A 135,408-nucleotide genomic window follows, 5' to 3' on the forward strand; every position below is an offset into this window, starting at 1 on the left:
AAAAACATTTCCAGTACTTAGTATGAAATCTTGTCATACCAGCTTACATGACCTGTCATTAGTCTTGTTAGAAGTAAGGGCTCTGCTCAGGTCAAAACATCTTGTCCTGACAAATTGAAGTACTTGTATTCCTCCTGCTGAGCAATCTACATACCAGCATGCTTTTGTTCTCTTTCTTTTTTATTTTTATTTTTTTCTGATTTACAGGTCATCTGAGCTCTGAAGCTTTCCTAGGACCAAAACCCAGAAACAAAGCATTACTGCTCCTCCTAGCAGTTTGGTACATGTTCCTTCAGAAAACAGGGGCTTAAGTCAGTGCTTGCCTCCCACTCAAGTGGAATATGCCCTTCCTCATACAGTTAACCAAGCCAGCATTTTGCATTTACAATGTAGTAAGTGGTGGTACAAGATAAGTATAGAACTAACTTTGTTTAGGATTCTAAAACCAAACTATATTTAAACATAATTTACATTTAATTCATATTTTTTAAATCTTATGGTAACACTTCTCTGCCTTGTTTCTACACCATGTTAAAAAGAAACTGGGGATAAACCAAACCAAACCAAAAATAGTTAAGTGATATGAGACAACCAGGATACCACAATGTATATGTCATCTTCTCAGAATTATGGGTTCCTCTTTCACCCTATGCCTCCCTTCCCCCACCTCTACTTCTTATTCCTCAGCTCTTCATTTGTCAAACAGGAACTTGAGCACATTGACATCATATAATATCTGTACCTCTTCCCTCTCCTGAACCAAGTATGTACTATGTATCACATAGTCATTGCTGATCCAACCAGTTTCTGGTTCAGAAAGCCTTATATCATCCCTTTTTTACTGACTTGGGGATTTTCCATTCTGCCAGACTATCTTTGCAGAGAAATATGGTTGGCCTAGTTCACTAAATCCTTAGCCATCTATTGTCCAAAGGCATTTCCTCTAGATTAGTCAATTATAAGGCTTAATGATTGATTTTTGTAGGTACGTACAACAGCTTTGTCAGCTCATAGTAAGTTTAGACATTGAGGCAATTCTTAATACTTTTGTGCCAAACATCAAACAGAAACTCTTGACAGAGTTCTTGAACTGTAACAGGTTACTTTAGGCTCAAGGACAAAGGACGAAGAGACAAAAAGAGACCAAAAACAGTCTTTATAACACTCCTACCCAGAAGTATTGTGAAAATTCTGCAACACAGACTACACTCAGAGGAATGGAGCAGGGCTTCCACCATTATTGGCACAGTGTGTTTCCTCAGTCTTGGGACCTGCATAATTCCTCTTGGGAGACAAAATGCTCTCTCCCCTACTTAGGGTGGTATTTTTATGACAGATATTTGGCAAAGGACAGAGGCAAAATAGCTTCACGCCTTTATTTTCTGTTAGAGCTAGCTAAACTATAAACAGCTTCGCTGCTCTTTAGTTCCTGACCTGTTTCTTTGGGAGCTAAATCTTAGGTTTATGATTTCTTCTCATTAAAATGGGCCCCTGGTTTTTATCCACAATATGTAGAACTGTGTATCCATGTCCGAAAAGTTTTACAGTGCTAAGAGAAGGGATTGGGAAGACAGGGATTACTACTTTGTTTCAAGTTACTACACAGCCTTGGGAAGAAAATATAAATGGAATATTACATATTTTTCTATTTAGTATATGTGTTCTTCACTAAGGTGATGCCGTTTGCCCTTGCAGTTAACCTCAGAAATACCTTAAATTAGTTTCCATCACTTTCAGATACTGCTATGTTATTCCTACCAGTGTTCTGCCAGAAATAAACTTAAGTGTTAAAACAGCAAATAGCAATGAAGCAAACTGCTCAAAAAAAAAAAAATCACCAAAAAAACCCCAAACCTATCAATCTCTTGTTCTTACAGTAAGAAATTTTCCAATGTATCTGAGATTTTCATGCAGTTTTATGGTACATATAGCTCAGTTAGCTTGTAGTAAACTTGGATTGGACGACACTCAGAAAACTGCTGTATCAGTTCTGTCCATTACTAGATGACATGTCAAGACAAAACTGGTCATGCCTACAACAAGAAGAGCTGGAGACTCAGAACTGAGGATGTCCCAAATTAAATAGCCACGTTCCATTAATTTATCCCTCACTCTCTAGCTTCTCAGTGTATCGGCATCAGGAGTAGTATACACTTGCCTAGGTCTTGTGATTGCAGAACACATGGTCTTTGCGTAATTGGACCGGTCTTTTACAGTGGAAGGCCCATCATCACTCTATGTCTACAGGCTACTCTAGATCTGTCTGTGTCTGACACAGAATTCTCCACACAATGTGCTCTGGTAGCCCTTGGTTCCTTCAGGTACTGTGTTGATAGAACTCAAAATCACATCTTGGAAGTGGCTGCACATAAAGACTCTGGAAAGAAGGTAACTAACCTGACAGTTCTCAAGGTCCTTGTATACCCTTGGTATGCTGTATTTCTGCACATAGCTATGAACTGAAATCCTAAGAGCAAAGCTAATCAAAGCCCAACCAAAAGAGCAAAGGCTACAAAAGCGAGAATACTATCCGAGTAAGAAAAAATGTGTGAGAGGGAATGTGACATTTGAAGATTGTCTCTAAGCACTGTCCTTGTTTGGACAGGCACGAAACCAGCATGCCAGTCAGTATTAAAGAGTGATGTGATCACTCAGAATCTGTCAGTCCATACTCATCCCACTTCGTTACAAGCTCTTTTGGGGTGGAAAAGTTGACAGCATCACAAGTGAAAAACAACCTCTGATATCTGAATAGTTTCCCATCTAAGCTAACCATGGCTGACAGTGCTTCATTCACAGATAAATTCTGCTTTGGGTCACCTAAAACCACCTGTGATTTCACTCACTTCAGGTTGCTAATGTGTGACCTGGACATTACAGCAGAGGTGACTAGTGAGATCCAGGAAGTATAATGCATGTAATGACTCATAAAATTTAATTTCCAAGGAACCTAGACTGGAAGCACAGTCCAATCAAAAGTTTCATATGAAAAAAATCTACCACAGAGCCACAAAAACAGAAGCAGCCAGTAGGAGAAATTGAGAGTGAAGAATAAGAATGTGTCCATAGAAGTGTCCAATGCAGCAGTCACATTACTGCACAGATTCAGGATATCTTTCTGTAAGGTTCCTGGCTCCCAGAAGCCTTCCTTCTGCCTCTTCCTTAGATTTCACTGCTTTAGAATCTTTTACTACAGATATTTCTTAAAAAAATTAATTGGTGAAATTAATCTGTGTGCTAATAGCTAAGCACATAAAACTAAATTTCACTCAGTAGAAGAGAATTTCATAGTAATCTTTATAGCTACCTGAAGAGTTAAGATTTATCCCACTGTTTAGAAAGTGCCCTCTACCTTAAATATAGTATGTTTTTTGCGGGGTGAGGTTAATAGAAATCAAGCATAGGCACAACGGGTTTTTTAATGAAAATATATATGTATATATACATATGAAACTTTTTGTTTCATATATACACACAAATCAGAAATTTTAAAATGTTGTTTCAATAATTTGAGTTTGATCAATTAATTGTATCCTGTATCAATATAAGCTAAGAAAAACATTTACAATTTTATTTGATTACTAAACTAGTATTTACTCAAGTGAATAAATCCAAGTGGTAGCTTATGCTACCTGCTTAAGCAAGAAAGTCATTCTTACAAATATTCTTGTTAATTACACAACAGAAATTACAAGGAAGTATATTGTCGTTGCAAGCCTGAAGGCCAAATGGTCTTTTGCACACTAGTGCTGCACAAATAACCTTAATATTTTGTGAACTTCATTGTCAAAAGGAAACTAGAGGTCGTTACTTGACTCAGCAAAGAGGATTCCCACACTGCAGTCAGCAGTTACCTAAACCATCCCCATTGCTTTTAAAGTTCATATGCTACTTCAAATTATTATTTTTGAAGAATCTCATTATTTTCAATTATGTCAAATGAGATTATTAAATTATTATTGGAATTCTCTAAAATAAAATGCATTTAGTACTGAAACAAAATCTCTGTTTCTAAGGATGTGACCTAGCAGAAAGACTGAAGCCTGGTGGTCCCACTGTTTCATATTTGGGCCTATAATGATACTGGCAGAAACATCAAGATAAATCCTTGAAGTTTTTTGGGGGGTGTTTTGAGTTTTGGATTTGTGGGGACTTTTTTAAGACCAGCCAAACAAAAATGAATGAAAACAAACAAACAAACAGAAGTGCTTGTAATTTTGTGCTGTTGTAGTCCTTAAATCCACTGGCATTTCCTATCAAGCCCCAGAAGAAATCATCAGGTAATCATTAGGCAAGGTGTAACACTTCATGATGCATTTTCCTCTTCTGTGTATGTCATCTGAAATTGTGACAGCCAATGCAACCTAACAAAATAAAATCTAAAGCAAGGCTTCGCACTAACACTACAACAGAAAGTGACACAGTTTCTCAACTTGAGGTATTGCCCAGATTTAGTTGACAGAGTGGAAGCAAAATATGATTTCCTGAAAGAGATATAGTCTAGGATGCCAGTCCTGAATCCCTACCCATACTAAGATGGAAATAAAGGTTCCTCTGAAACTGGCATTCAGGGACAACAGTTTTCTACTCTATTAGGTGAGAACCCTCACAGATACTTATTTCACATAATCACACAATCTTAGGGGTTGGAAGGGACCTCAAGAGATCATCTAGTCCAACTCCCCTGCCCAAGCAGGATCACCTATACCAAATCACACAGGAACACATCCAGGTGGGTTTTGAATATCTGCAGACAGGGAGACCCCACAACCCCCCTGGGGAGCCTGTTCTAGTGTTTTGTCACCCTCACAGTGAAAAAATTTTTCCTCCTGTTCCCATGGAACTTCCTATGCCTCAACTTCCACCCTTTGCCTCTTGTTCTGTCATTGGGCATCACCAAGAAGAGCCTGGCTCCCTCCCCTTGGCACTCAGCCTTTACATATTTATAAATATTAATAAGGTCACTCCTCAGTCTCCTGTTCTCACAGCTGAAGAGCCCCTGCTCCCTCAGTCTCTCCTTGTAAGGAAGATGTTCCACTCCCTTAATCGTCTTTGTGGCTCTGTGCTGGACTCTTTCAAGCAGTTTCCTCTCCTTCCTGAGCTGAGGGGTGAGGGGCCTGGAACTAGACACAATATTCCAGATGTGACCTCACCAAGGTAGAGCAGAGGGGAAGGAGAACCTCTCTCGACCTACTGACCACAGACCTTCTAATACAACCCAGGCACTGGCCTTCTTGACCACAAGAGCACACTGATGCCTCATGGTCAACCTTCCATCCACTAGGACTCCCAGGTCCTTTTCCCCTTCACTGCCCTCCAACAGGTCAGTCCCCAACCTATACTTGTCCGTGGGGTTGCTCTTTCCCAGGTGCAAGACTCTATACTTGCCCTTGCTGAATTTCATTAAATTTCTCCCTACCCAACTCTCCAGCCTGTCCAAGTCCCACTGAATGGCAGCACATCCCTCTGGTGTGTCAGCCACTCCACCCAGTTTGGTGTCATCAGCAAACTTGCTGACAGTGCTCTCTGTGTCCTCATCCAGGTTGTTGACGAATATATTGAACAGCACTGGTCCCAGTACTGACCCCTGAGGGACTCCACTAGATGCAGGCCTCCAACTAGACTCCATCCCATTGACAACAACTCTGACTCCTTTCCTTCAACAGTTCACAATCCACTTCACTACCTGATTACACACTTCCTCAGTTTAGCTGTGAGGAAGCTGTGGCACATTTCATCTCTGAAATATGTGGGGGTTTTCTGAATATGTACACTGACTTCTGAAGATCTGTCAAAGACAGTTAAAATGGCATATGTGTTGGGCTTGAATTCTTATACTCCAGTCAGACACCGATGTGATGAACACATTAACATAGCCCATTATACAGTTAACTATAATAATAGAGTTAATTATATACAAGTCTTGTGGAACTATTCACTAGCAGGGAATAAGGAAGGGTTACAAGAAAGCTGGCAAGGGACTTTTTAGGATGTCAGGTAGCGATAGGACTAGGGGGAATGGAGCAAAGCTAGAAGTGGGTAGGTTCAGATTGAATGTTAGGAAAAAGTTTTACACCATGAGGGTGGTGAGACACTGGAACAGGTTTCCCAGGAAGGTAGTAGAAGTCCCACCCCTGGAGGTTTTTAAGGCCAGGCTGGATGTGGCTCTGAGCACCCTGATCTAATGTGAGGTGTCCCTGCCCATGGCAGGGGGGTTGGAACTAGATGATCCTTGAGCTCCCGTCCAAACCTAACAGTTCTATGATTCTATGATTTACCAATCAAAAAATAATATGGAAGCAAATCTGCTGGTGGTTTTCAAGACAAAGGTCATGGCTGTTTCAGATAATATTGCTTTATCTCCAAGTAGAACTCCTTTAAGGGACAGGGTTAGTCTAGGGACAATACTTACATGCGAAGCAGTCATTTCCTGAAGGCAAGGAGAAGGTTCATACTGTCAGATTATAATAAGGGCTAGATCTTTGGGGTGTAACTAATCTTCCTAAGTGTAGTCAGTTCACTGTTTAGGCTCCTTCTGCACACACTTCCAAGAAAGAGTTTCTCCAGAGCATAGGTTCTCATAAAACATGTTGTAGAATCAGTCCTGGAGAAATCTCTCTCTTCTTTAACTATAGGGGGAAGCCTAAAAAACTACCTTTCACCACAATCTCAGATACCAAAAAATAAGTACAATCAGTCCCATTTTGTAATACAGAGAACCCTTGAGTCGGTAGGAAGTTGGACAAGCCCAATGATTAAGGCATGTGGTATTTTATCATATCAGTGTCAGATCTTTTCAGATCTATCCAAGAATTGAAACAGAAAAGACAACATGGCAAATTCTTTTTTTTAAATTACGAAATTCCTTTAATTCCAGTTCACATATGTTGCTTAGCTGCCTGAAAACCTCTCAAACTCTCCAATAGTGCATCCCCTCTAGGAAATCCAGATTCCAACCACCTATGGATTAAATTATAGTTACAGGCAAAGCCTCAAAAGATAGACTTTAAAAACTCCTCTTATCTTCAGTCTACTTGCCCAGCTAGGAATCTGACAGTAAATAAGAGCTCTGTTTTTGTTTTAGAAATCACAGCAGCTTTCCTCCAGGAAAACAAGCAATTGAATATCTTTTTGTATCCCCAAATGTTGAAGCACCTGGGAAAGGTGTGAAATATTTTTATACTAAATGCTCAGATGTGGAGTTATTCACACATACTTTTTAATGGTTAAGAATGTTGCATTGTATAATTTCAAGAACTTGCCACATTGTTTATTTTGGATGGGAGGTTCACTCACATTGTGTTAAAATCATGTTAGTTTATTCAAGGTCATGCATTGTTTAGCTACTTTCACTTCCAATTTAATTAACTTGGAAAAAAAAAAAAAGAAACACACCCAAATTTCTGAACAATTTCCAAGAAAACATAATCAAATTTTGATAGCGAAAAAGGAGCTTGAGGAAGAAAAAAAGGTACTCCAAACCTAGCACAGGAGGAAACAAACAATAAACAAAAATGCCCATACACATCCAACCATAATCTAGATGATACTAATGGATATCCTCCTAATAATAACAATGGTAATAGTTCCACATTAAATATAGACATGGAAGGCTAAGAAAAGGCAGACCTCACTTCCCTTACCTTTAACCATTTAAATGTTAAAAGCTTAAGATGGCAGGTAGGCTCCCTCTAGAGCTGATGGATAAAAGAAGGTATAAGAGATCTACTGTAGCTGTTTTAATATGACTAGATACAGAAGAGGGGGGTACTTCATTCACTAACTGTAAAACAAGACAAATGGCTTAGATTAGACAGACACATTTTAAATGCAGAATATGTATCTTGCCACCAAATGCAGTGGTATGACTTGCTAAGGAATCCTCTCCAATACTGGATTTCAGAGTCAGGGATGTTTAGAAATGCAAGAGAAATTAAGATCAAAAACCCTGTATCTGGCATGCAGTGTATTGGCATTAGATTTCATTAAGGCTGAAACTAATTTATTTGTGCCCAGATTTCAAATCACCTGTCTCTTTTCCCTCCTTCTAAGGCCCATATTTACATTTCACTTGGTTGCATAAGAAAAATCTGGGGTTTGTCAATAATATAACATAATTTTATCATGTCAGTTAAAAATTAACCTAGATGAAACTTTATAACATCCAAACAGCAGACATTTTACAGAAAATTGATTCTTTGTCAATAGAATGAGGGCTTTCAAAATCTAAACTGTCATTTTGGGGAAATAAGATAAAAATGTGGTCTGACTCAGTAAAAAACAGAACCAGGGAAATTTTATTAAACTGATTTTATCTCTTATGAGAGATATTGTACTAACTTAATTCAGAGTAATGTTTTTTTATGTTCCAACCAGTATCAAAAGCTTGAACTACCCAGTATATGAGGAGCATGAGATGCAAATACTGTTGTTCAGTGGTCTGTTTGAGAAAACAAATTCCTTCAAACTTCAAGGCACTCTCTGCACTGATATCTACATGATTTTTTAAATTCACTTATTTTTCATGTAAAATCCCTTAGTAATTTTTCTGTAAACCAAACTAAATCTTGACCCTCCGTTTGTCTAACTAAAAAACTAAGTGTTAGACCTGGGATAAAGAACTGTGGTTTCAGAGATATCGTACAATGCATTGTCAGGAAAAGGCGTGGATAGCTTGCATACGAAATTTCCTGAAAACTATGTTTACAAGGAATTCGCTTTGTTATAAAGCCTTTAAATCCACTCCACTTATTGAACACTGCTCTTTGGGGAATATACATCTCTCAATGTTTTTATTTTCTAAGGCAAAATATAGTATAAGGATTTCCCTCAAATATTTCTGTGCTAGACATAACTTAAGCTGGCAAGAAAATTTGTGTTGCCTTTCATAGGTGGGAAAATACAATATATTAATTATTATAGCATCTGCTTTTGTAATGACCTCTGTAACAGGAAATAGAGCACAAGTGACCCAATAAAGCAGATGATAAAAAAATATAAATAACATCTGCCTTTTTGCTATTGTGTTGGGTTTTCTGCAGTTCTGAATGGACTGTGTCATATTATAACTCACACAGTCCCTCTGCAGAAAGACACGGGAGGAAATTTGTGTGTTTATGTGCAAGCTACAAGAGAAAAAAAGCTGTTAAGCTAGGTGTGAAAATTAATTTCACAAAACTACTTCTTCAGCTTATTTTGATAAGAAAACACTACAAAAATATTGTTTAGAAATACAACTCTTCATGTTATATACAACTATGTATTTGACTCACAACAAAAAATAGATATTACATATAAATGTAATACGTATATTAGATGCTATACTAATATATATTAGTATATATAATTACAGATGTTGCACTTCAATTGTAAGAGTTCTTCAAATTCAAATTGTTACTATTTAAAAAAGCCCTGAAATGTACTACAGTCATGCTGTTGAAGTTATCCTCCTCTTTTAATTCTAGATTCTCTCTTTTTTGACTTCAGACTGTTTTGCTCCCAACATCGAGAAAACCAGGGGGAAAGAAAAATCATGTATCATACAGGAATTAATGACTGCTATTTCAAAACAGCATCTTTAAAATTTTCTCAGATGGAACTGAGTATTTAAAATATCTGACTTTTCTTCAGTATGACATGTATAAAGAACAGGAGGTCCATATATTCTCAAAATTTTACAATATACTGTTGTTTTCAACAACAGTGGCTGTAAAGCTGCAACCTTTTTTTTCATTAGTCTATCAAACTGCTTGGTACCTGAACAGATAGCTGTGCCCTGTTAGCTCTCAGATGTTGACACAGAGTTTCAGCAAATTCACCATGAGTTTAAGTATTTTACTTGGGTATCTTGTGAAAGGAATAAAATTCTTTTAATATCTAACTAAAAGTTGACTTAAAGTCAAAAACATTTATTACTTTTGATTTTTTTTTATATAAATGAGGTAAATTATTTACAATCTAAAAAAAATGCTGAATTACAAAACTAATGAAAAAAGGCTACTTTTCTGTGTAATTCTGCCTTGTAAATCTCTTCTCCTGTTGTGATGATCTCAGCTTCTCCTTCATTTTCTTCACACATATCTTCTATCAAACACTTTTCTGTACACAAGACAATAGTGCTGTCACTACCCTGAACTTCTGAGCATAGTGATTAGCTATCTGGTACAATATCTAACTGCTTGATCAACTGCTCTAAGCTCATTCTACAGGAGAAACAGGTGGAAAAGGTGAGGCTCTAATTTACCCCTACTTATCTTACTAATGCCAGTGCTTCCCCAGACCTGTGAGACCATACCCAGTCCTCTGTTTCTCCCTCAGATAGCATGAACTTAAATTGACTGCTAGGTTCAAACATGACATGGGAAAATGGCACATATGCAATCAAACTGAAAAACTGACAGCATAATTGCACAATCTCCCACTCTAGAAGGGTGGTTAAAATCAGAAAATTAAAAGCTGAAGAAGGAATATGTTTGTCATTTTTGAAAACACCATTTTCTTGACCAAAAGGGGTCACCACTATTACTCAAAATTACTCTCTTGTATTTTAGCAAGGTTCTTGTAGGGACAAAGAAATTAAAAGGGGGAAAATGTCTTTTAAAGATACAGCAAAAGACTAGGCATCATGATTGTAAATGGTACTCCAGTCTAGCAATACAAACCAAATAAATGAGTAGAAGTCGAAAGGAAAGAATGTCCAGCAGATTTCCAATGCTTTTTCCATATCACAGCTGTCATGAGACTGTGCAGAGAGAAAATTAGAAAGGCCAAAGATGAAATGGAAATTAATTGGTTTCATCTGTTAAAGAAAACAGGAGATTCTTCTACAAGTATATCAGCAACAAATGAAGGACTAAGGAGAATTTCTGTCCTTTGTTGGATGCAGGGGGAACACAGTGGTCAAGGCTGAGGGACTCAGTACCTTCTTTGCTTCAGTCTTTACCAGTAAGACCAACTGGGCTGGAAAATTGGGATAGGGAGCACAGTGAAACTCCCTTAATCCACAGGGAGATGGTTAGTAACCTGTTGCACCACTTAGACAAACATCAGTCTATGGGGCCAGGTGGCATACATCTGAGGGTAATGAAAGAACTGGTGGAAGTGCTCATCAAGGTACTTTCCCTAATTACCAGCAGTCCTGGATAACCAGAGAGGTCCCATCTGATTGGCAGTGGTGACACCCATCTACAAGAAGTGCTCAGGAAACTACTGATGTCAGTACCAGGAAAGGTTACAGAGCAGATCATCTTGAGTGTCATTATGCACCATGTGCATTGCAAACAGGTGATCAAGCCCAGTCAGCATGTGTTCATGAAGGGCAGGTCCTGCTGATGAACCCAATCTCCTTCTACAACAAGATGATTTAGAATCATAGAATCAGTCAGGGTTGGAAGGGAGCACAAGGATCATCTAGTTCCAACCCCCCTGCCATAGGCAGGGACACCTCACACTAGATGAGGCTGGCCAGAGCCTCATCCAGCCTGGCCTTAAACACCTCCAGGGATGGGGCCTCAACCACCTCCCTGGACAACCCATTCCAGGCTCTCACCACTCTCATGGGGAAGAACTTCTTCCTCACATCCAGTCTGAATCTCCCCACTTCCAGCTTTATTCCATTCCCCCTAGTCCTATCACTACCTGATAGCCTACAACGTCCCTCCCCAGCTTTCTTGTAGGACCCTTCAGATACCGGAAGGCCACAATAAGGTCACTTCAGAGCCTTCTCTTCTCCAGAGTGAACAGCCCCAACTCTTTCAGTCTCTCCTCATAGGAGAGGTGCTCCAGCCCTCTGATCATCATGGTAGCTCTTCTCTGGACACATTCCAGCATGTCCATATCCCTCTTGTAATAGGGGCTCCAGAACTGGACACAGTACTCCAGGTGGGGTCTCACCAGAGCTGAGGAGAGGGGGAGAATCACCTCGTTGACCTGCTGGCCACACTTGATGACTTCGTGGATGAAGGAAAGGCTGTGAATGTTGTTTACCTGGATGTTAGTAAAGCATTTGACATTTATCTCCCACAGCATCCCCCTGGTGAAATTAGCTGTTCATGGGTTGGGTGGGTGGACACTTTGCTGGGCAAAAAACTGTCTAGGTGGCCTAAAGAGTGGTGGTGAGTGGAGCTAAATCCAGTTGTTGGCCAGTTACAGGTGCTGCTCCCCAGGACTCAGGGCTGTGGCAAGTCTGGTTTAATATATCTATCAATTATATGAATGAGGGGATTGAGTGTGCCTTCAGCAAGTTTGCACACAACACCAAATTCAGTGGGAGTGTTGACCTGAAGATAGGAAGGATTTGCAGAGGTATCCAGACAGGCTGGATCAATGGGCTGAGGTCAGCTGTATGAGGTTTAACAAGGCCAAATGCCAAGTCCTGCACTTGGACCAGAACAACCCCAGGCAATGATACACACCTGGTGGGGAGCAGCTGGAAAGCTACCCATCAAAGGACCTGGAAGTGTTGTTTGACTGCTGGCTGAACATGAGCCAGGTGTGTGCCCAGGTGACCAAGGCCAGCTACATCCCAGCCTACATCAGAAACAGTGAGTCCAGCAGCAGAAGGGAAGTGATCATGAACCTGTACTAAGCACTGGTGAGGCTGCACCTTGAATACTGTGTTCAGTTTTGGGCCCCTTGCTACAAAGACACTGAGGTGCTGGAGAATGCACAGAGAAGGGCAACGAAGCTGGTTAGAGGTTTGGAGAACGAGTCTTATAAGGCAGTGTTAGGTCAGCAATCAGACTTCATGATCTCAGAGGTATTTTCCAACCAAAAGAAATCTATGATTAAATGATACGTTTTATTCTTCTTCCTTATGCATTGTTTGGGTTGTATTTTACCCTTTCCCTAATAGGAGAGCTTCCTGCAAAATATGACTTCAATAATACCCAAGGTGATACTATCAGCCATCACAAAGATATGTGTAAACCATGGAGTTTGTCTCCTATGGTGACAAATCTTCCTTTGCCATCAACATGCAGAAAAGTTTGGTGCCTTCTATAGATGCACATCAAGCACATTTTAACTCTGACTTACCTTTCTGAAAATGCTTACTGGTATTCTTTGAATAAATCATGTCCAAAGTGATTTCTTTCTCTTTTCATGATTCTTTGAATAAGGCATCTCCACGTATGTATGATATGGGCCACAATGTAGCTGAAAGACCTTCTCCCTGTGAATGAACACATAATGAATGCTTGGCATTTACATGTGTTATATAGGTGGAAAACTAGAAATAGAAAACCTGTCTGCTACCTTCTATATAGTGTGTGCAACCCTTTCAGACCAGATGTGGACATTCTGTCCCTAATAAAGCCATCACCTGATTTGTCACAAGTTTTTTTTTAATCTAGAATTTATTTCTCAGGGTGGATTCAACTCTTCAGTTTATATACCTACAGTGTAGACTTCTGTATCTCAGCTATTGGCCAGTGTCTTACATACAATACAGTGAAAAGGGTGTTTCAGGTCATGAGTTATTTAATCCTTTTTAAACTTCTTACAGTACCACATCTTTCACACACTGGGAAACCATTTTTCTCTTCACTCAGAAAAGCTTAAAGTTACTTGTTCAGGTAAAGATATTTCCATTTACTCAGCTAAATTGTAGTCACAGGACTTAATTCAGCTGAAGGTAAACATAACCAGTACTGGTGAGTTCTTTGTGAAATACAAGTATCACCTATCAATGTAAAGTGTGTATTGATTTATAGCTGTATTTCCCTTCTTCAGGTATAATGGTCACAATTTTCCTCTTGCAACATTTTAACTGTCATTCCTAAGTAAACTTTGTCATTCAAACAAATTAATAAATAAAAACTAAACGGGATTATATGTCACAGAGAGTAAGAAGGATCCTTTCTGTTAGATGCTATGACTATGTAAGTGCTGTAAATGTTCAGACTCCATCTCTTAGGAACTCAATTTGCACAGCCATGACAGGAGACAATGTCAGATTTATTCACTGTCTGTTATGCGCATAACTGCTAATCAATTTCCTCAACTGTGGAACGCCAACAAACTAACACAGATTAAGTTAATGTTTACAGTTGTGGGGTTTGTGGTTGTTCTTTGTTGGTTTTGGAGGTTTTTTTGGGGTGGTTTTTGGTTTGGGTTAGGTTTTTGTGTTGTCGTGTTGTGTTTTGGGTTTTTTTTTATTTAGGAGAGAGGTGGATAAAAAACAGTTTGTGAACAGGAAAGTAGGTTGAGCTCATAATAAACACAGGTTTAATGATGTTCCTATTTATATCTTAGCTCTTCACTTCCTGCTATGTAAGATTATACTGCTTTGTCTTTTTCTTTACAGTTTTCCTTACAATTTGAATATATTTCAAACTTCTTTAAGACTCTTCTCTGTTGGAAAGGCAACAATTAATGGGTTAGACAGATTTAACACAAAAGAATTAAAATTTCTCTATTAAACTGGTGGAATTGTATTTAGTCTAATATTATACAAATGTATGTCATACTTTTGCTGACCTAAAGAGAATATTAAATCAGAACTTTCTGCTCTACAGTAGGCCAGAATAAACAACCATGATAATTCCCTTAGTCTGTGCACTCCGAAATAAAATTTTGGCCATCCCACTGGAAATACAATTCCTCCCTTTTGACAGGTTTTCTTACACATTTTTGTAAGGCTAGAGATTTGGAGAAAGTCAACAAAATATGCATTGAAACACACACAGTTAATTATTCTTGTAACATAAAATTAACAGCATCTGCAGACAATACGATATGCACAATATCAAATCAATATTGGATTATTTTAAAATTATATGCTGGATTTTGAATGCATAAAGAGAGTAAAAATCTGAGCATTTATAGGAATTTAAAAGCCTTCCTTCCCCATCAAAATAGTATCTGAAGTCCAGAAAGTTAAAAAAAAAAGAGCCCTGTAAACATTCTAATATAATGTATCAAAAAGTGGTAAAACAAATTATAAGAAGTTTTATTATATAACATTATCATTACAGTCTTGCATTATTACATATCTCTCATCATTATACTATTCGCTCTAATTTTATTTCTACTAAATGCATGAATTTATTATCAAACCAATTCACAAAACAATTCAATTTGCCAATCAAGCTCTGTATATAAACAAATTTTGGAAAGGCCAGAAGATTAAAAAAAAATCAGAATGCTCTGGACATTAATTCATAGCTTTATTGGTTCACAAAAAGCACTTACAGATAGCACGTGCAAAATTTCAAATAGGAAACTACGTTTCATTAATTGGAAAGTTCAGTCTTTTTAGAAAATCTTACCATGTACCTACACTGCTATAATATACCTAGTTGCATAAATTCCTTTGGCATTGTACATATAACTAACGACTATAAAACAATCTGTAGTTTGGCCAGCTATAAATCCTGTGACTCCTCAGTGGTCTCTTCTGCATAATTTTGTATTTCACACATGAAACACAACATTGATTCGGCTTGTTTGCCACAGCGGCAGCTGAAATGGCTGTCTTAAATGAGATACTGTGGCACAGCACAGCAGTGTGGTGATGCCTCGGCTCTAAATTCTCTTCTTTCTGCACCTTTCCTCGTCTTTCTACTTATGAGTCTCCATGCTGTCCTCAGTATTAGCCAGCTACACGGCTGAAACACACTGGTATAGCTAGTTTAAATGTAACTATAAAACTAGCCTTAAAATAATTCCATGTGTGTGTATATGAGTCACAGCAACAGGTATAGACAGTAGACAGACCTACTCAGCTGCAGGTTAAAAGGTGCTTTTCATCCCATGTAATTTAGATTTGTTCAAGTTTACCACACTGTTTTCATCCTTCTTCACAAAGCATCTGAAACACTTCACGTGAACAAGACTGTATCTCCATCCTGCCACAGGCCTTACTTTCCTAATCAGTATAGTTCGTCTAGCACCTTGGATCTACTTAGATTGTAAAGAGCTATGTAACTCAGCCTGTACCAGTATAAAGGCTCATTGCAGCAGCTTCCAGAGTTACTGTGCTGCTACCCATTTCTGGTGTGAGGAAACCTTCATTCTCCAGTACACATTTTCAACAAAATGCTAGCCAGTTATGTAAATGTCTGGTGTTTTTGACATGACTGAGAGACTGGAGATGCTTTTAAAAAGCCTTTTGATGTGAAAAAAAGAACACCTACTTAAACCCCTGACCCTCCAGCTAAGTGCTTAATTAGTCTACTAATAAATTTATGTACATTACCCTTTCTGTCAGCTGTCCACTGTTTCTATATAATTCACATGCAGAGGTTTCCAGACTCTGGCCTGAAGCAACACCTATCTGTGTGTGTCTTGCACTGGAATACCAAGTGTTGAATAAATCTTGGATTTCAGACTCAATCATGTTTGGTAATCATCTTACTTTTGGAAAATCCAATACAGGATAATAAAATTCCATGTAGGCCTCCATATGAAACTCAGGACTGTCGTCTTACCACAGTGACCTAGTGATCAAGACTGAAGGATCACAGATCACAAAAAGAAATAATTCCCATGGACAGGCAGGTGGAGCAGGGGGATTTAGAGTATAAGTAAAAATTACTGTAACACTCCTGAAAGAATTACTGCAATCTAGAGAAATGGGAAACCCAGAAGGAATCTTGTTTGCAACATCCAGTAAAAAAGTAGCAATATCTTGATCATTAAAAATCATACAGTTTAAAAAAAAAAAAGGTAGTCATCACAAAAGCTGAGGTTTCTCTACTACAGGGATATTTTTCTTGTTTGTTCTGAGTGTTCATTTCATTTAATGTATGCCATGAAACACACATTGGTATCATGACCAGACTCATGTTCCTGCAAAAACCAAGATTTTTTTTTTCATGATCATGAAGATTAAAGGTAAACCTGAACCAGTGATCTATATTGAAATGTTGATTTTGCGAAATAATAGAAATGAAATAGGTAAGTATTTTTGTATACGTAGAACAGAAAGAAAAAAACCTGAGATTTTTCACCATAACTAGTGCAGTCACAGCTACCCTTTTCTGTAACCGAACTGTAATAAGTAATTATATTATGCAAACTAGCTGTGAAGGCAATGAATGCAGTGCAATGCAATGCAATACAATGTAAAACTGCAGTGTATGCAATTATTTTGAGAATTTATTGTCATCTATTAGCCTCCCTTCACAGCACACTCTTAGTAAGTTATTCTTCTATACAGTTTCATAATTGAAATTCATCTGAATAATAAATAATACTGGTTATGCAACATATTATGTGGGGGGGAAGAACACTTATTGTTAAGAAGCTATAATAAAAAGAAGTGTGGGTGGAGTGCAGAAAGCCCAAGGTAATAATAACAATCAATTAAGTCTATGCCCCTAAATTCTGGCCTCCTTTCAAGTAACTTAATTTGTATAATGGAGTAGAACTAATGCACTGACAGACCAAGATTAGCTTGGATATCATACATATACTTTGTCAAAAACCTTATGAATGTATTGCAATTTCTAGTTCAGCCCCTTGGCTTTGTACAGTAAAACATGAATTTGTTTCTTTACTTTGCCATCGTGTTAAGTTACCAATTACATTCCACTCAGATTCCATGCTTTAGCTCTAATGACTTCAGTGCTTCAGAAAAAGTGCTTCAGCACTTCAGAAAGCTGAAATAGTGATGTCAGAGAAATCAGTATCTCATTCAAGTTGAATAGCTAAATCAGATTGTGTTTCTGTAGCCTTATTTGTAGAATGTACTTTGAAGAGATATATTTTGTTGATATATTAAATATATAAATAGATAAGTAAATAAACAAGCAGATAATCTCTGTTGCAGAAGAAAATTGTGAATCAGGTTTTAAACTGACTCAAATAAAATAGAAATTGCATAAGGAATAATTTTTTAAAATTGCAGTATCACCTGCAAGAAATGTCAGTCCTACAATAATACAAAAATCCTTCCCTGTGACTGTAAAATACAATCATAAAATAAAGAGATTGGTGAAACATTTATAACAATAAATGATGCCATACAAGCTCATCTCTTCCTGGTTTTTCTGTATTTTTGCTATACAGGGAGTTTTATCTTTATAAATTTAGGATGAATATTGAAAAATATGCACCTGAGAAAACACAGAAAGAAAAGTAGCAAGACTGAGCATATGAGAGATACTTTAATCAGGAAAATCAGAAGGAAAATCAGAGTATTTTATTTCAGTGAGCATACAATTGTGTACTAAATTGGCTCACAGCTTCTGTATGACTGTATATCATTCCAAACAGACTAATGAAGAAGACATAAAAGAGATTGCAAGGAACAAATTTAACACAGAAGGGCATTTTCCATAACTTTTCTTACCAACATGAATTAAACTATCACAAGTTGCAAAACAAAATTTTTATTAAGATCCCATTGCACAGTAAAAAGGATTTTTGGCACGTTTGTACCACTGGTTAAAACATACAGAGTAGAAGCAAGGGCATTCTCCAAGAATATCAAGTATCAGCTAAAAGCTGAGTTGTAAAACATGAAAAGATTTATGCATAGAGTATTGCTGGAACCATACCAAATCCTAAAGGGTCTTAGTTCTGGTACTTGAAGAAGGAGACCTTGAATATCTCAGACATAATAAAAATATGACTAGAGCCCCACAAGTTCTGCCAAGTGAATTCTAGCATGGTCCTAGAATCAGATAGGGAAAAATGGAGACAATGAAAATGAACAGCAGAGTTCATATACAATCAAGGTGAAGGACATCTTGGAGACTGTGAATAAGCAAGTGTAAGAAAAAATGTACACATAAATTATCACTAATCTACAGTATAATGTAAACCATCAAAGACTATAATAAGAGCTTTTAATGATAAATCTTCAATCAGAAGTTACAGGAGCAAGCTCAGTAGTACTCTGAGGCAGTGTATAATACAGTGTAACAATACAAGTGAACATTGCAGAAATATCTTACGTCTACCTTATAATTATTGATGTTGTAGTACTATTCTTTTAATGGAAGTAATCTAGCCATGCTGTGGCATTTGAAAGTCTTACATTACTCATTGCTGTCTTTTGCTTCAGGTTAGAGTTCCTTTATAACCTAACAATCAAAATAATTTAAAATTGCTCATATCCTCTGCAAGACTGGAAGAATAAATTTTCACGGAAAATTAGTTCTATGTACGTTATAGTCATATTATTTACAAGACAGCCTGCCCTTGCAACTATTGGAAAAGCTTGGTTCCTGTTCCTTCACCCTTCACCTTTGGGATAGAACACATTTCCACTGTTTTTTTCAGGAATAACACCCTCTTGAAGGGAGAATTGTGTTTTCCTTGTATTTTTAATATTTGTTGCCAAAGTGTGATCTTTTAAAGCTTTTAAATTAATCTTTAATCACAAATACTTTTATCAGATTCTGTGAAGCTACTAATGCACTTATTCCATACTGTGCCTGATAAAATACTTTGCTGAAACTGAATTGGGACATAACATACAAAATGAAAAATCATGTTTAATTTATATAATTGGGAAAAATAATTAAAATCCTTACTCAGCATTATGTGACTGCTTTAGAAAGGCATAAAAGGAAATGCAAAACAGTGATATTATTTAAACTCATTTATCTATCATTATCCATTGAAACTAATAATATTTATTACACACATATTGAAATTATCTAATATCTTAATGCCTTCTGGACCTGAGCACACATCATCTAGAGATTGCTGCTTAAAATACATGTGCTCTTTACTACTTACATATAAACTTTTAAGCTTCAAGAACAGTGTTTACTAACATGTTCTGAACAGTTGCCAGAATGACTGCACCTAAAGCAATAAATTCTGTGAAAAGATGCACATAGAATGTGTGCAAATTAATAAGAAATGCTAGCTCAGTTATTTTTTTTTCTGTCTTTCTTTTGATGTTGCCTAATGCAAGATGCACAGGACACCATCACAAAAAGAAATCAATAAATAATAATACCAATAATGATTTGGAAGAAATTAGGAATAACCGTACATGAGGAATGTTTCTCTATATACTCAAGAAGTCTTATTTTCCAACATGGTGTACAATCCCAACATATGTAGCAAATATCCCATATACTTCAAAGAGGTTTGAACTGATTATTTAAATCCGTATGAAAGTCCTTAGTTTCCATTTCAATAGGTTTGAACTGATTATTTAAATCTGTATGAAAGTCCTTAGTTTCCATTTCTTCCTCTAGTGTAGTTAATTGTCAATTATCATGGAAAGAAATCCTTCATTACGAACTGAAAACAAGGTCAACTCCTCCACATGCATTTATTTGAAGTATACTGACAGAAGGGGAAAACACAGATTGGGGGTTGGCGTGTTTGCCTTTTTTTTTTTTAAGAAAATAAAAAACAACCCATGACAAGAAGTTATTGCCACCTTTGAAACTGGGGTAAAATTGGCAGTAGTAATACAACTCCTCGGGGGGGGGGGGGAGGAAAGAAATAACAGCTTATAACAGCTTCTTCCCAAATCTCAGTGTTCCTTTAATTTGAATGCCATTTTTGTTCCCTTTAATTTTATCCATAAAACCCTTAACAAGAAAAATGTGCCTAGTCTGTTAAACTGATACCAACAGAGTTCATTCAGCAAATCCTCATACAGCAAAAGTTGCACATGTACTTAATTTCATAAACTTTGAGCAATCCCATTCTGGCAATTTAAATTTATTTTATAATGTGTAAAGAGTAACATATGCATGAATTGTTACTGAATTATGACCTGTGCTTTTAAGCCCAGCTTCAAAACTATGTGCTGTTTTCTACAATTTCCACAGATCTACAAGTAAAGGTACAAAGTGTTTGCATAAAAGTAAGAGGGAAGATGCATTTAACTACTACAGTAATGATTAACAGCTGTAGTTCATTAGCCTGAGAAGAACTTAGAAAAATTCCACTAACTTCTACTTAGTCACCAAATTCTTTGCTCCAATTCAAAGAAAAACTCCTTACAGAGTTTTTTGACATCTCATTTTCTTGCTTGAGGTACCACTCTTGTTTTATGAACAACAAAATGATCTTTCACTAGGTCCATTGTGAGGACTCACACTGCTGAAGGGATGTTACTCCACCTGAGCATCAATCTGATAAACACAAACAGTCCTACAATAAGCTCTTTTATTGTTAAATGAACCCTGAAAATTCCTACTCACAGGCCTGAATCTGGCTGATTATTTACCTTTGCGATTTAGTTAGTTATTTACTAGTGAAGTCCTTCAGGGGGCAGGGGAAGAGGGGGCGGGATGCCACGCAAATGTAAATGAGGGCAAAAGCAGTCGTCTGGGCAAAAGCAGTCGTCTGGTATTTCCTCAGTGCTGCAAAGCCGAGGCAGACGCAAACACTTAGATAAAACGGTCCAGGGTCTTCAGAGTTAGTGCATCCCCAAAGCCGCTGAGAATGGGGAGGGGGCGGCTGGCTTCCTTCTACCGGCAAACGTGTGGCCATAGAGTGTGTTTATAAGGGGTAACGTATGAGAAATCAAGTCTCCACTAACTAAACACACACCCTACCTCAACGACGTGTTTCTCCTGATGAGAAGGTGGCTGGGGAGCACGCCTAGCTCTCGCCTGCCCCACTTGGGGGGTGGGGGGGGGGCTGGCCGGCAGGAGACTCATTCATTAATTATGAGCGGGCAGATGTCCCTTTAAGGTCTGCTGTGCTCTCCGAGGGCCGTAGCCGAAGGCTTGGAGGGGAGAGGTTTGGCTTTATTTGTACATCTTAGTGCTGGCTAGTTCTACGGGGAGGTTTCTAAAGCTCAGAGGTCTTTGGAGGGTAGGTAGGAGGAAAGTTGCGTGCGGGGGGAGGAAGCTAAATTCTTCTTAATGCGAAGACACAACGTAAAGACTGAATAACAAACAGGAAATGCCTAACTCGGCTACAGGGCGGACGGGCGGTGCAGAGCGCTGAGTTCCACTCGCCGCGCAGCACCGCCGGGCGCGCCGGCGGCAGGACCCCTCCCGCCACCCCGGCTCCCAGCCCCGGCTCTCGGCCCCGGGCTCGCCGGAGCCCAAGTATGGCTGCCTCCTACTGGATGCTGACAGGTGAGGAAAGCTCCTTTTCTGTCTTGCTGTGAAGACCCAGGTTCCGAAAGCAGCTCTGCTGCTTGCGGGAGGGAGGTGAAGCTATTGGCGGTTGGCACCGCAGCACCGCGTTCCCCCTTCTCAATCCCTCCACCCGCCTCTGCTCCAGGAATGCCCTGCCCGGAGCTGCCCTCCAGCTGAGTCCATGAAGGACTTCCTCAGTTAGCTTCTCTCTGGGAACTTAAATCCTTAAACCAGTCTTAGAACGCAGTGGGTGGTGGGGTGGGCTGCGAGGTGAGGATGACTGAGTGAGAGGAAATAGTGTAATTGAAGATGACTTGGGGAAAGAGACGGCTTTCCTTTTTTCCCTTTGGCTTTCAGATGTTCTCAGTGGTAAAAGAGGAAGTGAGGAAGTGGTTAAATGCACTCTACTAACTTCACAAAGATGAGTTCATCCGGAGATGGAATATGTAATGCTCCCTTTAGGGTTTAATTTATTATTAGGGATTTAATTGCTCTTTTAGAAAATCAAATACAGCAAGTAACAATCCCCCTAGCTAGTCAGTCGGTAGTAACATTTTGGTTTTGAAACCAGGGGAAACTAAGAAGTGGGAAAGAGGCTAAAGCAATACTGGCATTCATACGCTTGCAAACTTTGACACTAAACTCCCCAGCAGCTTTTGAGCTGGCAAATACCACATAGAGAACCTGTGTCAGTACATAGGAAAGCAATTAATTTCATAAGAATCATTGAAATGCAGGCAGCAGCAAGTGGGGAAAAGGCAATGCTAGAGATTTTCCCTGTTTGCTTATTGTGCAAGAAAGAATAAACACAGGAAAATGTGAAAATCTAAATGTAGTACTTTAGTGTGCCATATCCTTGTTCATGGATGTCTTCACTACTTTTATTAAACAGTGAAAACTGGCTTTCATTGGTACTCCTTCACAGAAGGAGGCTTGTAAAGTAGCAACAATTTAGTGCACCATAGCTTCCCCTCAGAATTACAAAGTTGCCACTGATATTGCTGACAGATAATTCTCAAGGTTTATTGTCAGACAGGAAAACATCTCAAGGGTGGGTCCCATCCAGATCTGTCAGGGGCTTAAGAGTTTTTTTGCTTGGTTGGGTTTGTTGCTTTATTTTACATTGGTGTGAAATGCAACACATTTAGAAATAAGAGGGGGCATTACAGATACAAGGAATGGGATTCGAATTGACTCAGAGATAAATAAGAGAAGTTGTCCTCCATAAGCATGACAAATGTCATAAATATAAGGACAATGAGTTTTAGAATTACTGTTGAATAAAAAATAAATGCTAATAATGAATTATGTACTCCTCTTTCTAAAAAAAAAAAAATCTGGTATGCACCAAAAGACAAAACCAATCTAGAATAAAGGAGGTGCATAGAGGTGTATGTATATGTATAGATTTCTCTTATATTTTTTTAAATTTAATTTGGTGTTGGTGAGACCTCTGAGAACTTGAGTTCAACAGAAGCAAACAAACAGGCAGAAGTGAACAGAAAAACGACAAGCCTGATAAGGGCTGAGGAAAATGACCTACAAAGAAAACCAGAATGGATTAGGTTTGTTTATCTCAGAGAGTGATAACTAAGGCCGAAGTGTTGAACATTTCAAATATATATTTCTAGTAAGAATATTTTTCAAAATACCAAGGTTTTCTTTGTTTTGTTAGAGCACTTGGTCATGACTTTCTGTATCTCATATGTTGGTTTATAAAGAGATTGATGAATAGTTGATTTTCCATGTCCAACAGAGGACAAGCAGAAATCAGTGTAACTTGCTGTGCAGAAAACTTAGAATATATTTAAATCTTTCTTACTCTTGAGGTAATGAATAGCTTAAAAACACTACAAAAAACTCCATTCCTGAATAATCTTCTTCACTGAAAGCTTTGATGAAGTTTGATAGTTGAGGTTTGCCTCGTCTGGACTCAGTGTAAGGACTAGAGAGCTGATGAAAGTTTCTCCAGCCTTACATTTCAACAGAGGAGGAAGAAAGAAATTGGGCCAAAGGGTTCCATCACTTTTTAATGCTTCTTCACTTAGTTGTATGCATAGACTCCCTCCTGGAATTCCGTCCTCATTCATGATAAACTTCTTGGTAGTACTGATTAAGAGAATCCATCTTTAAACTAGAAAAGGCCAGTAATTATAAAGTCAGCACTATGTATGCAGAAAGTGAACTCACCAGAGCCTGCAAAGGCAGGACAGACACAGAATAAATGAAAGCAAGAAAAAAAACCCACATTTTCCCCAGTTTCTCCCTCCATCTTTTATCATTTATGTTCCATTGCTTTTGCAACAATAATGTCCAACATCTCTTGACAGATTTCTCCTTGTATTTGAGATTCTTCTCCATTACTTTTTCTTGTCCAGGACCTGAGCATGTTTGCATGAACTCTTGTTAAGTTGCCAATAATATGAGGTAAAGGGGGTTTCCTATAAACAAGACCTCTCCTTGTCTAAAATCTGAACAAAACTGCTGCAATTATTCGTACCTAAAAAAATGTCTTTTTAAAAAAGAATAAATGGCAAGAACTGTCCAACTTAATGGACTAGAAGAGATCATGCAGTTTTGAACTTCTTGTTAAAACTGTATGTAGATTTAAAAGTATTAACTTGTTTTGGCTCTTCTGCTTCCAAATTCATCTCTCTCCCTGCCATTAACAAAATTAGTATGAACTTACTAACTTACAGTTACATAGCTCTTAAACTTTTGGAAATGTTTTTCTTCTACTTATCATCCTTTGACATGTTCAAATAAATAACAATACTCAGGAATCACAGGTAGATCATGTACATTTACAGTTGCCACTCAATACTTGTGGATCACTGGTCATTACAGTGTAAAATCTCTTTTCTTTTTTTTTGTTGTTGTTGTTGTTGAGAAAGGATTTCAGCATTTTTCAAAATGTTTCTGCAAGAGTCAATTTAATGACTTGACTAGCAACTTTGTTTCAAGGTTGTTGTTCTTTGTGTTGGGATAGGTTTTCTTGTTTGTGTTTGGTTTTATTAAACACAGCAAGTTATCTGCTTGCATTACCTGAATGTTTATTTTCTACTGGATGGTACTGAGTGCCAATTTGCAACAACCTATATCGCATCTCCAGGGATGTGAGGCTGCTTGTAAGTGTTACACTGGAACTAACAAGCAGAGAGAAGTTTGTAAATATACAGCAGGAAAAGAAGGGGGGAAAAAAAAAAGAAAAAAAAATAACATGGAAGGTAAATATGTACTACAGCTAATTTTTCCTCCAAAAATAGCATGAGGTCCACCCTGCCATTATATAGTCACAAAGAATGTAAAGAAGAAAATACACCATAAACTCACCATGTAGCATTTACATAGATAGGTCAAAAGAATTCCTAAAAAAAAAAGCTGAATGCACACTTTCTGCCTAAACCACAAAGCATTAGGACAAAATCATGAGCATGTACAAGCCCAAATTAAACATTTATATGTGTGCTTATGTTATAGTCCCTTGGGTGGTCCAGCTTCCTTCTGTGAAATTATTCATGCTAACTGAGTTAAGCATGTGTACTCACAGGAAGAAAGTTTGAGGTCTCATAAGTAAGTCCCATTATGTAATATCTGATAAAGTTGTTTTTCCATCAGTATTAAGCTTGGAGACAAGGAATGCACAATACCAGGCCAGATCTGAGTTCAGCGTCCTGTCACAGTAACTGATTAGTGCTAGCTACCTGGGAGAAATTTATTATGTGCAACTGTAATGGAAAATATCAGATTATTTTTGTGCATGGTACCCTTGCATTTCATTAAATCCTTAACTTCAAAGCCTTTCCAAGTCAGTAAATTCCATAATCTATAGTGTGGTTTTTGGTTGTTTTGGGGGTGTCAGTTTGGGGGTTTGGTAGGTTTTTTTTTATTAAAACAGGAAATAACTATGAGAAACCAGAAGCTCTCTTTAACCTTTTAACACTTCCCATTTCCCATTTTCATCTCTATGAAGATGTGTTCTTGCTTTTCAATTATCAGACTGAGTGGGAAGACATTCCAAACTTACAGTATCTGTTCCAGCTGCCCTGACATACTCATCATAGCACATTAGTTTTCCCACTTTCTCAAATATTTGCAATTTTGAATCATCCTTCATATAAGCATTTCTTCTGTTCGTCATTCTTTTTCTCATTCTAAATTTGCAACGTTCATTCTGAAATGGGTCAGTGTCATGTATGATTTCAAAATAAGCTGTAATACTTGCATAATGACTTTTTTATTTTTGTACAAAAATATTATTTCTGGCTTGTTAAATCTGTCTCAGCTGCAAATTGAGCTGTGTGGTGTTCAGGTCGCTTTCCCATGAAAATAGAATTGAATTTATCTGTGTGGTTTTGCAAGGCATATTACTTGTATCTGTCAACATCAAGCTTTATTTGAAACATGCTTCTCAGCTCTGAACCTTTTCAGGTGCTGACCAACTGGTAGATTCAGGGAGCAGGTCAAGTTTCAGTATAGGTTGAAGGGTAACTTGAAAGTTTAAGCAACAACGTTTAAGTTGAAGCTCAGTTTAAGAGCAATGTTAAATTAATGGTTCAGGTTCTTAAATTGCCTGGGTTTGGCTTTACCGTCACTCGGTGACGACTGTCTGACTGGACGCCTCTTTCACGCACCAGCAGTTATCAGTACTGCTTGTGCTGCCCTGACTCTGAGGTACCACGGTACTCATTTATCACAACCAGAAAACTGGCTACTTAGCCATACCTTTCCCAACTCCTTCTCGATCTCGAGCCATAACCTTCTGTTTTGGCGTGGTTTCCCCCCCTCCCCCCATCTCAAACGTGAGGGACTGTGTTAGGAACCTGTGCAAGTTTGGTGTTTCTAACAAGCCAGAACAGGGCCAGCCCCTCACGCACCGGCGGTAGCGGGGACATAGATGCATTTACAGTCCTTTCTTGCCCTGCCTTGCACACACAGGTGTATCGAGGCTACCTCCTCGTTTCCCTCGAAAAGGTTTCCTTCTGGGAAACTCCCGTGCCTCAGCACGGGATCCTGCTCCACCAGCTGCTTCAGCGCCTGGCACCGCCGCGCATGCGCCGGGCATTGCTGCAGAGCTGCCGGGGAGAAAGCGGCCATGCGCATGCGTGCCAAGCATGGGGCTGGGAGGGCTGGGGAGGTGGGTCTCCGGACAGCGCCACTTAAAATGGGCTGCGCGCATGCGCCGTGGGCCAGCTGAGTGCTGAGCTTGCGCAGCTAGAGGGGTGAGGGGCCGCGGTAAGTGTTCTGGGGAGTGTTCTCGCCGAGCCTGAGGTTAAGCCGGGGTTTCGCCGTGGGCCTGTAGTAGTTCAGTGTTCGGGAAAGGTCGTTCATTGCGGTGCTAGGCCTGCTGGTGTATCTGCTGGCCACTGCCGCTGCGGGTGAGCGGAAGCCGAAGGGGCGCAGCGGCGCAAGGAGCCGCCAGGATGAAGCTGGTGAGGAAAGACCTGGAAAAAGATAATGCGGGGCAGGTGACGCTCATCCCCGAGGAGCCCGAGGACATGTGGCACACCTACAACCTGCTGCAGGTGGGTGACAGCTTGCGGGCCTCCACCATCCGGAAGGTGCAAACCGAGTCGGCCACCGGCAGCGTGGGTAGCAACCGCATCCGCACCACCCTCACGCTCTGTGTGAAGGCCATCGACTTTGACTCGCAGGCCTGCCAGCTACGGGTCAAGGGCACTAATATCCAAGAGAACGAGTATGTCAAGATGGGAGCCTACCACACCATCGAACTGGAACCCAACCGGCAGTTCACGCTGGCGAAGAAGCAGTGGGACAGTGTCGTGCTGGAGCGCATCGAGCAGGCCTGTGACCCAGCCTGGAGTGCCGATGTGGCAGCCGTGGTAATGCAGGAAGGGTTAGCTCATGTCTGCCTGGTCACTCCCAGCATGACGCTTACCCGTGCCAAGGTGGAGGTGAACATCCCCCGCAAGCGGAGAGGGAACTGCAGTCAGCACGACCGGGCCCTGGAGAGGTTTTACGAACAGGTGGTGCAAGCCATCCAGCGACATATCAACTTTGAGGTGGTGAAGTGTGTACTGGTGGCCAGCCCAGGCTTTGTAAGGGAGCAGTTTTGTGATTACATGTTCCAACAGGCAGTCAAGACTGACAATAAGCTTCTGCTTGAGAACAAGTCCAAATTTCTACAGGTAAGGAGCTAAACAGTCTCCAGAGTGGGTAAAAGGAGATTTAGGAGCTGACTGTGAGAATAGAAGATAATTAAAAGAGTGATGGTAAATAATTCACTTACTAGAGAAAATAATTTTCTATCTGAGCATCATAGAGAAATTACTCTTGTGACACCCAAAATGTAAGGTCGTTATGCAAGATACAAGGATGGTTCCTTTGTAGGATACTTCAATTATGCAAGATACAGGGATGTTTCCTTTGTAGGATACTTTAATACGGATTAGAAAAAGTATTAAATATTTCAAATTCCCAATAAAGGCATGCTTAATTTTAAATTAAGAGTGAAGTACAAGTTGGAAAACAGTTTGGGGTTTTTTGTTGTTGCTTTGTTTTTAAAACAAACAAAGAAAAAACAGTAGCTGTATATGGTGTAGGTTAATTTTGTGGTTAAAGGTTATGCAGACCATAGGATTTTTTACTGTTCCTAAGTCATCTCACTGGGTGGCTGGGTTTTTTTCTCCTGTCAATTGAACTGGCAAACTCAGAGCCTAAAATAAGTGTTTCTTTTCATAAGGATACTTGTATAATTTTTTTAATTGTAGTAAGCATGCAATGTCTGCTTGCAAAAGGCTGAGTGGCAGAGAGGAGCACTTGTCCCTGTACCTAGCAGTCACAATGTTTAGAAGCTACATTGCATGAAGAAGCCTCCTTTTGCATTTGTAGCAAAGTGATAATGTGAAAAGTTTTAATATACTTCACAGTTTTGCAAGTGTAGTAGCTATGCAGCTGTGCAAGACTTAATGCTTTTTGCACCTGTTCTTCAAGGTCTTCCTTTTCTTGAATGCTATAAGAGAAAGAGGCTTAAATCTTAATTTCTCAGCAGTTTCTAGTGGCTCTGCCTTGGGGACTGTCAGTGATGGCTTGCATGTTTTAACCTAGCCTATGACAGCTTTCCTGCCCTTCTTAAAATACAGTTTAATTTAGGCTCTAGGTTGCAGGAGAGATCCTTTAAAGAAAGAATCATGTAGGTTTCAAGAGATAACTTCCTTGAGTTATTATCAAGATAAGTATTATTTGTGGAAGCTGTTTGTGATCAGATAATCAAGAAAATGATCCTTTTTATTAAAAAACAATATTATCGTCTTTTACTCTAGGTGCACTCTTCCTCGGGACATAAATACGCATTGAAAGAAGCCCTGTGTGACCCAGCTGTAACTAGCCGTCTTTCTGACACTAAGGCAGCTGGTGAGGTCAAAGCCTTAGATGACTTCTATAAACTGCTGCAGCATGAGCCTGACCGGGCTTTTTATGGTCTAAAACAAGTGGAGAAGGCCAATGAAGCCATGGCTATTGATACTTTGCTGATCAGTGATGAGCTTTTCCGGCACCAGGATGTGGCAACACGTGCCCGATATGTTAAATTGGTAGATAGTGTACGGGAGAACATGGGCACAGTGCGCATTTTCTCCAGCCTTCATGTGTCTGGAGAACAGCTTGGCAAGCTGACAGGGGTGGCAGCCATCCTGCGCTTTCCTGTGGCTGACCTCTCTGACCAGGAAGATGAATCTAGCTCTGAAGAGGATTGATAACAGTGACATCATTTCACAGTTTGTTTTCCAAGTCATGTTGAAATGAAATTAAATGTCCTCCCTTCCTAAATAACTGTGTGCATATGTGCCATGACATGTAATTTGATTTTTTTAATTTAATTTCTTACAGTATATAGCTCTGCTCAGCACACTTATGGGGATATCTGTTTTGCAATAGTGCTTATTGGTATGCCGTGCATTGGAACTGACTGGTTTTGCAAATTACACCCTGGACCTCCAGCAGCACAAGAAACTAATCTGACTGCCCAAAGCTGTGCATTCTGCAAATTAGGGCAGACTGGCAGCTTAGTGCTTTTAAATGTGTATGAAAAGATAATAAACTAAGAGGGAGAAAATTACATGAAACTGCCTCTTCAAATACTTAAAAAGAGTTGTGAAATAAATATAAACTCGTTAACACGAGGCCTATCAAAACCATACTTGATATTCTTAGTAACTCACCATTCTTCCTAAGATGCGGCAGATGAGTGGGATCAATAAATCTTGCAGAAACCAGACCCTTTAAATTAACTTTTTTCCATCATAATATTGACGATTTGTGAAGTTCGTTGCACCCATTTCAGTTATTTGGAATGCTGGGGAGATTGTCCTGAAGGCTTAGTAGGTGTGATGTGTCTTGCTGGTTATGTTCTGATAAAATGGCATTGGGATTATTTAGTTTCAGCTCTGAGCCTATGAGAAGGCTTACAGAATTAAGATCCTCGTTTCCATGAGGAATCTTTTAATTGAGTTTAAGCTAATTTTTCTCTTTATGTACCTCTTTAAAAACCATGCTGAAGGTGAAATACAGAAGATTACAGATTTACAAATTAAACTTCATCTTAAGTGTAAAAGCCAAAATTACTTTCCCAGTTATTTGATCTGAAAGTATGGAGAGCAACCAAGTTTGTTTTTTTTTTTTTGCTTCACTGGAGACTAAAACTTAGGCTGAGGAAGCAGAAACAGCTTTCCAATTCTGACACACCTTCAAGGGAATCGTTCAGTTTAAACCAGAGTTTGATGATGTAGGTTGTGTGTGTTAATAAGCGTTCAATTTTTCAGTGCCAGGGGAGGGGGAGAGTGGGAGAGGCTTGAATTTAAGAAGCCTGTGTGTGATGGTTTGAAACTGTCTTTTTAATTTTTCCTTGCAAAGTTCAGAACAGAGAAAGTGAAAGAATGTAAAATAAGTCACTATTGGGTGTAAGAAAGCAAAATAACGATTGTTCTAAACACTTCCATTGGATAGATAGAAATGTTTAAGAACTATTGCCCAAAACAAAGTGGGGCACTCTGCACATTCTGCATTCGGCAGTGGGGGCAGATGCTGGGCTATCTGGTTGCTGTTTCTTCTTCTCTTCTGGCTGAAGATAACACGTACTGACCTTGGCAGCTAAGTTAACAACTTTCTGCTTAACTAACTCTGCTTCTCTGTCCAGGGGGTTCTGGGGGGGAAGCTCCTGGGAGAGAGAGGCCCCTTTGGGAGGGTCCCCTTGGGGGGAAGCAAAGGGAGATCGGTTGTGCTTTTTCTGTTGATTGTATATATTTGTGAATGTCGTGAATTTTGTATATTTGTATTTCATTGCATTTCATTGTAGATTTTAGACTCTGCTTGTAAATACAGCTTTTCATTTGCTTCCAGACTGAGCTAGCCTGGTTATTGTTGGTGGGGGGGGAATTTCAGCTCACACCGACACACCTGTGGAAGAATTCCAAGCTATTGAAAGTGAGATAACAATGGAAATTTTAAAATAAAAACTGAAAGTTTCAACTTTTAGTCTGAGTAGAATTTTAGGAGAAGCATTTTTAATGCTCATATATGTTGATGGTTGCCAGCCCTGTGAATTTGATACAACCTGCTGCTAGCTGAAACACCCTAAAATACTTGACAGAGATACACTTGTTAGTTGAAAGGCATCTTTCCTTTTCCCATCATCCACGGAGTCTAACCAGTGCATTAATGGAACTTAGATTAGCGCTGTACTTTATGAACACTTTGATTCTTCTTTTGCTGAAGACAAGCAAGCTCATTAAGACAACTTTTTAGAGTCAGCTTGCATAGATAAACTGTGTTAATTAGCTGTACTTTTGTGTCTTGAGTGATGTTGAATTCCAGAACTCATACCATGGTTAAATTAAAATTTCTGTTCCTTTCTTTTAAAAAAATCTTCCTAAGCTGATTATACACTTTGGAAGCTGGAAAGCATCCTGATTCCTGGTGTGTGTGAAGTTACCTCTATGAAACAGGTAGTAGAGTCTGAACTTCAATACATATATGCAGCCATTACAGCTTTAAACAGGCTCGTAATTTCTAAGCAAAGTTGATAATTTCTTTAAGGTAAGCTAGTATATTAGTATTTATCTTCTAAGTAATTCAAATTTGTTGCAATTGTACACAAACTGTACTTACATTCAGAATTGTAGTACATCTGGCAATTATTAATTTACATTTTAGCAATTTGAGATACCAATCAAACTGTCCCTCAGTTGTAGAATGGTTTGCTATTTTTATTAGACCAAACTAATTCCAGTTATTCCGTTTTGAACAAGAAAATGTGAAGTATTTTGTCTCTGTACCACAAGAAGATTACACTGGCAAGTCTCAGTTTGCGTTTTATGCTTATGGTACCATAACACTAAGGAAATGGAGGAACTGTTTTGCTGCTTATTTGGTGTTTTGAAGATACAACGGCAAACATCTGGTGAGGTATTCATAATGATACGCTGAACTCACTTAGAATTAACATTCTGCACTAACTACGATTTATGAGTATTTTTCTTCTTTATGGTTATTGCTATAGTGAAAGGAAGTTTCTGAAGGAAATATCTAGTTGCTCAGAGTATGGAAGGGTGGGATTTTTTTTTTTTTTGTGGGGGGTAAGCATTTTTGTAGTAAAATAAATATACAATCACTGTGTAGACAAATGCATCCTGTTTTAGGAAACAGCTTAAGGGCTTGGTATTGAAAGTAGACTGTTCTGTAGTTGCAGATGCTTGACGTGGCAAAGTTCCAAGGTTGCTAATATCTTTTAAAGCAATCTTGAATACATGAAAAGTATTGACAAATATCCTTGCTTAACACAGAGCTTAGTGTCTGTGTATAGGTAATACACCAAGAAAATGTACGTTATCTGCAGATGAAGTAAGTGCAAGGGCCATGGGAATATTTTTTATGTGTTTGGAATTATACATGAGCTAAACACTGTCAGCAATATGAAAATTGTTCTCTTGTACCATAAAGTATTCAGTAATTTTGAACAGTGTCTCAGTTTCTGTTACATTCTGGCCCAATTCTTTGAATTAGTAGCATTATCTTCCAGTTTCTCAGGTTTCAAAATAAATGAATACATGTTTGCAGTGTTTGGTGGGAAGAACGTTTTAAAAAGTATCATGAAACCAGCTTGATCCTGAACCCTGCAGCACTCTTCAAAGATTCAAATAAATTCATTAATTTCAGTCATAAAACCTCTCTTGCAAGCTCATACTTTGAAGCAGGCCCCAGTTTATTTTTATCACATTTGGCATTTAAATCCAGTAATGTAAAGTTTTTTGGTTGTTGCTTACTAAATAAAGTTTAGTACAAAACAGAGGCCAATGCAACAATGCAAGATCAAAGGTCAGTCTTTCAGTAAAGCTAAAGCATTTAACAGTATTTGAGCTAGGGAACACCTTTTGTTAACCTTGTACATTATGTGAGTAAAATACTGATAACAAGTGATGTTTTGGCTCCCTCACCACCAGTGTGACAACCCTTCAGCTTAATTTGTGATGTAGCTAGCATGGTGGTTTTAAAGCAACATAAATGTCTGAAGTAATTTTCTTTTGCTACTGTTCACTCAAAGGTTAAGTTGTCCAGAATAGTAAAATTATCTTACTTGCCCATTGAAATTTTTTTAGTTGAACTTCTGAGCTGCTGACTTTGGTTTGCATTTTTCTATGAAGGCCACATTCTCGCTTGACTGACTTAAAGCTTAAGCATCTCTAACTTCCTTCTGAAATGTGCATTATCCATCCAGAAAGAGTGCTCAGTTTCATAAAGGCACAGTGAGGATAAAAGATGGGGTCTTTTTTTTGGTCATGTGGTCCATTCATTTTTCTCTCAACCTGCTTCCTAAAGGAATAGATGTCTAGTTTTGCAGAAAAAAAAAAAAACATATTCTCTGAATGTTTATGCTGCTATTTTATCTATGCCACATTTGTGCAGTGTGTGGTATAGCACTTCTACAAAAGATCTAAGGCAACTTCTAAAATATGAACCTGCAATTAGAAGGTTTTGTGTGCATAATACAAACCTGAAATTTCTGCAAGACATAAAAAATGAAGGAATTATGTCAGAATACTACCTAAGTACTTTCTACAAGAGGCAAAACTTCAGGCTTGAATTTATTTTCTTGCTCTCTGATAGATCAGTCTTTCTTACCAGTTACTTATTATTTTATCCTAAGCTAAAGTTAAAATGTTTATTTTAGAATGGACTTCTGAAAATGTAGAGCTAGCTGCAGCTGAGCTGGTTCAGGTTAATTTAAAAAAAAAGTTCCTTCTTCAAGCAGTGCTAATGTGGGGAATGATATAGATGTGGCTCTGACATGAGTTGAGGCTGGGATTTCTCAGCAGTGGAATAAGTAAACATAGGATGTGGAGCTTCTTGCATGACAGTTGCCCAAAGACTTGCTTAATAAGTACAATGTTTAGCCCAGCCACGTTTTTTATGCTTGACTCAAGTAGGGCATTGACTTTGGAGAATAAATTCTTGCATATACAGAATATAAAAGCATCTGTCCAGTCTAACAGCCAAACTGTAGTGCATGTTCTCCCTAAACCTCTGAAATTGATAGTTTTAGAAATGCAGTGTAGTTTTCTATGAAAGAAGAAAGTCTCTTAAAGTGTCTTAGCCTGAAATAGAGTGTGAGGAAAAGGTCTCTGAAATCATGCTTGTTTATGCTGTTGCCTGAAAATAATTCTTCCTCTTGTCCCACTTGAGGGCTGTACAAGAAAGGGGAGGGCTGATACCAGAGCAGTCTGCTTCCAAGTCAGTGTCTTTTGGGAAATGCAATGTGAAGCAGTAGCTTTCAAGCCTTGCCAGCTCTTGTGAGAATTTGCTGTATCAGTCTCTAAGTTATTGCCCTCTTTTTTGGGAAACGCTATGTTCACAGCTAATGTAATTGCTCTCATGCTGTAATAATAATTACTTAGAAGTCAAATTAGAGATCATCATGAATCCTCTGACAAAATAGTTGTTCCATTAGGGAATATTAATTAGTTGAAACCAGTCCTCCTTTTAAGGAATGTAAATACCAGACTTGATGGGAAGTTGTTTCTCTGGTCCAAAATGGAATTTTTAATCAAAGCCAAGACTCAAAGAGCAAAGAAAGAAGCTAGGGGTTTAAGTCATATGGGACAGATGATACTAAGCTGAAGACTCTTCTGTTTAATTGTTAACACTGGGGTATAGATGTTCCCTTTTCTGCCAGTGTCTTTGGTGAGTATGATTCTGCATTGTATAAGCAAATATTTTTATATTTTGGTCAAGATAACTAAACCACAACTGACTTAAGTATATCTCTTAAGGTATGGGAGACAGTTTTTGGATTTCTAATTTGAATGGGACAAGAAAGTAAGTGAAAGCTGGGACTGTTCCTACTTAATACACTCCAGCTGTGGTTTTCACATTTCAAAAAAAAAGCCCTGAGTAGGGTTCTGTGTTTCAAAAAGATTTTACACCTGGTGTAAGGCAAGCAAATCTACTTTTGAAGGCAGATTCTTTCCCATGAAGTCTTAATACAAACTCTTAGACATTCACTTAGAACATAGGTTTCTTACTGAAAGGACTTCAGAACGATATGTATCTGTGTATGCAGTATCCTCATAGAAACTGGTATCTTTGTGTAAAAAATAACTAACAGCTCCTAGGTCATAGTTGCTTTCGTAGGTGAAGGAACAAGTTACCTATAGGCCTAAAGGTTTATTTATGGTAAGAGGAGCTTGGTAGCAAGTGTTACCATTAGCATGTCTAGCGGTTTTCAAATGCTCATGAGTGTCTCCTTCAGTGGTTTTGAGACTTCAGCAAAACCTGCTGCAGCTTTCAGAGATAATTATATTTAGTTTGACCTGTAGCATTCAGCCTAGCAACTTCAAGTATTTAGTACTGAGAAATTAATTCCATTTGTCTATCTTGGCCACATATTTGCCATAATACTACTTACATTCCCTCTGGTAAAGAGGATTATTTCTCTCAATTTATTCCTCTCCTCAGTATAAATTGCTGTTCTGTGCTAGAAAGGCTGAGAGAAGCTGAAATAGACCTTCATAAGGTAATGGTGCTCGGAGAACATTAGCTGTCTGCCAGGACCACCATTGCCTCCTGCAGCAGCAGCTGTCCTTCCTCCAAGATTGTACCTAGGAGCTGCTGTAACAACAGTGTTGAGAGGCAGAAAGGGAGCAGCTGCCTCCTAAGGGAACTTTTCCAAGTTCCAGAGCCATGAGGAAAGATGAAAAGTTATGGTTCAATGGAAAACATGAGATGCTGTGTTGGGCATGCAACTTCTTCCTCAAAGAGAGCTGCAGTAGGGAGACTACTGCAAGAGTGAGGAGCTCTGAGGCTGAGACTTGAAATATTGAGATCGTGCTAAGTTTGTCACTACAGAATAACTAACTTCTGACCAGTCTGCTACATAAGTGTCACATGTGGAGTCACTGCTGTAGCCGAGGCCTGTGAAAGACTGTGGTTTCCTTTCATACCTGTCTGAAAGCTGCCTTCTTTTTCAAAAGTAGAATGTAGTGCTTTGCGAAACAAACACCTCAATGTGTTGCATTGGCAATTGGCCTAATAAGCAGAGGAAAAATTTCTAGTCAGACATTTAAAAAAATAAACAGAAACTGATGGAAATACACCTTCTAAAGTTTCTGAAAGGATACTTAGTAAGAGTAAACAGTAAGAAAAAGCCTGAGGAAAAAAAAATGTTTAAAAGTTTGTTGGTTTGGGTTTTTGTTGGTTGTTTTTTAACAGTGTTTCATATTGTTTCAACTAAAGCAGTATTTTTTAAGCTAACCAGACTAGTAAGTCAAGACAGTTAAATGGCAAGTTTTTAGATTTTTTTCTTTTGAAAGCCTCAGAAGTCAGTTATTAAAAGTATTAAGACACAGTCAAACACATCTTAAGCAATTGTAAGCTATCTGTATGTTTTATCCAAGTCTACTTGCATGGTTCTGTGTATTTTTGTTATGACACAAAAGTCCTTATTAAGTATTCAGAAAGAACAAACATAATGTTGACAATTAATGCTGACAACTGTGAGTCTAACCTCTCCTAATTTTGAAGATTTGTCTTTATAGCCTAAATAGATTATATAAATTTATAATAGTTTGGTTTTTTTTTCTTCAGGGGAGAGTATTGAAGTCACTGAAAAATGTTTTGGGCTTTAGGCAGTAATATTTTGAAATTGAAATTTTTACTTCTAGAACACTTTTTAAACTACTTTTTCCTTAGCTTATGCACTTTTATTTTGGCATAAGAACTGGCAAGAAGTAAATATTAGAGAGCAGAAGTTTCCTCTTGCTAGAGAAATAAAAAGTTGGAACAGCCTTCCAGTCAGAAGAATCAGAGTAAAAGTTCACTTTTACATGGAATTTGTTTACCCTGAAAAATATTATGTAGTTGCCAGCAATAGACAGGAATCTGTTCAGTCATCCGGTACCCTACAGCACTTGCTGCTGGTATTTTAGCAGAGCATGCTGTTACCCCATTCACACCAGTCAAATTCTTTGTGTGTGTATGTGGGTGTTTGCACCACATCTTGATAGACTCACCACAATACCTCCTGTCAGACACAAATTAGCCATCTGAATTGATGATGCAAAAATGTTTAGATTAAGTACTTGATATAGATTTAATGAGTCATTTGCTTTTGATCTCTGACAGTTTGATGTTCTCCAGGAGCTTTAAAGATCTATTACAAATAATTTTTGAGTGTTTTGTTTGTAAATAGGCATCAGACTGAAGTTGTTGATAAGTAAATGTATTTTCCTTTAGAAAGCATGTTTTGTCCAGTGATTCTGAAGTGACTTGCTGTGAGTTGGTCCTCTATTTATTGGCACAGTCTGTTTCAGACAAAGGAAACTGCAGTATCCAAAGAGCTATAGACCAAAGAAGTATGAAAAGAGAGCAGCGCAGCATCAGCACTCCTGCACTGCCTCGTTATTGGTCTGTAAGGAGAAGCTGGAGGGTGATACTTTGCCACTCTCTGCTGCTGAACCTGGAATTTCAGTGCTACTTACATAAAGCTGATATTAATGCTATGATAAGCCAGCATGTACTTGCAAAAGGAGTATTGTGGGACATAAGGTACAACACATGAGGTTCATTTGTGCCTTTTTTAGGAGGTCCTTATTTAAAACTCACAGTTCCCGTTGACTTTAGAAGACTGAGTCACTCTTAAATAGCAACAGAACTTTTAAAACTTCTATTTAGCCTAGACAAGTGGCATCTACACAAGAAAATAATATTTCCTGATAAGCTTCCATGGTACTTCTGCAAAACTGATGCAGATGTTCGAAATAAAGAGTAACAGGTTCTTTATGGAAGTCCTGGTAACACCAAAGTATGTTCTGAACAGGCCTGGGACAGACAGATATCCTAAAATCATGGGTGTATTTCATTTGCTGGGGGTAGGAAGTGTAAGTTGTTAGCGCCAGTAATCCATTTAGAAAGCTCTATCTTAAACAGCATCTAAAAAACAGGATGTTTTTCTACCTCTGGAGTCCAGCTTTAGTTTTTTTGGGGGGGAAACAAACCTTCCTCTTACAATCTCTTCATGGCTAGTTCCAAATTTCCCTGAATTGTTTATTAACCAGTAAAAAAGAACATTTGCAGTGAAAAGTTTTGGAATTAATTCCATAGGGTTTCAACTTTTTTACCAGTAAAATCACTATACCAACAATACAGCAAGAGATGCTTGTACTTCAGTGTATCTTTAAAAATAATTAGATGTGGTTGAAGAGGTATATCGTTATGCTGAAGTTTTCAGTGCATTGCTATTCAGAATTGATAATTCATGGTGCTATACTGGCTTTTGAAGAGTTTGTTAACTTTTTAGTTGGAAAGAAAGATCTCGATGATACAAATACAGCACATAAAAATTAATACTAAATCCCCATAAACAGTTACTGCAATTTTTAAAATTGTTTCCAAAACTGCACTTTGTAATGACAATGCTAGAGGCACTGATCTTGATCGTATTACACTGTGAACATGATTATTTCGGGATGTAGCTTTCTAACATACACTAGAGGGGTATCTTTCATTTTGATTTCAGCTGAGCAGTATCAATGTGAAGCTCCCATTTTGGCTTTGTTGGTTTTGTTTGTTTGTTTGTTTTTTTATGACCACAGATGAATACTGCATGCTACTTCCTGACTTACTGGTACCTGAGTCCATTTACAGAAAGTTCAGTTTTGTCTGTTGCCTGTAAATTATGCCCACCTTGCAAGTTGAGTGGATGTTAGTTATTAACATATAAAAGAATGAGCCTATGAAAGTCCTTGTGCTTGTGTTAGACCATAAGATGAGTAAAAGCTGTGGAAGCAAACGGGCTTTTCTAGATTAAGGAGCTATTTTGTGGTGGGTTAGGTTCATGGAATATTTGATTTTCATGACCACTGTGGTCATTTGCTGTCCTGCATTGTTTTACTTGGATTTCTCAGTTAAAAATGTACACTGTATCCTATCATGGAGCCATGTTATTTAAACTGTCAAGTGGTGGGTAAGATTTCTAAACCACTGCTACCAATTCATAGGCAGATGTAAGGAAACGGCATGGCTGAGGATTATCTTCCCTTTTACTAGTGAGCAGTCGTAAGTTTCAAACCAGAAAAGCTCTATATGTCTTGGTAGAGAGCTGATACTATAACTCAATGCTAATCCTAGCTTCAGACAGGCTCAAGATTTTGCTGGTAAATCAGGACTAATCTGTGCAAACAGGCAGTGCCTGCTGCCTCCTACTCTTCAGGATGGAGCTAGAGCTCCCTGAAGGCATTTCAAGGCACTTCTGTCTGACCTTGTGCTGTGAGAGCACTAGCATCTGGGAACCATTCATGGTGGAATTCCAGCATTTCAACAAATATGTGACTTATTTTCCATTACTGCCTGTAACAATCTCTTATCAACTGTATTCTCACTGCAGCAGTCTTTTCATTACTGATAGGAGAAAAAGTGTTTAAAAGCATTTTGGACACTATTATTGTCAATACAGTTGATTCATTGCAAAGAATTAACATATGCAATATAAAAGAGGCATTATTTGGACGTTGGTTCATTTGTTTCAGTCTAAGCTCAGTGTCATGTATTTTTAAACCTCTTTAAACTTTTTTTTAGCAACACTAGGTTGATATCTCAAGTTCTTCTCTCAGAACACAGGCAGTAAAATTTAAAAAAGAGGTTTAAACTTTACTAGGATGCTCATATTTGTAAAATGGTTTTTCGTCTCAAACTGTTGTAGTATCTCCTTGTGCTGTTTAAACAGAGGTCAGTTTTGTAAGTAGCCTCTTGATTTATGTTTTGCTAGAACCTGTTAACTTTATATAAGTCTGTCTGAAAAATAATGTAAATCTTTGTGATAAGAAGCAGTTTGAAGTTTACAAGCTTTGAAGTCCCTATTGAAATACAGAGTAATACTGTAAATAGGGAAACGTGGAATTCTTCTTTATGGAGCCATGTCATAAGAAGCCAGAGCAAAGTAACAGTTCCTTTGTTCTGTACTGGAAGATGGCTTAGACAGAGAAAGTGAATTCCCCATGGTGTTCCAATGAAAATTATCATAGATGCTGTATTACCAGAAATAATACTAAAAGTGTTCTCTCTACAACTTGACTAAAGTTTGCATGATGATTTTTTTTTTTTTAATATGCACATTTGAGATTGAATTCTGAAGTGCGTCCATCCTGCTTGGCTCTAGAAGTTTTGCTCAGTTAATCTCTCTGCTTGCTTTTGGGTTTGTTGTTATTTTTTTAGCTGGTTCGTTATTTTTGTTTTCCCAAATCACTGAATAGCTAAGTTATATGGGATCAAAGGAAAAGATAGATATTAGTAGGGTTCCATTTTTTTCCCTTCCACTGATCTTAATACAAATATTAGACCACAGGTGAATTGATATTGGTGCATATTGTAGATATATAATATGGGCTATGGGCTTTTAGTATGTGTGTTGACTATGTATGTTTTTACAGTACTCTTTGTAAAAAAAAAAAAAAAGTGATTTGCCTTTAAATTCCATGGTGCTCTGGCTAGCTGGGTGTGAAGGGGTCATATCAAGATATTTTCACTCCTGTTGGAGGATTTCTTCTTTTCTTGAATTCTTGTGTGATTCACTTGAAAGTGAGCCAATGGTAATGTTCAGCATAAGGCAGTGAGCGACAAGACTTTGTAGCCACTGTGAAGTAAAGAAATGGAAGAAGCTGCTGCTTTTCAGAAAGCCATTATAGCCACCAAAGCATTTCCACTCTGATAATAGCCTTAAGACTGCATGCCTTTGAGAAAAATTACCCAACAATCCCTGAAAACAACTAGGGGGAAAAATTAATGAATAATGATACCAAAGCAGAAGGAGAAAAAGTAATAATTGTCCTTCATTCTGATAGGGAGATAGTAATATGAGTGTTCAACTAGGCATCATTTTTGTATTAGTTCTCAAATTAGCACTTTTGCCAGAACATTCAAAAGGAATTTTGGAATTTCTGTCCTAGGGCATCTTCTTCATGGTTATTTTTTGATGGGGTAGATTGAAGTGTAGACTGAGCAGATGGGCAATTTGGGTTTTGGTTTTTGGTTTGTTTGGTTTTTGATTTTTGGTTTGTTTGGTTTTTTTTCCTGTGCTATGATTCACAGTCTTTTAAAGGAACGTAGACTTTATAATGTGTAAATAACACTGTAGTGGCAATATATCCACCCTCAGAAGTAAATTCATTTGTCAGTGTTTTGTGGTTTTCTCTAATTTTTTGACATAATATTTTTGTTTTATTTTTCAAATATAACTTGCTAGCTGAGAAGGGAAAACACAAGAATAAAACATAGATCTGAAAGAAAATTAAAAATATTTAGACAATGGCATTTGCAATTCCCATTTGAACACTGACAGGTAGTAATTTCCTCCAGCTCACAGGATTTGCCAGAGTAATGAGTTCGTGGTGCTCATTATTTGTATACTGAAATTATGAGAGGTGTAGCCAGTGTTTCATAATGAGAAGTGTCAACAGTCTCCATCTTCTCAAAATAAACCTCCTTTGGATGGAGAATAGGCATGACACTTACTGTTAATCACATACTACACTGACATCTCTGCCTCAAAATTCCCGATATATTTCTACAAGTTTTCAGATGTTTTTGTCATGAGCTTCAACTTGTGATATTGTAAAGTACACCTCTGATTCAAAGAGGCATTTAAGATAACTATTATTAACTGTAATATAGTAGTGCTAAGTAAGGATGATCATAACAAATTTTTTTAGCCAGGTAGTGATGGGTTGGTGTTCTTAACAAGTTGTGCTATCTATTGCACAATCCAGCCATGCCTTTGGATTGAATCACAGGCAGAAACTGTTGCTTGAAGGTGATATGTGTGATTATATAATGAGCTAGAAAAGATACGGGAGCTACTTGCTTCAGAATGAAAAAGAGTGGGTTTCCTTCCATTTAGCAAGCGTTACAGATTTTAATTTCTTAGGAAATTGGGAAAAAATACTTAGACATTTTTAGAAATTATTTCACGTGGTAGAAATTATAATGCTTTGGATACTCAATTAGCATTATGCTTGTTAGAAAGACACTAAGATTCTTACTGGACCTACTTGGCCTTTCATGTAGCCTAAGAGCAATAAAGCTAGTTGGAACTACATAAAGTGTGCTAGCTAAGGTAGGTAAAGTAGTTTAGTTAACAATGTGAAGTCAAATGAAAAATCACAATGGAATAAGTGACCTTGGGCCTTGATAAGGATTTTAATGTGGATTTCCTGCAACAATAGCTGTTCCTGGCTTACCATGCTGGTTTTGACAAGGCTACTCAGTGGAAACCTTACAGCAGCAACACATCAGCCTGCAAAAGTGGGATTCAGCATAATTTAGCAAGTAGAAAGCTTGTAGAAAACCACCTGAAGCATCATTCTTGACTCTTTCTAATCAACATAGAGGAATTTTGTGCAAAGAAAAATCTACAGGTCCATGAGCAGTACTGGCGAGCATTGTGTAATCTTTTTCTTTAGGTTAAGGAGTCCTTGTTTGGGTTGGTTGGTTTGTTCGTTTGTTTTGGGGGGTGGGGTTTTGTTTTGCTTTGCGTGTTGTTTGGGGGTTTTGTTTTGTTTGAGGTTTTTTGTGGTTTGGTGTTTTGTGTGTTTTTCTCACAAAAGTAATCTCTTGATCCTTTTCCTCTTTAAGCTTCTGATATTTCAGAAATTAACATAAATATTCATTTTAATGAAGTTTTCTGTGTGAAATCTGACTTAATAATAGATGACCATAAAACCAAACACAAGCAAGATCAAGCAATTAAGGGTCCTAGGGACTTATAGATAAAGCTAGATGGTTGGGAACAAAAGGAAAAAATGTTCTTTGATAGCAAAGGTGAATGGGATCACAAACATTGTAGGGACTTGAATGGAGATGGGAGAACTGCATCCAGGAGACGGACTGGAGATCCCTGAGATTTTCTAGGAGTTGTTTCAATTTCATCAAGCTGTTAAATTTGCAAAGCCTCTGTATATCTGTACAAGTCTAGTAGCTGACCTCACAGAGTTTTCAGTATGTGACTGCATACTTCTAATGCTTTTTCCCTCCTCTGTGAGAAACTGCAAAATGCTAAGAAGAATTGTGCTGATGAGAAGACTACTTTCCAAACTTTGAACGAAACAGTTTATTGTGAAGACTGTCGACTGAGTGGAGCAGACATTCATTGTCTCTGCTATTGTATTTCCAAAAGCTTTGCCTATTGCATAGCGTTGCTCAGTTAGGACTACATTACAAAGTGTTGATTCAGTATATTTTCAGGCTTGACATGACATTATAGAGCTATTTTCCAGTACAAAGTATTCAGTACAAAGCCAACAAAGGAAGCTTTATGTAATGGGTTGTAGAAAGCATTTAATTGGTTTTGAAAAGCATGTGGCTACTGAATCAGGACCCACTTTCAAATATATATTTCTTCGTCTTTTGGGAATATTATTCTACTTTTAATAAGAGGTCCTTTTTTTTAAGATTATTTGGTCCCATTCCAGAAACTCAGTATTTTGTTCTTCAAAGGTTAAAATTTAAAGAAAAAAAATGCTGGAGGCCAAATTATACAAAAGTTCTTCTGTAGCCCTGAAAAATAAAAGGCTTGATTTAAGTAGTATTGAAAAAGTTTCAGAAGTTGACAGTTTTTTTTCAATGAACATCTTTATTTGGAATCTACTGATATTTAGCCATCCAGAACTGAATGCAGCAGGCCAAAAGGCTGTGGCCCCAAACCTCACAGATGGCATTTGTACCACACTTTTGTTATTTTCTTCACTTCTTTTTAACAAGATAAGACTACAATTTTGAAGTGACATTATTACAAATTAAGAAAAAAAAAACAACAAAAATTGAAGATTCTGCCATTTCCTTATCCGTCAACAAATCCACTGTCACGTGTTTGACCCATAAGTTGGCAAACAGCATTTTGATAGGTATGTCTTTGTGAGCAGATGCATGTTTAATCTTCCCTTGCTACTGGCCAGATGTAGTTCAGCCGTGAGCCCAAGTCCACAGACTTGTGTTAATGAGTGAAAAGATGCAGCTTTTAGGTTTTATTTGCTGAGGCTCAATGCCTCACTTACTGAAGGATGCAGAGTTTCTTCTCTGCTTCTGGCTTGATTCTAGCTAGCTGGAGCAGCAGCACAGACTTGCAGGTCAACATACAGTGGTATCAATTTCCTCAAGTGAAAGAGCTCTAATTACAGAGAGTGATACTATTTGCCAATGTTTTGTAAATGAGATTTTGTGGGAGGCCAAGACAGTGTCTCCAGTCCTTCCCTCACTGAGTAACTGTCACCAGCACCTCAATTGCTTTCTTTTACACAGTTTGCTTGGTATGTTTTCTAAGACCACAACAGACACAGGTAGTCTTTTCCATTGTCAGCATTTACTTCTAAAGGCATTCAGTTATTGCCTTATAAACTAGGGCATCCTTTCTAATATCACTTGGATTTCAGTACATTTTCATTGGATGCACTGTTCTGTTGCGTAATTGTACTGCTGTGTTGATTGCAAATCTTTAAAATATGCTTACAGCATTATTTATTTTAATTTGCTGTACAAGACATTAAAGCAGGTTTTATTTGTTTGTTTGTGTGGGGTTTTGGTTGAGGTGGGTTTTGTTTTCAAGCAGTCCAGGTATATGAGAATTTCATAAACTATTTTAATCTTCAGCTCAAACTTCACTATGGTCTTCTATTTTCCAGAATGGAAACAGCCTGATTTTTTCCTGCTAATACATTTTTTTCGAGTTTCCCAGTATTTTCCAGTTGTGCATGCTCTTGCAAAACATTTCTGCTTGGTTTGAAATGTCGTCTTGCACAGTTCAGAGGCAGCCAGGCAGCCAGCACAAACTTTTGCTCAAAAGATCTCATTAAGTAAAACAGAAAAAAAAAATCATTAGTGGCTACTGGACAACTGTGAGCTACTACTCTAGGTCTGCAAAAGAAATATTTGGGTTGTTGTCTTGGTGACTCAGTGGTAACCTTTCACGTATAGGTACAAACTGTGCTCAGCAAAGAATGCCACATGCATCATCTAGTGTTCTCCAAAGTTGAAACTGGTAGTGAGGGAGGCATGGTCGCAGGTTTTCTGCAGTGCCTCATTTCTTTTAAAACAAGAAGTTGAAAGATGTAACTTCAGTTTAATCCTTTGATAAATATTTATATTCTACATTGCTGAACTGTATTTTTAGTCTTCTCTTTAACAGAAGATGAAACAATTCAAAATCTTTATATAATTTACCTACACTAATTGTGAATGAGTATATAGTCAAATACTATGTACCTTACAAAACAAAAGATCTTTTTTCTTCTCCTTAATCCCCATGATTCTCAAAAGACTCCTCTCCAACTTCCCTGTAGCTCTTCTTTTTCCAGTGCTTCTGCCAATAGTCTTTTAATTCATATACTCTTCACTAGAAACAGATGAGAATGCATGCATCTTAGAAAAATGGAAGTTTGGAAGAGAGTAAGCTAGATATTGTTATTAATACAAAGTATAATTTTCCCAGTCACAATCAATGATGTTTTTAAATGTTTTGAATTGTCACCTCATGTACAATTTTTTTTGTGCTAAAAAAATGAAACAAAACATGAAAGCTATATTGCCATAAATCAGTATGTTGCTGTTAGCTAGCAGTGTAATGTGGGTCACAGTAAACTCCTGTTTTCTATTTATGATCTGCAGATTTGAACGTGTCTTTGATTAGTAAAATTTCATTTAAGAGAACATGTGGAAAATTTAATAAGATACTTAAAATCTATTAATTATTTTACGTTAATCATATACTGCTTATCATGACCCTTACTTTTATTCAAAAACATTATCCTAATGATGTTTCATAGCACATGGAAGCCACAGATGGTCACATAATACATTTGCATATTAAAATGTACCACATGGTTTGTGTATGCAGTCCAGCTTCAAAGACTTGATTTCTGACTAAAATAGAATAGGAACACAAGAAGGCAAAAGAACAGCCATGTGAAATCATGTGTTGTACAGTATAATGTCTGCATGACTGTATGTAGAGCAATAGCTAGAGGGAAAAAACATCTGAATAAGCATATATAATATTCCTCTTCCAGTTCCCAAATATTTCTGGATAACCAGATGTGCGTTCTCTATGTTTTGTAACCTGCTGTGGTTTTATTCTAGCATACAGTCATTTGGGCTGGAAAAGACCTTTAAGATCAAGTCCAGCCGGTAACCTAACACTACCAAGTATTAAACTATGTCCCTGAGCACTGACTGTGTCTACACATCCTTTAAATACTTCCAAGGATGGTGATTCAACAGCATCCCTAAGCAGCCTGTCCCAGTGCTTGACAACCCTTTCAATGGAATTTTTTTTTCCTAATGTACAACCTAAACCTCTCCTGGTGCTTCTTGAGGCCATTTCCTCTCATCCTGTCACCTGGTACATGGGAGAACAGGCCAACACCCAACTCACTACAACCTCTTTTCAGGTAGTTATAGAAAGCAATGAGGTCATCTCTGAGCCTCCTTTTCTCCAAACTAAACCACCCCAGTTCCCTCAGCCACTCCTCAGAAGACATGTTCTCTAGACTCGTGGTCAGCCTTTTTATCCTTCTCTGGACCCGTTCCAGAACCTCAAAGTCTTTCTTGTAGTGAGGACTCAAAATGAACACAGGTACTGTCCTCCATTAACTTACTCCATTGAGTATGTAATATTTAGCATCTAAAACATCCTTTGTTGATAAGGTCTTCAGGTCTGTTCCCTGCTATATGGAGTCACTTCCTTCTTATTTCTAACTAGTCTGTCCCATCTAGGTTCTCTTGATTCCTCTAGTTTTGTTTTTAAGAAGAAAACTTGCTGTTATTCTAGTACTAATTTGACCTCAGAAGCACAAGAATTTGGGGAGTTAGTAGAAAATAGATACATTGTTTTCCTCTTCTAGTTAACTTGTTTTAGCATTTCACATTTTCAAACTTTCTGTTATAGCTATAAGGATTAGAAGGGTATTAATAAAAGTCATTAATTTTGTGCATATCATGTATCAAATTCATGAAACTTTGGGACCGTTTATTTATAGCGAATACATAGTAGTAATCACAACAGTTGTCCACACTGCAGTACTGTGAAGAAATTAATTGTCTATCAGCAGATAATGGGTTGATGATGGAGGATAATGTGATGAGTGTACAGAGCAGAGAGTGCATGTGTAATCTTGGCTAGCCTACTTTCTCAGGCAATCTCATTAAAACCATTGTATTGTCTACAAAGTAAATTGTGAGTTTAAATTGCATAGTCTGAATCCCATGCACAGGGTCAGAAATAATAATAGCAATTATTTTTACTCTGAAATTTAATAGAAGATTTGAACTGCTGATAACTTGACTGAATTTTTTTAAAGTGATTTTGTTGATTTTTAATTATACTTTGATGACCAAGAATAGGGGAAGAAAACATCTATTGCACATGAACAGGCATAGCATAGTTTTTTAAAAATAAATGTTTAAGGAAGATGAAAGATGCATGGAATCCTTTTCAACAAATAATTTCCCATCAGATTGTCAGCCATTACTTTTTTTATCACTTGCAATTAATGATTTATCTTTTATGAAGAATAAAAATATGCTCTGTTTCAGTCTGTTCACTTTTTTATATTTCCTGACTCTGACTGGAGGAAGGAAAACTAAAATAACACAAATGAAACTTTTACTTTTTTTTTTTTTTTTTTGGCTGTACAGAGAAACCGAAAATGACTACTAAGTGATAAATAGTCTTTTGTGATAATTTTACTGCATTAAGCAGGAAATGAGATGCTGAGAGAGACAGATTAGCATTGACCACTTGGGAGCTTATTATAGTAATAAACTTTCTATGAGAATATCCTCTTCTCAATGGTGAAAAACACAGATGTATTTTAGTAACTGAACATTATTTAGATGCTTTGACGTGCAGCAAGTATGGTTTTGGATATTTTTATTTAACTGTTAAATGTCAGCAAATTATCATGAAATGCTTCTTTGAAATGAAATTAAATTTGTGTATAATTGTGTCTTTAAACGGTCTTGGTGTTCTATAAATTCTGCTAATTCTTTGGCTCTTGTGTATTAAATGCATAGTTCTGCAGCAGTGGAGTCAGTGGTTGCTTTTGAAACTGACTTCAATATGACAAAGATTGAAGAGATCACTAAGAAGAAATAAAGAGAAAATAAATAACCTTATTTTTTTATAATTAATAATTTGGGCTTCTCAATGAAACTTAGGTTTTGTTTATCACTTCAAGCTGGAGCTTTCACCCTATGTACCTCATTTATCAGAAACCTGCTATACAGTCAGATTTTCACTGTATTTTCCCTGCTGACTCATGATCTCTGAGCTTTAGGGTATAGGAAATAAGTCTGAAGAAGCATTTTCTCTCATGACTCATCTCATCGTAGTCCAACACCACCATTGCAGAGCAAATTTCCCTAAGTGGGTAAATGTTGGATTTCTATGAATAGTCACATATACAAGTATTTTTGAGATAACATCATCTGATTGCATTAAAAATTTATTCTGTTCATTTCTAAATAGGAAAGGTTTACAGGTACTCCAGAACAGAGTTTAGAGAAAACTATATTAATTTTTTTCTTCTAATATTGCCTGAAATCAAATAGATCTGAAAGCTTTTTCTTGTTCTTTTCCAGTTCATGTCTTTTGAAAACAGTAAAAAATTAGTTAATTCTCATTCTTTTTTTAAACTTGAGAATTACTACTTTGAATGAGGGAAGGAATATTTTCTGTAAAAGTTTTACATTAGTTATGCATAGGCTAAAAGGAGTAAAAAAAATAACTAAAAATTATTTTATTTGCTATTAAAAGTATTCATAGTTTACTTAGTGTTATTTGAATTGTGATTTACAAATGGGTAATGGACTACCCAAATCAGGTTTTGGATACAGAAGTCCAGTTGCTGTGTATGTGACAAGAAGTACATTTTAAATTTCTTGCCATCTGAATAAGTATGCCCAAAATGCCAATTTCAAATCTTGTCTTATACCTCCAGGTAAATCATAATGGAAAACTGATTTCTTGAAACTCTTGGGGTTTGTGTGCATTCCTATACTTATTATTTTAATTTTTCTTTTAAGCTGTCTTTCACCTCGTTGGCACTTCCAATGTTGATGTTAAAAATGCAATGACATTCAGTGGGCCTCTGGAGGACATGTTTGGGTACACAGTCCAACAGTATGAAAATGAAGAAGGGAAATGGTAAGCTGTTCCTCTTTTCTTAAGTGTAAACTCCAGGTTATCAATTGTGCAATGACTCAGGTGCTATACTATTATTTGTATTTGTGGCTGATACATAAGGCGAGATTCTGTCATATTTCTTAAACTAATGAGGTTTCCTAAGGAAACCTGTAAAGATTGGGAAACTGAAATATCCTAATTTTTATCTACATTTGTTTCCTCAAAGACATAAATGAGTTCACAGAGTGGGTAAAATCTGTCATTTATTAGAGCTGAGAAAGCTTTCTATTATAACTAAGCCATTTCCATTTACCAAATAAAATAATTATCTTTTCTTCACGTTAATGCACTGGCAGTGAAATTGTTCCTCTTTTACCTAACCTATATTATACATTTATTTCTAATGTTTTCTATTAGAGGTTGTCTGTATAGATTGTTTTAACTAGTGGAAAGATTTCTCTGTCAAAATATGTATTAATACATTACACCATCTTTCTATTTTGGAGGGCTAATCGTGTCTTGCAATTGATAATGTTATTTGCATTTGGAACTTGGAACCTTCTTTGTAACCTGTCCTTTCATTCTTGTTTTTCTCCTGAAATGGAAGTTGAATTTTGCCATGCTTCCTTAGTGTCACTGCTTCTTGGGTTTTTGCTTAACACTTGCTTATACTTTTCCCTTACAAACAAACAAACAAACAAAAAAAACCCCAAACTTCACAGGTTAAGCACTGGGCTGGAGGACTGAAATAACAATTGGATGGCAAAAGGTTTGGGAATTCTGAGATCTCCGTCACCCTTGGCAGATTGCTCTGGTTTTCCCAGAATTTTGCCAGTAATTTCACCTTGTTGGCAAACCCAGGGACTCCTGTGGGCAGCCTGGGATGACAGACAAGTGTCTGCATGACAGCCAAGTTAGACTGTTCTGCAGCATCTGAGCAATCTCTCCTGCAAATACAAGTGCTGTCTGACTCCAAGAGTCTGTCTACCACTGCCATGCAGTGATCAGCAGGATGAAGGGAGATCAAAACCTAATAGCCAATAGCAATTAGGCCAAGGTATTGCTTTATTAATGATGCTGGATGCAAAGGGGCTCACCCCTCCCAGTTCGCATCACCAAGAGTGGACTCCATATACTTTATATACATTGAGTGATACGTGTTCATTACATTTCTGGGAAATGGTTTACATATGCATGGAATAATTTAAGTAGATAAAGTCCTTTTACTTCTTGGTCTTTGCTGTCACTTTCTGACCTTCCAACAATACTACAGTCTCTTATTGATCTCTCTTGCTAGTTTCTTAGTGTGTGAATCTTTATCTTGGTCCCTTCATGTCCAGCACCTGCAACTTTATCTGAGCTCAGGGTTGTACCACTACCTATGTTAATTAAAATACTTTTATTTATGTCTACAAACCTATCTCTTGTGCTAACACTTACCTCTTACGCTACTTTTCTATTTCTAATAGAAATTCTAACAGAAAGATAAACACTTAAAGAAAAACAACTAATGAAAAACAACTTGGTGAGTCTCCTTACTTCAAGCATTATCCATAAGAAATGTTCATGGAAATGAAACTGCAGAGCCTGCTTTTGAAGTTGCTAGCTCTTGATTGCAAAAGTTGTTGGATATTTTAAATATACATCTGCAAGAGGGTCATGGGAGAATAATAATGACCTTTTTTGAGCTAACTTAGACCTTTCTATAAATTCATTAACAACAAAAGGAGGAACAGGGAAAATATCCATCCTTCATTGGATGCACAGGGAAACATAGTGACTAAGGATGAGGAGAAGGCTGAGGTGCTCAATGCCTACTTTGCCTCAGTCTTTAGCACTGGATCCAGCAGTTCCCTGGACACCCAGCCTCCTGAGCTAGGAGTCAGGGAGGGGAATCAGAATGAGGTCATCACAATAAATGAGGCAGCGGTCAGTGATCTGCTATGCTGCTTAGACACACACAAGTCTATGGGGCTGGATGGGCTGTCCAAGGGTGCTGAAGGAGTTGGCAAATGTACTCCCCAAGCCACTTTCCATTATTTACCTGAAGTCCTGGCTGACTGGGGAGGTCCTAATGGACTGGAGGGTAGGAAATGTAACACCCACCTACAAGAAAGGAAGAAAGGAGCATCTGGGAAACTATAGACCTGTCAGTCTGACCGCAGTACCAGGGAAGGTCATGGAGCAGATCATCTCAAACAGCTATTACACAACATATAGGGAACAACCAGGGGATCAGGCCCAGCCAACATGGATTTATGAAAGGCAGGTCCTGCCCGACCAAGCTGATCTCCTTCTATGACAGGATGACCCGACTGTTGGATGAGAGAAAGGCTGTGGATATTATCTACCTAGACTTTTGAAAAGCCTTTGACACTGTTCTCAACAAAATTCTCATGGACAAACTGGCTGCTCGTGGCTTGGCTGAGCACACACTCTGATGGATAAAGCACTGGCCAGGCAAATGGGACCAAAGAGTGGTGGTCAATGGAGTTAAATCCAGCTGGCAGCTGGTCACAAGTGGTGTTCCTCAGGGCTCAGTGTTGGGACCACTTCTGTCTGACATAATTATTGATGACCTTGATGAAGACACAGAGTGTGTCATCAGTAAGTTTGCAGGTGACACCAAGTTAGGTGGGAGTGTTGATCTGCATCAGCATAGGGAAGCTCTACAGAGGAACTTGGATAGATTGGATCAGTGAGCCAACTTTAATGGGAGGAGCTTCAACAAGGCCAAATGCCAAGTCCTGTACTTGGGTCACAACAACCCCAAGCAACGCTACAGGCTTGGGGAAGTGTGGCTGAGAAGCTGTCTGGCAGAAAGGGACCTGGGGGTTCTAATCGATGGGCAACTGAATATGAGCAAGCAGAGTGCCCAGGTGGCCATGAAAGCAAATGGCATCCTGGCTTGTATCAAAAATGCTGTGTCCAGCAGGAGTAGGGAGGTGATTGTGCCCTTGTGCTCAGCTCTGGTGAGGCCACACCTTGAGTATTGTGTTCACCTCAATACAAGAGAGATGTGGAGGTGCTGGAGTGAGTGCAGAGGAGGGCAACGAAGCTGGGGAAGGGCCTGGAGAATAAATCTTGAGAAGAGCAACTGAAGGAACTGGGGCTGTTTAGTTTGGAAAATAGGAGGCTGAGGGGAGACCTCATTGCTGTCTACAACTACCTGAAAGGACACTGGAGAGGCTGGTGCTGGTCTCTTCTCCCAGGTAATTAGTGACAGAACAAGAGGGAATGGCCTAAAGCTACAACTGGGTAGGTCTGAACTGGACATAAAAAACGTTTCACAGAAAGATTGGTCAGGCATTGAAATAGGCTGCCCAGGGAGGTGGTTGGGTTACCTACCCTGGATGTGTTTAAAGGTCATTTAGACGTGGTGCTTGGGAATATGGCTTAGGGGTGAACTTTGCCAAGTAGGGTTATTGGTTAGACTTGGTGATCTGGATGGTCTTTTCCAACCTGAATGTTTCTGTGATTCAGGAAATTTTGTCTATTCTAGGAGTAGGGATTTTGCAAAGTAAGGTACATTGTGGTAAGTATGTGAAACTTTTCAAGAGCAAAAAATAATGAGGTGGAAACAGCAACTCTTCCAGTACTCGATGGAAGACAGGAATTTAGCATGCTAGGTTTGAATACTTCTGACGTAAACTCCAGAGCTGATGTTAAATTGTCAAGCTTTCAAGTTACTTTCAGCATAGCAGTACTGAGAGCAGGAAACCTGTAGGCTGACAGTTGAAAAATAGGTATCAAAGCAGCCTTGTGATGCTTTGTCAACTGCTGTAAAGCTACCTAGATATCACAGAGAGAGCTTTTCAGTAACAGATGTTCTGTGGATCTGACTGTTTCTCAATAAAACTTGGGTCCCCTATAACAATACCGGTGCATAGAGACAAAACAGCCTTTCAGACTACTTTTCTCCGTCTATGGGGCTCCTTCTTTCTGAGAAACAAACAGCACAGAGCACTGATTACTTCCCATGGAATATCAAGCACACTCAGCTCTGCAGTTAAACAGAAGTTAAAGGCGCATAATAGGCTGTGATGCTTATTTTTAAGTTTTGGTGTGCAAAATGTATGCAATATAGCATACAGCTTGAAAGAGCAGTCAGGTTTAGAATATACTTGGAACATTTTATTTTGCTTTAGAATTAATTAAAGTGTTAATTAAAAAATCTTAATACAGTTGTTCAACTATGTTTTTTTTTATAGAAGCTGGATTGTGTAAAGGCATTTAAATTCTCCTTTATATACTTTTTTTTTTTATATCTGTAAGCTTCATTTTATCTATTACATTATTCTATTTAAATATCTTCTGCCTGGACCCACTAATTTGTAATTAAAGTTTGAAACAATTTCCTCAGGATCTTTTCAAAATCACCTAATCTTACTGAACCATTTATTACTCCTAACAGCAAGATTTCCTCTTTCCTTTGTGTACTGTGATTTCTAATTTAATCCAAATTATTTCTTACACATTTAGTGGAGCCAGTAGTTATCTGCTGGGTAATGCTGTGCTGTTTAGCATAGCAAATGAAGTGTCAAGTGCAGGGAGCCAGGCTCTTTTCAGTGGTTCACAGTGACAAGAAAAGGGACTTGAACATAGAGGATTTCACCTCAACATGAGGAGGAACTTCTTTATAGTGAGGGGACTTGAGCATCTCCCCTATGAAGAGAGACTGAGATCCCTGGGGCTGTTTAGTCTGGAGAAGAGAAGACTGAGAGGGGATCTGATCAATGTGTATAAATATCTGAGGGGTGGGTGTCAAGTGGAGGGGGCCAGGCTCTTTTCTGGTGGTTCACAGAGATAAGACAAGGAACAATGTGTTCAAACTTCAACATAGAAGTTGTCACATCAACATGTGGAGAAATTTCTTCACGGTGAGGGTGATGGAGCACTGGAACAGGCTCCCCGGCGGGGGTTGTGGAGTCTCCTTCTCTGGAAACTTTCCAAACCCACCTGGATGCATTCCTGTACTGACTACCCTAAGTGATCCTGCTCTGGCGGGAGGGTTGGACCTGATGATCTCTTGAGGTCCCTTCCAGCCTCTGATATACTGTGATACAGTGAAGATCTGAGAACAAAATCAGTGTCCTTCTCTAAACAGTGATTCCTGCTGAAAATTTGATTTAGGAGTGGATGTGAATTTGTGGTAATTAAAAGTACTAGATGAGAATAGTGATTTCTGATGATATCAAATTTTGGGGAAAAAAAAGGCGTGAGATAGATGTCCTTAACATTTTAAAATTTTGAAATTTATTTAATAACCTTTTTAATAATATTATTTTTTATTAATGAGAGGATTAATTTCCTTGATCAGTCTAATAGTCTCTTCTGATGGTGTGACTGGGTAGATGAGAGGAAAGCAGTGGATGTTGCTTCAGCAAGGCTTTTGACGTTGTCTCCCATAACATGCTCATAGGTCAGCTTAGGAAGTATGGGTTAGATAAGTAGATAATGAGATGGATTGAGAACTGGATGAATGATGGAGCAGAGAGGATTGTGATCAATGGTGCAGAATCTAATTGTAGGCCTGTGGCTCGTGGTGTTCCCCAGGGGTCTGTACTGTGTCCAGTCTTGTTCAATGTCTTTATCAGCAACCCAGATGAGGGAAGAGAGTGTGTACTCAGCAGGTCTGCTGATGATACCAAACTGGGAGGATTTGCTGACACAACAGAAGGCTGTGCTGCCATTCAGTGAGATTTGGACAGGCTGGAGAGCTGAGTGGAGTGGAACCTAATGAAGTTCAAGAAGGGCAAGTGTAGGGTACTGCACCTAGGAAGGAATAATATCATGCACCAGTACAGGGGTTGGGGATTGACCTTCTAGAAAGTAGTTTTGGAGAGAAGGACCTGGGAGTGCTGGTGACAAGTCAACCATGAGCCAGCAATGTGCCATTGTGGCCAAGAGTGTTCTGGAGTGCAGTAAGAGTGTGGCCAGCAGGTCAAGGGACGTTCTCCTCTATCTCCTCCTCCTCCTCTATCCTGCCTTAGTAAGGCCATGTCTGGAGTATTGTGTGCAGTTCTGGGGTCCCCAGTTCAAGAAGGAAGGAAACTATTGGAGAGAGTCCAGGGGAGGGGACTGGATCATCTCTTTTCACAAGGAAAGGCTGAAGAACCTGGGAGTCATTTAGCTTGGAGAAGACCGAGAGGGAATCTTATCTCAATGCTTATAAATATCTAAAGACCAGATCTAAAGAGGATGAAGACAGACTTGTTTAAGTGGTGCCCAGTGACAGAACAAGGGCCAAGGAACACAAACTGGAACACAGGAATTTCCTTCTGAACATGAGGAAAAATTTCTTTAGAGGGTCACAGAGCATGGAACAGGTTGCCCAGAGAGATTGTTGAGTCTGCTGTGGATACTTTTAAAATCCACCTGGACGTGTTCTTTTGCAACCTGGTCTAGCTGAATCTGCTTTAGCAGGGAGATTGCACTAGGTGATCTACAGAGGTCCATTCCAACCCCTACCATTCTGTGATTCTGGTTCATGACATATTTTACTCTGCTGACTTAGGTTACTTAAGACGAAATTCTTGTGGGTGCTTGTGAGCCCTTCCTTTGGCATTAAAAATACATTTTCTTCTACAATTTTTTAAAGATCAGGGAAATATCAAATAAACCAGGTAATTCCTTCTGCATTACTTGTAATATATGTCATCCACCCACCATTGTTGCTTTGATTTTCCACTGGAATTATTTTAAATGTTATTCTGTTTTGTAATTTGTTACATAGACATATTTCCTTTCTGTGTTCCTATTAAAAAGACACAGAATGGCTGCCTTTGCTTGCATCTGAACTGCCATAGTAGATACTTTTCTTGTTCTCCATCCTATACAGCACTTGCTGCAGCTTTCTCTGTCTGTAAGTTCTATTTGCCAACTTTCATTCCTTTTAAGAATTAAGAAATTTCAGGTAACTTATTTCATTTGCAGGGTACTTATTGGTTCACCATTAGTTGGCCAGCCTGAGAAAAGAACAGGAGATGTATACAAATGCCCTATAGGAAGGGACAACCAGTCACCCTGCATAAAACTGAACTTACCAGGTATGAAAGAAAACAAAGCTGTGTCATGCGGAGGAGTAACAGAAGTCAGATCTTAGGAGATTTTTAACTTTTAAATATGCATTCTAAATGTTTCTACAGAGAAAATTTTCTTAGGACTCCAGAGCTGAATGTAAAGGAAAGTTCTTTCTATTTTTAAAATTCTCATTGTCCTATGTAAAAATTGTTCATAATTATAGAATGAGAATCTGTCTCTGTTAGCAAAGCTTTATTATGACTGGTGTTAAGTCATTGTGGTTGGTAGTCCTGGCCATGGATACAGAAAGGCCATGGAGATAGATTCATGGATTACATCTTCCAAACCTCTATAAAGCCAGCAAGAGCCTTCATAATGCTATCAGTAAGCTTTGGATGAGAACATAACTAGTCAGAACCAGGATGATGCACCTCAATATGATACAGGTAAATAATTTTCTTGCTCAAGTCAAGAGATACATAGTGTTTACAGGAAGAGACTTCCAGTTAATATGCATTTCACTAAATATATCCATCATATTTTTTTATCTCTCTCTCCTATTAAAAACTCACATGTGGTAATGTAGCATAACTGTAACAAATATAAAAGCTGTTAAGTCATTTATAGCAAGACAGGGGGGGAAAGTAATGTTTGTTTTTTAATTAAGAAAACTGTGTGAACAGTAATCTCTTGCTTTCATTGTGATGTTATTTTTACTTTTTGCAGTTCAAGAAAACTATTTGAGACAGCAACCCAGACAAATTTTCTGGGATAAAAGCCAGTCAGAGAAATTTTTCTTGATTGTTGCAATTGAAGGAGGAGGAGGAAGGGTGCAAAAATGTTTGATGAAACCACTGTCAATCTGGATTTTATTTTAGAAGCTGGAAGCTCCATGCTACAAGATATATACTTCAACATTTTGTTTTTATGTTCCCAAATACTTAACATTTTAATCTATTTATAGCTGCTACTTCAGTTCCTAACGTTGTGGAAGTAAAAGAAAACATGACTCTTGGAACAACCTTAGTGACTAACCCAAAAGGAGGTTTTCTGGTAAGAAAGGACTTTTTGCCAACTTTTAAAGAAGTCTGTTTTTTTCCTTCTGTTAGTCTGTTAGTACCATAACAGAAACTTTTCACCCTTTTTCATCTTTTAAAGGCATGTGGGCCGCTTTATGCTTATAAATGTGGACGCTTGCATTATACAACAGGAGTTTGCTCTAATGTTAGTTCCACTTTTGAAACCATTGAGGCAATCGCTCCGTCTGTGCAAGGTATGAAAGCCACAGGAATTCTCCTGTGCCCAAAAATACAAAATGCCAAACAAGATTAATGTATACACTTAGGCATACCAAAAAATATGAACTGCTTAACTTAGCTACCAGCATTACCAAGTTTAGTAAATGTTTTCATTGTCCGTATGTAACCTAAATTCTTACTACTTTTGGAATTTATCTCAGTATAAACAATCTTTAAAGTGCTATGTAACATCCAAACACAATTGCTAAGAATAGTTGCTTATGTTTTTTACTTATGGCCAAAAGACTCTTTTAAAATAATGAGCTCATATTAAGACCTAGCACAAACCCAACTTAGTAATGTATATTCCTTTTGAAAAATTGGAGAGGAACAGATTTGCATTGAAGAAGGTAGGAGTCACTGGTAAATGCTCCAGTTATGTGATCTTCTGAAGTCATTCTAAAATTTTTACTTACAAGAGGGTGCCTTGCTAATAAACATAAGACAAACCATGTAAAATACGATTCAAATGCAGATAAACAATAGTTAGCATCAAACATGGAAGTTCAGCTCTGCTGTAGAAGGGTATGCATTTGCTACTAGTCAGAAAAGTAACTGGAGCTGTCAGATGTATTTGATCCTTGTTAGTATCAATTCTTACGTGGCAATTTGTGTTGCAGTGTGTAAAACCCAGTTGGATATTGTCATAGTCCTTGATGGGTCCAACAGCATTTATCCATGGGAGAGTGTCACAGCCTTCCTAAACAGCCTCCTGAGAAACATGGACATAGGTCCTCAGCAAACACAGGTAACGTGGTAGATGTGTTGTAGTTGCTTAACTTGCAAGGAGAACTATTATTTACAGTAAAAGGAATGCAAGCATCATCCACGGAGCTCTTCAATTCCAAGAATTTACAGCAACCGAGTACTGAAACAAAATGACTGAAATTACAACTAAGGCAGTGTCTGCTGCCAAGAAGCAATGTCAGGGAGACTTTCCTTTCCTCACCACTCAGGCAGTCTGGAGAAACCAACTTTCTAACCTAAGAAACAAAAGTTAAGTGTGTTAAGTGAGGCCATTTGTACACTGTTCTTTCCCAGTTCCTTCCTCTCCACAGCCACTTCTTGTCTTCTTTTGTATTTCATAGCATAAAGGCCATTTCAGCTCCTCCAAGGCACACGTGCATGATTCATACAGCCTTTGATTATAAGCTTTTTGTGCACCCTTCAGTGTTTTGAACTGTGGAGCACTGAGCATACAGCTTTTAAGCATTTGAAATCATAGTTAACAAGTGGCTGTTAAGCTGCATGTTATTAATGGCAGAAGCTGCATTTATAGAATTAAGTGACAAGGGCCAAATTCCCAGCAGTTCCACCAGATTAACAGAGCTACAACCAATTGCTCAAGCAGAGGATCTGACATATGTTTCACAGTCTACTGAACAGAGCATGTAAACAGCAATTCCAGCAGAACTCAGGGAAGGGGAGAACATAGGTGCTGGGATAAATTTTAACACAGAATGCTTTTTTAACAGCAAAGATCAAGGATTTTCTAGGATCTTTTGTAATGTTTGATATGTTGTCAGCCAATACTCAATGGTTTTGCTACTTCAGGTTGGCTGCTAACATTCAGGTCCAGTTTCACAAAGGACTCTGAGAAGGTGTAAAGGATACCTCTGTCTGCAGAGGTTTGTGAGTCACCAACTAGCTCACCTGCTGACTGTAATGAAGACTGGCAGATTAAATTATTACTTATAAGATGCCAACTTTATAATCATGTCCTACTACTTTAAACACAGTGTTCTTCCAAATATTTGTCAGAAGACTTAAAAATGCTTTGTGAAGTTTAACAGAATTTTTTTTTTTTAATTACTAAATTCTTTCTGGTCCCTCAAGCATACTCAGACATGTGCCATCTTGGGAAAATACTTAAGCCTGAACTTCCCAGCATGGGACAGTGGCTGCACGGAAAATTTCACTGCCTTCTGCCCAAAAGGACATCATGGGAATAGCATACAGAACAATCAACTCTACTGCACCCTCACCCATCTTCCTCACCCTGCAATTCCTGAATTTTTACATTGCCACACCTCTATTATATTTAGATTTGGAATCCAGCCTCATCTGTGCAGCTCAGTTCACACACAAATGGTCCCTTGCTGGCCTGCACTCAACAGCCCATCATCAATACCAACAAATCCATTCTACTCACAGTTTGGCATAGTTACCCCTCTTTTCACATGTACACTTATTCACTCAAGAATGTTAGCTTTGGTATCTGGTTGCTATAGAGCAGAAACATTTGAGAGGGAGATAAGAATGGGATGAGGAGCAAAGAGGCTGAAAAACTGGAAATGGAAGGCAAAATCTAGCTGGAATTTTCTCAGTTTCTCTTACTTTCCATGCTTGTCCAGAATATATCCCACCTCTCTTCTCACTTCCAAGCACCGTGCTTGGGAGCTCTGACATAGCCAAAGGTAGTAACAATTTTATACTGTTTCCTCCACCCACACTGTCTCCTTTCTCAGAAACTGTGTGTAAATGCTATTGAATGAGAAAGAGGAGAAAACAGAGTAGTCTTAATTCTTCCCTCTTCTCTGGGAGCACAGAATAGAAATACTGAAGCAATTGTTTACTTTCTGTCTGTTTAAATCAAATTTTCCATGTTTATATTTTGGATATTGTTGAGCCAATAGAAATTTATGGACTTGCACTGACTTCAGATTGTTTTTCTCTTGCACAGTAAAGGAATGAGGTGATTAGAGAATAACTCCTTAGGATCTTGGGTGTGACTTGTTCAGAACTGTGTTATGATTAGAGGCATGCAAGACTTTTTTTTTTTTCCCTGCTTACCACCTCCGTGAACAGTGGTCATTAGATTTGTGACATGCCAGAAAAGAAATTCCTCTGTGTCCCATGTTTGGCAAATTTGAAAGTGATAGCCAACAGACTCAGATGTAAAAAGCTGAATTTTATGATGTAATTTTTTCAGAATTATTTCCTTCCCTGAGTGATTAAGGGAATAGAACATCTCTCTTAAGAAACACAGAGCTGCTTAGCCTGGAGGACAGAAAGCTGAGAGGGTTTACAAATACCTTAAAGGAGGGTGTCAAAAAGATGGGTGTGGACTTTTTTTCACTGATGCCCAGTGATAGGATGAGGAGTGATAAATGCAAATCTGGAACACAGAAACATGAGGAAAAGTTTCATTGTTGTGAGGGTAAGGGAGCACTGGAACGGGCTGTCCAGAGAGGTTGTGGAGTCTTCTTCTCTGGAGACTTTCAAAACCTGCCTGAACAAGTTCCTGTGTGGCTGGCCTAGGTGTTTTGGCAGGGGGGTTGGAATAGGTGATTACCAGAGGTCAGTTCCAACCCCAACCATTCTGTGATTCCCTTTCTGTTCTCCAGCAAAAGGGAAAATGACGCTAGAAAGTTGGAAAAGGAAGAAGGAATTAAATGAGAAAAATGGTACAAAGAGAAACAAAATATTTCTTCTGATCTTATTCCACATTTTAATGTAGTTGCAAAGCAAGATAGTTTCTTTCCCCTTTTTTAAACTTTTATAGACATAATTGTCTTTTTAATATGAGGGTGTGTTTCTAATCCTTTACATATGAACAACCTTCTGTGGTAGAAGAGTATCAAAAAGAGAAAGCAGAATACTTTGATATGTTCAATTCTGGCTTTAAAGCTATATTGGAATAGACTTCGGAAATTTTCAGACATATTTTATTTCTCCATTATTGTATGGAGAAATGTATTGTTTAGGTGTTTGGCCTGTACCTTTATTGTATCTCCAAAGGATCGTATCAGTGTCATGCTATGTCATGTCTTATGATCAGTTTTATCTCCAGAAGAACAGAAATGTATTAAAGAGATATTGAAAAGATACAGGATGAAGAAAGACCTTGCAATAGTTTATGAGTAATTTCTGAGTCATTGGGAGCAAACAAAATGTGGCAGGATTAATTCAGTTTTGCTTTGATTCAGGTATATTTAGCAGGCAGAGTAAGGAGAGTATGTATTACCCAGCAGTTCTTGCTAAGGCATCTCTGCTCTTCTTTTATGCTAAACACGATCGAAGTACAACCAAAAGCATTTCTGATTTTCCTCTTCATGCTAGTGAAAATACTAGCATATAATGTCCATGTACTAAACGATTTTCCCTTCATTTAGTTTGTTTTTTTTGTTGTTCTTTGGGTTGTTTGGTGGTGTCTTTGGTTTTGATTGGTTGGTTGGTTTTGTTTTGTTTTTTAACCAAATAGATTAGCTTAATTTATTGGGAAAGCTAGAATGTACTTTCTGAGTAAGGAGCTGTATTCACTTATAGAACAACAATAAATAATTGTCCTTATAAAATGTTTTGTCCCTAAGTAGAACAGTTCTTCACTTGCCTGTTCTTTTGTACAACGCTTTTTCACAGGAACTGGGGACAATTAAAGGATTATTCCCTTGTGTAATATAAAAGCCATGGAATGCTAGGGAAGGGAACATAAACTTAGGAATTACAAAGATGTTCAATAGATTATGTCCAGTAATGATGGGAAAAATATTAAGTTTTCTAGAGTAGAGCAAAATTGCATCCTTCTGTGTAGTACTGTTGCATTTTCCCGATTTAAATTAAACGACTAAACCAAAACATCTAATGCCTGTAAGCATCATTGTTAGGGGCTTCCTGAAGTTATGCAGCTTGAACTAGTTTATTGTCCCTTAAAGGCATATTTGCATGACATAGAAGTGTCATTTGTAGTTTTCCATTAGCTAAAAGCCTACAAAAGCTCAATCCTTCATTGCTATCTAATAGGATATAATTCTGATTTTACAAGATGGTTTGGCTTCTGTGATTTTGTAGAAGATTGGAACATGCAACCCAGTAGTATTTTGTTGGTTCTGGAAAGTCTTTGTTATCCTGTTTTGAGACATGGCTCATTTTTAACTCCATGAAATATGTAGAACACGATGATCAGTGTTTCCAAAGCTAGGTCTAAGGAAGGGTCCCACAGAACAATTGTATCCCATAAGATAACCACATGCCCCCCTTCCTTCCTGATTTTATAAACTATGCAACACAGTGCAGGCTTCCAGACTCAGATGTTCTTCCCATTCACTTCCTGAGAAGGAAATGCTCAAAATGTTTACTTGCTGTGATCATGGACAATGTTTCCTTTCAAATAAGAAATGATACAACTGTGTGATGGGTTTAGGGCTATGTCTGTCAGAGAACCAACATAGGTCTCTAGAATCATAAAAAAAGTCATATACTTTTCACACTGGCAGGAGTCAATAGTTGATTTAATTCTTGGTGCCAATAAAATCCCCAAAGCTTCAGACAAAGAGCATGTGAATCCACACCAGCAGGCTTCCTGGCATACAAATAGTCTCTGACTGCACTTATGCTTGTCCTGGGACTGGAACACTTAGGACATTCCTGCTCCAAAAGACCAAACCTAATAAAAACTTTTTGTTTATCAATAGTTAATGGCAGTCTTTTTAAATAACTAGCAGCATCTTTTTCAGATTATAGTGTTTCTCACTTTAGACACATGCCACAAAAGAGTTGCCTTGAAGGGAATGAGCTAAAAGTTTAATATTCAGCTTGGGTTTTAGTTGGGCCACTTGATGGCACTCAGTAGCACGTGCCCCAGCTTCTTGTGTAAACACTGTGCAGGATTAATAGGCTGCTGCCTATGAGAAGAGCAGGCTCTGGATGCTCTCAGTGGCAGGTGGATTAGGGCATGCCTCCAAGAGAAAATTATCTTAAAGGGAGCAACTTGTCATAACTTTGAACTTGCATCAGTTCTTCCAAATTCAGTTGTATTTTCAGAAGGATACAGAAATTAAATGTGATACACTTTGCTACCACATACCATAATAATTATAGTCCTATGTAACTAGTTTTTCATAATGATTGTGATACTGAATTTTAGTATCAAGTATTTATCCAACTGTAACCCTTGCTCTACAAGCAAACATTGTGCAGAATAAAAGTACTTGAAAAACCACCCCTAATGCAATTGCACAGTACATACTAAGCCACTTTTAAACTAATATGATGCCAAAAACATCCCAGAGGGCTTACTGATCTTCAGTACCTAAATGCTAGAGTACTTTTAATAATACATGAGTGGGGCTTAAACACTGCATAGTACTATATTATCCAAAATAAGACCTATAAATTGGCATGTGAGACATAAAATTGAAATATGCATTTTGTGGATTCTTCACTGTAAAAAGTGTCAGGGACTGACAAGACATGAATGCCTGATGGGAGAATGATTATGTCCTGGTCTGTCCTGCTATTTTCATCCATATAAGGATACTTGTGTCGTCCTCTCACCTTGGGGGATCTAAATTTGTCATTGCAATGTTGTTTCTAGGCTAGGTTAGGGTGAATAAACTATTAGGTGTAGGAATATTATATTTGGATGGAATTAAGAAAGTTGAGTGAACTGTAGTCTAATATGCTATACAGAAAACTACTCTGAGAAGTCTTGACTGGTTGTTAGGGCATTGTCTCAGCCTCAAGGAGAGCAGAGCAGCAGCACAGATTACCACAAATCAGGTCTTGGCTTGTTCCTACTTTTAATAAAAACAATTTAGAAATTTCAGAATGTTTCATGAGATTGAGTATGTTCTAGCTAGTGCTTATAGGTGTTTCATATGGAGGGAAATATGCAGAGTTCACAGGTGGGAATTTGCTCCACTGCAGGAGATACATGTTTTCTTTACAGGTAGTTGACTTTTAACACTGACTGTGTGTTTCAGGTTGGAGTTGTTCAATATGGACAGACTGTAGTCCATGAGTTTTTCCTGAATACATACTCAACCACCGAAGATGTGATGGCTGCAGCCACAAGAATACGTCAGCGGGGTGGCACACAGACCATGACAGCCCTGGGAATAGACACGGCAAGGTATACTCACAAAATATTGTCCTGCCTAGAGTAGAAACAAACAGAAGCAGATAGAAGGACAATTCTGATTTTATAAATTGAAAATACGACGTGACCAACATCTGATTTCATTTTAGCTAAGTAAACAAAAGAGTGGATACACAGACTTTGTCCAGCATCTAGAGCAGTTGTATAGGGTATCCTGGAAACACAGTTGTCTCTTAAATGGAGGAAACAGGGAAGGAGAAGAGACATGGAACAAAGATGTAGTCCTAGACAAAGGGCTGATGATCTTGGATGTCCACACAGAGCAGGTAGGAACTCCCTGTGTGCAGAGGGATGAGAGAAATTAAATTTTTCAGAGGAAATGTGAAGTCTTTGATGCTTTTTGATCACTGGGAAATAAAAGATCTGTCGTAAGAATAGCATTATTTAGAAAATCTTCCTTTATGAGAAAAATTGAATTTGGCTTCTGCAGAATAGACAGTAAATGCAAAATCTCTCATACATTTTCAAAACATAAAATATTGTCTTGGTATTTTCTCTTCTACCTTTTTTTTGGCACGACACCATAAAAGATTTCATTTGCCCTTTCCAAATAGCCATTTAGTGAAATATGTATCACCTTTCTGATGAACTATTTGATTATCTAGCCAAAGTTTTGTTGATATAATGTCCTAAAGCCAAGGGAATTCTTGCATATTCACCAGTAATGTTTTCTTTAGATAAAAATAGAACCTTGAGGGAATTTGAACAAGTTCATGAAAGCAAAGCCAGTTGATAATTTCCAAATACTCAGAAACCACATATGGTTCAGAAAGTCCCAGTGCACCAAAAACTGCTGCAGGATTGTGTACCAGCAAAAGCTTCCTCTGTTCCTGCAGTCTTCCTATCCATCGACTTTGGACCATCAGCAGCAGTAGATCTTAATTTTCACTCTTGTGGCCAGTCTTAAAGTTCTGTGGTATTTTTATAAAAAGAGGAAACCCTGCTTCCTTCCTTCTCCTCCAGAGGCCTAATCTAGCCTCACTTTTTCTGGTCACCTCAAGAGTCTGGTTGAGCAGCTGCCCAAAACCTCAGTGCCCATGCATCTGTCTGCATCAGTAGAATTCAGTCATCCTCCATCTACCTCTGCTCACCTGCAACCTACTTCTGCCACATCCCCAACACCCAGTTTTACTGTAGATGGGCAGAAGTGTGGTGGTAGCTGAGTAAATGCTTCAACCACTTGGAATGCTGCTCTGCGGCTCTAGGGTGGATATGGGTGGGTATTTTTTATGTGGGGTTTGGGATAGGGGGTGTTGATTGAGCCTTTTTTAAGCTCCCAAAAGCTGTTTTAAGGAACCAGAAATTTATTTGGAGTAGGGAAGAATTTTTCATTATCCAGCATTATATTTTCTGCTGTTGCTCTCAGATGAATGAATAGTGAATGAATGCCTTTGAAACCTTTTGGGCGTGAACTGTCATGTAAGTGCCAGTTGTTGTTGTTTACATTCATTCATGATAAATCTTGTTTTTCTTCTTCATAGTTAGTATGAAATCTTTTAGTTTATGATTGACTATGCTAATATGGCGCATGTGCTGAATGCTGCCATTGCCTTTCTCCATGTGCTTTATGCTCTTTTTAGGGAAGAGGCTTTTACTGAGGCTCACGGTGCAAGAAGAGGAGTGCAGAAAGTAATGGTTATTGTGACTGATGGGGAATCACATGACAACTACAGATTGAAAGAAGTGATTGATGATTGTGAAGATGAAAGCATTCAGAGATTTGCTATTGCTGTAAGTGAAATTTAATGGGAAAATTCAGAACCTTAAAAGCATGTTTCTTCTTGTAAATGTAAATGCTGGTAAAAAAAAAGTTAATTTCACAGATTCTTTATGGAAGCAATCATTTGAGAGAGAAAGGAAAGAAAGAACCTAAAAAATATCCAAAATTTGCCATGTGATTTTGTAGTATGTCAGAAAAGCTAATCTGCCTTCCTGGTGATGACAGGTATGTGAATTAAAATGAGGAAGAGTTTGACGAGCAGTATAAAAATCAAACATTTTTTTAAAAGTAGTATTGAACATAGCACTGAAGTTTAAATCTGAGAAATTTCTACAGACATATTACTTACTTAAAAAAAAAAAAAAACACAGATGTAAATTATCAGCAGTAAACAGGATCATTATGGCTGTTCCCTGTGCTGGCACTCTAAAGTTGTCATTTTCATGTTGAGCCAACCTAGTAGCTGAATGAGAGCATGAACATGATGGAGGATAACCCATATCAAGAAATATTAACGATGGATTTGGTGTGAACTCTCCACTGTATTAGTTTATTCTATGGTCAAATAATCTATTTTTTCTTGTTAATTTTGAAGGTTTGTTGGTTTTCCATTCATATCTATCTTTGTTTTGGTACAATGAGGCAGTATGGAACTATCACTACATTTTCATTTCACTACATTTCAAGACATTAAAGAAAAGTTGAATTCAACATCACACAAATTTTCAGTGAATTCCTTTATAAAGGTAGAGATTATTAAAGGAAAAATCATCCCTGAAGCTGCTATAATTTTAGCAGTAAAATCCCTGACTAGAACCAGGTTTTAATTGCTCCAGTGTTCAAGAACATAGGAATACTTGTCAACCTAGCAATTGTAGAAATGAGTCTTTTTGTTCTAAAGCATCATGAATTTTTACAGCAGTGGTGTTTAAACTGCAAAACCAAATCTGAAGTCTCATATCATGATGTAGTTGTTAACACTGAATGCAAGTGTTGCTGTTCTATGTATTGTTCAATGTGTTATTTCTATGTATTTATAGGGCAACTATGAGGAAGTGGTCTCTGCCTAATTAACAAGTCAGTAACTGCTTATATACCATGTTTTGAGAAGAACTGGCAGTATCTATGCAGAAGCCAGCGCAATTGTGTATTCTGGCTTGGGTGTTGTGCTGTTTTTTCCCTAAATTAAGACATACTCCAACAAACCATAGAATCTTAGAATAAATCATTAGAACTTTGTGGGAGGGAGGTTCTAACAGAGCAAATTAAGGTCAGATATGATTTTCTGATGTTCTCTGGCAACCTGTGTTAAGGACATCTTTTAAAATGCATTATAAAATGTATCCTTGACATTTTTTTTATTCTCTTTAGATTCTTGGCAGCTACAGCAGAGGAAATTTAAGTACTGAGAAATTTGTAGAGGAAATAAAATCAATTGCCAGTAAACCTACTGAAAAGCACTTCTTCAATGTGTCAGATGAATTAGCTCTTGTAACTATTGTTGAAGCACTTGGAGAGAGAATATTTGCCTTGGAAGGTATGACAACATTTAATTTTTTACTTCATTCTGCGTTACAACTGAAGCGTATAAAAGGCCACCTGCTTTTATCTTCCTTTGCAATGTATTGTGCTGCATGTGTTATGCAGGCATTTTTTTCACTCTGATCATAAAAATACTTTATCTATGGTTTTGATGTCTAGTGTAATGATGTGAAATATATTCAGAGGGGTTACAGCCTATGAAGGGCAATAGTTGAAAAGGATAAGTAACCATTAGTTTTAGCTAGAGTAAGTGTGAAGTTGCCTTCCCTTGGGTAAAAAAAACTGCTGCTAGGCCATATCCTTATTACCCCATGATGATATATTTGTCTGCCTGTAGCTTTAGGTTTTCTTTTTTAGTTATTAATGACAACATATTACTTTGCTATAAAAGTTACCATGGACTTGGTGTATAGTATTGACAAGATGTATTTTTCTTTTGGAAATATTCATGATACTCATATTTCAGCACAGGAAACTCATTCTCTAATAATGCTTGGTTATATTTTTCATCAAAATTAGACAACATTGTCCAAATCTCAATTTCAAGCACATTACTGGTAACAGAAGACGGAGTTTATTAGTTATAAATTATACTGCCCAGCTCTGAAGGGATTCCTGTCACACAAAGAAAACACCAGTCTATTTGTGCTTATTTTTTAAAGCATCTCAATTTTCAAGTAGCTGGAGTCATGTAGCTTACAGCTGGAACAAAAGACATTCTTAAATGTCAAGAGATAGTACAAACATGAAAGCATACTTTAAAGTTTTTTTTAATTGGAGCTATGTTTCTCAGAAATATTTAGGATTTTTTTTTAGTGTGTCATTTAGCTTGATCAAATATTACTATTTTCAGCTGGCTATCACTAAATGTATTTCACAGTATATACCCTTAACTTTTTTACTTTCCTGAACATTTTTATATCTCACTTTTGAAATAAGTCACTTTGAAGATAAGTCTCTTTAAAGCACAAAGTTTAGTCTCTGTAAGCTCAAGGAATCCTTCGAAGTTCATTGAACAGGGGGCTTGTTGGTTTATTTCCTGTTTACTAGGGAGAATGCATTGTCAGTGGAAAATTAGTTGTTCAAATTAAACTTTAAAATTGAGTCTTCAATTTTTGTGTCTGACTTTTAGAAAACTGACTAAAGGCATTGTCTTTCATTAGTAGTCTGTTACAGCTATGAAATATAATGGATATAGATTAAAAAACTATTCAGTGCTAGTCATGACAACACAACTGAGTTACTGGGCATCTTCCTACATAGGTTCCAGGTTTCATGCCATAGCTTCACTTTTTGAACTATTTGCTATTGAAACACGCGGTCTCATTTTGTCACACTCCACCTTGTCCCTTTTAGTGATTAGTAGCTACGTGGTAATGCCTGTCTGTCAAATGGGACCCCAGCTTCCACAGAGTGGAGTGAATTCTGCTGGTTTGAACTCCCTGCTGGTAGGGTATGCTTTAGATCATGAGCTCTAAACATTCCACGGACTTTAGTAATGCATTCCCCTAATCATAAGAAAAAATTACAAAAATTTGAACATGAAACAAATGGTGTAGCTTAACAAAATACCCAAACAAATGTAGTTGTAGTGGCAAAACTGTTTAATTAAATTGTATAAATATTATCTGTTTATATGGTATTCATCTGACTACCATAGATGACTAATCCTTATTATCACCTCCTTCAGTATTTTGGGACATAAGTATATTGTGCTCCTTGAATTCAACTTCCATTTTCTGCAAAAGATGCAAAAACATGGATATATTTATTGGATATTATCATTTATAACATATTAAGCTTTGTATATTTTATCTGTATTTATTTATGACCTATTATAAACTGCAAGGATGTTTATGTCTTAATATATGTGCCTTATATTAAAGTTTTATTTTCTGTAGACTTGATTGTATTACAAAAAAATATGCATTCAAAACAAACAATGTGGAAAATTCTTTTCATCCATGCTCTAAGAGAGAAGCTATGTAATTTAACTACTCCCTCAAGGCTTCTTGATGTTGAGTTCTTCAGTAGGAACTCAGAGATGCAGTGATTTCTGTATAAGACACCTACTATGAGACAAGAAATGTTGCTTCCTCCACCTGTGAAAAGTCACAGAAATCGCATAACCTGGCTGCAAGTGAATAAAAAGAGAAACTGAAAATGGGACCCTAGCTTTTTGTCAAAACTGTTGAGTTGATCTAATCGGTTGGTGATAGAAGATGCGGAATAAATTCGTTTCTTATGATTCTTCAGACATGTATTCTCTTTGCCTCCAAAGCATTTCAGGAGCTATTTTAGATTTGCATTCTTGTGGCAGGGGAGAAAGTATATTAATTCTGTCCCACTTACCTTTCTGCTGACAGTCCAGCTTCTTGTGGAAAAGATTAATTAGCCTCATTGATTATAAAAGAATTAACTTCTGTGCATAACATGGAGGTGTCAGGAACTTTGTTGAATTTCTTTATTTGAATCTGTTTAAATTCTCTATCTATCTAACCCCTTGCTAGTATAATAGTACATTTGATTTTTTTTTCTTGAATTTCTTGTTTTCTTTTTGGTTTTGGCTTTTAAAAAATGTGTACAGGAAAACTGAGACAGTTGAAAAATCAAATCCAACAACATCCCCTAGATGAAGGCTAGTGGACTTTTACACATGACCTGTTTCATATTTTGCATCTCATGGCATGGACTTCTAGTTTAGCAGCAATTTTATGTTTTATCCAACCCATGGGCAGGCAAAAATTATTTTTAACAAAATACCCTTTGTAGTAGCTTGGCAGTTTGAAACTCAATGGAAAGTTAGACTGAGGGCTGCTGTCTGAGAAAGATTCAGAGCTACTCATGCCAACAGTGCCAGCATTGTTCCGTGCCTCAGACTGTGAAAGTCCTATCTTTCTCAGCTCATTGAGGAGCATCCTTTACTGCATGAAAATATTGTTTATCAACAAATTAAGAGTTTCATGCTTTAAAAGGGCTTTTTCAAACTCAGCCAAGCAGCTACATCTTGTGAAACATGATAGCCTATGCTCGAGTGTCTATTTGTCTTTAAGACCATGTCTCCTTCCTATGATAGTGGCTATAAATCCCAATAATTTGCAAAGACACCATGTCCCAGGGAGCAGCCTCTGTGGTTTAGTAGTTGAGTATCAGAAGTTCAGTGTTATTTAGTAGTCTAGATGCCTGGAATTCACCCAGATATGGCTTGCTGTGACTCAGTTTCATTCACGTAGTCAGAGGTTTGACTCATCAATCAGCTGGTAGCAAATTGTCAACTCTTCCTGTACAAGAATCAGAGCAGATTTCATAGGACCTCTCTGCTTCCTTTCAGTGTATCTTGCTCTGAAGGAGGAATCAATATGCATAATATAGTTACCTTACTTGGCCAGTTAAGGTGGCAAAATAGTCTTTGAATATTGCTTTTAAGTAGAGGAAGAGGCAGACCTTCCATTTCCTTGATGATATTTGAAGTGTACCTGAGAGCAAAACAACCCATCACAGAGTTTAATAATGAGCATATGACTACTTGACAAGATAGTGAAAATAAATCACCTGATACTTTTTTCATCTAAAGTCTCTTAAGAGAACCAGAAATTTTTTCATGTAACTTTCTGGGCAGGATTCTATTTCTCCAGCCTGCCTCTGAGGCTTGTGAATCTTGGACAGCTGAGATGTTCCTATGTTGTTTTTCGCAAAAGTTCGTACAAATATCAAGTGTTTTTCATTTAAAGTTCCACCAGCTGCCTACGAATTTTTAGTTGCTTAAATACAGTGCCAGGATTTGCATGGCTGGTGTTCACTTATTGTTCACTTAGCTCAAGTGGAAAATGGCTTAACCATATTAATCAAACATTCCAAGCATATTTAACATCAGCCTGAGGTCAAATCTGATCAGTTTTAGCCCAGGGATATTTGTTGGACAATTCTGAGATACGATCTTAAATGGAAATTCTCAGAATTATTGACAACATTTAATGCAAACTTTAATTTCTGTATTTGTTATAAAAATCTATGACAAACTATATTCCTGAAATATTCTAGTTAATGATGCTATTCTTTACAATCATATGAGTATTTTGATTACTGTTCAGATACTTTTCAGATTGAAACTTACTGTTTAATTCTTTTTCTTTCTGTTTTAATAGCAACCACCGACCAGCAGGCTGCCTCTTTTGAAATGGAAATGTCTCAAGCTGGATTCAGTGCTCATTATTCCAAGGTGAACAAACTGAAATTAAAAGCTCTTTAACAAAGCAGTTTTTGGTTGTCGATGGCATGAATTTGGTATGAGTGTTCTTTGCACAGTCCTTGTTGCTGCTGGAACTTTTGCAGATTCCTGTAATCCATTTTTTGGGTGCTTTGGGGGGTTGTGGGGTTTGTATTTGTTGTTGTTGGGGTTTTTTTGTTTCTTTTATTTGTTTGTTTCTTTCTTTCTTTCTTTTTGTAAAATATGTATCAAGAATGATTATAAACAATGGAAGCTGAAGATAATAGGTATCTTTTTCACTGAACTCTGTATTTAATTCTCCTGTAGCATTTTCTATTAGGATAACAATCTATAATATTTTTAGAAACACAGAGAAATATTTTTTACCTGGGCCTTTAGTGACAAGACAAGAGGGAAAAGTATTAAACTAAAAGTAGATTAGAAGAGATTTTTAAATTTTTTTATAATGTTGAGTGTGATGTGAATAGGTTATAGATGCCTCCCTCCCTGAAGGTGTTCAAAATCAAGGCAGACAGGACTTTGAGCAATCTAATCTAGTTCAAGACATTTCTCCTCATGGCATGGGATAATTTTTAAAAGTCTTGACCAAACCAAACTATTTTATGATTTTATGAACTGTAAAAGTGTTGTGTCTTAGTATGTAAGTTGGTACTACATTGTATTGGTGATTTTGAGGCAGAAGATACATAAAAAGAACATTTCTGTCATGGACATGATTTGCATTATTACTAACATGACATAGTCCTAGTTCTGTTAACACACCGAATACCTCAGTTTTCAGTAGATGAGTATTTATTAAACTGAAATACAAAAATCCCTAAGAATTTGCATTATCCAAGATGATATTTAATTTTGAAAAAACAAAAAATATCCACTGTGAGTATTTGCTCGGTGTACACAAATGAAATTAAAACTTAACAGGAGGTCAAAAGAAATAGGAAGAGTTAAGCTTTAAAGATACAAAAAATTTGTGGCAGTAGAAAAGAGCATAATAGGAGAATAATTGAACTCAAAAAACACCAAGGAATTAAAGACAAACTGATACACATAGGAAAACCTTCAACATGGTTTTGTATACATCTCAGCATATTACTGGTGAAAAAAAGGGAAAATACCTTCAGTATAATTTAACATAAATACTTTGTTGCAGCACTACTCTATTCTAATATTTTTAGTCTCTGGGCTAAAATACACATGATGCTTCAGGTGGTATATCATACCTTAGAAACAATCATTATCCTGATAAGGAGCATCATTTTCTGTTTGGTAGAGCATATTCTTGAAGTTCACAAATGACTGTTCTCCTACCATCAGAACCTTACTCTTAAATTGGGTCTTCTACCCTTGATAGACTCAGGGTCTCTGGTGTCTCTTTTATCAAGAAGGCTACATTCATGCCTATAGTCAAGAAAGGTGAGCAAACCTTTTCTTAGTGACAAAAGGCTCTTCGTTATGTACAAGACTTACAGATTCAACAGAGGAAGATTCAAGCTACTGAAAGTTTGCCTGGAGAATTCATTTAAATGTTGTATTCTTTATTAATTTTACCAAATTCCTTTGTCTTTCTCTTTGGCCTGGAATGATGAGCTGAGGTTGTAGGAGCTGTATTTCATTCTACTGATTTTCCCAAATGTCCCCTTTTTAAAATTTATTTATTGGCTGTGTTTTTAACACAAACTGTAAGGCATACTATGATTGTTGGGGACGTGCTATAACAGGAAAAGCAGGGCTAAATGTGTAAGCGTGAAGGAAACATTTCCCAAATGTAAGCATCATGGTCATGAATGTGTAAAGATGATTCACATAGAGAAAAGGATTTTTATTTATTCTGCATAAGGATTGGATCATGCTTGGAGCAGTTGGAGCATATGACTGGAATGGCACAGTGGTCATGGTGAAGGACAGTGGGGTTTTAATGCCAACTAATGAAACATTTCGTGACAGGCTTTCAGAAAAAAATGAACACCTTGCAGCCTATCTAGGTAAGAAAAGTAATCTCATAAGACTTGTTTGCCAAATGCTACAATATCTCTTGACTTTCTGTCACTTTATATATCTTACAGAATACTATCTTTCATTCCAGGAACCTGGGAAATTCTATAATATATGGATATGTCTACTATATGATTCTCTTGTTGTGTTTTTTTGTTTGTTTGTTTGTTTCATTTTGGTTTTTCTTTTGTTGGGGGGTTTGTGGGTTTTGTTGTTGTTTTGTTTTGGGGGTGTTGTTTTTGTTTGGTTTGATTTCGTTTGGTTTGTTGTTATTTTTCTTCTTGTTTTTTCTTTTTCTTTTACAATCAAAAAACTAGTCCAAACACTTATAGACCTAAATATATCATAGAATCAGTCAGGGTTGGAAGGGACCACAAGGATCATCTAGTTCCAACCCCCCTGCCATTGGCAAGGACACCTCACACTAGATGAGGCTGGCCAGGGCCTCATCCAGCCTGGCCTTAAACACCTTCAGGGATGGGACCTCAACCACCTCCCTGCACAACCCATTCCAGGCTCTCACCACTCTCATGGGGAAGAACATGTTCCTCGCATCCAGCCTCAATCTCCCCACTTCCAGCTTTATTCCATTCCCCCTAGTCCTATCACTACCTGATAGCCTAAAAAGTCCCTCCCCAGCTTTCTTGTAGGCCCCCTTCAGATATTGAAAGGCCACAATAAGGTCACCTCAGAGCCTTCTCTTCTCCAGACTGAACAGCCCCAACTCTTTCAGTCTGTCCTCATAGGATCAAGAATCAAGAATCAAGAAGGTTGGAAGAGACCTCAAGGATCATCGAGTCCAACCTGTCACCCTACACCTCATGACTATCTAAACCATGGCACCAAGTGCCACGTCCAATCCCCTCTTGAACACCTCCAGGGATGGTGACTCCACCACCTCCCTGGACAGCACATTCCAATGGCCAACCACTCTCTCTGTGAAGAACTTTCTCCTCACCTCCAGCCTAAACCTCCCCTGGCGCAGCTTGAGACTGTGTCCTCTTGTTCTGCTGCTGGTTGCCTGGGAGAAGAGACCAACCCCCTCCTGGCTACAACCTCCCTTCAGGTAGTTGTAGACAGCAATGAGGTCTCCCCTGAGCCTTCTCTTCTCCAGGCTAAACAGTCCCAGCTCCCTCAGCCTCTCCTCACAGGGCTTGTGCTCAAGGCCTCTCACCAGCCTCGTTGCCCTTCTCTGGACATGCTCCAGCAATTCAACATCTTTCCTAAACTGAGGGGCCCAGAACTGGACACAGTACTCAAGGTGTGGCCTAACCAGTGCTGTGTACAGGGGTACAATGACCTCCCTGCTCCTGCTGGCCAAACTATGCCTGATGCAGGCCAGGATGCCATTGGCTCTCTTGGCCACCTGGGCACACTGCTGGCTCATGTTCAGCTGTCAACCAGTACCCCCAGGTCCCTTTCTGCCTGGCTGCTCTCCAGCCACTCTGACCCCAGCCTGTAGCTCTGCATGGGGTTGTTGTGGCCGAAGCGCAGTACCTGGCACTTGGACTTGTTGAATGCCATCCTGTTGGACTCTGCCCATCTGTCCAGCCTGTCAAGGTCCCTCTGCAGAGCCCTTCTACCTTCTAACAGATCAACACCTGCTCCCAGCTTGGTGTCATCTGCAAATTTACTGATGATGGACTCAATCCCCTCATCCAGATCATCAATAAAGATATTGAACAGGATGGGGCCCAGCACTGATCCCTGGGGGACACCACTAGTGACAGGCTGCCAGCTGGCAGTGGCACCATTCACCACCACTCTCTGGGCTCGGCCCTCCAGCCAGTTCCTAACCCAGCGCAGAGTGCTGCTGTCCAAGCCACAAGCTGCCAGTTTGGCCAAGAGTTTGCTGTGGGGGACAGTGTCAAAGGCCTTGCTGAAGTCCAGGTAGACTACATCCACAGCCTTTCCCACGTCCACCAGGCTGGTCACCTGATCATAGAAGGAGATCAGGTTGGTGAGGCAGGACCTGCCCTTCCTAAATCCATGTTGGCTGGGCCTGATTCCTTGGCCATCCTTCAGGTGCACAGTGATTGCCCCCAAGACAATCTGCTCCATGATTTTCCCTGGCACTGAGGTCAGGCTGACAGGCCTGTAGTTCCCAGGTTCTTCTGTTCGTCCCTTCTTGTGGATGGGCGTCACATTGGCCAGTTTCCAGTCTTCTGGGACCTCTCCAGTGAGCCAGGAGTGGTGGAAAATGATGGAGAGAGGCTTGGCCAGCTCATCTGCCAGCTCTTTCAGCACCCTAGGATGAATCCCATCAGGTCCCATGGACTTGTGAATATCCAAGTGACTCAACAAGTCTCGAACTAATTCCACATGGATTTCAGGAGTACAACACTGCTCCTTGACCCCATCAACCAGCTCAGGAGACCAGTTATCCTGAAGTCCTCCTGCCTTACTGTTGAAAATGGAGGCAAAGAAGGTATTTAGAATCTCAGCCTTCTCCTCATCCTTAGTTACAATGTTACCCTCCATGTCCAGTAAAGAGTGGAGGCTTCTCTTGCCCCTCTTTTTAGCAGCCCTCTGATCATCCTGGTGGACCTTCTCTGGACATGTTCCAGCATGTCCATATCCCTCTTGTAATAGGGGCTCCAGAACTGGATGCAGTACTCCAGGTGGGGTCTCAGCAGAGCTGAGTAGAGGGGAAGAATCACCTCCCTTGACCTGCTGGCCACACTTCTCTTGAGGCAGCCCAGGATCTGGTTGGCTTTCTGGGCTGCAAGTGCACATTCACAGCTCATGTTGAGCTTCTCGTCCACCAGCACCCCCAAGTTCCTCTCCTCAGTTCTGCTCTCCAGTCAGTCACTGCCCAGCCTGTATTTGTGCTTGGGATTTCCTCGACCCAGAAACAGGACCCTGCACTTGGTCTTGTTGAACCTCACGAGGTTGGCTTGTGCCCAGCTCTCCAGCCTGTCAAGTTCCCCTCCAGCCTGTCTGCTGCACCACACAGCTTGGTGTCATCAGCAAACTTGTTGAGGGTGCACTCAATGCCGCTGTCCATGTCACCGACAAAGATGTTGAACAAGACTGGTCCCAGGACTGATTCCTGAGGGACTCCTCTTGTCACTGGCCTCCACCTGGACATGGACCCATTGACAGCCACTCTTTGGCTGCAGCCATCAAGCCAGTTCTTTATCTGTATCGTGGTCCACCCATCAAACCCATGTGTCACCAGTTTGGAGACTACACTTTTTCCAACAGAGATGTGTTTCTGTTCAAAATTTAACAAATACCTCTAGTATTCTTAACAAGTTTTTCTGTACATTGACTTTACTGTTTTATACAATATTGTCTAAATCTTTGCTTAAAATTAAGCTGATTCCTGTCACTCAAGGGACAAGAACAGCAGTTTACCACTATCTTTTTTACATATATACTGGCAGGCTATTTTTTTCCTCTCAGCCTTTTCTACCAGTGAGCATCAGTGGCTTTGCTTTCTCCCCTATATCTTACTTACTAGACCTCATGGTTCTGTTTGCTCTGTTATCTCATTTAAGCCACTGAAGAAGAGTCAGCAGTTAAATAATTTAATTTTTTCCACTAATTATACTGTCTTCTTTGCCGGATAAAATTATATCTCTCTTTTCTTTTTTAATATCTCAATTTTGGTGAAGTTATTTTAAATTTAGATCCTATCCTCCATCATATTTGAAACTGTGCCACAGTTTTTATTAACCTGCAAATTTTTTTATGTCTTCCTTCACTCAAGTTGTTAAATTGTTGGTAATATTAAACATGTGTTCCAAATGCCCCCAGAATCGCATCTAAAAGACTCCATCAGTTTGACGGTGAACTGGTGACAACTGCTCTTTGAAAGTATCTTTTCAACCACTTATTTATGAGTTATTTTATCAGTGCCATGTGTGAGTACAGCAAAGCAAATATGACTTGCCAGCCTGGGAAGAGGTTTTAAAACAGAGCGGTGCTCGTGTCTCTGAAGCTGTAGGCAAATATATATATAGCCTTTTTAATTAACTCTGCAGTTATCCTCTCGCATAATTGGGGCTAAATATGTAGGTGTAGAATAAGCCTTAAAAATGGTCTGAATCATGGCAAGTATTTCTGATGCATTCTCTGTGTACTGCATTTTGACTTCTTTTCCGCTTCCTAGGATATACTGTGAATTCAGCATTGACACCTGGAGGCGTACTGTACATAGCAGGACAGCCACGATACAATCACACTGGCCAAGTTATCATTTATAAAATGGAAGGAAGAGATGTACAAGTACTTCAGAGGTTAAATGGAGAACAAGTAAGTAAACATTCGTGCTTAACACATAAAAGGAATATGACACGAGAAATAAAAACAATTATTTCAAATGCATCAGAGAGCAAATGAAGGTGGAAACTGGGAGCTGTAAGCACAATCTGAAGGAAAGGTTAGGTAGGTGCTCTGGTATAATAATAAGGTTAGGTTGGTGCTCTGGTATAATAATAGAAAGCGTACTCTATAATAGTCTACTTGTAAATTTTCTCTTTGATGGTTAAACCCTCATTAGTGGCAAAAAGTGGTAGTAGCCATCTCTGTATTTGCAATTTTCACTGCCTAATGAGTGGAAGGGGAATGCGGCTGTCAGGAAACAGGTGTGACAAGCAGGTTTCTGTGCAAGCTCATCAGCTGGAATGGCACAAAATATTTAAAAGCTGCTTCTATTAGGTAGCAGCTCACTGAGAGCTGTTCCTTCAGGAAACAAAAAAATCTGTAAACACATAATTGAAGATGGTGAGATAATGTTATGCACATGGAGTTGAAAGACTTGCCTGCTTGAGTCTTCCCCAGCTGCAGATCAAACATCTTACAGAAGAATTCAGACTGCTTGCTTTTCACCTATAGCTGATGTCTGTGACTCAGCTAATTAATCAATCTTTTTGAAGTCAATGAAGAAATGTAGGTAATTTAATGGTTTGAGAGATCTGGCCTACTTGAACCATTGTCTGTGAGATGAGATGCACCTTGCTTTAGAAGAGACTGCTTCTCATGTTGACAGTAAGTGAAATGCAGAGTGCCTGGCTTTGATGCGAAGTGAACTCAGATAAATCCCACATTCTTGTACCCATGCAGTCTATGAATGCATTTAGCTCTTTGTGTAGATCTTGTTTCTCTGCATTTAGTAGCAACCTGGGAATTTTGCAGACTGTCTGCATTGTGTTGTCTTGGAGTTTTTGTCCTACCTTTTTCCCCTGGCAAGCCTAAGACCATTGGTTTTGCTCATTCTATGTATTGTTGCTGGGACTGAGGATCAAAACTAGTTTCCTCTAGTCATTTTTATTCGAATGCTATCTTAGAGATCCTACTTCCCTTAGTAGGTAGAAGACATCATTTGTACCTTTCAGACTCAGGAGAGTTGAAGCTTGAATGGACCATTCTTAAATAAAAACCTTCAACAAACCCTAAACCAGAAAACAAGGTTCAAAAGCAAGCAGACCAAAAAGACCTTATAGGGAGCAAGGAAAATTTCTGTCTAATGTTTAACATTTGGTATCATTGTAAGCAACCACAGAACAGGTCTCTGAATAGGAGATGCTGTGTGATGTTGTTGACTGTCTCTGATTCATACCTTAAATTTTTCTGCAGATTGGGTCATACTTTGGGGGTGTTATTACCACGATTGACATCGACAGGGACTCCTTTACAGACCTTCTTCTTGTTGGAGCTCCTATGTACATGGGAAATGAGAAAGAGGAGCAAGGGAAAGTGTATGTTTATAGTCTGAACAAGGTAAGAATAATGTTTATTAACCAGGAACAGAACATGCTTCTTACTGTCTTCATATTCTTATTTTAAAGAAATATGATAATTTGTTCTGGGAAAGATGACCTGCTGAATATAAAGAAACATAATTTTGACAGTTGAGAGTAGTACAGATTATTCTTGAAAACTTTCTTCTCTAAACTCCTGTTTTGTCACTTCTTTTTCTAGTGAAGTATATTATATAGATGAGGACCATATCCTGTAGGCTGCATTATGGTAGATGCAAATTTAGACTATAAATTTTCTGCCTCATTTTCTTTTCTTGTTCACAGATTAGGGAACAGCAGGGCTCATCCATCCTTAAAGTGTGTGCTATAGTAACTTTGTGACTTGCTTAACAACCTAGAACTAAGTCCTATACATCCAGCCACTCTTATGCATGTCACGATTAGATTTAAGGAATATAATAGCTGCACCTCATCTTAATTTGATAAGATTCTTCCAATGTCTATGCAGACTGCTTCTTTTAGTCCAGTACCATTGTGTATCCTTATGTTACAGTGGAGAACTGGAATTTCCCTCCCACACTGACAACCAGGCTAACTCTGTCTGAAGCAAATGAAGCTGTATTTACAGGCAAAACTACAATCTATGATGAAAATCAATGAATATGTACAAATATACACTATTCACAACATTTACAAATACATACAATCAACAGAAAAACACAACAAAGCCCCTTGGCCCCAGAGGGGCTGTGCTTCTTCCTTCCTCCTTCCCCAGACCCCCCTGGCAGAAGGAAGAAAGGCAAGAAGCCAAGAGGTTCTCCAATAGAAGTGTTTAGAATAATCATTATTTTGCTTTCTTACACCCAATAGTGATTTACTTACATTCTTCCACTTTTCTGCTCAAACTTTGTGAAGAAAAATTAAAGACCCAATCTTAAAAGTAGCACACCTTATAACAGTTATCAAAATATAGACTCATAGAATCATTAAGGTTGAAAAAATACCTCTAATGCTATCAGGGCTAACCGCTAACCATCAACCCAAAACCACCATGCCCACTAAAACATGTCCCAAAGTTTACAATTTATAAACAGCGCAAGAAACCCCCTGGATAAACCAGGGGGCTACCAACAGCTTCCCCTTCCTTGCTTCCTTCGCCCCTGTACACAGTAAAGGAGAGAGAAGAGTAGAGAGTTGTTTGTTAATATAATATTAGCCACAACAAAGCAATGTGGCCAAGGTCATCAAAGCCAGGAGAAGACAGAGCTAGTATTTGCTAGAGCAAAGGAAGCAAAAAGAGAGAAAGTTAGTATACACAACTGTCTGTCCAATGGGATTATTTAGGCCCTATCATTATTTTACTTTCTACATCCAATGGTAATGTATTTACATTCTACCACTTTCTGTTCAAGATCAGCCTAAAACTACCACACATACCATGCTGCAGTCATACTGGCTTCAAAAAATGAAAGTGCTAACTGGAGCAAAGTATTATGGGACTTGCAGTTCTGATTGCAACATGGGATGCTTCCTGTTCCAGTGGCTGGTTCTGGGTTCTTGGGTGTTGGCTCTTTTCTGCAAGCATGGTGGCAGAATGGGAGGGAGTTGGGTAGCTACTGATTTTGGTTTTCTGCTTTATGCTGGGTTATTTCACTGTGCTGCTTCTGCAAATAGGCTAAAACAAGGTAATCATGCATCGTATTATTAGATTAATTAGATTATTAGCTAAGGTAATTATGCATTGTGATTATGATATCTCATGTTATATTAAATTCTTATCTTATCTTTATATCTCAACCCTGAGTTTTGTGTGTTACTCTTGTGTTGGGGGAGCAGGCAGGTTAGCCCTTGCACTGAACCATTACACCATTCCAATACCTGACCACTTTTTCATTAATGAAATACGTCCTAGCAATGATGTTCTCCTAAAATACTCTTTGCTAGAAAAGGGCCTGAAGAAGCTGGATCTATTTGGCAAGGAAATCTTCCAGTTTCTACATGCATGCTGCTAACCACATATTGCTGGTGAATAGGGTTGGCAAAAAACCCAAACATTCCATGTCCTCCAGTAATGTGAGAGTTTGAAATTTGTTTTTCCTGTACTTCCTTTTATCCATTTCCAAATAAATAAGACGCAGCAACTGCTTGCTAGTGCTAATCTCTAACAAGGAACTCATGGGACCAGTCTTTCTCCAAGATTAGTTACATACCACACCGCATGTGTGGTTTTGGTCTAGAATGTACACTGGACCCAAATATATGTATGTTAGGCCATGGAGTGTATATCTACTGAGGACGTAACTCAGTCTGTGTAAGAGAAATGCTGTCTTCTTCTTTTTTTTTTTTTTTTTTTTTTTTTTAATCTGGAATAATAGTATTGCCATCTGTGTTCCATCAGAAACTTGGTCTACTTCTCAGTTTAAGAGAATGCTTTTGAAAGAACTCTTAATAGTATCCTGAGAACGGAGTGGTTTGCTGACAATAGCATGCAAATACAGTTATGATATTACGCTCCTGGAAAATTCTAACTTCAAGAAATATGCAGAAGCACGTAGATGCAGAAAGAGAAGAAAGGAGAATGTGTCACCTACCCATTGCTTGAAAACAGCATTTGAATTAATAGTTACAGACTCACAGTTTCTGCAGTGCATGCTGTCACTAGGAAGGGGTTGTAACTGTTTCTTTTAATTCATCAGTTTTTCTTCTGGAGAGGGGCTTTTAATGCATATCTTGCTAAAATGTTGATGGAAATCCACAAAGTGTAAATCTGCTCTTTCCTAGACAACTTTCGAATATCAGATGAGTCTTGAACCTGTGAAGCAAACATGCTGCTCACCACTAAAACAGGACACATGCAAAGTTCTTAAGAATGAGCCTTGTGGTGCACGCTTTGGCACTGCAATTGCTGCAGTGAAGGATCTCAACCTTGATGGATATAATGACATTGTAATAGGTTCTCCCTTAGAAGATGACCATCGGGGAGCTGTATATATTTATCATGGTCATGGCAACAAAATCAGTAAAAAATATTCACAGGTATGAAGTAAAGCTTTACAGACTGGCAGATTCTTTTAGTGTATGTAGCACAAATCCTGTGTTCTTGTGTTTTCCCAACATTATATCAATCTGTGACCTGAACTGTCATGACAGCTTCTTTTTTAAAATGCTTTGTATTTTTATACTCATACTGGTTTAACCAAATTTGATTTTAATATTAGAATGTTTGTATTAGAAAAAATCTAAAATGTTCTGTACAGACAGAAAACTAGGCATTTTGCAATTCTGAAAATCTGTAGTATTTTCTTCACCATGGTAACGATTTTAGGAGCATTGTAATGAAAATTTAATGTATTTAGAGTCTAAAAAGCCATCTATCTGCCAATAAATGTGTCTTGAATGTTCTTATAATTCCTTCAATATGCACTGCATAAACTTCTTAATGGTTTTCACAGCGTATTGCATCAGGTGGAGATGGAGAAAAAGTAAAATTTTTTGGCCAGTCTGTGCATGGAGAAATGGATTTAAACGACGACGGGCTGATTGATGTCACCATCGGAGGCCTTGGTGGGGCTGCCCTCTTCTGGTACGGATACTCATAGCAGCTGCCAAGCCCCAGACCAACCATTTTTCTTAGCAAACATATAAATTGCTTACAATACTGTTTGGGCTTTTGTGATGTTACTGGTTTAATCTCATACTTTGACATGGTGGATATCCATGTGGCTGCAGCTCTGATTCTTCATGTCTCACGTATATGCTCATGAACAAGTATAAAACTATAGATAACAGTCATAATTATAGGAATGTTTTAGAAACCTTGTTAGACTCGTATGAAGAATTTATCCTCCTAGACTATATTCAGAATAGAAACTGACTCAACCTGTGGTGCTAAGTAAAATAGAAAAGAAGCCTAAATGTTCTCTTTTTGAGGGCACCTTTGCATATTATCAGCAATATCAAGTTCAAATGCAAAGGAGTCACTAAGAAAACTGTTTAGACTTCCTAGGATAAAAACTCTAGTTTTACTCATGCAGAAAATTAACTTTGTGGTTAACAATGAATTAATTTGCTTTATAAGAAAATGATGATTTACAAAAAAGATGATTCAGTTGCTATAATGAGCAGTATATTTGAAGGGAGAAAAGTACCAGTAAAAGAAATTAACGAAGGCTATATGTAACTAAACAAGACTATTCCCATCTTTGGTAAGGCAGTTTCTAAGTTTGCTTCTTGCTTTATGTGTCCTGCTCACTCATGTGACTCACCTAGCAAGTGATCAAGCATGTCTTGATGCCCTCCTCAAGCTGTCAGCATCTCCCCATCTTCATCTGGTAGTTTGTCTTCCTAAAAGCTCCAAGTGTGATTACAATGAAGTGTCCCTTCACTGCATTGTTTAGGTCAAAGATCTGAAAAAAGCTATTTTTGCCAGCTAATTTTTCTGCTGGTTTACTCTTGAGGGCAAAAGGCAACTGAGCTAGAGCAAAGGAAGAGGCAGGAATGCATTGCAGGGACAGAGGTGAAGGTGAGTTAAAGTGACACAAATTTGTAGTGAATCTCAGCCTGTTTGTCTACTCACAGCATAAGAGATGGAACACTGCACTCTAGCCCATGTATAATATTTGTCTAGAGCTGCCCAAGAGGGTGGATCCAGGCCTTCAGTTTCTTTTAAAATGGGACTGGCTTTATAGAGTTGCTTAAACACTTCTGAAAATATTTCCTTTCATCTGATATCTGTTGTGAAAGAAGTACAGCACTGTGGAGAAGCCCTGTGACCATCTTCTGTAATTTATTTCTTATCAATCCTTTGTTTAGTTAATTACTAGACCATCACATGTATTTTAATGTTCAATGTTGCACATTTTGCAAGTCAAGTTGATGCTGTTATTTTCAAGGCACTTTCTCTCTGTGTTTTTGTTAAGGTCTCGTGATGTGGCTGAAGTAAATGTTTCTATGCAATTCACACCCAAAAGCATCAATATCCAACAACAAAATTGTCAGATAAATAAAAGAAAAACAATATGTATAAATGCCACTATTTGTTTTAAGACCAGACTAAAATCAAAAGACGATATATTCAAATCCAGTAAGTAGATAAGTGCTAAGATATGAGGTCTTTACACTATAAAACTGCTATGTTTGTATCTGTTTATTTCTGCAAAAAATGGAATGCAGATTCTCTTAATTCATTATTCAAAGTGCATTTAAGATACTTTGAGAAAAAAGAATGTTTAGAGGTAAATTGGTTCAAATTATTGATCTCAACTTCCTTTGCAGGTCTGCAGTATTGGATTACTCTAGACTCACAAAGACATGTATCTCGAAGCTTGTTCACTGAAAGCCATGAGAGGAAAATGCAAAAAAATATAACTGTAGAAGGGTCAGAATGTATTAAACATAACTTCTACATGTTGGCAAGTAAATCATTTAAAGTGTTTTTCTCGTGTTGATAAAATAATAATCCAAATGTATTCCATTAATCATAGACTGAACAACAAAATTTGTATGCAAAATTAATCCTAGGAATAGTATGAAAACTTTGTTTACTACTTACGATTTATATATTTGTATATGCATATGAACTATATACTTATGCTCAGGCTATTTACCTTTGTCTCTTTGTATCTATCTTAAGAAAGAGCATAATAGTGCCTTTAAAACTCATCAGGAGCATGTGAGCTGGAAGTCTGGTTTGCATACTAGTACAATTTCTTCTTCTAAAATATAGTACAAAATCTCACAAATTAAATTTGGGATAAAGAATACTTTTCACTGCAAAACAGAAATGTAACTAGCAACTGTAAGTATGAAATTGCCCAAACTAACTAATGTGCAGAGTAAATAGCGAGATAAGCTGCCTATATTTAAAAGGTATACTGACTTCACAGTTGTTTCATAACTCAAAACTTATGGTAAATGATGCCTAGAATTTGCTTGAATACGCAATGCACCTCCTAACAGCAGGCGTCCATTCGACTTTGTTTAAGTGATACCACACACATTGGTAGATATTTATAAGGATTAGCTTGTACATTAAGTGCTTTATCATCATCTGCAAGCATTTGAATGCTCTTCTAGCAAGGATGGTGACAGTGTGACTAAGAAATATTTTGCCTCATCATTTTTTGGGTTTTTTAACCTCCTTGGATATTAAAGTGAGTGTCCATAACAGCAAATTTGTTTTCTTTATGTCCTAGGATAAGCCTGATTTTCAGGACTCTGTAAAGGTTTTGCTGGAGTTCAATTTTTCTGATCCAGAGAGTGGACCTGTTCTTGATACCAACCTGCCAAATTCAATATCTGAATATGTAAGTCAGCAAGATTCTATATTAATAACCTACGTATTTAAGGTAAAATTCATAGCCCACAGAAGGGCTGAAAGTATTGTCCAGAGATTGTCTAAAGAGCAAGGGTCACTGAACCTCTCTGGAAGATGCTTCCTGTAAGTGAGGAAATACTAGGAGTGAAACTCTTGAATCAGTATGCTTGGGAACCATCCTGGTGTTTTAGATCAGTCCAGAGTTAACTGAAGACGGAGTGCAAGCAATTTTATCATCATTTTTAATGTAGATAGATCAGAGGAATGTTGGTCATTTACTCTGATTGTGCTTGGCATTGTTCATAGTTCTATTTAGTCTCCTTTTCTGATTGAGATGAATCACTTAGAAGGGAATGAATAGAAAGCTTATGTTTAACTTCTGCATTTTACAGAATACTAGCATGTTTAATATTAGGGAAGTCTTTATCAAATAGAAGAGCTTATATGAAATTAGATGATGAATAAAAATAAAAGTATTTAATTTAATAATAAATGTAACAAAATTGAGAATAAAATACTATTGTTGCAGATTCCTTTCACTAAAGATTGTGGAGCCAAAAATAAATGCATTTCAGATCTTGTTCTGAATGTAAAAGCAAGCATAGCTGGAGACAGGTAACTACAAAATTTCTATGTAAATTCTAAATTCTGAAGTCTAATGAGATAATGCTGTGCCATAATTTCCAAGTCAGAAATAATATAGTCTGGACATTGAAAGAAGTTTCTCTGTGTTTAAAACAGATTCAAAAGTTATCCAGTATTCTTACTTTATTTTGCAGCTCTTCTCCATTCATTGTAAAGTCACGTAATGATAAGTTCACCATTCAGCTCTCTGTGAAGAACAAAAAAGACAGTGCTTATAATACCAGAGTTTTGGTTCAATATTCTCCAAATATTATTTTTGCTGGCATTGAGGTAGGAATTTTTCACATTATCTCATTTATCACCTGTATTGGTAGAAAGACTGAATTTCACTGTTCTGCAATCATCTCAGATGATTGGAAATGGCTCCCTGGGAGTCATGTCCTTACTTACCCCTCTGTAAGTACATAATTGTCTTGACCTGAGGGCACTTTTTCCTAGCCCCCATTAACTGCAGATGCAAGTTTCACAGTGATAGACAGTATGTACAGACATCTTAGATGAATGCAAACACAACAAATTAACAGTAGAGCCAGAAATGCCTTGTTATTCTTCAGTACAGCCCCTGAGCCTCTGGAATTCTCATTTTGCATGTGTATAGAAAAAGTACTATCTTGGTTAGGACAGCATAGATCAGTGCATGCCTCATCCCTGCCTCAGAAAGCGTTTCCAAGTACCTCCTTTTCTGAATACCTCAGCAGACATGCTAAGAATTCACCTCAGATCAGGTGGTAAACATTAGGAGAAGTTTCTTTTCTATCAACAGACCTAATGTTGCACATTCAAGGGAGTCAGTGATCCATAGCACCATTGCTGACTCTCTGTCAATAATTTACTGTGTGCCTCTTCCATTGCCATGTTAGGGACACAGTTACGGGAATTACACATAAAAGCAATTTACTTATACCTAGAACCCATGAGTCATTTGCATGATAACCAATTTGCATATCATTGCTAGTGTCTCAAACACTTTCTGTGGAAGAGAATAATGGCTACTAGTTGATGTAGATGTTCACAAATGGAAATTGTTTTACAGAAGTTGTGGCTTCCGATTTTTGTTGCAGTTCAATTCAGGCCTTTACAAAAAGCAGCAATGCTGTAACACATTCAACAGGCCCTGGATGCTTAGTTAAAGTTCAAAACGAGTTTGCACAAGATCATGGTTTGACTTTCTTTTTGCTTTAGGATATACAGAAAGACAGCTGTGAGTCTAACCACAACATCACCTGTAAAGTGGGATATCCATTTCTTAAAACTGCAGAAGAGGTAAGAAGTTCCCCCACATGCAAGTTCTTCACATCTGCTCTGTGGATGAGAGAGGCCTTTCCAGCAAGCAGTCTGCTTAAAAGCATGCTCCAGCTTAAACAGCTCCAGCAATACGTCTGTGTGTCCTGCTGGACTGAGGGAGCTTTGGCTAAACCAAGCCTTTGAAAATATGCTTCTAAGCTTTGCTTAAATAGTTCTAATATTGAGTTGGGAAATAACAATACAAATATGATCAGCTGTCTTTCCTAGAAATTTCTTGTCTGTTCCTCTGCTGCAGATGCATAGCAGAAGCAGGATCAGGAGAGATGTCCTCTTACATTGCCTCCTATATACACGTTCCAGCTTGTGTCTTGGACTTGTAGGAATTAAGTCAGCTGTTACTTTCTTGCAGCCAAATAAGCATACTGCTCAGTGTCAGTGCTCACAAGTCTCCATTCCCAACTTTACTGGATTTTTCACATTTTGCTTTCATGCTTTGATTGTTCCTATGTCTGTAGCTATAAATCCCTAGAAATGTCATATTTGCATTTACATTCAGAAATCAGTTAATCGCTGATTCACCAATAAACATTTCTAATACATTTTATTTTAAAGTCTCTTCCTGGCTATTTCTGTTTTTCTAAATATGAAGAAATATCTGAGACAATTTTGTCTGGGTCACTTTGTAGTAAAGATTTGTACACCATAAAGGAAAAATAAAAGTCTGAGCTGAAATATCCTGTACAGTAACAAATATTAATTGTCAGGATATAAAGAGGCTCATGTTTGGCACAATATTTGTGTACAGTCAGATTGTGATAGACTTGCCATAGTTTTAAGGAGTAGGGGAAGGGGATTTTTGTGAGATATTTTACTCTATAGTGATATTTCAGCAGCCTTCCATACACAGCTCATCTTCACAATAATTGACAGGCTTTGAAGCTTTGTTCATTTATCCTTATAGATAAAAAATGACTTGCAAAACTGGTTGGTTTCTATTAAGTATTACTTACCTGTGTATTTCTAGTATATGATATGTTTTACTCAGGCCTCTCAGTTTTTAACATTTGAATCTTCTATTTAATAAGTGATAGCCATTAGATTTTCCTCTTGGTTGGGGCAAATTTGTTGGAAGGTGGATTCATTTATAGAAAACTGTCACAATGTGAATAAGGATTTCATAAATAAAATAGCAGAATGTGCTCATTTTTCTTCAGGTCAAACTTCATTAGTATGCTTTTATTTTTCTCCCCCTTTTTTTTTTTCCTTTTTTTGGGGAGGGGGGGCAGACAGGGGGTTGTGTTTCTTGTGTGTGTGTTTCAGTTTATTTATTTATTTTTAAAATGTGTAATGTATTTTTTCTAAACAGATTTCCTTCAAAATATCATTCCAATTCAATGCATCATATCTCCTGGAAAATGTTACTGTATATGTATATGCAACAAGGTTAGTTGCAATCACTACTGATTTTTTTTTTTTTGTATGTGTGTGCTTAGACAAATCTTCATATTTGTGTTTCATAGTAAAACAAGGACAACATTTCTGAACTCAGAAGTGGTTAAACAATCTTTATTGCTGGCAGCTTTACAGATGTACTCCGTCCACTGGTAGACTGAGCGAACTAAATAAGCAGCTGTTTGTCTCTAAAGCCTGAGAATTACAAATGAGTCGTCATTTCCAGAGGTTTTATCTTCAGGAAAGATTTATTCTCTTACAGAATTATTGCATACTTTAGCATGAATCACAGTTTATGCTAAATGAAATGGTCTGACCTTCAGAAAGCAAAAACATTGCAGTTGTCTGTAATCAAGGAATTCTTGCATTCAGTGTTTGCTGTTCCCCCAAAACCCAGGGCTGATGTGGCCACTGCTAGGTCCATTTGCATTCAGTCAACTGCAGTCTTTAATGTTAATGAAGATGTATTTCTAAGCTACAAGTGGTCCAGAACTTAACTTTTTAGTTACTGGAAATAGCAAGTAACTGGAAATGAATAGTTTGGTTTTTTTCATGCCCAGAGGTGTAGGTATTTCAGTTTCTTAATATCCATCTACACCTTGTAGCTGTGTTGCATCTGCGCAGTGTGATCTGAGTGGCATATTTTGTTTTATTTTAGTGACAGTGAAGAACCACCTGAGACCTTGAGTGACAACAGAGGACATATTACAATTCCAGTAAAATATGAAACAGGATTAATATTTGTAAGGTATTGATGTTTCTCTGTACTTTATTTGCTAGCACATTAAATAGCAGGTTTTCAAAGAGAAACCTAGTATTGTTTTGTTGGGCTATGATCAATAACTATAAATGACAGCTTCTAGGCTCATGGACAGGAAGCAGAAGTTTCATTGAAAAGAACAGTTACAGGAAAGAATGGAGAAGCCACTGTCCCTGTCTTGCTAAATTTGATCTACAGTTTACAATTAAACAGCAACTTTTGTTGATTCTTCTATTTTATTCGTTTAAAGGTGTTTGTGGTATATAAGAAAACAAATGCTTTCTGCTTCCTTATGGCCCTGAGTTTGTATCACTGTCATATTACATGGCACAGTGTTTGATTTCCAGCTTCAAAAATTAGTCTTAATTTTAGATGCTCATGGATTTGTTTTTAGCAGTTTGCAAGTCTTGTAGTACACTTTATTTTTAGAAATAGCTAGAATTCAGTTAAATTCTATTCCTGAAAAACATTATAAATATTATCTGTAGGTTATACTGCATGGTACATAAATTCGTTTTCAATGCATTTTGTAGTTGAAATCCAGCTTTTGTTTGTCCCATTGGGAATAAGGTTTAGAACATGCCAATTTTGTTCTCTTTTTATTTGGTCTGTCTTTTACAGGACCCTGCCTATTTCACGTGGCAATATTCAGGATAAGGGACAGCACAGCTAGAGTAAGAACAGCAAAACTGGACCCTGATATACTATTTCTGAGAAAAATATTTAGTCATTTTGTAGTTTTATCTGAACAAAACATTTTAAATGTACATAATTAAAATAGTACTACTTAGAAAATGGATGAGTTGGACTTCAGTGGAAGTCACCGTGCACTCTTAATTGCAAAACTAGTTGCGGAGGATCCATGAAAAGACCTATATTATTAACTGGTACAGTTTTTATGAAGCTTTTATTCTTATTGGGGTCTTGCATGTTTGTTTTTTCAACCCACAGTGTTTTCAAGGAGCACCATATCATAATTGCAGCAAATGATACTATTCCTACAGCTATTAACACAACGGAGCAAATTGGGGATGAAGTTACTCTACATTATAGGGTAAGAAACAGTTATAAGTAAAAACACAGGAAGGGAAAAATTCACAATCAAACGCTGACAAAATGGGGAAAGTACTAATCAATTTTTTTTTTTAACAGATTGAAAAAGGTGAACACTTTCCAATGCCAAACCTCACACTGCAGATCTTATTTCCCAATGTAACAGCAGCCAAGAACACTCTTCTCTACCTTACTGCATTGTCACATTCCCAAGTAAGCTAGACATTTGTATTTTTATGATTCATCTAAATTTGAACGTTTTGTTGTAAGGAACTTCAAAATGCAAATATTTGGAATTATGCCTTGCTTCAAAGCAGATATTGCTTTCAGTCCAAAAGACAAGGTGCTGGTGTTTTAAGAGTATATACAGATGTGCATAAGAAGACAGATAACTTTTCTATAAAGGAAACAAGCAAATTTAAAATGGAGTCTGGACTGATACATGACTGACAGGAGTTACTTTATTAGTTTTATCTACTGAGCCTCAGATTCTCTCTATTTTCAGCAGTACTTCTGGCAAATGGTCTAAACTTACAGCGTACATGTAGAGCTCAATCTCCTGTTCAGTCCTCTTCTTTCTGCTACTGAAATTAGCCTTCCTGCACATCTGCTCTCCAGCAGTAGCAGTGCTCTGGCTTCTTCCTCCTCTGGGGCACTGAAACATCTTGAAGGGGATGGTAGATCATGTCTTTCCGATGCTCTTCACTGCAGCTCTCATTAGCATTTTTCCATTTCAGTCCTCCATAGCAGCTGGAGGAGATCCCAATTCCAGCAAATCTCATAATTTCAGATCTATAGATACTAAAGCCTGAGCTATATGAGTAACTGGATGGCGAAGGAACACAAATATCACTAAGTGGTTGCCTAAATGTCTTCTCGGCCTGAATGTCTTTTTTTTTTCATCTGTCCAAAAATTTTACTTAGTTTTGAGGTGTTGTACCACTGAAAAAGAAACCAAATGAAAGTGCAAACTTCACTTTGTTTTTAAACAAAGTCCAACAGCCCTCTCAAATATTTAATGTTTAGAATACAAAGAAATTGTGTTGGTTTTAAATTCCTTTCCCCGCTATCATTATTCCTAGGCAATCACCATGTTTGACCCATGTTTACATATAAATTTAACAAATCTGTGCTTTTTTCTGTGGGTATAGATCATCTACTCCTAGCAACCCTCTAGTGATAGTAGTGTGCCAAAGTGCTCTGCAGAGGATTTGCAATTCTCTTCGTGCTAGCAATCTGAAAGTGAGTGCCCTGGCTGAAAACAAACCCAAATGTCCCTACACTGAAGACACCAAGGGATTTCCCATCTGACTTTAAAGGAGCCATGGAGGTCCAGCTGCGCACCAGCATCTACTCCTCCTCCCTGGGCCCTGCTAGAGAAGTTGCTGTGTTTAATCTGTCTGCTTCCTCAGGCAGAACCTTTGTGGATTACCTTGGAAAAGTTGTTTAGCTCTTTTAATAGCTCATTCTTGCTAGTTCATTCTTCTACAAGTAGCTGGATAGAGTTTAGGTTAAATTATATCATAAAAACAGCTAATTTGTTATTTAAATAATGATACTTCACTACCTACACTTTTAAACTTCCTGTTGTGCACTATTGCAATACACAATTCTATTGCATTTAGTGGTTAATAAATATTACTAATTTTATTATTAATGTTGGTTCATTTTCAGAGCATTTTTTGTTATTTTTTTAATATTCAGACAATTTTTTTAATATTCAGACAATAAGAGAAACATTTTTACTTCTGCTAACAGAATGCCATCTGCCAAACTAGTTACCCTGTAGATCCCTTAAAGATCAGCACTGGAAAACCATTTGTGTTATCAAAAATAAAAGAACCTACAAAGGATACAATTATGGTAAGACTACATATAGTATATGTATTCCTCTCAGATATTAACCTAGATCTTGGAGCTGACTATTTCTAAAATAAATGTATGTATATATATATATATATATATGCTTCTCTCAAACTGTATGCTATGTCTTAACAGCCTGGAAAGCCATCTTTATGTGGATTAACAGCAGTTTATATTTGTCTACAAAACTGTATGTGAACTGAACTCGCAATTGTGGGGTTCTTTTAAATTTAGGAAATGTGTAGATAAAAGCAGCACATTTGACCATGCAACACCTGAGTATATCTCCACCTCCTGTATTTCCATTGTGATTAATAAATAGTAATATCTTTAAAGCATCTGAGTTACCTTGCAGATTTTTGAGACTTACTCAAAAGCCAACACTATGCATTCAAAGATTTTTCCATGCAACTGGTAGAAATGTAACTGATGTTTCCATTTTGGAAAGGGTTAGCCTTTCACATTCAGATGGAAGAGTTGCAAAGTATTTTTGTTCCTGTAGTTACGTTGGCACGTCAGGGAGAAAAACATCACACTACCTCCTCAGCATAGAGTTAGAAGCTGAATTTTGATGCAAATAAAACCATGTCATGAACAGAGTATTTTGCCGTGCTTATCATAGTCCTTCACAGAGATATTAAAGGACTAGACTAAGCAAGTGTTTCCAAAGTGTCAAACATAATTCCCAGCTAGCATGTGATACGGGGAAGTAAAGGTACTTGTATTTTCCAGCACACATCCTACCCTGCTTGAAAGATTCAGGTGTCCCTCCTGAAATACTACAGAGAAGCCATAGCTGATTTGGTAGGAAAACGCTCGTTACAGACTGTGCCTACTTTAGAAGCTCTGCTGATGTACCTACAGCAACAGAGCTTCCTCAAGTGAGCCTGCAAAAACTGAGTGTATCACAGCATGAATATCTCAACTCATTTTATATACTGAAGTGTCATTTTTATGTACAAAGCCCCAGTAATTAATATCAGTTTAGTGTCAGAGCAAGTCTATGATCTGTATATATAATAATTTGCATGATTTTATTTTAGTAATATGAAAAGTCTTTTCCTTTTAATTCATGCTGGTGCATTCTCAACAGGACTGTGATACATACAGCTGTGCATCTATTAATTGTGTCATGATCCCATCTGACATATACCAAGTGAATGTTTCATTAAGAGTATGGAAACCTACCATCATAAAGGTAAGTAAATCAAACTCATATTCAGAATACTCCTGGATTTGAGAAACTAAAGCATATATTCTCCTACCTATTAAAATTATGCCTTTCATTTTCTTAAGGCTTCACAGTCCCCTAGTATTTGAAATCAGTTTTGTTGCTATTTTAATTTTTTTTCAAAATTAAGTTACATGCATTTTATTATTGTACTTAAAGTATGTGATTAGAACTTACCAGGAATTTAAAAACATGGTAAGAAGACACTTCTTACTTGTTCTGTGTTGGTAGTACTTTTTATTGTAGCTACTTATGCATCCACAAATTCTAATTCAGCAAAGGTAAGAAGTGGTACACAGAAATACCCTTTTTGAGTAGGTTTTTATCTAGAAAGATTTCTCAGATCTAGAAAGGATTTTTTTTTGATCAAAAAGAGCAGAGGAGACAAGTCCACCTCAGAACATACCTTAGTGTTGTCTAATAGTTACAACAGTGACTGTGGCCTGTTTTGCTTATTGGATAAATTTCTGATCCTGAGTTCCTGGTTTGTGTCTTTGTTTTATTTTGGAAAACAACAAGGCAGGAGGGGACATAAAACAGAATTTTTTAAAGTACAAATCTGTCCCTGTGGCCAAAGTAATATTCCAGGAATTAATTGGTATTTCTTTGAAATCTCTGCTCTCTACTCTTTCAAAGATCTACTGCTGTCTTGTAAGCAGTGATGTGTTGCTGAAGGTGACACATATGGCAGCTTCACTGACTTTCATATTTTTCAGCACCTCCCAAAACTTTAGCATCAAGTTTTGCCATGTAGAGGGACCTTGACAGGCTTGAGAGGTAGGCCCATGCAGGCATAATGAAGCTGAACAAGGCAAGGTCTTGCACTTGAGTCCAAAAAAAAAAAAAAAAAAAAAAATCACAGGCTGGGCATGAGCCAGCAATGGGCACTTGCAGCCCAGAAAGCCAATCACATCCTGGGCTACACTAAGAGAAGTATGGCCAACAGACTGGGTGAGGTGATTTTATCCCTATACTCTACTCTCATGAGATCCCCTCTGGAGTACTGTGTCCAACTATTCAGCCTCCAACATAAGAAAGACATGGACTTGCTTGAGCAGGTCTAGAGGTGGCTTACCAAAATGGTCAGGGGGCTGGGGCACCTCCCCCAGGAGGACAGGCTAAGACCATTGAGGTTGTTGAGCCTGTAAAAGAGAAGGCTCTAAGGAGACCTTATAGCAGCTTTCCAGTATTTAAAAGGAGCCTACAGGGAAGATGAAGAGGAACTCTTTATCAGGGAGTGTAGTCATAAGACAACAGGTAATGGTTTTATATGGAAAGAGGACAGATTTAGAATATATATTAGGAACACATCCTTTACTGAGAGGTTGGTGAGACACTAGAACAGGTTGCCCAGAGGATGCCTCTTCCCTAGAAGCATTTAAGGTCAGGATGGGGCTTTGAGCAACCTCGTCTAGTAGAAGATGTCTCTGGTTGTCTGTTTGGTAGAAAGGGTTGGAAATAGATGATCTTTTAGGTCCCTTCCAACCCAAACCATTCTATGATTTTCACAAAGCTTTCTGCTTTAAAAATATATGATTATAGAGCACAGTAATTTCTGTCTTTTTCTAGGCAAGTATTCACAGCTTAACCCTTGTTGTGAAAGCATTACTTAGGAGTGAGAACTCATCACTGATTTTGAGAAAAGACCATCAAAAATTGGAGGTAAGGACATGATAATTCGTGGATTTACTCTTCATAGGATTTATCGTGCTACTGAATTTTCCTTCACTACTAGCGAACTGATTGTTACTAGTTATAATGTATTATCCTACTCTAAATAAAACTGAGTTCATGTTACAGTAGGAATGTCAGAATTAGTCAGATGATGATACCAAAATCCCATTACTCACCAATGTGCTTGAGTGAGAAATACTGCCTGAAGTATTTCTGCCTGCTGCAGTATGAATACTTCCTGCATCTATGTAAATCCAAAGCATAATTAAAATTCTTTTAAGGAATTAATAGTATTTAAACATTTGCCCTAGGTCATTTAGAAGTGATTTTACTTATTACATTGTATTTTATTTATTATTTCTTTAGTTATTATTTCTTTCCACTTCCTTACCCAGGATGTATATTTGAGACAGGTTCTTTTATTTTTCAGAAGTTCCTTGTAATTTTCTCAGATAAGAAAGTATTTAACGTTATAATAGTGGTGTCAAGTATAAAGAGAAATGTTTTAAATTGTGTTAGAGTTGTTATTCGTCCTTTAATACTCTTAATTCGAGATGTTAACAGTGGTTAAAGCGTTACTTTCCTGTGAGAACTTGTACATTGAGGGCTTATTTACTACAATGCACATTTATAAGCAAGTATTATGTGTTATTACTGTTAATACCCCCAAAATTTAGAATAAAGTAATATTCAGTGTGAATATTGCATGAAGTATTTGCAGAAATACAAACATCACAGGTCAGCTATTAGCTGGTATTGTATCCAGGCACTTAAGTGATAAATTAAACTTCAATCCAGGAGTTGAAACACAGTTGAGAGACTTGCAGGTAATGAGAGCTGCCTTTACGAAACAAGTGTTTTCAGAACTAACTTGTTTTAAAACATAATTTCAATTTGAATGTTTATCGTTCAGCTCTGATGCTTTTTGGAATTATAACATTCCTAAGTTACAAATTCTTGAGTTAAAAGATTCAAACTCCTACATGGTAACTTTTATCTAAATACGAATATTCCTTATTTCAGATTAGTTTACACTGCATATGCCTGGCTGAAAATAAAAGTAGTATCTGCACAGCCTCTTACATTTACTTCATTTGCTTGCTTTAGAAGGCTTTTAATCACTTCCATCTTTCAGTGGGGGAGGCATTGAGTGATGAAGAATATGCTAAAGAAACTCTAATATATACTTCAACTTTTGTCCTGTGTTATAACAATGACTACTGACTTACAGCAGCACTGATCCTCATTAAATGAATGCACTTACACAACACAAGATATTATATAAACAGAGCATTTCATGTCGGAGATTATTCTGTCAATTTGTTCCTAAGAAATTCAGTTCTTTGGGTGAAGTAGTACCCTGGAAAATCACTGCATACTGATAAAAGTCATGGTGCGCTGTGGACATTTAGAGGACTAGCTATTTATTGCTTACATTCTGAATACTTTGCAGACCATGATTAAGATTTCCAAAGAACTCCCACCAGGAACTGTGCCCTTATGGGTTATCCTCCTGAGCATCTTTGCTGGACTCTTGATTCTTGCACTACTTATATTTGCTTTGTGGAAGGTAAGCTGCACATTCTTGTTATCAGGAAAATAAACAACTTTGCTTAAATTCTCTGCCATGTCCTTCTCATAACTAGAACTTCACAGAGACTAAATACTATCTAATAAGCAGAGAATAATCTTGTAGAAATGACAGATTAACTAATTACGCTATATTTCTCTGATTTGTAGCACACAATGCTAATCTGTTGAAACCCATATTGCCAGGATGTTATGAAAACTATTAAGAGATGTTAGTATTATTAAGCATTTCTTAATATTTTTTTTTAATGAGCTTTGTCTGTGGCCTTTTATAACCAGGCTGTGCCCTTTTCCCTTTGTGCAGGAAATGGTAGTCCTGTGGTGTACATATTGCCACAAGTAGGCACTCTTCTCTAAGCGAAATATTTAGTTCATACTTGCATTAGAAAGTTAGAGTTTATCTCAACATGCATAATCTCTTGGGGAAAAAATGGCAAGTATAAAGTAAAAATATTATTTATTCAATTGATTAACAATTATTATTAAGCATTTTAGCCTTTTACATTATGTGAGCATAACAATGATTCAGCAACTGCTCTCTATATATTAACTGTACTCTTTTTGGCTGGTTTCATGACACGTTTTTCCGTTTGGTTTTAGGTTTTATTTTTTCCGTTCCAGGAAAACCAATGTTGTACTTGAGTGATAAAATATTACATTGCTTTTTACTGTGCTGAAAGTATTAAAACAGTAGTGAGGCCAAATATGGGTTGAATGTTTTTACCAGTTCTTAGTAATTTTTTTCTTTTCTGCAGGCTGGATTTTTCAAGAGACCACTAAAGAAGAAAATGAAGAAATGAAAAAACAAACAAACAAACCAAGCAAATATAAAACAGGGGAAAAAATCCCCAACACACCAATCCCCCCATGCACACACACAAAAACCCCAATAACAACAAAAAAACCACAGAAATTTTTGCTCAGGTCTGCCTAAAAAGCTGTTACTGTAAAAATATACATTTAGATGCAGTAGTCACAATTATTTTTCTAAACTTTAGTGGATTAAAAAACCCCAAAAGAAGAACAAGAAGGAAATCAAGCACACATGCAAATGAATGATGCAAACAAAAAATAAACCTTACAGCAATTTGAGATACTCAAGGACATACTTTCAAGTGTTACTAATTTTCTGAGGAGTAACTGAGTTAAAAAATTCTAACAGTTTTTAATAATCATATTTTTATAAGCCTATGCATGTAGAATCATTTTTCATTCCAAATTGTGCCACAAGTCAGCTTGTCTGTAGCAATCCCAGTCTTCTTTATCACCTTACAATTTTCAAAATGTCCTTCTTATGTCAGTTCTGTGAAAAGCAGACTATTAGTTCAGAAAGCGGAACATGCAAACTTTGAGAATTCACCAAATATGATGTGGTAACTGATGTAATGACAATTCAGAAGATAGAAGCACCCACAGAATTTGGGGTCAAAATTACTGAAATAGCTTGGACTTCTCTTTCTTCTTTTTTTAACATGTCCAGATGAACCCAGGGTACTCCAAAAGATTTTTATGGTCAAGCTGACCATAAAGGATAGATCCATTAAATTACATAACTGTTGTACTTATAACAGATTTTTGGCAGGCCTAAAAGTGTATGCACAAAACTGATCTGATTGCACACTGTACTCAAATAAGCAGGGGCACAATTGTATCTGCAAGTTGAAATGTCCGTATTTATGCAGAAAATATTTAGAGGCACCCTGAAAGTTTAACTCTTGCTGTATATCTTGGAGGAGCCAGGAGGGTGCTTCATAAACTGTCACTGTAAATGTCTTGTGTAGCTATTTAATCCAATGAGTTTAAAATGTACAAAGTGATAATTAACAAAAGAGTACATTTAGAAATTTCAGCACTGGCAAGCTTCTGCTATTATTTTCACACCTCATCTTTGTTACGAGTTTAAGAAGTGAAGAATCTGTGTACTAAATAAGCACTTAACAAATTATGTTTGTGTCAAAGATTAAAATTATATAAGAGAATACACTGAAATGTAGATAGCAAAAGATTTCTTTACAAATTTTTTCTTTCTATTTAGACTACTCATTTTCCTCTTTTCTTTCATGAACTTATCTTTCTTTCATGGGGATCTCTCCCGAGGGCTTTTGGGCTGTGCCTTGTCCTCGAGAGCTTCTTATATTACTTGCAGCCACACAAAATTAACAGAAGAAAATGGGAATGTGCTGGCAAAGTGTGATGTTGCTTCTGCATGAGATGACTTAGTATTGCCAGTAGATCAGAATGTATTGAGAAGTACTAAGTTCTATTAGATGTACTTGTTCTCAGAAAAGCTTTGCCTTGCCAAAGAAGCCAGAGAAATTTCTCATCTTAATACTGAAAAAATTATTGCAGTTTTCCAAAAAGTTTTAATTTAGTACTGACGTTATAGTAATAGCTTACAGAGCAGTAATGCAGTCTTCTTTAAGAAGAGACCATAGATTGTGGTGGACACGCTGGAAAGTACAGCTCTGGAAGTATGCCAGAATGTGCTCTGTTGTATGAAAGATGCTGTCACTCTTCAGTTCCTTCTATTTAGCTCCAAAATTAGAGAGGGTAATTATTGACAAAGGCTGCGAGTTATGAGAATGCAGCAAGTAAGATTAAGTTTGGAAGTGTCTGCAATTCTGTCTGTGGGAAAGGTGGTTATTTCATAACAACAGTCTGCTGAAGGTAGCAGCATGACTCAGAGGAGAGGGCAAAGCACTCCCTGGGAACACTGTGGGTGGCTGTGCTTTGCAGAGCCTTAGAAGAGCCACTGAGTCAGTGGATTTGCTTATGTTCATCTGAATGCCTGAAAGTGTGCCTTTTGTGAAAGGATGCGAGGTGGGTTGCCCTGGTTCTGAGCACAGAAGGAAGACTTGAATGGAAAGGAAAAAAATGTCATTGAGGTGTTGAGGGTAAACTCCTTGCTTCTTTCGTCATGTGAATCATATAGTCCTTGAAGGAAGGCAAAAATCCATTTGTGAAGATGAAGAGTGAAGATAAATTAATGTGTGCAGGGCTATTTTCAGTCCCATGTGAAATGCAGGTTTATTTTAAGAAAATGTATGGCTTTGCTAGTTTATTTGATAGATTTAGGCAGAACTTGTCATGGTAACATCTGAATGCCTCAGAACTGTAAATGTTTTTTCCTTATGCTATGTTTGTAAAGGCATAGCAGTGCTGTTATCCTGTTACGGTTTTGTAAAGGAACAGAATTATGAGAGAATTGCCACACCTGTGCACACATAGAAATCTGTGGTAGCAGAGAAAATACTTATATTTATTATTCAGTCAATTTGTTAACCATGAGGTCATTTTTCCTGGCTTCATAAAATAACTAACAAGTTGTGCAAGTCACATGTCCTTTCTATACAGCATCCTTTTATTTTGTTTGTATTTGAAGTTTTAGTTGCAATAGGTTGTTAACCAGAACTCCTTCTGCTGACATTTCATGCTTTATTTTAAGGCATCAGCCTAATTGAAAAAAATGTAGGTCAACAGAACACTGTTTCCCTGGATAAGGTTATGCAATAGTATGGATTTTATCAATGCAAAGTGTGTTTGAGATCAGTGTTCCATTCTTTTAAAACTTTCTTCGTAATATAAAAACTGTAATAAGCTTCATATAACCACACTGCTGCTTTCTTTGTCATGATGCTTCCTCCCTTCTCACATTTGTCCTATTATCATATTTTCAGTTATATTATCTGTTTGATATATAACTATGTAAAGGGGATACTGCTATAGCACATTATTCTTATACAACCTAAATTAGTAAGAGCACTAACTTTATCTGTAAGAGTCTTTCCACGCAGCACTGAGAGAGCAGTGTTTTACTGCTTTTCACTATATATGACAAAAAAGCCTACTGAAAACAATATTGCAAATATCAGGAACATCTCACAGAAATTTGGCAGGCACAAAAAATATCAGAACAGCACATAATCTGTTTCATTCCTATAAAAAGACATACTAGGACTGTAACATGATTCAAATAACTGGCAGGATAAATATTTTGTTTCATTCAAAGTCAAGCCCATGAAAAAATAATAAATTACGTTTATAACCAGAGATTAGACAACGGAGGGAGTGTGACCCAGCTCAGTTCCTAACTTCAGTACCGGAGCAGTTAATCTTAGAGGAAATGGACAAGCTATATTTCTACATCTCAGAACTTACCTAAAAAGGAGCAAGAGCTTTAATCCATTGCTCCTGCCTCAACTTGAGGCTGTTGGGAAAACAGCATCTACATTAGAGCAAGCTCCCTGGATTGCTGCTTATCTTCCTGTGCTTGTCTGGTGTCGCTCTAGGTCTGTATCATGACCTCTTGCTGCAGACGAAACCCAGCTATCCTGACCCCTTACCTGAGCCCATTAATACATATCCTGTGCTGAGTCATTCTGAGCAAGAAGTTCCTCTTCTGCCGAGCCTGAGTCAGAGGACTTCACCTTCACCTGGAGCCAAGGGTTTTCATCTTACTTGGCACTGCAAAGCTGGAGATAGGGTTACACTTATCTAAAGAATAGTCTATTTGTCTTTATTTCTTTAACTATTGTATAGATGATGATGCAATTAAAAAGTAAAAATAGAGCAAGAGAATCAGATTGCACCATTGTTGGTTATACCACTTAACAGGAATAGGAGGGAATTGGCATCCTTTTCTTAAAAAAAAACCAAAACACATTCTGCACAGCATTTTCTTTTTCCTGTAAAATTATTACATGTTTTATTAATAAAAATAAAAATTAAAGAGTCTAGTAAGCGTCCTTTGTACTTTGATTTTCATAATGTAAAGACACCTCAGTACCTAAAACCAAATCAGTCTGTCAACAGAAAGCTGTTGTAGAAACAATCCTTACTATCAATAGAGGCTGGGGGGTAAAGTGATAGAAAGCAGCCCTGAGGAAAAAGACTTGGAGGTGCTGATGGATGAGAAGGTGAACATGAGCAGACAGTGTGTACTTGCAGCCTAGAAGGCAAATCACATCCTGGGCTGTATCAAGATGCATGGCCAGCAGACTGAAAGAGGTGATTCTGCTACTTTACTCTGCTCTGGTAAGACTTCATCTGGAGTACTCCATCTACCTCTGGAGCCCTCAATACAGGAAGGATATGGACGTGATGGAGCAGGTCCAGAGGAGGACCATGAAAATGACCTAGGAGGTTGGAGCACCACTCCTACAAAGACAGGCTGAGGGAGCTGCTACAGGCAAGATAGACATGCTGGGATGTGTCCAGAGAAGGGCCACAAGGATGATCAAAGGGCTGGAGCACCTGTCCTGTGGAGACAGACTGAGACAGTTGGGGGTTATTCAGTCTGAAGAAGAGAAGGCTCCAAGGAGACCTTATTGTGGCCTTACAGTATCTTAAGGGGGCCTACAAGAAAGCTGGTGAGGGACTCTTTAGGGTGTCAGATAGTGACAGGACTAGGGGGAATGGAGCAAAACCAGAAGTGGGTAGATTCAGATCAGATGTTAGGAAAAAGTACTTCACCACAAGGGTGGAATAGGTTGCCCAGGGAGGTAGTGGAAGCCCCTTCCTTTGAAGTTTTTAAGGCCAGGATTGATGAACTGTGAGCAACCTGTTGTAATGTGAGGTGTCCCTGGCCATGGCAGGGGGGTTGGAAATAGATGATCCTTGAGGTCTCTTCCAACCCTGACAATTCTGTGATTCTGTGAGCTGGAGTTGTTCAGCCTGGAGAAGGGAAGGGAGACCTAATAGCAACCTTCCAGTACCTGAAGGGAGCTTACAAGAAGGATGGAGAGAGACTGTTTACAAGGCCCATAGTGATAGGATGAGGGGCAATAGTTTCATACTAAAGAAAAGTAGATTTAGATTTGGTGTTAGGAACAATTTCTTTACCATGACAGTGGTGGAACACGAATGGGTTGCCCAAGGAGACTGGTTGAGACTGCCATCCCTGGAGATACACAAGGTGAGGCTTGACAGGGCTCTGGGCAGCCTGATCTAGTTGAGGATGTCTCTTTTCATTGCAGAGTGGGTTGGACTAGATGACCTTTAGAGGCCCCTTCCAACCCAAACCATTCTATGATTCTTTAATTGTAAAGTATTCTCATCATCTTCCTTGAAGCCTGGTAAACATTTGTTTCAAAACTTCCTAGAAGACAAAGATTACACCTTTTATATCACAAGCAATTTTTGCAGAAAATGTGATTACTTAACTCTTATCTCATCAGAGACTACTTTGATGGTGAATCACAATTCTCTAATAGCAATATCCTGTCTAGTCATAAGGAAGGGCTTACAAAATATCTTACTCTGTATATGTCTGATTATCAGAGGTTGCTGGACATTTTCCACAGGAGTATTTCAATGAAAAGAAAAAAAAAAAGGTAACATATTTTTCATTTCTTTTAAATTGCTCTTCAATGACATTAAAAAACAACTAGAATCACTTTTTCACACCAAGAAGTGTAATATTAGGTTTCATTTGCTCAAAGCTGGATCATAAATTATTACATTTAGCAGAAACAGCCCTAACACTTCACAGTTCAAAGGCAATAGCAGCTCATGCAATGGATGTGGTTTTGAGCCCTGTAAGAATGATTAAGGCAGTGATAAAATTTTAGTAATGACTGGCTGATACCACAGTTTAAACAGCACAATGCGATTCAGTTTAATGAAATGGATGATAAGTAAGCACTCTTCAAAGCAATCATGTTGTAATTGCACAGGTTGAGGGCTGATATTGGACCCCGTATATATTGGACTTTGCTCATTCAATGAAAAAAAAAAAAATGAAGAGGTGAGTAAAAGACGCTCAGACAGACTTTTCTTCTGACTCCAGTACAGTGGCACTTTTTATTTTAAATCCTTTTCCCCTCTAGTGCAGTTACTCTTTCTGCCTTTTTCCTTCTCAGAAAGAAAAGACATTCCCCAAGGGCTCACTGAATGTTGCACCTCCTAGGGATTTTCAAAGAAATGGGAGAGGGAGCAGAAGCATTCAGAGAGGAGTGTACACATAGGTCTAGCTGGCCAATCGTCTTGGCATGTTTTGTTCTTTCCCTTCTCTGTTCACTTTCCTCTATGGTCAAGGTGCAATCTTGCCTTTCAGTCATGGTGCAACCTATTTTGCTACTGGAAGTCAGTATTTATTGCAAGGCTTCGTGTATCCAGTTCAGCACATATGGTCTTTAAGTTTTATTTATGTTATGGGTGAGGTTGTTCTTCCTCCTGGGATAAAAGAATAGGATCTCTCTCCAGTGAAAGTTTCCTCATATCATCTTCCATTACAGAACCTTTTCATCTCAATAGAGAGGATAAGATGAAAACAGAGGATCTCCTCATTTTTCTCTTAAAACCATTTAAGTTTTACAATTTTTTTAACAGTAGAAATAGTCTGAGAAAACCAATTAATTTTCTTTTGTTTTGGGGATCTGTATACACAAATTTTGCTGAGTATTCTCATTTCATGGCCCAAATTAATAGCCACTACTACAATTGCTTGTTTCACAGCCCATAAAATCTCACTGACAAGAACTCATTACTTTGGCTTCAGTCATTTTACAGTATGCCACAACAGATGCTATTACATGACAAAACTTCTAGGATTCAGCTGAAACTTCCCACTACCCCATCACACAGAAAAAATACTAGCTCCGGTGGAATTTGTGTTGTGGATTTTGAGACTCTCAGGCCTAAAAAGCTCCTGAATTGCTTATTGCCATTTATTTGAGGGATCTACCAAAATTAATTCACAGTGCCTTCTTTTGTGTCATGAATTTCAAGTATTTGGAAAAATGCCTATGGATCTTAGCAAACAACCATTAACAAGTATATTCAGAGAGCAATATTGTATTATAACACAGTGGTGCAACATAGTTTGTTTGTTTATGCAAAGCACTTTTTTTTCCATTCCAGTTATTGAGGGCTATTTGCACCTCTAAGATAACTTTTCATATGGGACAAATAAGGTTTGCTGCAATCTGATAAGGAATACTTTTGTACATCAGGTCAACTAGACAATGCTTGATCCCATTACCCACATGTCTGATATTTCATCTTCAACTCCAGGTATGGTAGCTAATGATAGACAATGCAGCAAATGCTCAGTTAAGAACATGTCCAATTCAGTAGGTTTATATATGTATCAAAATGTGTTGGTTTTTTTTTAATATACAGTGTTACTTTTTATTAGCTTAACACATTTAAGCTGGAAGCAATGTCAGAAAGAAAAGAGACGGGGAATAAAAGGGAAGAAAAAAATCCAGCCTAACAAAAAAGCAACACATTAAGACTTCCATTAATCTCACCTATTTAATTTTAATAGTGTGATGCAATGGAAAACATTAGGGGAGTCAGATTTGCTAAAAAATGTCTACCAAAAAAATGAGCAACTTTTTATGAAATAAAAATTGGCAAAATTTATTTCAGGCAATTAAAAAGGAAGAATAGATAATTCCACAAATCAGAAAACTTCTACTATGTTTTAAAGATAGAAATGGTCAAAAACATAAAAAAGGGCATATTCTGAGGGACTAGAGGTTCTCATCTTCTCATCATGTACTTATAACTCGTCTGAGAAATATTTCAAGATACCCACTGTTTCTATGAGTTTCAATTATTTGAGCTGACCTAGCACAATGATTGCTCTAGAAAGTGTAAGATTACACAGGCTGTATTAGTAGACTCTCATACAGGTCCTCCTTTTGGGGGATCACAAGTGAATGGGAACATTTCTTTAGTGGCTACCTTATTTCCTCTTCATACAATTTCCCCAAGACAAGCAGAAGCTCTGCTTGCCTCCAAAAAGACTTGGTAAAAATCTGTATATACTCTGTGCTGTGTAGGACACAGTTGGCATTTGTGTTCCTGGGGAGGTGTCTTCATGTATCACTTTACATACTAGTTCAGGTGTCTGACACACCAGCTGTCTTGAACTATAAGACTGCCTTTCTCTTCAAGTTAGCAGTGTAGGTATTTCTGAAATGCACACAGGAGTCTTGCTGCCTGAATTAGCTGTCCTCACTTTGTATGTAGAAGCTTTCAAAGTGAAGCAAGACTACAGGATATTTTCAACAGTCACGTTTGTTCTGTCCTCTACTCGGATTCCCAGTAGGAGAAAACAAACATTTTGTTAATAATACAACATTAAGAATAAAAAAATATATATCTATTAAAGGCAAAACAGACATGATATTCTCAGCAACAGCTTGGAATTAAATCACAGAATGAGCTAAATACTAAAAATAAGCAGTTCTTATACAGACTAAGAAGTCTGCTGTGTCGGTGTGAGCTGAAATTCCCCCCCCCACTGACAATAACCAGGCTAGCCCAGTCTGGAAGCAAATGAAGGCTGTATTTACAAGCAGAGTCTAAAATCTACAAAGAAATGCAATGAATATGTACAAATATACAACATTCACAACATTTACAAATATATACAATCAACAGAAAAGCACAACCGATCTCCCTTTGCTTCCCCCCAAGGGGACCCTCCCAAAGGGGCCTCTCTCTCTCCCAGGAGCTTCCCCCCAGACCCCTCTGGACAGAGAAGCAGAGTTTGTTAAGCAGAAAGTTGTTAACTTAGCTGCCAAGGTCAGTACATGTTATCTTCAGCCAGAAGAGAAGAAGAAACAGCAGCCAGACAGCCCAGCAACTACCCCCACTGCCGAACGCAGAATGTGCAGAGTGCCCCACTTTGTTTTGGATAATAGTTCTTAAACATTTCTATCTATCCAATGGAAGTGTTTAGAACAATCGTTATTTTGTTTTCTTACACCCAATAGTGACTTATTTACATTCTTTCACTTTCTCTGTTCTGAACTTTGCAAGGAAAAATTAAAAAGACAGTTTCAAACCATCACAGTCCACCCCTTCTAAACAATTCCATTGGCTGCTACTATCATTTATCTAATCTAAAATAATATCTACAACAATAGGTGAATAAAGACCATAGTCCATTCCGGCTATCTCAGATGTAGATGATTCAAAAGAGTCAAATCCCAGGAAAAACAGCAAACAGCTTGTTTCCTCGCAGATGGAATGAGGAAAGGAACAGGGACTCTCAGGTGACTCAGGGCTCTCAGGGTTCGTGCACCGTAGATCTCATGAACTCTCCTCTTGGGCGTGATGCTGTATCTGTGCAACACTGGATTCAACCTCTCTCAGCCAAAGTTAGATTTCTTTGTGGAATACACTGAATTTCACCATTTTCTTGTATCACCCAATAGGTGTGACCAGGACCTTCAGCAGAAACCACCCCTCGGACAGGCCTCTCCTGAAGGAGAAAATACCCAGTTTTGCCTAACAGATTCTTTTCTCTGATAACAGGAACTCTATCACCTTCTTCCTTTCACAACAAATCTGATTGGGCAGGTCCAGCTCGATTCACTGAACCTCTACTATTCACTAACCAGGTTGCTTGTGCTAAATGTTTCTCCCAGTTCTTCAAAGATCCACCCCCCATGGCTTTGAGAGTGGTTTTCAGCAAACTGTTGTAGCGTTCGATCTTCCCTGCAGCTGGTGCATAGTAGGGAATGTGGAATATCCACTCGATGCCGTGCTCTTTGGCCCAGTTTTTTACAAGATTGTTCTTGAAATGAGTTCCGTTGTCTGACTCAATCCTCTCTGGAGTTCCGTGTCTCCACAGGATTTGTCTCTCCAGACCAAGAATGGTGTTACGTGCAGTTGCATGAGGAACTGCATAAGTTTGCAGCCATCCAGTGCTTGCCTCTACCATAGTCAGCACATACTGCTTACCAGATGGAGAACGAGGTAGAGTGATGTAGTCAATCTGCCAGGCTTCACCATACTTGTACTTGGACCATCGGTCACCATACCACAAGGGCTTGATCCGCTTTGCCTGCTTAATAGCAGCACAAATGTCACAGTCATGGATGACTTGTGTGATAGCATCCATGGAAATGTCAATGGATCTGTCACGAGCCCATCGGTATGCTCGTTGCATCTCTGCCTTGCTGTCCTGATGAGTCATGGGCCCACCGAGCTAAGAACAGCTCACCTCGGTGTTTCCAGTCAAGATCAGGATCAGGATCAGAGTTTGTGTCCACCTGGGAAACTCTTGCAGCTAGATCTGCCTGATGGTTGTGGTGTTGTTCCTCAGTAGCTTTGCTCTTAGGAATGTGAGCATCGATGTGTCTCACTTTCACTGGGATTCTCTCAATGCGAGCAGCAATGTCTTGCCACAGATCTGCAGCCCAGATTGGCTTTCCTTTCCTCTGCCAGCCATTCTTCTTCCAGTCTTTCAGCCAACCCCACAAGGCATTGGCTACCATCCACGAGTCAGTGTAGAGATAAAGCTTTGGCCATCTCTCACATTCAGCTACGTTAAGAGCTAGCTGGACAGCTTTTACCTCTGCAAATTGACTGGATTCTCCTTCTCCATCTCTCGCTTCTGCAACTCTGCGCGTTGGACTCCACACTGCAGATTTCCATCTCCGCTTGTTCCCAACAAGACGACAGGAACCGTCTGTGAACAAAGCATATCTCTTTTCATCATCAGACAGATCACTGTAAGGAGGAGCTTCCTCAGCACGAGTTACTCTCTCCTCTGGAGGTTTTGCACAGCTTGTGCCTTCTGGCCAGTTTGTGATCACCTCCACCAAACCAGGTCTTTCGAGATTTCCCAGTTCGAGCTCTCTGTGTTATCAGAGCCATCCACTTAGACCAGGTAGCATCTGTTACATGATGTGGTGAAGAACTTTTGCCTATGAACATCCAATTCAGAACTGGCAATCTAGGAGCTAGAAGAAGTTGTGACTCAGTTCCAATCACTTCAGAAGCAGCTTTCACTCCTTCATAAGCAGCTAAAATCTCTTTCTCTGTTGGAGTGTAGTTTGCCTCTGAGCCTCTGTAGCCACGACCCCAGAAACCAAGAGGACCTCCTCGTGTCTCCCCTGGAGCTCTTTGCCATAAGCACCAGGTCGGATCATTGTCACTCATGGCTGTGTACAGAATGTTCTTAATGTCTGGACCAGTTTGGACAGGTCCCAGACCCATCGCTTGGACTACCTCTCGCTTGATCTGGTCAAAGGCTGCTTGTTGCTCAGGACCCCATTGGAAACTGTTTCTCTTTCGAGTCACATCATAGAGAGGTTTCACAATCTGACTGTATCCAGGAATGTGCAGTCTCCAAAATCCCACTATGCCTAAGAAACGCAGAGTTTCTTTCTTGTTGATGGGATTTGCCATGGTGGAGACTCTGTTTATCACATCCATTGGGATGTGACGGCGACCATCCTGCCACTGCACTCCCAGAAACTGGATTTCTCTGGCAGGTCCTTTCACCTTGTCTCGCTTGATAGCGAAACCAGCTTGCAAGAGAATGTCAATGATTTTGTTACCTTTCTCGAAGACTTCTTCAGCAGTCTCCCCCCAGACGATGATGTCATCGATGAACTGAATGTGCTCCACCTTTCTCCAAAGCATCATGGATCACTGCATGGCAGATGGTTGAACTGTGAATCCACCCCTGGGGCAAACGATTGAATGTGTACTGAATGCCTCTCCAGGTGAAAGCAAACTGAGGCCTGCATTCCTCTGCTATGGGAATAGAGAAGAAAGCATTAGCAATGTCTGTGGTAGCATACCATTTGGCCTGCTTGGATTCCAGCTCATATTGGAGTTCCATCATGTCTGGTACAGCTGCACTCATGGGTGGAGTTACTTCATTCAAGGCACGGAAATCAACTGTCAGACGCCACTCTCCATTCTGCTTTCTCACAGGCCAGATTGGACTGTTGAAAGGTGAATGAGTTTTGCTGATGACCTTCTGACTCTCCAACTGACGAATCAAGTTTTGAATGGGCACCAAAGAGTCACGGTTGGTTCTGTATTGTCTGTGATGCACAGTTTGAGAAGCAACCGGCAGCTTTACATCCTCTATCTCATGTTGTCCCACAACTGCAGATTCATCTGAAAGCTCAGGTCTAATAGACAACTTCAATTTTCCTCCATCAATTTCTACAGTTGCTATTCCAAAAGCCCATTTGTAACCCTTAGGGTCTTTAAAACGCCCTTCTCTCAGAAAATCAATTCCCAAAATACAAGGTGCATTAGGACCTGTTACAATGGTATGTTTCTTCCACTGCTTCCCAGTTAAACTTACGTCAACCTCTATCTTAAACAACTCTTGAGATTCACCAGTGACTCCCTGAATAGTTATAGATTCTCCCCCTTGATAATTTGATGGTATTATGGTACACTGAGCTCCTGTGTCAACCAAGGCCCTGTACTTCTGAAATTTTGAAGTGCCAGGCCACTGGATGTACACATCCCAATAGATTCTGTTATCTCCATTATCCCTTACCTCCCCCTGGCGGAAGGCAGGGCACCCCTAATGGTGGGGATTACCTCCACATGTACAGCTGGCACAACGTCCAACACCAGAACTAGGATCACTGTTGGAGCTATCAGAGTTGTTCTGGGAAACTGAGGAAGCGACAGCTACCCTTCTGGTATTGCTACCTTGGGATCTGCCACTCTGCAGCTCCCGTAACCTCTTGAAAAGATCAGAAGTTGGTTGACCATCCCATCTGTTCATGTTCTCACCAAACTGATCACGCAGAGTTATCCAGATACTGCCACGTGATTGCCTCTGCTGTCTGTTTTGCTTTGACCTATTCTGGAATGGCCTTCTTGGAGCACGTCTGTTCCTAACAGCTGAAACTTGTATCCATCTGGAGGAAGAGGAATCAGAATCATCCCCCTTCATCAAGTTGGATATGGAGGTTTTAAATTCCTCCTTCAGCTCTTTCATGCAATTCTCAATCTTTCCAGACAAAGTTTCAATGGCTGAAACCAAAGAAGTGCGTGCAAGACTATCCTCCAACTGCCTCATTTGGTCAGTGAAATGGCCAACAGTAGGAGGTGCTCCACCATAATTTCTTGCCACAATCCTGCTTGCCAGAATAGTAGCATAATTAGGAGGAGCAAGCTTAATGAGCTTTTTGGCAAGGCCTGTTCCAACAGGAATTTCATCAGGATTCAGAGTCTTATGATCTCCATACATTATTTCTCTCACAGCAAACTCTCTCAGACACTTGATTCCCTCAGCTATTGTGGTCCAAGGCTTAGGGTTCCATGGTAAATCATCTCTGCTGGGGTACCTCAGCGAGACTGCCAGCAGGAGGCATGCCCACAGAGAAACTTTACCAATGCACTTGCCTAGGTGCCTGTCTATGCCTGTATCCTTTGAGAGCATCCCCAACTGAGAGGCCGACTTGTTGCCTACCACCAATGCTGGGGCTCCCATATCAAAACACCTGGCTAGCCAAGACAGGACTGGCTCATTATCTCCTCTGATGTAATCCTTCCTCACATGTCTAATTTCCTGTCTGGGTGCATTAGCTGACTGTATGTCATCCTCATCATCATCATCATCATCCTGAGGTCGCTGTCCCCATAATACTATTTTAATCTTCTGTTGAATTTCCTTGAGTTCAGAGGCACTGCCTGCAGTTGCTAATTCAGCAGGGTCTACATCTCCATCATCCATGTGGGGTCTCAAGAGGTCTACCAGAGTTTTAAGGCTAACCCTCTCTTCCTCATCAGAAGGATCTTTCTTAACAGAGGGACCCTGAGTAGAAGGACCCTCATCTCCATCTGCACCATCTCCTGCAGCATCTGCAGCTCCTCCTGCAGCTCCTTTACGCTTTCTGGTTACAGTGGCCACCAAATTTACTGGCTTGGTTTTCACATTCACAGCAGAGTTGGAAGAGCAAGTAGCCTTATGTCTTTCTTGATACAGTACTATCAGCAGCTATATGATTATTCCAAGAAGCAACAAAATTAAGGCTAGCACAAGATCTCTAGGGTACCACTGGTTCCAAAGACCCTCTGTAGTTGTAAGAGGAGTAACAAACTCAAATGTGCCTGCTAGCACATCCATAGTTGAGTTACCATATCTTCTCAGCCCAATAAGACCACAACAGAATTCACCAACATTCAGTAACTTGTTCTTAATCCAAAGAAATTACTTATATGCCACATATCTCACAATCTTGTCTATCATGCAGGAAACAGCCCATCTGTAAACAATCACACTGATAACAGAGGAAATAAAATTACTCAAAATCCAAAACAGCTTCATTTTGCTTCCTAATCTGAGCAGAAATAAATCAAACAAGCAATCGAGCCCCAAGTTGGAGCGCCAAAAATAAAAAATGTGTCGGTGTGAGCTGAAATTCCCCCCCCACCGACAATAACCAGGCTAGCCCAGTCTGGAAGCAAATGAAGGCTGTATTTACAAGCAGAGTCTAAAATCTACAAAGAAATGCAATGAATATGTACAAATATACAACATTCACAACATTTACAAATATATACAATCAACAGAAAAGCACAACCGATCTCCCTTTGCTTCCCCCCAAGGGGACCCTCCCAAAGGGGCCTCTCTCTCTCCCAGGAGCTTCCCCCCAGACCTCCCTGGACAGAGAAGCAGAGTTTGTTAAGCAGAAAGTTGTTAGCTGCCAAGGTCAGTACGTGTTATCTTCAGCCAGAAGAGAAGGAGAAACAGCAGCCAGACAGCCCAGCAACTGCCCCCACTGCAGAACACAGAATGTGCAGAGTGCCCCACTTTGTTTTGGGTAATAGTTCTTAAACATTTCTATCTATCCAATGGAAGTGTTTAGAACAATCGTTATTTTGCTTTCTTACACCCAACAGTGACTTATTTACATTCTTTCACTTTCTCTGCTCTGAACTTTGCAAGGAAAAATTAAAAAGACAGTTTCAAACCATCACATCTGCCTTCATGATTTTTCATTATAATTAAATCAATTGAATAGAAAATTATAAATTGGTCTATGTACAAAACGTACAAAAGAACCAATATTGGGTCAGACCAAAGGTTTATGCTGTACCAAATCCTGTTATGTCAGCCAAAGTAGCCATCACAGGAAAAATCATAAGGCCAAGGCATGCAGACAATCGATGTTCACAAGCACTTTTCCAGCCTCCAGCCTTTTTGCAGTTCAGGGTCTTCATAGGCTGTGAAGGTTTCACTGTGTTTAGTAGCTCTTGGTAGGTTTGTTTCCCAGATCTTGACTGGGAACTCAGGTTAAGTTTAAACATCCATCACTCTACAGTACTGTGATTTGTATCTTCATGCTCCGTAGGAGAAGAATCATCTTCCTCTAATTTGTGCTCATCACGTTACGTGTAAAAGACAAAGTACACCTGCCCCCATAATCCTGATACATGCCCCTTTTAGGACATATTTACTGTGTCCTTTTAAAGGCCTGTCTTTTTCAGAATAAAGAGTCCAAATTTATTTAATTAGCCTTGGTAATGATGCCATTCTGTAACTTTCTTACTCTGTCTCAATGTTTCTAGTTCTGCTGTAGCATATTGAGATGATTGAAGCAAAATTGCATAGTATTTAAAATCTGGAGTTTGAACAGTAGCAAAGTGAAGTGCTCCTTTATTCTCTCCTCATTTCCTAAATAATTACTAAAATCTCATTTGTGTATTTTTTTACCTTTTCCACTTTTATTCTAAAACTGACTTATTACTTATGTCTAAACTACATCCTCATAGCTAATTTTAATACTTCCTTTTTAGATCTGATTTGGTGATTTTTTTGAGGCTTTTGTTTTCTTTTGTTTTCTTTCCTTTTGTTTTGTTTTTAGTAGCTTATTCTTTTTTCCTTCAGTTCAGCCCTTAACATTTTTGTTAGAGACATCATGTATCTACTAAAAATAATAACCAATACAGGATAGTCCCTCCTTCTAACATCTTCAGATAAATCACATCGAAGGAGTGACCTTGGCCTCCTGTGTGTAAATTACATCACCTTCACCCGCCCAGAAATAAATCAACAGAAACCTTAGTTTTGCACAGCACAGGAACTTTGATTCTGTGGCTACCTCTCACAGACAACACAAATGGAAATACCTGAATGTTTCAGTTAACTGTACGTTTTGTAATGGCATTAAAATGCTAGGATAAGACACACTGGTTTCAGGATTCTGCAAGAAAACTTATTATTAAGTATATGCTCGCCAGAATATCTTTTAAAAATCAAATATTTGCTCAGTATCTTCTCTCTGCAAATAGTGATCTTTTTGTGGTGAACTGATCAAGCCACTTGCTTCCCACAGTCCTTACCATGAAGAAGAAAGTTTGTTTGGCCCTTGTCAACAAAATAGTTTCTTCTAATGTGCAAGTGATCTGTATTTGCATAGAATCAAGCCCGAAACTTTGCAAACCAGCTGAGTCAAATATGGCAGTTTTGGCAAGTGTCTCTGTGATCAGAGACAAGCAGATACAACAGGGTGCTGTAAAACACATCATTAAACAACAAAGTCATGTAGAACAAAGGGTGTGTGCCAGGCCCCATTTTAAACTGAGAAGATAAAGAGCACTAACCAAACAGTTCTCTAAATGATTACTATTATCAGTGCAGATGAAATATAATAAATAATAAGTTTTTAGTAAGTGTAGTATATATAAAATACATGAAGAGAGGCCAAAACCATTAAATACTGCACAATATATAACTCTTGTTTTCTGTAATATGGCATATATAGTTCAGTATTATATGAGAGGGTTGTTATCAAATGCCTTATAATCTATTAAAACAGAAATGTTTTTTCAAGGGAATATTGTTAAAGAATTTGATAATTCTCACAGTATTTATTCTCCCACGTCCTAGTGATGATACAAGACAAGTGTCGACATGAGAAGCAACACCCTGGGAAACAGCTTTTGTGTATGCGAAACTATTATTTAAGATCATGTTTGCATGAAGAAGAAAGTTTCATATCCTGAGGGTATGTTTATAATTAGAATGATGTAACTAAATAAAAAACAATGTTTCTTAGGAAACTGAGACATCTTAGTCTGCAGAGGTTATTCTGGGGTGAGGCAGAGGGGGATCCCAGGTTTATTTTGTCTATTAAGAAATTATTTTTCTCTGTGTTGTGGATTTTTTTGTTTACTATAGTCTTTTCATTAGTATCCATTGATTAGTGTTCCTCCTTGTCCCAGAGCTGCACATATATGCTGCACACTCCGGAAAGATGGGCAGACAAGCTGCTTTCCTAATAATAACTTCTCTCCTGGTCACTGGATTAAACTTGGTACTGAAACTGACTTTTCTGCCTTAGGTAGCTGCACCTTGAGGTGTGTTTGCAGAGCTTCTGTGACACCACAAAGAGGAAACAGGTACTGCTCTGACCAGCACATGAGTCATTTCTATTAATGATTGATCAAGGGCTTCAGTGTTCGGAAGCGACAGTGTCTTGGGAAGTGCTCACAAACACTGCATGAGTACATGCACCAGTCCTGAGTTGGTATGAGTAACATGTCGGTGTCCTAAAAGAGTAAATACATGAACGAAAGCAATGTGACTTACAGAGGCACAAGTTCCTGCTGTACTTCCATCAATTATTTTAGTGTCCTGGCAGAGTTTGCCTGAACTACATGTTGTTCAGAAAGGACCAATATCCAAACAAATACATGCTGAACAATCCCACCTGTTGATATCTTCATTTTAACTTATAATTCAGATCCAGAATGTTATAAAAAAAAGAAGAAACTGAGAGAACATGTACTTTTATAACACATCTGAAATAAAAGCCACAGTTTCTGTCACACCAAAACCACCGTAATGTACATGCTGACACATGGGAAGGAAGCATTTCTCATGCAATTTTCCAGGCAAACCATTTCATCACACATTGTTAGTGCCAAGAAGTTCAAAATTATTCATCAGAAATCACTCTTACAAAATAAGATATACCCTATATGAAAAGGCAGTACAATAGATTTTTATATCTACCAGAACCACGAGATGGAGAATATTAACATTTCTCAAATACTCTGAATATACTATGTTCAGAGAGTGTTGACAAGACTAGATGGGCTGAAAGCTGTGCAGCAGACAGGCACATTACACTTCTTTCTGATTGCTTGGCAATTTGAAATCCTCACCTCCCTATTTTTACTGGCTTCGATTCACATTGTCTGCTTGGATACTGGCCTGGCACCTAAGCTAGTGCTGGCAGTATTTCTCACTACATCCATCCTCACCATCACTGCCAACTTGGAATCAGTGGTGTGGCAAGGCTCTCGATCCTGTTGCACACCTGCATAGCTAAGGGCATATTCTGCAGGAATCCCATTTAAAAGTTAAGGTACAGACTCAGTGTCACTAAATGTGCAATTTAATACTCGGGGAAGGCAGTCACTCCACGACTATTGAACAAATCCACGTTTTACCAGGAGTCTACAGTTTTCTGACTTCAAAATTCGGAGAGAGACATGCTCGCCAGTCCAAAGCCTTATCTGGGTGTACTCAGGGTTGAGTTCCTGCGGAGACCCGCCTCCAGCGCAGCCCCGAGTAGCGGGGGCGAGCGCGAGTGCCTCCTCTGCGGACTGAGACCAGGGGAGAACCGAGGAGGACAACCCCCTACAAAGTCTGCAGGGGACCGCTGGGACCCCCGCCGGCAACCACCACGAGTGTGGAACGTGGAAGGGGCGGGAGCTCTTTCAGGCCCTTTCGCGCGCGCGGCGCGCAGGGGGCGTGGAGGAGGAAGAGAAGGCGGAGGAGGGGTATTTCGGGACGGCGAGGTGCAGGTGGCGCTCAGTGCTGCCCTGGGAAGCGGCCAGCTCGCGAGTGGTGCCGGCTTGGCCTCCCCACCGCGCCATGGGCTGTGCGGGCGCGGCGCTGCTGCCGCTGCTCCTCGTTCTGGGTAGGTTTAAGGTCTCCCCGCTCCCTCTGGGAGGGCAGGTCTACTCCCTCGCTCTGGGAAAGAAGTCGGCTGCGCCCGGTGCGGAGCAGGGGACGGCCTCCGGCTGCGGCCGGCGCCGCGCACGGGAATGGGGCAGAGCCTGGCCGGGCGCCGCGTGCCCAGCTGCGAGCGCTCTGTGCTTTCTGGGCCAGAAGCCTGCGTGGCTGTGCCGGCGGCTGCGGTGGCGTGCGGAGTGCGGTGCGTCGGCGGCGAGTTAAAGCGGGTTAACCCCCTAAACGCCTGGGTTGCGTAGGGTTAGTAGTTCATCCTCCCATAAAATGGAGTGCATGTGCACGGGGCGGGGGGAGAGGGGAAAAGGATTCAGTATGATTTGTGAATTTACGGTTATATGGTGATTGTGCCTTTTTAAGGGGAAGATGATACCTCATTGAGAATGCTGTTCCTAATTTGCAAGAGTCCTTCAGGTCTGTTCGCACTCTCTCAGCAGATGTTGCTTGGAAAAGGACAGGGAAACTTGAACCATGTCCTTCTCTTGGCTGACTCAATGACCATTACATCTATTTTCCTGGGACCTATAAGCCATCATATTCACTTGCCATGAGCAAATTCCCAAGTACTTTTGGAGTTTTAGTATTACTGTATACTCTCAGAACCCCCTAATTACCTAATCACTGAAGAAATAGCATTAAAATGAGTTTTCACTGATGAGCTGTTCTAACTTGTTCTTTCAGTAACTAGCAAATGCTGCAATGGAATGTGGGATTGCAGGGTAGGAAATCAAGTACAAAAATACTAAACTGCGATGAGATATACAGTATACAAACAAGTAGGTTTTGTGTGTTTTTTAAAGGAAAATTCTCCAAAATATCAATGGACAGAACATTCACTCTGCACTTTTGTCTAATCTGTCTTTTATTCTCATAGTTACAGACTGCACAGCAGAACCATTAACATGCCTTGTAATTCTTGTGGTTTTAGGACTTGCAAAGGTTTGTCAAGCTGTGCTGAAAGCAGAACATAAGGATTGATTGTGAGAGTAGGATTCTCCTGGCAGTAAGGCTGATAGAAGCGAGATAGGTCTACTTTGTTCAGGCGCTATCCATTATTTGTCTTCATTTATGCAGTTGAAAGCTGTCATAATTTTCATTTCAGCTGTGTCACGACATTTGAAGTTAATACTCACTTTGGCCTCTTCAATCTTGTAGAAGTAGCAGGGAGAAGAAAGTTTGAGGACAGGAGCATTTTTCTTGTGTGATTTGGAGTCCCACTGTGCTTGTACTGCTGTAGCTTTCCCATAATCATTTTCAATTTGATTGAATTCTAAGGAACTGTCTTACTTTCAACGGTGGGATTCTTAAATTTAATTGGGCTAGTTTAGGTGAATTATTAGTTTAAGGAAATACTCCAAATTTATTGTAAACTTGATTTTATATTAGTATATTAACTTCTGAAATATCAGCTATATTAAGTGGACTGTATAGGAGTGTTGCTATGTTGTCTCCAAATTCAATGAAATTAATCCAACAGTTAGTAAGAGTGTGGGTTGTTGGTATACTGTTGTGTTTGGAAAGTCAGTAAGACTTTGTAGATGCTCCCGAAGAAGTAAAGTAGTAGGACTACCATTTTGATAACATGACTTTGCTACCAACCTTGTTACTTGCTGACCAAAAAATATATAGCATACAGAAGCAGATTATGTTAAGAGTAATATGTAAAGGACTCAACAGGGCAATCTATGCAACAAAGCCTGGTGCTTTCTGTTGTTCACTGCTTTTAGCTGCTGTTAGGTTGGTTACATCTGGTTCTTTACATTTACGCTTTAAGTATCTAGGGTTTTGTTCTTTAACCAAGTCAGAACGAAAATAACCCAGCTGTTTCTGAGAGTGAGACCAGTGGAAAATACAGTAGCTGTCCTGGGCTAAATTCTGGTAACGTCTTCTGTGGAAAACTCTAGTGCTCTTGTTCCTCCAAGGAAATATTTGAAATTTGGCAGGAAGGTACTCTCTGCGTTGTCTTGAAAGTTTGTCCAAATAAGAAGTATTTGAAAAACTACATTCTGCAGGAAAGAAATTTATTTTTATCAGCTTCATTCTAACATAAATTCTGTCCATTTTCTGTGTGGCGCTTAGTCAGACCTCCTCTGTTACGTTGGAGTTGTAGTGGAGTATAGCTGTTTCTCTGTGAGGTCTAGGTCTACACCTGCAAACACAGAAACACTCTCTCTTGTGTTCTCATGATATTTAGTATTTTTATGTCAGTCCCTGTTGTTTGAAGCTCTCTGTTTTCCACTTTGCTTTTGGATTATGGTCCACAGATTGTCCATATTGCGTATGTTAGCTGATTCCTGGGCTCTGAGTGGATCAGCTTGTTCTACCTTTTATGAGACTAATTTACGGTAAAGTAAATTCTTAAGCAATAGCAGTGGAGGACCATGCCTAGTGGAGGAAATAAAATGTAGTGTGACCTCACTTATATTATCTCAGCAGGCCTTCACCTTTAAGCCTACCATGTACCTTCCTCTGGCAGCCCAGGATGTGAATGATATAACTCTGATAGGTTCTTAAAATCCCCATTCTGTGAAGCATGCATCCCACACACTTCATCTGAAGTGAAAAAGCACAGCTAAGTAATGATTGCACCTCTTCAAGCCACAGGCTCACAAATTGAGGACCAAAAATTGAGGACCAGTCCTCAAGCTACTCTGTGGGACCCAGGCAGCCTGGAGGAGAAAGCAGCCCTATCTAAAATTTGGAGAGGGCATTTCTCTGAAGCTTTGTGTACAATCCAGAATTTTCAAGTGTAACCACTTTTCTGTTTTGTAAGTATCTGACCCTTGCTGATGAAAAACATCCTGTTGTTCTGGGGATGTTGATGGCAATGGGTAGTAGAGCTGTATAGAGGCATAGAAGACCCCATTAACATAGTCTCTTTTTTCAGGTCACTTATGTTTAAACTGGGCTGAAAGTTGGGATAAAAGAGCAGAGTTTAGCATGAAAAAGTTAGGAAGTGCCCAAAATAAATTAGTGACCTGGATTTGTCTCTTCTATGCTTTGGTGCATCATGCTGTTGATGGCTGTGGATGGGAAGAAAGTGTGGTCAGAGAAGAGGCTGGGACTCTTGCCTTGCTTAGTTTTGAAATTAGAAGGTGCTCTGTGAATGAGGAAGAGTGGAAGGATGAAGATGGGGAAAAAATCATTATTTTTTCCCTTGCAAAATTGGATTCTTTCCTTTTTTTGTCACAAAAGGAGAGTGTGGTTTCAGCGAGTTATTTAAATCAAATCTTTGACACGTGATTGGAGCTTTTGTGTTCCTCTCTTTCTCTTTGCTCAGCCAGGGGTTCTCAAAACTGAAGCTGTGTTTTCATGATCTGGTTAAGCTGACCTTAATGTGGGGCTGACATTGCAAGGGCATTTCATCAACTCCTGATTACAAGTTCCCATTAGTTTTACTGTGCTACCACTGAGGCCTGGTCTGGGGAAGAGGTCAGGGGCCCATTTGCCTGAATTATTTTTTTTCTCTTTTTTTCTTGGGTCAGGTTGGTTTTGGAGATGAGCTAAACTTGAGGAATTTATTTAAGTGTTATTGCTGGCACATGGGACAGTCAGAACTTGTGGCCAGAGGAGAGAGGGAAGCTGGAAAAGCCTCTTTCATTGGTAAGACGGCACTTCAGCTGGCTTGAGCTGGTTGTGGAAGTGCATCTTGACAGGTTAGCTGCTGTGTGCTCACAGCTGTGAATGAATAAATGAAAATTGTATTTCAATGTGCTAAGTATTCTGAAAAAAATAAGGTTTTTAGCTGTATCATTAGATAACTGCAAGTGGTACTTCTGACCATAATTCAGTAGATTGAAATAGTGTACATAAAAAATACAAGACTGTGAACTGAGGAGCAAGAACTAAACTGATAACTGAATAGCAAATGAAAATCGCCCATTTGGTGCAATAAATGAAGCCAGAATTCCAGGTGAAAATGCAGTGTTTGATCAAAACATGTATGTACGCACACCAATTTAAAGCTGTAGTACCCATCTTAATTTCTGCCTTTCTCCCTCTGTGATCATCTTTTGTTGGCTTATTCTATTTATGAGTAATGTTAATGTTAAAAATAATTCTAAAATCTGGACATTGTTTGAAAGCAGGACCTAGATGTGAATTTTTCTTAAACTATCTGTAGATTTTCCTATTTTAAGAGTTTATCAGGTAGTAGGAGTGTTATTTGATATTTTTGATGTGCAATTTTATCAAAGGCAAAACTTCAAAATAAGGCTTCACTTACACGGTATTACAGAACCTGTATTTTGTACCAGGGGTGTTTATTTTAGAAAGCATACAAGATACTACCATCACACTCCTAAACACATTGACAGTTAATATTTATTTGTGTATAATCTGGGCAAAGTCAACATGAGACCTTACTAACAAGTTTTAACTGTGTGCCATCTGGCTCTGGAACAAGTTTTGAATTCTTCCTGGCCTTTTTTTATTCAGTGACATGGGACTTTCATTTAAGAGTAAGGTAAAAGGACTGGTGCTGCTTGGTTATATTGTCTCATAGCTACTATATACATGTTATTCGCTGTGGTCTTTCTTCACTATTGTTGATTTTGAATAAATGAAAGTAGGTTTTGCGTGTACTTTATGTATTGTATTTTCAGGAGGGCTAATAACTGGAACTGCCAGTGTAGTGGTTTAATATCAAATATCTAAATGTGAATAAAATACTTGGCTTTAGGATTAATCCAGATATAAGGGAGTTTCTGTGTCTTCAGATAAGTAAAGCAAGTGATTTTCCCCAGCAGAAGTCTTTGGCAGTCTGTATCCAATGTTGTTATTTTCATTTAAAGGTTTCCTTTGTTAGGCTCTGCGCAGACTGATTCTCATTTCCATGGTGACCATGCCAAAATGCAGACGGGACACAGGCTGGATTCTCATTGGCGTAGCCATGCACTTGCATACCAACACATGTTATCTGCTGGCTTAGGACATTTCCATTAGCAGTTTTAATGTTCAGGGATTTTTCATGTTGTGATCTCTGCCTCTCTGATACTATGCTCTGTTATGATTTCAGACCCTGTATAGCAAGGAAAAGCAAGTTGATAAGCTTGTATTTTGTATAAATAAATTCTGTACTGTGCCCATTCAAATTAGTCAATGACATCAGAGAGCTGTCTCAGCCTTGGTTTTCATTTCTGCTTAAAAAAGGGGTAAAAAGAATGATTTTTGTTTATAAACCTTGAGGTGTAAGACTGACATGTTTCTGTACTAAATAGTTATGTGAACATACGCTCTTCTCAAAGCATTGTTAAAGGAATAATAAAAATAATGTGAATTACGTGGGATAAACGATACTTTCAGTCTCTATATCAGCTGAGCATGAGTGTGTATCCCTGTAAAGCAATATGTGATACCATTCTTCTTGCTCATGCTTGCTCATTTTCTAGAGATGGAGAATATTAAAGGCACCTAGTGGAGTCTATATAAGCTGAGTGAGCATTTCTATCACTTCTAAATCAGGCTGGGGGATCTGAATTACTAAAGAAACTCACTACTCTGAGTCCTTGTAGTTGTTACTTGAATTAGTCTCTGAATAGCATTTCATGATTTTCAGAGGAAAAATTTTACTTTCTGCTGAAGATGCATAGTCTTCAAAAATCTAAGACAACTTGCATATTATTCAGGATTTCAGAGAAGACTTGTACAGGCAAAGAAGTAAGATCAACACATATGCTTTGAACAAGCAAGGATTTTTTTGTATAACTGAATGGCATTTGCATGGTTCAGTGTAACACATGATGAATATCATGGATTCTTTTGTTCTGTTCAAGTTACTGGTGGAAAGGGTGATGGGATTGGAAGTTGTACACAACCCTTTTTCCTGATTTATTTTGTCTTTTGACTCCTACATCCAAGTTTATCAATTATTTCATACAGGATATTATTTTGACAACACAAATTTTTGTGCTTAGCATGGTTGGTTATTTCTAAAATACAAGAAATCTTGAGGAAAACTAGGGTGAACAACACACTTCTGTAAGGGAGTGTATTATGCAATAGAAATAGCTAAGGAAATAATGGAGTTTGAGAGTGGTGGGGAAAGATTGGATTAGGCTTCTACCTTTTATTTATCTACCAATCTTACCTATCTGCCTGTCTAGCTATTTATCTCAAATATAAAGTCAGCCTTAAGCAGGAAAGCTGGCAGCAGTTGATGCTGTGTTAACACAAAGATGTGTGTAATAAGACTGCAGACGTCCAGGCTGCCTGACCCACTGGATTACCCAGGAAGCAGCTGCTTCAGTAACCATGAGATTAGACTTCTTATTTGAATGAGGGATAGTTGACCCGTACTTGATTCACATGATCTTAATGCAGTGATGGATGCCATTACAAGAAGTTGTGAATCCAGCACATCTTTTGGCATGTGTTCATGTCATGCTCTGTGCAGCCTGGAATCGGGCAGTTGCCGACAGGTAAACCAGCTGGATTAGATAACAGGGTGCATATCTTTTCCACTTAAAATGTAGTTGCTTTTCATAACTTCTCAGTGCTCGTGACTGTTGTTTTTCTCTCCCTTCAAATGTTTAAGCATACCAGGTAAGGAATTCTGCTTCAGTACATAATCTGCTAAAACAACAGATCACTACATTACTGGACTGTAAGCATAAATTTACTCTTCACCGGTATGATTCTTTTTGGTAAATGTCTCTGTGTGTGTCCAAATCAGGGCAACCTGTGTCAAGAGCTAGTGGTTTCTTTATAGCAGCATGCCAAAATAAGGAAAGTAAAACAGAGGAATCCCCTTCATAGACACCTGTCCAAAGCAGAAGCAAGTGGGGTGTCTTGTCCCTGGGCAACTAAATGTGTCCTAGGTGGGTACCAAATACCATTGCAGTGGAGGGTATGTGACACAGATGTTTCTGTGGCTTTACCCATATTTCCTTTTTCTATTTGAGGATAATGGTAATTGCAAAGTGAAGAAAGGCACAACATTTTATTAAATAGTTTTTCACTGATTCTGCTTTCTTAACTGTAAATTTTAATAAGGTAATAAGAATAGTGCTCTAATAATGAAAATGGGAGCAATTTAATCTATTATTCCTACTGTGTGGTGCTTCAGATGCACATAGAACTGTTTGGATGTATAGATATTAAATTTAAGCTGAAATTTCTCAAATTATTATTTGATTTAACTTAAATTTTTCCTAAGTGGAAAAATTTAAGTGGCCTGACACTCATCTAACTATGCTCACCAAATAGAATTCCCATTTATATATGCCTGAAGTACGTACTGGTCAAATTTGGAATAGGAGAAATGACTCAGAATGAAGTAACTCTCCTATTAAGATGGGCAAAACAAATAGAAGGTCCAGTAGTACTACTTGGACAGTAGTCATTTAGTAATTCTGCTAATAATAGTTAATAATAATTTGACTCTAGCTAATCACAGAATCCCAGAATTCTATGGGTTGGAAGGGACCTCCAGAGATATCTAGTCCAACCCCCCCAGCTAAATACAGTTTCATTCACTGCCTCTCTTTTTTTTCTGAACTGCCCAAAGCCAGTTCATCATATTGAACATTAAAAGAAAATACTTTGAGTCTCTGGAATTGCCTTTTGGAGAAGCTGACAGCTACAATAGCCTTTGTTTCTCTGAAGACAAAAAGCAACTGTTCTGCTCCTGTGGAAACAAGTGTTATCTCCAGAAAACTCTTCTTAAATGGATCCTTCTCTCTGACCCCAGAACATACAATGGCTGCATTTTATAAAAACGATAGCTTCTTTCTGAACTTTGAAGAAAGGTAGCCTGTCACCCACCTGACCACAGGCATGTGGATATGCTGGAGTATGGTTTGCAAGTTGAGGGATAGCAGAATGCACGCTGCAGCTGCAGTTCACCTGAATACCTGATCCCTCTGCCCTGGAGTACTGCATTCAGTGCCTTAAACTCAAGAGACATGTGGGCATTTCTAATGCATGCAAAAAATGCTTGCAAAGCAGAAAGGCTCCTGCAGTCAGTGGGTCAAGGGGAGTGTTTGAACTTCATCCTTCTCCAGCACCTGTCTGAGGTCCCTCCTTCCCCTGAGGTCTAGGGTGGGGAAGAACTTTGGGAGCTTTTTCTCAAGAAGTAGCTGCCTGAGAAATTTTGGTAATAGTCACCTGGGAAATGTGGATGTGGTTCTTCCTTGAGGCTCATGATGATGTAGACTTACCTCAAACTTTTCCAGAGGCATCTTTGCTATCAGGCAGTGAAGTAGTGGGAGAAACATACTCTGACTATACTATTTAAACCAGCTCTCTGTTCATTCCAGAATTCTTGTTTCCAGGTAGACAAAGACATATCTTGCCTGTAGCATAATGTCTGGGGTGGGTGCTTAGCTGGGAGGAGTTCTGTGTTGGCCCTTTTGGAGTTCTCATGCAATTCACAGAATATATCTGCTGGGAAGAGACCTTGAAGATCATCCAGTCCAACCTTTGGCCCAGCACTGAAGGACAAACACTAAGCTATGTCACTAAGCACCAGGTCCGCATCATGCTTGAACTCCCCCCAGGGATGGTGACTTCACCAGTGCCCTGGGCAGACCATTCCAAAGTTTGATAACCCTTTGAGTGAAGAAATAGTTCATAATATCCAGGCTAACCCCTCCCTGACACAGCTTGTAACCATTTTGTCTAGTCCTGTTGTTTGTCATCAAGGAGAAGAGGCTGGGCCCCTTCTCACTCCAACCCTCCTTCAGGTAGTTGTAGAGAGCAGTAAGTTCTCCCCTCAGCCTCCTCGTCTCCAGACTGTACAATCCCAGCTCCCTCAGATGCTCCTTATAGGTCATGTGCTCCAGGCACTTTGTGAACTTTGCTGCTCTTCTCTGGATATGCTTCAGCAACTCAATGTCCCGCCTATAGTGAGCGCGATACTCCAGGTGTGACCTCGCACTTGCTGAGTACAGGGGATGATCACCTCTCTGTTCCTGCTGGCCAGAGTGTTCCTAATACAAGCCAGGATGCCACTGGCTTTCTTGGTCACCAGGGCACACTGCTAACTTGTGTTCAGTCAACTATCAAGTATAACCCAGGTCTCTCTCCAAGTTGTAGCCTTCCAACCACATATTCCTAAGTCAACCATGGGGTTGTTGTGACCCAGGTGTGGGATCTGGCACTTGGCCTTTTTGAACTTTACACAATTAGCCTTGACCCATTGGTCTAACCTGCCCAGATCCTGCTGTAGAGCTTCCCTACCCTCTAGCATATCAGAACTAGAGGAAGTAATTACAAGCTATGCCAGGGCAGGTTTAGGCTAGAGATTAGGAAATATTTCTTTGAAATATTGAAAGGGATCATTGAAAGGGTTATTAAACATTGGAATGGTCTCACCATGGCAGTGGTGGAGTCACCATCCCTGGAGGAATTCAAGTGGCTTGTGCACCAGTGGTCTGGTGTTGACCCTTCAGTATAGTGTCAAAGGTTGGACTGGATGATGTTCAAGGTCTGTTACAACCAGATATATTCTGTGACACAGACCCCCAGCTTGGTGTTGTGCAGATTTACTGAGGGAACACTCAATCCTCTCATCCAGATCATTAATAAATATATTAAAGAGGACAGGCCCCAATACTGAACCCTGGGGGACACCACTAGTGGCTGGGCACCAGCCAGATTCAACTTATTTCACATTTGGTAAATAGGCAATGCATTGCAGAAGTTATTTAGCTATTTAGTTATTATTTAGGGCAAGGAAGCATTCATCCCCTCTGGTTATGTTATCAGAGTGAGTCTACAGTAGGATAGGATACCTTGCTCTTAAGAGTGCTTCTACACCTACATCGTTCTACGATTTTATGTGACTTTGTACTCTGAAACTGAGGTGACGGGTAAATTCATTCTGGATTAGGCAGCTAATGAAGTCTGGGCTGGATTATTTTACTGATTTTAATGAGGGCAGATTCTGCCTATGCCCTACCTGGTGTCAGAATTGATCATTTCAGTGTTCGTTAAGAAGGAATTTCAGAAGGTGAGCGAGTGAGACCGTCTACCTACCATTCAGGTTGTGCAGCCATAAGCTCCCATTACAATCGAGAGAGAAATAGTTATTATGTCTGCTATAGGAAAACAAAAGTTTTGATAATTATAGCTCTTCCAAGTATTGTATTATATATCCTGTGGTGCTTTGGAGGTTTTCTTATGGCAGGAAGCTGATATAGCAAAGTTCTTGCAGCTGAGGTGGTTCTTGTTTCTGGGGCTGTGTACAGGGCAGAAAGCTGAGTTCCTAGCTAGCTCTTGAGAGGCTGTGAGGGAGGAACAAGGTCCTAAATGTGGTGTCCTAAATGGCATGATGGCATGGTTGCTCTCTTGCCATTGCAGGTCTCATGCTGCAGGCTGGAACACTGGAGTGGCAGAGAGATTGGTGGTGAATGTTTCTAATTTAGCCTCTTCAGGTCACATGTAACAGTGTTATAATAAGGTATAATATGCTAACGTTATAAAACACTGAATTTATATATAGCATAGAGTGTAAGATGGGTAGGTAAATACAGGTACCTTTGGTTGCTTTCTCATCTTGACACCTTTTTGCAAACATGCATTTTTGTCTGTGTATAAACATGTTTTCACAGCATCTGAGATGAGTAAATTTGGCAAAAAATAGGGAGCAGAGATAGCAGTCGCCTCATTTTCTGTGTGATGACATGCATTTCCTTTATTGCATTTGTAACATGAGTCATGCTTCTCTGACTATATTTGGAAATATTCCTGGTTTAAAAAAGGGTCAACAACTGATAATGTGGAAACATGGGAAGAGAATTTGCTGGAGTGAAATGCTACTTGAAAAGTCAGTTTTTATCATAAGGAAGCATGCAATTTTTTTTTTCTGTTCTGTTTTTGTGTGTGTGTGTGTGTGTGCCAGGAGCTGGGGGAGTGGGGTTTCTTTGGTTCGTTGGTTGGTTTTGGTTGGTTCGTTTCGTTTTGGTTGGTTTTGGTTTTTTAGCATTGTGAAGTCAGTGACCTGAAGCCATATATAACATGAAAGTGTGTATGGCTTGTTAACCTCATATACTTTCAGTTTCTTTGTAGTATTATTGAGAACAAATTGTGGGACTCTTAACAAAAGTTAAAACAATTCTGTTTGATGCACTAAGAAAGGAAAGAAAAATTGCAGGTCATATTAAAAAGATGCCAATTATGTTAATTTTCTTTAAAAAAGTGTTTCCCACTGAACTTAATGATTGAAACATGACAGGCTAATAAATATGAACAGGCTTGAATACTTGTCTTTATTTAAAAGAACATAGGAAGTTGTCAGTCTTGCAGGAACTGCTCTTAAGCATTACTTTGGAATCAGTAAATTTCATTAGATCTCTTGCTCTTCAGCAGTGTGTGACCAGTGAAATAGACCTAGGCATGTTACCCCAGTCTTTCTAACTTTTTATTCACAATTTCTGTCTTATATCATATTTAGGTTACCCTTATAGAAAGTTATTGGTAACATTTGGTGCAGCTTCTTGGATTGTAAATAGTTGTAACTGAAAGGCAGTGACTCAGGTTTTAACACATTCTGAAGCTTTCAGACTGGAAATTGACTTACTTCCAGGAAGAAGCAGTCAGCCAACTAAGCCAAGAAAACTTGTTGAAGGGAAAGGAGGGGAGGAAGAGGGGCAGGAGGATTTGTTACTAAGTAAGGCATTGCTTTTCCTTTTTTCTGGGTGGAGTTTTCTTTTGGGGCCTATAATGTGTTTCTACACTAAATGCTCCAATCTCAGTTATCAAATTGTTTGAGATATGGTAGCTGATATGAAAAAAAAAAAACATCGATCTCAAGATAAAGTAACACAAATACATGAAACAATAAAATGAAGATTTTAAGGCAATGTAATGGAGGTGAGGGTTATAAAATATTCCAGCTTTTAGTATAAAATAATCCAGCGTCATCTCAATCACAGTCTTTACTAATTTTGGTTTCTGTCAGAGCTGTATATTGTCTTTATTTAGAAGGTTATCAATTAAAAAAAATGTTTAATTTACAATAAAAAGAGATTGTGGTTTTAAAATTGTTGTTTCAGTACATAAGCTGAAGATACTCACTTGGTATTGTTAGCATATACTAATGATGTTGTGCGTAGTGAAGAAAAAATTACAACAGATAGAGAAGTAAATGTATAGGAGACAAATAAGATTTAAAAAAATTATTTATATTGAACATGTTGGGTAAAGGTTAATACATGTTTTGAGATTGAATTATAAGTATTTTGCTGTTTTCCCCTGCTTTCCATATAGTGCCCTGACTGAGTGTACTAAAGGTATATCAAAACAGTGTTTTATGTTTAAGCTTATTTAGAGAAAAACCCCAAACAGTGCAACCAGCATAGAATTACTTGTTGAAAAGAACTTGATTTGCGCATTACCTGTGAATACACACAGTGCAAATACTAATACAGTAAAGAGGACTAGGCTGAAAACTATATTAGCAAAAAAATAGAAAACAAAAACAACAAAAAAAGGTTCCTTTTTTGGGCAGATTTACTTCTTGAACAGGCTCATTGCAGTGAGAATTGCTGGATTGCTTCTGAAAGCCATAATGAAGAGTATCTGTACTGCAGTAAAGTAAATACATGCCGTTTGTTTTATTCTTTATGTGTTCATAATCTTGTGAATAAAACCTTCAAAACACAATGTATTCTGAAAGCTGTACAAATTATAGGTTGTTCATTCTGTAAGAATAACTGACTATTTCCAGTTGGGTTATTGCTCTGGTGACATAAATTCTGAATAACAGAGTAACTTCACTCTTACACCATAATGATGCCTTTTAATAAAGCAGTAAACTAACACTAAATATATTTAATGTGAAGCAAATACTATGTGACTGCCCTCTTTCATAACTTTATTACTTTGCCTTCCTGCCTTCATTCCATCTGCTGCTTAATATTTCAAGGACGGTAGCTGATTATAGGGCAAATGGTATCTGTAGGTGGCTCCACTCCCTTACAAACTGTGGAAACAGTGAGATAATTTCCAGGGATGAAAAACTAAAAGAAAAAGTGGAAAAAAAAAAAGTGGGTATTAGGGTGGGACAAAAGTGCTCTTTCAACTTCCCTGATAACTAAGAAGATCTAGTATGACTTGCACAATTCAGAACACTAGAAAATCCACTGTAAAGAGAGCCCTTAGAAGTCAGATATGGAGGAAGCTTGAACTGGAGTCTGGAATCTGCTGTGAGATGGAAGTGAGTAAAAAGCAAAACTTTGGAGTTCTCTGGTCAGTTCCACCCTTTCTTTTCTCTGCTCCCAGTGGGGTCTGACAGGCTTTTCAGGGCCCTGCTGATGTGTTCTTTTGAGAGAGAAATCTTTGAGACCACGGGAAAAATGTTCTTTGTGGAATTGGTAGTGTCTCTTTTGGTACAGGTTAACATAAAGGGCAAAGTAAAGCTCTCTTCTGGAAAGAACAGATGCTTTAAAGAATGCCATACTGAGCAATTAAGGTAATTTAGGCTGTGCACATTTTACTGGCTGCCAATCTATGAAACTGCTTCAGGAAGCAGACATTCAATGGGATTTTCTTGATAATTTTTCCAAAGCAATTCATGGACTTAAAAACCCATGCAAGAATGTATGTAATATTATCTTGGTTTTATCATAATGCTAAGTCATGACCTTGCTGTTCTTGAGTGACTACATGCGTACCCCTTCCATCCCTAAATTCCCAGTGTGCTAGTGACTTGGGGCTTTGGGTTTGTCATAGTTCCCTGACCTGTTGGATATGGCACTAGGGGCTGGTTGTAGCTGTGGCTGTGCTACTGAGCAGAGGGGAGCTGTTTCTGTTCTCTCTCCTGGCATTTTTACTGGCGTAAATGCTCATTCACAAAGACAAGTGGTTGCTTAGCTAGATTATGCAACAAACTTTTCCTGGTTTAGAGTTTTTCAGAGATGTGAACACGTGCTGTTAAGGTGAAAAGGTGATGAAGTTTCCTTCACTGAAAAGTTTCCTACTTGCAAGGTTCATGTTAAACAAATTTAAAACTAATACTTAGTGTGAGGTAGATCCTTACAGACTTGGTAGTCAAATTCCATCATGTCTTCTGTTTCCTTTATAATGCAATTGCTGTTATCTATTTGATGCAAGCTATAAATAACAGCAGCAATGAATGTCTCTGGATGTTTTAATGAGATGTGACTTGCCATAACTGAGCCTGTATGACTACAGGATTCTGTCATGTATTGCCATCTTGAATGGGAGCATCAGCTTTGCAATATAGCATAACGTGTTGGAAAATTCAGTTTTGCTATTTAGACTGAAAACAAAATTACATTTATTATGACATATGTCACAAATGCGGACTAATAGCATTTAAAATATGTTATTTAACTTTTATAAACTTCACAAACCAGCAAATATGTCTGATTTTATTTTTTCTCATTCAGTTAAACTTTCTGTAGTGATTAATCTAAATAAGGGGTTACAATGAGACAACTATTACAATAATGGCATTAAATGGTTGAGTATTCAACAGAGCTTTTCTGCTTATTCACTTTAAGATGTGAGCTTTGCTTACAAAATCAAAACAATTACAAACTGGGTGTACCTTATATGAGCTCTTACTCCAACAAACTTGCTTCGGCTTGTACTTTAATGGTTGCAAGCAGAAAGCATTCTAACCATCATTAGGCATGTCATTTATAGGTATGGAAGCATTCCCACATGTTTGGGCTTAAAGGTGTACACTCAGAACTTTGTTCTGCTAGGAGCAAGGGAATGGCAGTGCACAAGTATATAAACCAGCTCTGTTCCTGCTGCACTGCAGCTTCTGTGTTACATACAACAATAATGCAGTTGCTGAAATACAGGAATTTTCAGGGGAAACAAAAACGCAAAGAGATACTGGAGTTTATTGGAAAGCTTTTGCTTCCTTTTATCCCATGAGGAATTGTTTTCTAACTTTAATTATCCAAGGCTTTATGGTGGAAGCTATTTTGCTTGATGAATCTGCCTTCTTTAAACCAAAGTATCCAAGCCCCCTACCCAGTTGGCAGAGAGGAACTGTTCCTTTTGAAGTCGTCAGAGGGGCCTTCAGAAGCTTTAGGCTTGTATCTAGCTTCCTTTGTTCTACATGGTCTGTTTATTTGACTGTAAATAAAGTGCCATTTACAGACAGAAGTTAGGAAGTGGATTTTTACTTGCCCAGCTAATCTCTCATCTTGATTGTTTGGTTACAAAGTAGAACTCTGTCACCAAGTGCTATTAAAATCCAAATAGTGAATTAATTTATTTTATTTCAAGATTCTTAAATTATCAAAGTTCATTGCCTGAAGGCAGCAACAGATACTGAATCTTTCCAGCCTAGAATATACAGTACTTTGATGCTTCAATGATTGGCAACCTTTTAATGCATAAGAGACCCTCTTATTCTGGCATGGGCTTAAAATAGGTTTGAAGCAAATTTAGCATTTTCTTTTTGGCTACAAATGCTTCAATTTCTTGTTCTGAATACTGTATTTAGATAGAAGTGCAAAGTGGATAAAAGATATCTTTGTATTGTAATCACTGTGTAAAATGGAGGAAAATAGGAGGAAAATATGTAGTGTGTTATTGCAATTCTCATGGCCTACTCCACACAAATCTTACTTGGTTTGGATCTAAAAAATCAAAAACCTGATAATGATTATAAAAATGTGTAACTTAAAATGACTGTGATTGAAGTATATTGAAACTATAGCTCACTTGATAATGTTTGTGGTGACTCATGAGTGTATTTGCCAGCTTTTCTGCTTCATTTTTTCAAAGAAGTCATGAGGGAGAGGTAAAGCTGATTCACGAGAATGTTGCAGGTGACAGCATGTTTCCAGAGGCTATGTTTTCTGGTTCTTTTTTCACTTCTTTTTGCTGTCCTTAACTGGCTGCCTGGCCAGAAAGTGAAGACCATAGATAAGTTTGAGAAAGATCTGTGGTCAGTCAGACACTTTTCCCATTGTTCCAGGTAGAAATTCTAGCCCTCAAAGAGCAGTGCTCTGATGCTGCAGCTGTGGAAATGTTTAAAAATAAAATAAAACTCCAGTGGTAAATGAGCAAAATGGGTGAAATGGCTCAATCAGGAGAGAGGATGGGATGCTGGAGAGAGAAAAATCATTGCTTTGCTAAGCACTCAGAAGCACTAAGGTTGGCTAATACACTTAGAAGACGTTTGGCGAAGTTACTACATAACTAGTGATGGGTTTTGCTAGGAACTGTGTAACAGAGTCCAGACAGACAAGTGTTTCTTTCTACATGTCATTGTATTTGGGGTCAGACTAGAAATGTTTCTTCTTCTCGGATACTTCAGGCTCTTCTTTGGAAGCCCGTGGTTTGTTTCCATGTGCACTATATAGCTTGTAGAGCTACTCTTCTGTATTTACATGTGGGATGGCGTTGCACTCCAAGTCTCCTGTGGCCTCTGAAAATGGGGCACTGCTAAACCATGCTTGATTTCTGACTGAGGATAATCTAACTTGACATCAGTGGACGAAAAAAATAAACCTAGGATGTCATGTGATAAAAATATGTTTATAAAATGTAGGTATATTAGATCACAAAAGAGTTACTGACAATAAAATCAGTATGTGTCTCAGCTCCTCTCTTCCCTCTTCCCAAAACTGAGATTTAAAATATGAATGTATGTGGTTGTCCTTAGTGTGGAAAATATTGCAAAACACAGAGTGCTATGTATGTACACATTTTCTTTTCCAGTCTTACGTAACATGACTCAAAATGTATTATCCCTAAAAGATGTTTCTCAAGGAGCTACACTTTTAGGAAAGGGTGATTGCTTGCTTTCCAGAGGCCAGCTGTACATAGTGGTTGTTTGAAATAACTAGTATATGATTTCCTGTTCTGAGTTCATGGGGGGGGGGGACACGAAGTACTAACTATGTCAGTCATATTTAGTCTTCTGCTAATAGTGTTTTTCTATGGGGAAAAGGTACAAAATTCACAATTCACATGTCATGAACTTTGTTGGCAAACCTGCAGCTGTTTTAATTTTCTCACTGTGATGTTATTATCATTATTACTATTACAGCTAAACTGCTGTGATGGGCTGATTTATGATGACAAAATCCCTGTTAACCTCTCTTTCAAAGCTGGTTTTGGGACCTGAAAGAGAATGATATGAACAAGAGAAACACTCAGAATTTAAGCTTGATTTTTAAAGTGCCAAAGATCATCACATGTCTTTTTAAAACAACCATGTTACAAGGGATTATCATAAAGGCTTCCGCTCATTACAAAATGACTCATACAAAGTAACTACAGTGAGGCATATTTTGTGTATAGAACAGAGAAAAGTCATTCTGTCTGGGCACACAGGAAGGGAGGCGAAACATGAAGGATGTTGTTTAACCCATGAGCAACTCCATGTACCTGCCTTACCTGGGAAGCTCAGGCAGTGCAGTCATAGGTCCTGATTGCTCCATTTTTGGATGGTGTCAGTGCCTTAGCCTCTTCCTCAGTTGGGCTATAGCTTGTTCCTGGGATACCACTGTTATCTCAGTCCTTCCACCTGCAAGCTGAGGGGTGAGTTATCTACTCCTTCCTGTGAGGGGGACTCTGGCCCTTTTTCTGCAGTGTCTGTGGTGAGCATTCTCCTAGATGTCAACTTACAGCTCTTGATCAGAAAGAAATCAAGCCCTTTATGAGTGAAGAGTGAGCCCCCCTGCGCTGCAAATTCATGACCCTTAGGATTTTGTACTCAGCCCAAACTACCAGTTCTCCCCAAAATGGCATGAGGTGGCATATCCTTATTCCTAGGCATGCAAATGCCCAAGGAAAAGCAATTAAAACCACAACCACAGCCAAGTGGAGTTTCAGTGCTAAGTGTCATGATTTA

The 135,408-nt window shown here is 38.5% G+C and overlaps 2 protein-coding genes across 2 annotated transcripts; both read left to right on the forward strand.

Annotated features, from left to right (window-relative positions):
* The first annotated feature begins 21,953 nt into the window (after positions 1-21,953).
* On the forward strand, positions 21,954-102,632 carry ITGA1 (integrin subunit alpha 1). Its single transcript, XM_054397907.1, has 30 exons — positions 21,954-22,010; positions 49,590-49,710; positions 56,626-56,738; positions 57,677-57,765; positions 57,871-57,985; positions 58,631-58,758; positions 64,715-64,863; positions 66,471-66,621; positions 67,982-68,147; positions 72,298-72,371; positions 74,218-74,362; positions 78,490-78,632; positions 79,956-80,099; positions 82,862-83,116; positions 83,533-83,663; positions 85,000-85,163; positions 85,355-85,491; positions 86,275-86,385; positions 86,926-87,011; positions 87,176-87,311; positions 88,224-88,304; positions 89,653-89,729; positions 90,397-90,486; positions 91,450-91,552; positions 91,651-91,764; positions 93,310-93,414; positions 94,508-94,612; positions 96,215-96,307; positions 97,773-97,889; positions 98,665-102,632. Exons 1-30 carry the CDS (start codon positions 21,983-21,985, stop codon positions 98,707-98,709), a joined length of 3,516 nt encoding a protein of 1,171 aa, XP_054253882.1. The 5' UTR covers positions 21,954-21,982; the 3' UTR covers positions 98,710-102,632.
* On the forward strand, positions 27,290-30,945 carry PELO (pelota mRNA surveillance and ribosome rescue factor). The gene is made up of 2 exons (XM_054397908.1): positions 27,290-28,162; positions 29,297-30,945. The coding sequence occupies exons 1-2, from the start codon at positions 27,437-27,439 to the stop codon at positions 29,726-29,728; spliced, it is 1,158 nt and encodes a 385-aa protein (XP_054253883.1). The 5' UTR covers positions 27,290-27,436; the 3' UTR covers positions 29,729-30,945.
* Positions 102,633-135,408: the final 32,776 nt, after the last annotated feature.

This window comes from Indicator indicator, chromosome Z (assembly GCF_027791375.1).
Source record: "Indicator indicator isolate 239-I01 chromosome Z, UM_Iind_1.1, whole genome shotgun sequence".
Taxonomy (NCBI): domain Eukaryota; kingdom Metazoa; phylum Chordata; class Aves; order Piciformes; family Indicatoridae; genus Indicator; species Indicator indicator.

Coding starts and splice junctions, on each gene's coding strand:
- PELO (XM_054397908.1), top strand. CDS start 27,437: ATGAAGCTGGTGAGGAAAGACCTGGAAAAAGATAATGCGGGGCAGGTG. Junction 28,163..29,296: donor ACAAGTCCAAATTTCTACAG/GTAAGGAGCTAA, acceptor CTTTTACTCTAG/GTGCACTCTTCCTCGGGACA.
- ITGA1 (XM_054397907.1), top strand. CDS start 21,983: ATGGCTGCCTCCTACTGGATGCTGACAG. Junction 57,766..57,870: donor ACCCAAAAGGAGGTTTTCTG/GTAAGAAAGGAC, acceptor CATCTTTTAAAG/GCATGTGGGCCGCTTTATGC. Junction 96,308..97,772: donor AAGACCATCAAAAATTGGAG/GTAAGGACATGA, acceptor AATACTTTGCAG/ACCATGATTAAGATTTCCAA.